This window comes from Marmota flaviventris, chromosome 10 (genome assembly GCF_047511675.1).
Source record: "Marmota flaviventris isolate mMarFla1 chromosome 10, mMarFla1.hap1, whole genome shotgun sequence".
Classification (NCBI taxonomy): domain Eukaryota; kingdom Metazoa; phylum Chordata; class Mammalia; order Rodentia; family Sciuridae; genus Marmota; species Marmota flaviventris.
Genome location: NC_092507.1, coordinates 5,837,469 through 5,972,083, shown reverse-complemented (window position 1 = coordinate 5,972,083; position 134,615 = coordinate 5,837,469). Strand labels below are relative to the sequence as shown.

Here is a 134,615-nt window from a genome sequence, read left to right as displayed (position 1 = left end):
CCCGGGGTTGGCAGGTGTTTCCGCTTGTGTCACAAGGGACACAAGGGACACAAGGGACAGGGACAAGAGTCTTTAACGGCTGTTCTGATTGCTGTGACCACGCGGCCTCTGGCTGGCCTTTAACTTGTAATTCCGCCCCCAACTTCTGGAGATGAGATGCTAACCCCCAGACTTCCTCCCCATCCCCCTGGAAAAATCTAAGACTTCCCAGACTTCAGCCTGGGTCCTCGGACCCAGGACAGGCTCGGGAAAGAAAGTCACTGCCAGGGGCCGCTGTGGCCGGACGCCTTTCCCCACCCTTAGGTCCCTGGGTGGGAATGGCTTCCAGGCTGTGGAATTCAGAGCCTGGGGGAGGCTGCCTGCTCTCTGGCTTCCACACTAGGGAGAGACATCCCGTTCCTCCCCGAGATGGCGATACCCAGGAGACTCTGGCCCCTTGCTCTAAAACACATTCTTTCCTTAACCCCAAATCTGCTGAACGGAGTTTCTTCTTCAAAGTAGACGTTGAGCTAAGGGATGCCCCCCATCCCCGGACGCCCACCTTTGCCGGTGAGCCAGGTCCTCCACACCTGCTGGAGTCAGGATTGGCCAGTGCCTGAGTCCTGGGTCTCCCGCTGACATGGAGCCTGCGTCCCACTTCAGTGTCCCGTTACGTGCACTTCTACCACCCAAAGATGGAACGCAAAGTCAGCATTTTTCTTTCTCTTTTGTGTTTTCAGAGTTGGGGACGGGGGCGGAGCTCAGTGGCAGAGCACATACCCCACATGCATGAAGGCCTGGGCTCAATCCCCAGAATCAGCACCACCATCCCCCCAAAAATGCAAATCTAGAAGGTGAAAAATTGTCAGCAGAATTTAAGGGACCCAGGTGAGGCACAGAGCAACTTCAGGAGACCCAGGAAACTGCTTAAGAATGCAAGTCGGTTAAAGTTCCAGTTAGTCAAGGTCTTCACAGGGCACCTCGCGAGGCTTCTCCGCTGGGTGAGTTTTGTCAGCGATGCTGATGACCTCACAGGTGTCCTCCCCCTGTAGGTACCACAGCACGGGTGCCATCTCTCACCTGATTAGGAAGGGCTGGGCGCCTCCTCTGGTCCTCTGGGCGCACACCCGCGAACCCAGCCCTGAAAGGCCCCCTCACCTGTCCTTGGTCTCCCAGTCCCCAGCACAGCGCCTGGCGCGTGCTAGAGCTAGACAAAGCCTGCTCCCAATTACCCCCCAGGGAGGGAGGGGGAGAGCCGGACGCCAGGAACTTATTCTTCGAGGAGTTTATGCTTCTCCTTAAAGAAAATCTTTTAATTGGATTTTAGATATAAAAAATTCCATCTGCTGCTTTATTTTATCACTTTCTGTTGCATGAGATGCTGCCCTTGGTGGCTGAGAAACACAGTGAGCGATGGCAATAAAGTGACACAGCAGGCACATTAAATCTGCTGTAGTTTAAAAAGTGGACCCTGACATGCCCCACTAGAAGGGCCAGGTTTCATCATCGGCGAGGTAAGAGCTCCGCCTTCCACCGAGGCAACTTGCCTGTCCAACGTCCACTGTCCCCGAGTAACAGGCTGCATGTGGTTGGCAGTGGGGTGACACAACGTTTCCAGACTTCTCTTTCAGTTGCCACACGGATAAGTTCTAGCCAATGAGACGTAAGCAAAAGTTATCAGGTAGAACATATAAAAACAGAGACAGGTGGCGAGCGTGTGCGTGTGTGTGTGTGTGTGTGTGTGTGTTTTCATATTCTTCTTCCCCTTATCTCTTGTTAATGAAACAACTGGAGCTCCGGCAACTCTTTTGGCTTAATGAGGTGACTGTGAGAATGAAGTCACAGGCTAAGGATGACAGAAAAGGAAGGTAGGAGGAGCCAGGGTCCCTCCTGACAACACCGAGTAGCTGCCAGAGACTTCTTTTTTGGTACCAGGGATTGAACTCAGAGGCACTCGACCACTGGGCCACATCCCCAGCCTTGTTTTGTATTTTATTTAGAGACAGGGTCTCACTGTAAGTTGCTTAGTGCCTTGCCATGGCTGAGGTTGGCTTTGAACTTGCGATCCTCCTGCCTCAGCCCCCTGAGCTGCTAGGGTTACAGGTGTGCACCACTGTGCCTGGCTTGGAGTATTTTTAAGTGGTGGGGAAACAGGTTGTATTTTGTTTAAGATGTTATTCCCTGCTCTGTCCCCAATACAGTTCTCACGGATCCCGTTAGAACGGATTACATGGGGACCAATCATTTTATTTTCCCCACTTGGGAAGGAAGTGTCTGTAGCCTGCATTGCGCATCTTGTCTTCTCAAACGAAGCATATAGTGAACATATGGTTCTGGGTAAAATACCAGATGCCCAATTCGATCTGAATTTCAGATAAACAACAAATAATTCTTTAGGAAAAGCATATCCTAAGTTTTGCACGGGACACACTAATACTAAAAGATAACTCACAGCTTTCCTGAAGTTTGGATGTAACGAGGAGTCCTGTGATTCAGTCGGCTAACTCTGCCAGCCCTCACCAAGCAGAGGACTTCTCTCTGTCCCCTCTGGTGCAGGGCGTGGTGAGGATGGAGAGCCCACCAGGGTCTGTGTGGCTCTCGCCCCTGTGACATGGGCCAGCCGGCCGTGTTCTGCACCCTCCCTCCGGAGACTGTCCTGTCTCTTCCTGGGGCACAGCTCGCCCGTAGACTGCTCTCGGCAGTCTGTCTGTCTGTCTGCCACGGCCTCTTCCCTATTTATTCATTGATTTTTATTCTTACCTTGGTCCTGGGGATCAACCCAGCGCCTCGCATGGCTGGCCAGCCCTCCACCCCGAGTTCCACTCCAGCCCCTGGCCATTTATGACGCCCCCCAGTAACCTGGTGACCACGTTCAGAGCTAGTGCCCTGAGCAGCTCCAAGTGCCCCTACTTTTTGCTCCGGGTCGCTGACCCTGTCTGAGTTTGGATTCCGTCCTGTAGAGTTAGGGGAGTGGGAGCAGCAGCCCTGTCCCCTGCTAGGCACTCAGTGGAGGGACTGATCACTGTGGGGTGAGCCCAGCGACTGGAAAACCAAGGCGGTGAACAGGCTCTGAGCAGAGGGCGGTCCTGCGGCCTCTGGAGCCGTGGACCGGGGTGGGCGGGGCGGGGGACGGAGAGGCCCTGAACTTGAAGGAGAGCTGAGGGGCAGGTGGGGCCCACCACAGCTGGGGTGGAGGACGGGGTGTGTCTGGAACAGGCTGAGTCCTGCCCCCCTAAATCCACGTACTGAAGCCCTGATTCCCAGGACCTTAGAATGCGATTCTACTTGGGGACGGGCTCTTTCCAGAGGTCATTTTAAGGACCCCAAAGGAAGCTGGTGCTACGGAGTGAGCAAGAGATGAGGGTACCCAGGGGAGGCTGAGGCCAGAGTCCAGACCTCGCAGCCTCGTGGCTTGGTGAGGCCGGTGGGTTTTGTGCTGAGGCGAGGGGCAGCTCTGGAGGGGCTGTGCATCAGGGAGGGGCAGGGTGACTTCCCCAGGCCATAACTGAGAGTGTGCTGTGGGCTCCTGGCAGCCAGCTGTCAATCACGGGGGCAAAACAGAAGTCTCCAGGAGACCGAGGTCAAGGTCATAGACTCGCCTGGAATTTCCCGTCCCTCCAGGAACCATCAGAGGAGGCAGGGAGTGTTCCTCCCATCCCCCATTCATTTACACCTATTTATGGAGCCCTACTGTGTGCCCGGCAGGACTGGGACAGGTGAGGACTGCAGCAGCCAGCCTCTCTGATGCCAGGCAATAGCATTCCCGTGCAGGGGGCCAATAACAACCACGTACATGTGTAAGGTCAGTGCCGAGGGATGGGTCGGGGCAGGGGACTCGGTGACGCGGCGGTGCTGAGGGGCCATTTTGAAGAAAACTGGCCCAGGGAGAACTCTTTGGTCAGGGATGTTTAGGGACAGACCAAGTGGTGTGGGCTCCGTGACAGAGAGAAAAGTACTCATGGGAACCGCAGTGACAATGTCAAGGACCCCAGAGGGCCTCCCTGCAATGAAGGTAGCTTCCATTTGGTTGCAAGGGCTTAAGAGGTACCCATTGTTCCTTCACCATTAGGGCACCTCCACCTTCCATTAAACACAGACAACCTTGGAAAGAATGTCCCGGGAGCCGTTAACCCCAGCACCTTCAGCATCTTAGCAAAGTACATGAGCAAATGGACACCGGGCTGACCTTGAGTTTGGTTCAAGGACAAAGAAAAGGCAGAACAGATTCTGTCCAGCGTGGATGGAACTGTCATCTCTCCTTGGCTCTGCGCATACCACGCGCTCAATAAACATGATAAAATGGACAGGTAAGAAAAGCCCACGGAGTGCAGACGAAGCCTGGCCCCAGGTCCTTGGAGACATAGTTCTGCTTAAACACACCAAGAGCCACCGCAGAGCTGAGGAAGAAGCAGGAAACATCTGGCCTGTTTGGTTTGGCAAGGTTCTCACTGGTCATGAAAGGGTTTGGCTTTGTCAGCCCGGTGCCCTCCAGGGTAGCACTTCCACACATAGCCATGGTCATGGTGAACTAGGGGAGGATTCGGGGTAGGCAAGCCTTTCTCTTCTACTGACAGTGAACGCCACCATCTCCTTCCCCGGCCCCGGGGGGGGGCTGTGGTTTTGTGTTGGTGGAGAAAAGGCCGCGTGCATCAAAGAAAGCTTTACTCATCCGGAAGGAAAAGCCACTGTGACGCATTCCCATCCAGTCCCGATCCAGATGCTTTGCCATCTAAAGGCCAAGGGGCTTTTTGTGATTTAAGACGTAGGGAATCTTCCAGTGCAAGGGCAGTGCTGACTTAGCGAGCCCAGCCGGGCTCCAGGGAGGCCGCTCCGGGCTACTCGAGGGCTCCACCTCATCCTGAGACAGGAAAGACCCTGACACTGGCTCTAGAGCTTCTATTTTAGAGCATCTTCCAGGCAGATGATCACTTTCTCTAGTTTAACCTAGTTTTCTCCTGCTGTTACTGAAAATAAAAGAGACAGTGGGATTACTGCATGTCAACCTCGCATGACACAGGCAGTGAGGAGACCTTGGCTGGGTCTGCCTTTGGTAGACTGTTCGTTGACACTCAAACAGGAGCTAGACTGCACCCACATTTTTTTTTTTAAATCGAGGTCTAAGTTGACAGGGTCATTTACATGCTAGAGCTTGGTATTGACGAAAGGGAAGGGCCACCAGGTTTGTCAAAATGTGGCATGGAAAAATGTCAGTCTAACACAAGGACCTGAGAGAAGTAGTTTCTGCTTTCTTTTTTGATGTAAAAAATGAAGGCCCCGGCCAGGTGTGGTGGCACACACACCTGTAATCCCGGCTGCTCGGGAGGCTGAGGCAGGAGGATAGTGAGTTCGAGGCCACTCAGCAACTTTGCAATCCTAAGCAATTCAGTGAGACCCTGTCTCTAAATAAAGAAAGGGCTGGGGATGTGGCTCAGGGGTTAAGCTCCTCTGGGTTCATCCCCAGGTACCAAAAAAAAAAAAAAGATTCTTCTTCATTACTGACCTGACAGGTATTTTGTTAATCACTACTGACCAAAAGGGATAGGTGTGCAGGGACATCTCACCTCCATTCTCAAGCTTAGGACAACCTGGGGTGCGGATCTGCACAGTGAACTTCTTTCCTATGTAGCCAAAGGCAGCAGAGGCCATTTCTGTTGAGGATGGCAAAGGAGGATGCCCAAAGTGTATATCCCCAAATGCCCAGTGAATACCAGGAAAAGACACAAAGCAGAGATGGTGGTTAGCTAAAAAAATCAATGGCATAAAATTGAGACGGAGAAAAATCAGCAGACCCAGCATGATTAAGCAGAAGTATAGTTAAGAGCACAGATTTTGGAGCCAGATGGCCAAAATCCCGCCACCTATCAGCCGTGACACCCAGACCTCCTTGGGCCTCGATTTCCTCAGCTAACCTGCCTCAGAGGGTGTTGTAAGAATTAAACACGTCAATACAGAAAGCACTAGAAAGAGGCCGAGCATTCTGTGGACGCTTGTTAGCTATCCATTTCTCAAATGGAAGGGGTCTAAAGGTCGAGATAAGATTGGAGCCCTCCATGCCATTTTGCTCCCATGAAAAATTTCACTGGAAGAGGGAGTGGACTGAATTATGGCCCCCAAAAGAGATGTCCAGTTGGAACACATGAACATGACTTTATTTGGACAAAAAAGGCCCTAAATCCAATGTGTCTCTTTAAGAGACCGGACACAGTGAGAAAGGAGGAAGGCACACAGAGGGACATGCCAGGTGAAGGCAGAGACAGGTGGGAGGGACGTGTCTCCCTCCGAGGACCACAGAGGACCACCGCGCCCACAGGGAGCGGGGGAGAGGCCTGCAGCAGATTCTCCTCAGGGCCTCCAGAAGGGGCCAGCCCTGTCCAGACTTTGGCCTCCAGAAACGGGAGAGAGTGGGTTTCTGTTGTGTGAAGTCACCGTGTCTGGGGCACTTGATTAGGGCAGCCGGAGGAAACAAATGAGGGCCCCATTCTGGGTTTCAACACTGGTGGGGACAGACGAACTGCTTCCTCTGGCTGCAAGACAACTCCTTGGTGTTTTCCCCACTTTGAGTTGAAGTCCCTTGGCTTAAGTCTGTCACTTCCTCAACCGGGGAAACTGAGCGGCAGCGCAGAGGTGACTTTCAAGGTCACTAGAGAAAGCGGCAGAGGCAATCCCTCACCCAAGAGGGTCTGATACACCGTACGAAGACGCCACACGACCAAGACTCTGAAGACCCAGATTCTAACCCAAGTTCTGCCTCTTACTCTCCATGTGCCCGTGAGCCAGGTCCTGTGGCAATACTTGGCTTTGAGCTCTCTGGGGTCCCTTCCACCCTGATATCCCAGGAGACTGCAGCACCCCTCTCCCCAATCACAACCAGGTAGAGGCGCAAGAAGGACGAGTGACAGCCCGGTGGTGGCTGGTGCTGCTCTGTCCACCAGCACAGCGCACGCCGCACAGCCTCACCTGCCTGCCAAGGCCCCTGAGCCAGGAGGGTGGGTGAGGGCAACGGTGCAGGGCTGTACCCGTCTTGGCCACAGCGCACTGCAGCATCTCCCAGGCAGGATGCGGGCAGCAGAGCCTCCCCTCCTAGTCTGTACCGAAGAGAGTCACATGCTCCTGGTCTTAATTCAGTAACAAAATGTACAAGGAATTGATGCAATTGGTCCTTTTGGACAATTTATTAAGAAGGAGGGTTTTAGCACTCCCCCAACACACACGTGCGCACACACACACATTCTCCTTTACCACCCTTTCTTAGACTCTGAGTGTGTAATAAATTCGAAACCTGGGAACACCTACTTCCCCTCTCTCCCTCTTCCAGCTCTCCCCGTATCTATTCTGCATAATCCCTTGTGGATTATATTAGAATGTGCTATTTTAACCGTATCTACATTTAAAGTGCTTCTCTCTGCTGGAACTTTCCCGGTTAAATTCCCGTCTCTCTTTTAGATATTGACTTGCACAGAGGCAGGAGCAGAAACTTTAAAGAATCACAGATGTGTTGGGGCAAAATTGACACTGGGTGGCCTTCTTGAACCTTTCACGCTTAAGCATGTTTTTAAATGGGATTTTCTTGGAGGAAAACAAAAACACAGGTTTCCCAAACTGCTGAGAATTTACCAGTGGGTAGAGAGGAATTTTCCTCTTCTTCTCCCTGGTCTGCCTCTGCCCTGGAGCAAAGTAACGGTCTGAAGCCAAGCAGACTGCCCGTTCCTGGGCAGCAACTCCCATCCTATAACTTCTGAACAAGTCCCACCTTCTCCAAAATCAAGGCTGACTGGCAGATTCTGCAGAGTCTTCTTTTTTGCAAGAAAAGCATCTTCAGGTGAACAAATCTAGGAGGTGGAGCAATGCCGTGGACCTAGTTGTGAGGACTCACGGGGAGGGAGGAGGCTCTTTGGAGATGCGTCTACAGGAGTGGACATCCTGCAGTGTCAGGGGTTTAAATTAAACTGGGAGGAGGGGAGAGACCAGCCCCGCCGCCCGCCCGCAGTGCTGGTTCCTGGCATCATTTAGGTGCAGGGACCCAGATGACACTTCTGATTTTGGGTCCTGCCTTTCCAGCAGCAGTCTGCAACTTGCCGGTTTCCGGGCAGGACGACAGCCGTTGAGCAGAAGGCAGAGGTAACTTTCAGGGAGGGGTGTGTTGATTTTGGGGTACAGAACAGCTCGTTCAAATGCTCCTTAGGTGGCTGGCAGAAAGATCCCCTCTCCTTTGGGCTTTTTCTGAGGCTTTCTCCTCTAAGAAGCCGGAATCCTCTCCCTACACCATGCAGAAACTCTGGCCTCAATGAACTCCGTTCCTGGTTCTTCCCCGCATGGCTTTCCGGCAGAGCAGTGTAGAGAAAGCTGAGTCAGTTGCTCCTGGGAGTCAATTTTAAAATGATTTTTATAAAGCCGTTTCAACTCTTTTTTTTTTGGGGGGGGGGAAAGGAAGGGGGGTTCTTTCTCAGGTTGATCTCATGTTTGCACCTTGTGTTTTAATTAAGCTACAATGAATATTAGTTGGTGGAGGAAATCGTGGTGATGGTTTTATGATTTAAAAAAAAAATCCTACTCCATTGCAGTTGCGCTGCAGTCCCAGCAACCTGGTTTAGCTGCAGAGGCTCTCGCCGCGCCGTCCTCTCTACCCTTGCCGGAGTCTGAGTGTCTGATCCTCACCCGAGGACTGCTCCAAGCACCCCTCCACGCACGGAGCCCCATCTCCTTGCCCACCTACCCTCCGCAAAGGACCCCGGTAAGCGAGCTGATGTCGGGGACACTTGGGGTTTGGAGGAGAATTTGGACACTGCAGCTTTAAGAATGCCGTACTGCGAAATCTTTCTCCTTCAAGTGACTGCAGAACCGCAGCAGCAGCGGCGGCGGCGGCGGCGGCAGTGGCTTGGGGAGGAGGAGGAGGGGGAGGAGGAGGAGGAGGGCTCGGGGGAGACGGAGGAAGGGGATGCCCACTCCCTCCTGGTCAGCTTGCTGGACACCTCGGACCGGGGAGCTCTGAGCCCCAGGCAAACCCAAAGCGCAGCCAGGACGTCCCCTTTGGTTAGTTTCCGTCTCCCCCACGCCGGGGGCGGGGACCCCGCAGACTTACTAAGGAGTTGACGCTCAGTCCCCGGCGGGTGCGTGGCGTCCGCCGCGCGCGTCCGTCTGGCTCTTTAAGCGGCGTGGGATGGGGCCGGGGAGGCGGGTCCGATCTCGGTGGCGATCCTTCTCCCGCCTGGCTGAGCCCTGGGGACGCCGCGGCAGCCTTCGCCCAGGGCGGACGTTTCCTTTTTTTTTTTTTTCTTTTTTGGATGTTACTGAGATGAGCTTTGGAGGGAAACTCGAAAGAGGATGATTTGTGACCGTAGGGGCGGAGACTGCAGCGTTTAAGAGCGGTGAACCCCCTTCCTGGGTCGCAGGTGTTGAGAGTGGCTGCCTGGGGTGCAGGCGTGGGGGAGGGGCTCCACAGGGGCGCGTCTAGACGGACCGCGCTGAGAGCAGCAGCGTATCCTGGGAAGAGGCACAAGCCACCTGAGTTGTGCGTCTCTGGGACCCAGACTCCTGTGGGCCCGGCCAAAAATCCTCCCCAAAGCTGACTGTTGCCTCTGTGGGTGGGCCAGCACTGCCGGGTGGCTTTCCCAGACTCCATGGTGCGTGAGTCCAAGTCTGCATGGGAGGTGAGGTCCTGCAGTGCCAAGGGTGGCACCTGCCCATGCGGTCCCAGATATCGAAAGATTCTTCCCAAAGAAATGTATCTTTTGACAAAAAATTCTATGGTACAACAGCTCAAAAGATGAGCAGCAGACCTCTTGGATATAAAAGATCCAGGTGAGCCCAGGAAACAGCAAGTGGGTGGTAACAGCCGAGGATGGCAGAGGGACATGACCTCCGTGGTATCTGCATTGTTCTGGTTCTCCCCATAGAGAGGAGCCAGGTGATAAGTCACATCCTTAGAAAACCTGTCTGCGCTCTGCAGGGAATGGCAGGCACTGAGACTTCTTGGGGCATGAGAGGTACCCGTACCAAATGCTCCAGGCATTTGGAGAAATGTGATCCCATAGACTAAGATTATATGGGGCCTTGGACTGCATAATCACCTAGTCTGGAAAACCACTCTGTGGGCCCAAAGCAACTCCCTCCCCCCAAGTTCGGAGTATCTTCCTACTGGCTGGCCTCACACTGCTCATTCTCTCCTGATAGCCCATCTTCTCGCTTCATTTTTAAGTACATTCCCTGTGTATTTAAAACCATCTTTGTCTTCTACCCATTCATCTGCAGCAATTTTAATTTTCCAGACTAATATCCTTGGGTGCAACAGATTTTGAGCACAGAGCACCCAAATGAGTCCCACAATAGCAGGGTCTTTTGGATTTACCATTGTGTGAGGCTAAAGATGGACCCTCCCTTGTGCACCATTAGGATCAACCCTAGCCCACCCTGGCCCCTCTCTTCAACCCCAGGAGCTCTTAGGATGGGCCATCTGTCCCTGGACTTGTAGTTTCTCCTCCTCAAGGGATGGAGGTTTTCAGTGACCCTGGACAGCAAGAGAATGAAGCTGACAGGCCCAGACACCTCTCTATTCCGTGCCTCCCTGCACAGCCTGGATGACAGATGAGCATCTTTTCTATCTGGAATTAGCCAAAGGAAAGGCCTGCTGGCACCAGCTGCAAGGCAAATGCTACTGTGGTCCCCAGCATGCAGTCTGTGTCTTCTAACCTCTGGCCGCCTATGAGGAGGTCAGATGAGACAGGAACTTCACAAATGTGCTCTGAACGGGAGCAGGTGACCCCTGAGCCCAGTCCTGACATTGCTGAGGCTTGTGAAATGAACTGCTCACACTGTGAAGTGAACAAGCAACTGCCTGGCTGCAAGAGGCCTCCTTCCTTTGGCAGGCACCGTCAGGGCCTAGAGTGACCAAATTGAGATGACTGGGAAAGGAGGTGCAGCAGCCAAGGTGACACAAACCCCTTAGGGATGGGCAGGGTGGGGGGAGCTTGGCCTCTGCAGCCCTGGACACCTTCAGTTCTCAGGCAACAGAACAGGGAGGCCGCAGCAGAGAGCTAGGCAGGCAGGAGATGAACCAGGACAGGAGGGCACAGCGTTTTCCAGGTTTTCTGAGGCAGGAAGTCCAAGTGGTGACAGCCACTACTCACCCACATTACCTGCACGTGGGGCTGCCCTTGTTCCTGCCCACGAGTCAGATCTCATGACCTTGCACTGGGCATCACTGTCATTATCTGGGGGCTTATGTGGGCCTGAGGTGGGCTTGAAAAAGAATTCTGTCTTTCCATCCGCCGGAGTTCTCAGAGCTGGACGCGTTATGGTGCAGGAATGTAGAGGCTGGTTCCCCAGTTATCAGGGGCATGAATGCCAGGGGCTGCCGAAGGTGCATGTTTGGGTTCGAGATTGCCATCCATCCCGCGCACAGACTCCCTGGAACACCTCCCAATGCGCCAGCGCTGACTCAGGGCCCTCTCGCCAGCTCTCTCCTTCCACCCGCGTCAACTGCCCCAGCATTGGCCAGCCAAGCCCTTGCCGCTGGGTTCTCCCGGGCTCCTTGCGCAGGGGCAGTTGGAACCCAGGCTGCAGCAGGCCCTCCCCCGCCCTCCCCGCCCGGGCCAAGTCAGCAGTGCTGACGGCTGCGGGGCTGCGCGCGGCGGCGATGCGGAGACCCTGCACCACTGCTGGGGCGGGCGCCCGCGTCCCGACGGCCACCTCCTGGCGGCTGCGCGCAGCCCGCGCCGCCGAGACCCGACCTGACGGCGGCGCTGATTGGTGCAGTGAGTGAGTTCCCTGCTTTATTTAGACCACCTTTTCTCAGGACAGTACTTCACTGGAGTTGAGGGCTGGGGCAGGAGACAGGCTTCCCGGGCGAGAAGGATGATAAATGGGGAGTTCTGCTCCTGGGTGCCGGTACCCACTGGCTTGCGCATCTTGAACCCACCAAGTCCACAGCGCTTGGGACTGAGCACCCATCAAGTGCCGAGCTGCTTTGGGAAACTCCAGCCACCAGCCATCAACAAGCCGGACCCTCGGAAGGGTTAGGAAGGCTTTGCGAGGAGCCAAAGGAAGCTGTGCCCCCTGCCCTGGCTTTGGAGCTCCTACTCTGAACCCTGGACTCCAATTTGGAAGACAAGGATGCCCTTCTGGTTGGGGGGTAAGGAAGAGATTCCCAACTCAGGCATCTTTTGGGTGAGGGCAAAGGGACCTTCTGGGACCCGGTTCTTGAGTGCACCCACTCGGCATTTCTGGGACAGCCTATGGAGACAGAGGCTCCAACGTGTTGGGGTAAAGGCTTTTCCCCCCTTATGTCATGTAGTTAGTCATAGAAGGTTGAACTTGGATGTAGTGGAAGTCCAGCTTCCCCTGCAGAGGGAAACAGAGCCAGCAAATGTGGGTGGGGTCCAGTAGCTTCTGACCCTTAGGGTCATGTGATGCGCTTAATGTGGCAGGAGTTAGGGGCCTGGGGACAGAGAGGGCAGCCCCAGGGCGTCTAGACAGCACCTTCTGCCCAGCATGGCAGCCTCTGGTCCATTTTTATTTATGCCAGTGGCATGAAAATGCTTCCCAACTAATCCCCAGGGCCCCTTCTTGGCAAAAGCCCTGTCTCCCGGCAAGATGGGAAGTGATGTCAGCTGCGCACACCGGCGGGCTCTTCTGGGGTTGCTCACAGTTGTGAGACAATTTGGGGACTGAGGCCTCTGGATGTCCAGACCCTGAACTTCTGCTGGAAGAACTTCCACCCGGGTGGCTGCTTTTCCCTGTGCCCCTGCTTTAGGTTGAGTGTCTCCACCGTGGTGGCTGCCCTTGGAACCTGCATTGCGCCAGGAGGAGGGAGGTTGACGAGGAGGAGGAGTTGGAGGTGGAAGGGTGGTGGGGCCTGCAGAACCTGCTCTGCACTGATGACATCAGTTTGGGGGCTCACTGGGGCCCGTGGCTGCCTGGGAACTGACACCAGAAGCCCTCCCATTCAGCCTGGGACATCATAGCACTGCGGCTGCTGTCTCCCTGCCAAGGACATGGGGAAAGGCAGCTCTCCAGGAGATGGACTGCACCGTCCAGGCAGAGCCAGCTACCAGCCAAGTCCCTGTCACTCCTCCCAGGACCGGATCCCCTCCAGGGATAAGAGAAAGGTGGGGACCACCAGAGCAAACAGCAATGGGATATTGGTATTGCTCACCTGACAAGGTGACAGTACCCAGCCTCTGGGAAGAAAGGGCGCCAGGGAGGCAGGCAGGGGCCAGGCGACAACCCCCAAGTGCTTGTGGGATCTGAGGGCCCCAGTGCCCAGCTGGCATCTCCCCACTGGGCACTTTAGCTTTTCTCCAAGGCCGAGTGAGCAGTGTGTCTGCTGTCCCCATTCTCTACAAATTTGACTAAGGATCAAGTCCCATCTCTCCTTTTATGCATTCAAACTTGAACCCCAGATGTCCACAGCAAAGTAGCTTCACAGACACTCTAGTCAAAGCCAGAAAAATACTTAGAAATGACCTGCTCCAAGCCCCTGGGCTGGGCTCAGAGATGAAGACAGGCAGGCCCAGAGAACTGACTTTCTCAAGGACACAGGGAGCTCAGGGCGACCTGGGATTCCCTGGGACACGTTCCAACCTGGCATATGGGATAAGGATGAGATCATCAGCGCTGGATCCGTCAGGTGTCCTGACTCAGGTGAACTAGGACAAGGTAAGAAAACGGAGGCTCTGGAGGGGACACAGTTGGGCAAAACTGACCACGTCAGGCAGTGCTGCTCTGGGAACCAAACGCTGCTTTTGAGCTCCTTTGTAGGACCTCTGGTTTACAACTCTCGCTGGGCCAAGTGCCAGGGGGAGAACCCGTCGGGCTTCTCTCATTTTCTCCTCTTTGCCATCCTGGAAAATAGGGGCTACTTGAGCCTGCGGATTGTATGAGTGCTGTCATTCAGACTTCCTCCAGCAGAGGGCGCGGGAGGACACAGAGAGGAAACCCAGCGGCTCACTCCTCAGCCAGGCGGTTTGTGGAATGGAGTTTTATTTAGTCCCATGGGTCAAAGGCACAAGGTTTTCAAGATTCCGTTTCAACTAATAAGAACAGGAAGTTTACTTAGAGATTTCCCTGCCATTCAGTATCTATCATCTCCTGCTCCTCCCCCATGCCTTTTTCGCAATACAGAGGTGTGTGCTGCGGCTTCAGGGTTTGGTCTTAGAGTCACTTGTGCCTCTGTTATCTGAGGAGATTTAGCAATACTCCCAGGGAGGGCTGACCATCCTTGAGGAGGGCGGCCACAGACAGGGTCTAACTCCGCCTTCTGGTGTCCACACAAGACCCGTGGGTCGTCCATTTCACGTCCAGTGCTGTGTCCCCACCTAGCTTGGAGAATGTGCCTGGATGACAGTGGCAAACCCAGGAATCAGCCTCTGGCTTTGGTGTCAATCTTATCCCGCCAGCCTCTCCCTTGCTGACCCATCTTTCTGTCCTCATATGGGGTTTCTGTTGGAGTCCCCCAAACACTTTTAGGCCAAGTGAGCTCCCTCTTTCCTCTCAAACGGTTTTACTTGTTAATGTGCCCTAAGGACCACGCTCAGCTACTGGGATTCTCCAGAGGACTGCCCGTTTTCTTGGATCAGATCACCTGACTTCTGCAGGGTAAAACATGCTTTAGAGACAGTGAGGTGTCCTACGCTGGTGGCCATGTCTTGGTTCTCCAGTTTAGGGCACATGGGAGACGGAGCTCAGCACACCCTTGTCAAGCACATGCTGCAGCAGAAAAGCTGTCAGCCAAGATAGTTCTGGTGAATGTGACAGACGAGCAGAAAGTCAGCCAAGATAGTCGGCAGGGGCCATCTCAAATGGGACCAATGGGAAAAACATAGTTTCTGTTTCTATAATAATGTCAAATATTTGATCTGTCAAATAATTCTTGATTTTACAGATAGATGGATAGTACTAGGGATTGAACCCAGGGACACTTACCCACTGAGCCACCTCTCTAGCCTTTTTATGATTTTATTTTGAGACAGGGTCTTGCTAAGTTGGTCAGGGCCTCACTAAGTTGCTAAGGCTGGCTTTGAACTTTCAATCCTCCTGCCTCAGCCTCCCAAGCTGTTGGGATTACAGGTGTGCACCACCGCACCCAGCTAATAGTACTTTCTTGATGATCAGTTCAACAAGAATTTATTGGGGGCTGGAGGTATAGCCAAGTGGCAGAGCACTTGCCTAGCATGCTCAAATGGGAACAATTTCCAGCACCAAAAAAAAAAAAAAACCCAAAAAACTCGGGGTGGGGCATTCATTGACATGAGAATCATGGCGAGGTGTACAAAAAGTACAAGGTCTGCACGCTTTAAGAATCAGCAGCATCTCACCGTCTGCCTGTGGGTGGTCACAGTATAAGGACTGCCTTTTCCTCTTTCCTTTTTGATCCAAGGCCTGATTCAAAGGTGGGAACTTGGGCATCTTCCCCGTGTGCTAGACCACTTGAGTCTAGAAGGGTTGTAGTTGACCTGTCCAATCCCGGGCTCTGCCCCTGAGCTATACCTCTTATTGCAGTGTCAGTGCCAAACCTGTCAGTTTGTCACTTGCTTTCTTGGGTGGCTGACTGTTGGAGGTAGGTGTTGACTTGGGCTTTGTGTGCTTTTATATCCTTACTAGTAAATAGCACAACCGTATTGTGTTTGGGTCATGTGTGAGAAAAGCATCCTGTTTTAAAAATTTAAATATTTAAAGCATGTCTTTTATTAGCACCATTTTGCCATTTCTTCCTTTGGTAAAATTTCAGGTCCCTTAAGACAAGGCAGTGGCTTGAGGGTCCATGTATTCTGAAAGACCCTGCCTTACCATATGCAGGGTATCACCCCTTTGTGGTCTTAAGTGTCACCTGGTTCTGCAGCCCAAGTGTAAATACCGTTCAAAGTCTCAGAATTATCAGGTGTCCTTCTGTGCAATAAGTTTTGCTTATTTCACAACAAAGTGATTTTTTTAAAGTACAAATTAGGCTTTTCTTCAAAACAGGAGGGATCAGACAGGGCTGGCTCGTGAACATTGTGAAATGGGCCGAGCTTGTCCTCCGTGTGCCCCTGCTGCCTCCCAGGCTGCCGTGGGTTCAGGGGGCCCAGGTTGCTAAGGGGGCTTGCTTAGCGCCATGTTTGTGTTCTGTCTGACCCTCTCTCTCTCTCTTCTTCCTTAAAATTTGCTGTCTGCTGGGGACACCGACACACCTCTGCTAAGACACAAGATCCCTGAGGCATGTCCTGGGACTGCAGGGCCTTAACCCGATGCAGGCGATCCTGCTGGGGAGGGGTGAGGGCGCTTTGTCTCAACAGTCCTGCAAACCTCGTGAGGCTCTTGGAGGCCCAGAGTGACTGCTCCCCGCAGGCCGTCCTTCAGGGAGAGACCCTGCGCCAGCCGGGAAGCCCCGGGGGTGCCCCTCAGTCTGGATGCTTTGCACATGCAGTTTCCTGAGGGCCATGCTGAGCATTCCTCCTATTTATAGAAAGCCCGGGTGAGGCTCAGCCAGCTGGAGGAAGGGCCCTGACACGGCCGCAGAACTCTGGATGCGGGAGGCCAGAGACCAGCAGGGTGTGGCCGGCTGCAGGACAGCGGCCATCCGCGGGAGTCCTGGGAGCGTTTAGATATTCTGGGATCTGGGTGTCATTCTTCCTGGCTCTTTCTCTTGGCCTCTGCTGGCCTTTAGGGCAGTTTACCTTGGGTGGGTAATGTGATTCTCTAACATTGGCTCTGTTCGGTGAGGCCCCTGCCTGTCCTCAGCATTTCTTCTCCACCCCAGGACCTCAAAGCTGGGGTGTGGGATTCCAGTCAACCCTCCTGCAGTGGGTGACCCTCTCTTCTACAGGACAGTTCAAATTTCCTCCTAGCAGGGGGGCTCTTTTTCCATTTTTTTTTTCCTGATAAATCATTAGAATTATCTGGTCACCTGCACAAGGAATAAGGTGTCCGTCTGGTTTTAATTAGGAAAGGATTATTTCCCTTGCACGGCCCTATGGCCATAAGAAATGGGCACTGTAACCTCGGAACCAAGCACCTCCTACCTCGGGCTCCCTCTGAGGTTTCCCGGTGGCCCAGGATTGAAACTCACTCAACTGTCACAGCTTCTGGTTCTCACTTCCTGTTGCTGCCGCTGAGGGTGGTGACTGAGGGTGGCCGTGGATGTGGCCCCAGTGCCCTGGTCTGTCTGGTTCCTTGGCCTCAGCCCCAGCTGCCCAGGATGGCGAGGCCAAGGTGGTGGCCCAGGAGGGAGGAGAGCCCGGCCTTCAGCAGGAGTCTTCTCTGAGTGCTCCTGGTTGCTCGGCCACTGGGGCCCGGCCTCCCTTGCTGTTCTTCCTGGTCCACTTTCCTCCTCCGTCCCCAGCCTCCCTAGATGGCGCAGCTCTGCCCGGAGACACTGAGCGTCCAGCTTTGGTGGATCTTGTCCGGCCCAACTCAGACCCGCTGTGGCCGTGTCCCGCCCTCTGCCTCACGGCCCATCAATGCTGCCGTCTCTTAGGGTTTCTCTGGTCAAATTGGCAGAGCTCCTTTTGTGTGGGCCCCACCACAGATTCCCGGCAAACGCATGGACAGGCCGCTAATGGACGGGCGGGAGTACCTCCAGACAGCCGCTGGCCTTGACCTTACGGGATGAGACGGAGGCAGGGCTGGGGCTCAGGGTAGGGTGCTGCCACCCCAGAACCCAGGTAGGTGGACATGTAGGGGCCCCTTTCAAGAGGAAGAGCACTTTCCTTGGAAGTGACTGTGGGCTTGGCAGGCATCGAGGACGAAGCCTAGGTCCACACTGTCCTTCTGACCGGGAGGGAAGGTTTGCCGGCCGCTGACTCGAGCAGAGGAGAAGGCACGGGGCGGGGGGGGGGCGGTGTAAATGAGCAAAGGCATGAGACTGGGCAGCCAGTGCCGGCTGGTCCCTTTCAACAAATGTTTCCACAGCACATACTGGACAACGGACTGTTCTAGATGCTGAGAACAGCAGCCTGCAGAACTGTCATTCCCATGGGAGCTCACCTTCTAGTTGCAGGTTGGGAGAGACAGACAATAAACATAGGTTGTTAGAATGTCGGATGGCAGACACATGGGCAATAGAGCAAGGAGAGAGGACTGAGTGAGGTAGGAAGTCCTTGTCCTTCAGGTGGCATTCAATCAGAGACCAGGAGGAAGGGGGTCGAAGGCATGTGAGTGTCTTGAAGAAAGCCCGCCCAGGCAGGGAGGACAGCAAGTGCAAAGGCCCTGAGGCCAGATCACGCCTGGTATAAACTAAGATCAGCCAGGAGGCTGGAACAGAGTGTAGTTAAGACATAAAGGACTTGACTTTGAGTCTGAGATGAGGAGCCACTGGAAGGTTCTGAGCAGAGAAGTGATGTGATCTGATTTCCTTCTGCAAACATAACTCCTAGATGCTGTGTCGAGCGCAGTCTTTGGGGACCAAGAGCCAAGTGAAACCAGTTGGGAAGCACCACAGTGGCTTGGACAAGTGCAGAAAAGTGAACAGGATAGAATAGGCAGCGGTGTTTGGATTCTGGGTGTGTTTGGAGGTGGAACAGCAGGTGTTGCTGATCGACATGATGTCAGGTAGGAGAGAGTCCAGCGTGGCCTCTAGGTGATTGGCCAGAGGGTTAGAAGGAGGGAGCTGCCAGCTTTGGAGATGGGGAAAGCTTCAGAGGAGCACTCTGAGTAGGCAGGGTGCAACTGGGCCTTTAGCTTAGGACTTGGGTGTTTGAGATTCCTTTTACACATCCCTGCGACTTTGAACTGGTCACTGACTATTAGAGTGAGAGGTCAAGGGAGAGGTGAATGCAGATATTAATGTGGTCATCAGTTCAGGAGTTACTGAAAGCCAAGGAGGGGATGTAGGGACAACAAGGGTCCATGGTCAAGCCCTGGGGTCCTCCAGCACAAAGAGGAAGGAGACCAGGGTTGGAACCAGCAGAGGAGGCTGGAGTGACCAGGTAAGAACCCAGGGAGAGTGGAATCCAGGGGCCAAAGGAAAGGGGCATTAAGAGTCCCAGAGACCAGGAAGGAGCCCTCTGGGTCAAGTCCACATTTGGATGTAACAATATGAGGTCACTTATGACCTTGATAGGTCGTAAGTAAAACAGAAGCAAGCATTGCTGCAGGCCGGGGCCTGTCTTGTCTCCAGTGATTGCAGACTCAGCCTCCAGGCCCTGGGCTTATGGCGGAAGCCAGATCTAGTGCTGGTCCTACTGTGAAGGGCCAGGCCTTCAGCACCAGGCTCTCTGGCACCAATAACCCATCAGACTTCCAAACCCCAGTCTCGGGTTCTGATTGGGACTGCTGCAGTATAATCAAAACATATTGGCTGGCTGAACTAAAACTAGGTCCAAGGATAATTTGGTAACCCAAGAAAAGCCTTCATAGGTTGCATTTGTCTGGGGATCAGACCCCAAAAGTGGATCATCTGGGAGACCCCTATCAATGCCTCCTCTACTTCACGAAGTAAGAAGTGTGAGCAAACATGGCAGGTGAGGAGAGGTATCCCGGGACTTCCATGAGGCCCTTCAACAACCAGAGGCAGCAAGTCTGCACGTAACGCAGCCCAGTGGGCCACTTCCTGGGGCTACAGCTTCAGGAAAGACTTTGGAGCTGTGTTGTCCAATATGGCAGTCACTAGCCACATGGCTAATGGGAGGAGCGGAATTCCGGGTCTTAATTAATCATAGTCACACGTGGCTAGTGGCTCCCCTCTGGAACAGTGATTGGCAGACGTGGGGTTAGCTGGGGCTCCTGGAGCTTTTTGTAGGATGAGATCCTTGGAAAGGGAAAATGCCCTTCCCACAATCCTTAGGGCTGGAGCTTGGATTCCCTGATAGTGTGACTGTTAAAAGGAAGCTGGCCTCATGTTCACTTTAAGCTGGAGAAATGGAATGTTCCGGTTCTATGTACTTCTCGAAGCATGGAAGCAATAAGCAGACCCTGGCGTTTCTCACTTCTCTGGAGTTGAGGTCTGGGAGTTTTTGTGCATTTCGATAGAAGTGGAGGAGTTTCCCCCGTGCCTGCCACCTTCGTCAAATGGCACATGAGCTAGGGCAGAGGGGAGTAGTGGACTTTCCTGCCCTTTGGGACCAGCAGGGATCCAGGTGCCGTGTCTTCTGCTTTCAAACCTGTATGCTTTAGACGAGAAGGTGGGACTGAGGCTCTTCTGAAGCTCAGCTTATCTTCTGCCAAGGGGGCATATACCAGAGCTTCTTGCTGCAGACTTATCAAATGCAGTGAAGTCGTAAAGCACTTGGCAGTGCGGGCCATGCAGAAGGACTTGACAGTGGTAGTTAATGATATGTATGTACAGAGACTAATTACTCAGCTCCATCGACAGACAGCCCCTTAGTTGACCCTCCATCCTTAATTAGGACAAAGGTTGATTTGACGCATGAGCCAAAGATTACAACTCGGGAACTAGAAAATTAGCAGAACCTTAAAAGGGCCACGTGGAGCTAAAATGCCCACCAGTGGCTAAACAAAAGGAACACTTCCCTTTGTCCGGGATTTTGACTTCTTACATTGATTTGCTGTTTTTAATCCAGTGGGGATTTCTTCACCAACCCAAGTCCAGTTGGGCTTCCTTCTTCAAAGATGGGGCTTTGCTCATGGCTGGAGCCTTGGAAGCACTAGATAGGTTCTCTGGGGCCTCCTGTAGCCGCCCCCACCGCCGCCCCATGCACATGCGCTGACTTGACCATCACTCAATCATGAAATTCTCTGATGTCAGGGCCACAGTGAAGAAAGCCCCTCCCCAAGACACCTTTCTTCTGCAGGGTCCGGTTCAGGCCCCTGTGACCCTGTAGACGTGTCTGAGAGGAATGTAAGAGTCAGGCTGCCTGGGCCTCAGCACTGCCACCACCGGCCCCCGCAGGGATCAGCTTCCTGTCTTACCCACACCAAGGTGAGAACTGCTAAGTTAGGGGAGTTAGAGGGTTTCCCCCCGTGACCAGCTGATCGTGCCAAGTATTTCCAGCCAATAAGGGAGAATGGGGTCGGCGGCTTCCTTATCTCCTCTTTTTACTGTGATCAGCTTGCTCTTAACCTCAGCTTTTGAAGTGTACACTTCAGCAGGCTGCAGGCGATTCACAAAGTTGTGCAACCACCACTGTCATCTCATTCTGGAGCATTGCCATCCTCACTCTTGGACAAGATCCCTGCACAGGCCCACTGGGGGTCACTTCTCCTTGGGCTCCTCGCTGGGTTTTCCTATTGACTTGAAACTGAAAGTTTCCCCCGCACTTCATCAGTTTGTCTTTCTCATTTGAGATGAAGAGATGATCTCAGGGAGGGAGGACAACCAGGCAGCCACCAGCGACTTGGAGCCTCGGTGGTTAAGCTGGAGACCCCACGGTTATCTGGGGGAGAGTGCTGCATTGGTATCTGGGGACATGGGCAGCTGCTCCCAAGGGGCTAGCTGACACTGGTTGGTGCCTCCTCTGCAGTTCCCTTTCTCCAGAGCCCTCCCGTGCCACAGCCTGTGAGCAGAGCCCTGAGCTACAGGTGCATGGGTCTAGGTGGGTCTAGAGGAAATTGCGGATGGGCTGGGCGCTCATGCACAGTGGTCCAGGGACAGCATTTTGGCAGAAAGAGGCCTTGTTTATACAACAATGCAAAAAGGAGGAAAAAAAAAGATCTACTGATGTGAACTGTTGGTGTGGAAAAATGAACAAGAGTGGGATTATTTCCATTCTCTGGTTGACAGAGTCTATATTTATAAATAAACAGTCTGGTGTGTCCAAAGTATATTTATTCAACTGTTAACTGCCCAGGTTAAGGCATTTTTGGGACTCTCAAAGGAAAGCAAGAAAAAAAGCCATTGAGAGCAGAGGTGCGGAGCCAGCAGTGTTCCCAAGTGTCTGTCCACATGGAGCTGGGAACTAAGGCTCCCCAAGGCCTGGGATGCAGTTTTGCTCCCAGAGGAGCATTAGATGAGCAGCTGAAGGCATGAGGGTGCCTGCTGTGTACTGGCAGTGTCTAGTGTGGTCTTTACAACCATGGGGGGTGCTAGTCACTCATTCTACAGTATTTATTGTGAGCCTAATGCTGTCTGTCTACATGAGGACACAAGCTCTGAGTGGCTGAGCCATCTGCTAGGTTGGGGTGCTTACGGAGGAGGGCTGGGGGTCTGATAAGCATGCTTGATCAGCATGCTTTTGGATCCTGGTTCTACGGCACTCTCCTCCTTGTGATGGTGGCCAAGTTTCAATCCTCTGGGCCTCGATTCCCTCACCTGTGCGTGGGGCGTAATTAGTACATAGCTCAGAGGGCTCTCTGGAAGATTTGATGCAATTGCTCAGGGGCGGGCTAGGCGGACACCTGGCCCTCCATGAGCACTTCACTCTCCCTGGCTGTTAGATTATTCCTGCCCAAGGTCGCGCAGTGACTCAGGATCAGAACCTACTTTTGGCTGACCATAAAAGCAGGCCTTTCCCTTGCTGAGTGAGTGCTGCCTCCAGGGCCTGTTGGCCTCATTTTATCCTCCTGAGTCTTTGAGGACCTTCATAAGCCAGGCAACCCTGAGGTTTGGGTGGGTGTGTGGAACTGCACCCTCCACCTTTCTCTGCAGGTGTGGGAAAGGTAGGCCTGGCCTGCAGCCATCCACCTGCTGTGGGCTCCCTGCTCTAGGAGTGTTCTGGCATCCCTGGAGCACTCTGGGCAACAGGGACCCCAAGCAGGCTCAGCATCCTGTCTGAGGGATGGGGCGCCCACACCTGGCCTTCACTGGCTACTCCAGGAGGCCCAAATGTGATTGCACACCCAGGCAGCTGCTCCCCTGTTGTCTCCACAGTGAGCCATTTTGTCCAGTGCAGAAGTGAGCCTCTTCCTCTCAGTTCAGGGAGCTTTTGCCTCATGAGGCCAAGGACCCTGCAGTTGTGTTCTGATGGAGGCATCTTGGGCAGGTTGCAGAGTCCTGCTGTAGCTGTGTATCTGATGGGGGGGGGGGGGGGCGCTGGGAGGGAGTGTGTGTGACTGAACCTGGAAGGAGGAGGGTTTGCTTCTCGTGAAGGGACTTCTGTAAAACCTCCAGGGCGACTCTGTCCCGCGTAGTGCCTGGGTGCAGTGGGTCTGAGAGCAGCTTGACCCAGCATGGTGCTGGGGTCTGGATAGGGACTGACTGGGCGAGATCCACAACGGTTGGGAGCAAGACTGCGGTGGGGTGCCCCTTGCCCCCAGCGGAGGTAGGTCCTCAGGGCTGTTCCCCCATGAGCTCGCCTGCCAACCACGAGGGCGACCGGCCAGACACACAGGACAGCGTGGGAACAGCTAGAAATAAGAGGCACGAGCCTTGCTGGCTGCTCCAACTCCGGCAGCTCGGGACCCGCGTCTAGTTAGTGTCTCCGGGAACTTTCAAGGCCAGTACGGAAGCCTATGCCCCTTACTCGTGCTGAGCAGAGCCCTGCCCCATGCACTGTCCCCTGCCCCTGCCGCACCCTGCTCCCGAGCGCCACGCGCCGGCCGAGTTGCCCGCCCACCTCCCTGGGCTGGCGCCCAGGGCACAGACCCGCGCCCCAAGACGCGCAGACCGGGATCTCCCGTTTGGCTGGCAGCGCCGGGACTTGGGGGCGAGGTGAGCCGGAGCGCGGTTCAGGCATGGCGGGCGGTGGCCGCGGCGGGGTGCCGGTTCTTGGCACTAGAAGTCCTTTCCCTTTTCTTGAGTTCGGGCTGCGTGGGACCTCCGAGCTTTCCGGGTTGGCAATGTCGCAGAAACGATAGGTCCAGACTCCGGACACTCCCCGCACGAGCGCCCGGTTTCTTCTTCTTCCCTCTCCCCAGGAGAGGCCCGCGGGCAGGGCGTCGCGGCCAGCGACCCTGGTTTCCGTTTGCTTTTTTACAGGTCCCCTCGGCCCAGCCCCGTTTCGGTTCCATCGCGGAGAGGCGAAGAGTCCCCGGAAGGGCAGCGATGGCCGGGGAGCCTGGGACAGCGGCTCTGGGAGACGCGCCCTGGGACCCGGCTGCAAGCGGAGGCCAGGGCACTGCGCCCTCTGCGCCCTCTGCTTGGGAAGCTCCAACCCCTGCGGGTGGCGGTGACGGAGGAGATCTGGGCCCCCGACCCTGTGCCCGCCCGGCTGGATGGAACCCAGTGCCGGCCGCGTGCAGTCTTCCTGCTGTGCGGCCGGCCTCGGCGCGGGTGGCCTTGGCCAGCTCGCAGCCGCAGCCGCTGCGCTCCACCAACGGAGCCCGGGCTCAGGCAGCGCCAGGGCGAGGATCCTGCGCACGCAGGCGCCGCCCTCACTCGCCTCGCCTTTCGCCCACCTGGTCCCTTTTTCTTTTCAGGTGAAGGAGCTGCTGCCGCGCGCGCTCGCTCGCGCGCCGTCGGTTTGAAACAAGCCCAGCTCTCCACGTCCCGGGTTGGAGAGACACTTCTCCTGTCCCGGAGCCCGACCGTGTGAGCAGGAGGGAGGATGGAGCAGAGGCCCTGCCTGGGCTTGCCTGGGCTTGTTCAGAGTTGGGCTGCTTTGCCTGGCGACCTCGCAGATCTGGGGCATTTGGAGATGTTTCGGGAGCTTGCAGCCAAGAACCAGGGCAGGAGGGACCTGGAAGCCTGGGCCACCTGCTCCCAGCGCCAAGGGGGAGCACAGGTAAATAAATGCATTTGTCCCTCTGTGTTCATTTGTAAAGAATGGGGCAGGAGCTAGACGGACTGCTTTAGTAATAATGATGAAAACCCTCTTCGGTTGTGTAGTCACTGGGTCATGAGGGGAAGAATCTCCAAGAAGCAGAATGCTCTTTGGTTTAATAATCTGGAAAGAAAGGACTGCTGTTGGGGCGGTGCAGGGCTGGTTCTTTCTTCCTCACTCTTGTGGGTGTGAGGCAGGCTGCCTGGACTTGGAGTGAAAACTGAGGGCTCTCCTTTCCTGTGCTGCTCACCAGCCTGAGTTTGGAGCAAAAACCTCTTTCTCCCCAGGTTTCCTTCCTCACCTTGACAGTGAGGCAGTGATCCTGGCCACCAAGGTTGTGGTGACAATCTCAGGAGGTAGGAGAAGCACTTGGGTCACTGAAGTAGTGTTATACAAAGGGTCAAGTTTTTAGTGCACTTAATTCTAAAGACCCATCAGTAGTTTCAGTCGGCTTGTTCCCCAGTTGAAGAGGCTGCCCCCTGCTGGTGCCGTCCCACCTGAGATCTGCCAGTCGCAAAGGAGACTGCCAGAGAGGAAGGTGGGCCTTGGAGCCCCCTGCTCCTCCAGGGAGCCACAGGGGCAATGCCCTGGAGGCCCCCTCCCCCAGGTTAGTGGCCCTAGACAGCAGCATCCATAGGACACATGGTGCTGTGCCTCCCCCATTTCTGTGTCAGGTGGGCCCCAGGAGCAGGGTTCTGTAGAAAGACCCAGGACCTGTGGCCTAGAATACATCCACGTTGGTTCCTGGAATCTAGGAGTGGTCAGGCTTCCTGCATAAAATGTCACATCAGAGTGGCCCATTGTAAGTTATGTGAGGCCAGTTCTACTTCTGCTTCCAGTTCTGGGAGAACTGTGGGACAAATGGCCACTCCCCTGAGCTTCTGTGTCTTTCTGCTCGAGCCACAGTGCTGGGCAGTGATGTCCATTAAGGCCATTAAGGCTGTGCTGAGGACTAAAGCAGTTGTCCTTGCCCACATGGGCCATGAAGATCTGTCCAGGATCAGGGAGCTGCTAGGACCAGGTGCAGCTGGGACACTGGGACCCATTGGCATCTGCTGCCATGCCAGTTAGTGGCCGGGTCCCTGAGGACTGGCCAGCACTGCCCTGATCTGCCCTGTCTATCTAGCTTTCTCTCAGGCCTCTAGGGTAGGACCTTGGGCCCCACTGTGGTGTTCAGCCCTTGGCCAGCATGCAGACCTGGCTCCTCTGACAGGACCCCAGTGTCCCCAGAGCACGATCCTCCCTTTTGGGTCAAGTGAGGGTGGTGCCTGACTTGGCTTGGTGGTCACAAGGGTTAGGGTTTTTTCTTGGCGCCCCAAGCTTTTGGTACACAGGCAAATCAATAATGCTAAGCCTAGACGGGCCCTGGATCCTCCATCATAGAATCCAGACAGCACTTTCTGACCATGATGTCCTTAGTTGCTGTCTCAGCCCTGTACTGCCCTTATTCCTGGCCCCAGGGCTAGGAGGAAGCAAGGGTGAGCGAGATACTGCCTCTCGTTAGGGACATACAGCCTCTAGAGGAGATCCAACTAATATATAAGACATTAACCAGACAGGACTCTTTCACTCATTCAACACATTTTTTTCTGAGTCCTTCCTACGTACAGTGAGTCATTAAAGAGAAACCTGAATAAAGAGGAGGACTGTGTCAGTACATGCAAAGGCCCTGCGCTTGGTACATTTGAGAAATCATAAGGAAAAGGCAGGAGGCAAACTAATGCGACACTCAGCCATGAATATCAGATGGAAGCAAGAGAGAAGTTAGACCTTAGCCCACGGTGTCTTGGTTAGCAGACTCCCTCTTCCCAGAGAGCACGATCAGTCCGGCAGCCATAACTGAGCTTTGGACACCTTCACAAGAACTGTTTAGTACAGCTTTGAGGGACAAAACATGCAGGTAATTGGTGCACCTGGTACAGCTCAGTTTTCTCCATCCCCAAGACGCCTCAGGACCCTCCTGGGCCCCACATTACAGTCAGGACATAGCTATAGGGTTGAAGGCCTGCCCTGTTCCCCATCTCCATCACCCCCGTGTGAATTTGGAAATAGGACTTCACCTTGACTTTGGCTCTTCACCTATAAATGTGGGCTTCTGTTGGGATCTGCTTTGTAAAGTCGAGGTACAGATGATCAGCTGGTGAGCAGGAGGCCGTCACAGGTGCTAGGTGACTTCAGAGAGAGAGCACTTTGCTCTCATGGATATCTAATACTTTGCTACAGCCGAAGACTCTATTCTCAGTGATAGAATCCAGTGAGGTCTGGGGAGTTTTTTTTCGTTTGACGTTTGCATTGCAAATATTCCCTTTTTTCCCTTCCTAAAAAAATGGTGCTTTCATTTTTTTTTTTTTAAATAACCAGTACTGCAAATATTTAAATGGAGTCAAATGCCATGGGTTGATGTGAAAAAAGAAGTTTCTGTAAAGGGATTTTTTTTTTTTTTTGAGTGCTGGGGAATCACACCAGGGCCTGGGACGTCCACAGTGGTACAGCATGCACTCTGAAGTTTCAGTGCCTGCTCAATGGCAGGGGAAAGGGAGAATCCAGCAGAGGAGAAGGAGCTGGGCTGACTGTGGGGGGTGTTCGTATCAGAGGCTGGTGTCAGTTGATTCCTATGGAACCAAATTGACTCCTAATCCTGGCTTTGAATACCCTGAAGCTGTCACCTCATCTCACACACACACACACATATATATATTAATTAAAATGCACTTGAAATGACAGTGAGTATGACTCCTGTCACTGTTACCCCCATTATTTTGAAATCCCCCGTTAGTGAGGAGTGAAGTAAATTTAAAATCCTGGACCACGTGACCCCACCACTGATGGATACATCCCTCCTTCAGTATCACCACAGGGAGGGGTGAAGAATCTACTCCAACCCCAAAACAAATATCAATCTCTCACCCCCAACCCAAGAGACAGAGGAAGGGCTCTTGAGACTTGCTGAGAGACAGCCGCTTGCAGCTGTGTGGACTCCCGTGCATTCCGGGACTACCCAGTGGTCTCCCTGCCCTGGACACCCACCTCCCCCTGCTGGGCAGAGCTTCATGCAACATAGAGGGGGCCCTGCTAGGTCAGAGGGCCGCTGTGGTGGCCTTTAAGGAGAGGTGGGACAGGCCTGAATTGGTATTCTGGCAGGTAACATCTGGCCCTTCCCTTTGGGGCTGGGTGTAGACCACTTGCCCACCCCACAGCTCCGGGGTGCACTGAGGGGCTGGCGGCTGTCTAGAAGCCCCCTCTTTGGCACCTACCAGGGATTTCCTGTGCCTTCAAAAGCCATTGAACCTACAGATACTTCAACATTTCCATTCCCTTGGAGTCACCCATAAGCTACACCATTCCACAGAGTTAACAAAGAAAAACAAAAAATAGCGCTGCCCTACCTCTTCCGAGGCAGCTCTGCTCCTTCCAGCGCTTCCAGAGAGGCCAGCTCTGAGGTGCGCACCGCGCTGATTACCTTCGTTTACGTGGATTGTTTCCGTTTAAGCCTGATTACTGTACTGGAGGCCAACGCTTACCCTTCTCCTTAAAATGTGCCAAATTAACTTTGTTAGAAGTTGTTGTTAAGGCAGGAGAAAAAAATGTCAAGAACATTGTCTGGGGGTGGGATGGTCCTCGTTGCACCCCTCATTTCCTGGGTGGTACAGGGCCAGAATCGGACATCACATGACCGTTTTCTTCTTGCAGTAAGTCATTCCCAGCCTGCCTCCCTCTCGGGGTTGCCAGGAGGACCACCTGAGATGGGTCGTCTGTTCCCAGAGACTCCTTGATCTACCGTGTTCAAGGCTCTGTGCTCCAAGTGCAAAGCAAGAAGGCGCCCGGTGTCCTCGGAGGCTTTCCTGACGGTCAGGACCACAGGAGGTAGATAAGGAATGCATGAGCAAAGAGCGTTTATTGAACTCTTACAGTATGCCAGGCACTGTGCTAAGCACCTTACAAATACGACCTTATTTGATCCCTGTAACGATGCTCCAAGGTCACTATCATGGTCCCTGTTTTTACCTATGAGGAAATTGAGGCTTAGGCATGTTTGTCTCTGGTGCCATCAGGCTGGGGGTGGCAGCATAGGGGAACTGAAGGTCTGTGAGGAGCTCTGAGAACCACCGTGTGATTGGTGGGGACCACTGGCATCACCGGGCCATCCCCAGGGGTGTTGTCATTGAGGTCGTTTTCTATTGCCACAAGCTCAGTGACTTAGAGAACACACCGCTGTCGTCTCATGGGGTCTGTGGGTCAGGAGTCCAGCCACAGCTTGGCTGGAGGACTCCTGCTCAATGCCATCAAGGCCTTGGCCAGACTTAGGTCTCATCTAGCCACTGGACCAGGGAAGGACCCTCACCCAAGCCCACCCAGGGGGTCGGCGGCGTTCATCTCTGCCCTAGCTCCTTGCTGGCTGTAGCCGGGCTGCGGTCTTCTCCATGCAGCCCTCCCGAGGCTGCCTCACGGCACGGTGGCTCCCTCCTTCAAGGCCAGCCAGGAGGGAGTCTCTAGCCTTGATCTGCAGGCAACAGAGGGCGTCCGATGTGCTTCTGGGGGAGGCGGTGAGGTCCTGCCACCTGTGCCGTATTCTGGGGGTTAGAAGTAAATCACAGGCCCCACTCGTGCTCAAGGGGCAGGGGTCCCCACAAAGCCATGCACACTGTGGTGGCCATCATGGGGTCTGCCCACCACGTTCTCTGACTCCATTTGTGGCTCTTTTTGTCCTTGCGACTTATTTTCATGCCGAGGACTTTCAACCTGCAGAGAAGGTCAGGATGGTGGCAGGTTTCTGACACCTCCCTTGCTCCCCCGGGACTGTGATGACCTGCCATCCAGGCTTAGCACAGTCATGGTGTGTCTGTGGTCACTTGTGGCTGACACACTGTGATGTGCTCCTTTTGTGTGGTGGCGGTGCTGCGCTGGGCACTGACAGTCATGACCCGTGTCCCCACTGCGTCCAGGGCAGGTCAACAGAGAGGAGAGGGACGTCCCTGATGTCATGGGTGGCTTTACTCCCTGTAGCTGTGGGGACCACTCTGGAGCAAGGACAGGCAGGCAGAGGGACAGCATGTGAGGGTGAAGGCATGGGGGGCCACCCGAGGGCACAGGAATGCTGGGGAGTAGGGGGGGACGAAACATCAACCAGTGGACCCACCTGGCCAGGAAGATGGCAGGGAGCAGGCTGTGGCCTCCCACAGGTGGCTGTGTTTGGGCCCCAGGCTGCCTGAGGGTGGCAGCCAGGTGGACAGACGAAACCCTGAGTCTTTAGACAGCTGCCGAACTTGTCATTGTGTCGCTTGGACTTGGGAATCTTTCTAGAATATATTAGGTGCTTCCCTTGCTTCTTAGAACAGACTAAATAGTCAGGGGCTGTGACTGTGCCTGTCATCCAGCCACTCAGGTGGCATCACAGAGGATCACAAGTTCAAGGCTAACCTGTCTCAAAGTAAAAAATAAAAAGGGCCAGGTGTGGTGGTGCATGCTTGTAATCCCAGTGGCTCAGAAGGCTGAGGCAGGAGGATCACAAGTTTGAGGCCAGCCTCAGCAACTTAGTGAGACCCTGTCTTAAAATAAAAAATAAAAAGGGCTGGGATGTGGCTCAGCGGCTAAGGGCCTCTGGATTCAATCCCTAGTACTGCAAAAAAATAAAAAATAAAACTAAACCCAAGTTCACCTGTTAGTGCTGTTCATTGGAACAGGCGCCTCTGTGCCGTGTGACACCAGCAAAGGCCCCAGCCTCAGACACAGGGTGAGGGACCACGTCCTCTGCTGTCGACCTCTCATTTGTCTCACTTGACCTTGTCAGTGAATCTGATTTCCGCAAATCTCTTCTTCCTTCTGATTTGTGCTTCTGAATTACGTAGGGTCCGAAGCCCCCACCCCCAGTTAGGTTGGCGTCGTGTTGAGGTGCCAGCCGTTTCCATGGACCTCAGAGGCTGGCTTGCCCCTGCCCGGGTTCCAGAGTAAGAGATGGGTCATTGGGAGACAAAGCACTGCTTTGATGCCTTGCTTTTGTTTAATGTTAGGTGTGGTGTTTCCTTGATGTTGAATTTCAGCTGACTGAGGTTGGGAGCAGGCAGTGCGTTTATCCAAGGAGAGGATCTTTTAAAAGAATGGGAAGATGCTGACAGACCCCAGTGTGGGGGTAACAGCCCATTCTGAGGAAGGGCGGGAACAGGGATCGGGCAGCCAGGAGGCCTCTTTCTCACCCGCCCGGGCCTGCTCTGGTTACAGTATCTAATGACTTTGCTCATGACTCGGGGAATGTGTTCATTTCCTGTGGCCACTGTAACAGATGACCACAAAGTAGGTATCTTAAAGCAACAGACATCTATTCTCTCACAGTTCTGGAGACCAGAAGTCCAAAATCCAGCAGGGCTCTGCTTCCTCTGGAGGCTGCTCCGAGGCAGGGAGTCAGGCCCTGGGGACACCCAGGAGCGGGAGGGTCGAAATCCGAGGGAGCAGCGAGCCCAGGCCTGTGGCCTCTTCCACTGCCCAACCCCAGCCAGTCTCCTCTAATGAGCTGGTTTGTGGCTGAGATTAAAAAATCAGAGCTTCATTCTTGCCGTTTAAACAGAAAATATATTCTGGCCAGACGTGGTGGCCCAACTTGGGAGACTGAGGCAGGAGGATGGCAAGTTTGCCGTCAGCCTGGGCAAGTTAGTGAGACCCTGTCTCAAAAGGAAAAATCAAAAGGGCTGGGGGCGTGGCTCAGTGGAAGAGTGTGCTGGACTCAACCCCCAGTCTGTATTCTACACCCAAATGCCAAATCCCCCAAGAGGGCAAGAATCCTGCTCCCCCACGGGACCTGGAGGCAGGGTTTGCTGCGTGAACCTGGGGGCCTGCAAAGGTGGAGGACGCCGAATACTTGGAGGTGGAGGTGGAGTCAGCTTGTGGGGACAGGAACAGGGGGACAGTGCTTGGTGGTTGACCGTGTCTCCCCTTCATGAGTTCCCTGGGGCCATTCCCATTTGGACATGGGGTCCTGACACCCCCCCATAACATCGGCAGCTGGAGCCCGTCTGTTTGGATGTAGGAGGTGGTTTCTTCCTTAGCTGCGACCCTGCGTGGTGGATTCTCATCTGCGTGGCTCCTGTGTCTTCCACTCTCCCACTTCCTGGGTCACCGGTTAACCCCAGAGCTGGCAGCCCTCACCGAACTCCAAGGCCCAGCCTGGGCTACGGGATCTCCTCTTCCCCTGGTGACCCTCCTGTGGTGTGGCACCTGCCGGGTGACAGAGCCCTCCCCATCCAGCCCCTGGGGGAAGGTTGCTTTCCTTTGCCTTTGTTCCTGGATCTCCTTTATATTTTGGTGCTGGGGATGGACCCCAGAACCTCCCACACTCTAGCACCTCTCTCCACCCCGCCTGCTCCTGTGTGTTCTTCAGATTTAGTCTCAGCACCATCTCATCAGCCTTCCTCTACGTCATATAGACAATGTGTGCTTTGTCGTCACGGTGATGTTGTGTGCCCAGAGGTTGCATTTCATATCCTTCTGTTGATGTTGGCAGGGCAGTAGACGCCCTGAAGAACAGCCAGAGTGTGTGCTGTTGCACAGATCAGCCCCTGTCCACCTGGCGCTGGCCCTGTCTCTGGGACTGGGGAGCCTGGGAAAGAGGACGGTGGTGGGGACATCTGAGTGGGTTGTCCACGCTGGCTGCAGATAAAAGAGCCTGGGGAGAGAGGCCAGAACCCCCTGGTGCAGAGAGGCGAGAGGGTGGGGCAGCAGAATCGATGCCAACAGGATGAATGGAAAAGTGGACGGTGGGTCCTGCCGTCACCGCGGGTGTGGTGCAGGTCAGCCCAGGCGGCTCAGGGAGGCTGTCCCGGAGCAGAGTGAGTGCAGGCCGGGTGGCAGGCGCTTTGTGGAGGTGGCTCTCCTTCCCATCCCCTGCCGCAGAGTCGAGCAGTGGTCCAGATGGATCAGTCTTGATCTGAACAGGCGTGTGCGTGCCAGCGCCGAGGCTTCCAAGCCCCTGGGGAGCAGGTTCTGTTTCCATCCTGCAGCACCGGCTCTGCCCGTGGTCCTCAGCCCCCCCATTGTCCCCACTCCAAAAGGCGGCATTGGGCTGCTCTCCTGAGGCTTGGTGGAGAGCTGGAGCACCCCCTACACACCCCAACACACACACACCCCGACACATACACCCCGACACACACACCTCAACACACACACTCCCCAACACACACACCCCAACACACACACCTCAACACACACATCCCAACACACACACCCCAACACACACACCCCCAACACACACACCCCAACACACACACTCCCCACACATACACACACCCCAACACACACACTGCAACACACATACACACACCCCAACACACACTCCCCAACACACACACCCCAACACACACTCCCCAACACACACTCCCCAACACACACACCCCAAAACACACTCCCCAACACACACACTCCCCACACATACACACTCCCCACACATACACACTCCCCAACACACACACCCCAACACACACACACCCCGACACACACACCCTGACACACACACCCCAAAACACACTCCCCAACACACACTCCCCAACACACACACCCCAACACACACACACACCAACACATACACTCCCCAACACACACACCCCAACACACACACTCCCCACACATACACACACCGCAACACACACACTCCCCACACATACACACTCCCCAACACACACACTCCCCAACACACACACTCCCCACACACACACACACCCCAACACACACACTCCCCACACATACACACACCGCAACACACACACTCCCCACACATACACACACCCCAACACATACACTCCCCAACACACACACACACCCCAACACACACACCCCCAACACACACACCCCAACACATACACTCCCCAACACACACACTCCCCAACACACACCCCAACACACGCACTCCCCACACATACACACACCCCAACACACACACTCCCCAACACACACACACACCCCAACACACACACACCCAACACACACACCCCAACACAAACACTCCCCAACACACACACACCAACACACACACACCAACACACACACTCCCCACCCCAACACATACACTCCCCAACACACACACACACCCCAACACACACACACCCCCAACACACCCCAACACAAACACTCCCCAACACACACACCCCAACACACGCACTCCCCACACATACACACACCCCAACACACACACTCCCCAACACACACACTCCCCAACACACACACTCCCCAACACACACACTCCCCCCACACACACACTCCCCAACACACATACTCCCCGGAAGGCCTTGGCCTGAGGGTGCTGCGGTGACAACAGATGAGGCCTATTTCCCAGGACGTGGGGTGGGTGTACAATATGCTCCCCTCGTTTCTATTTTTTTTTCTGATGTCCTTTTAGAATGGTAAAATAAGTAATAGGCGGGTGAAAACAGTCCACAGACAGATGAAGTTGATGGGCTGGGCCCACTTCTGTCTCCCATCCCCAGTCTCGGCCACTGTCACCTCCAATCCTCCCACCACCTCGTGGGGGTAGTTTTCTGTTGACTATTTGCTGAGCTCTGTGGCAGCCCTGGGTATGGGTGTGACGTGGTCCTTACATTTGTGGAGCCTGGGTCTCGGCAGCACTTGAGTACCCAGGTCGGGATCCAGGTTCCTTGTGTCAGGGGCCTGCTGTCCCCCAGACAGGCTGCAGCATCTCTGCCCAGATCTGTGCTCAGGGGGCTTACGAGGCTGCGGTGACTCTGAGAATCCTGCGCCTCACTGTCCCCCTGCCCCTGTGGCTTGCCCCTGTGGTCCTGGGAGGAGTCCAAGTTCAGGCCTCAGCCTTTCCTCAGGGCCGTGCCTGTGTCGGACGTGAAGGTGGACACAGCTCCACACCCATGACAGCGTGTCCCTCTGGTCTGGCAGGGCAGGAGGCAGGAAGATTGCTGTAGTGGGTGAGGCTTGGACTTAATCAGGCGAGCAAAGAATGTGAAAGTCCCATGTCACCTGTAAAGCACCTGCCAGGGGTGAGGTCGCAAACTGTCCTCTCTTGTCATCTCTCTTTTTCTGAGGCCTCACTGTGGGACCTTGAGGGCTACAGTGGCAGGGGGGAGGTTGTGAGGCTCTGGAACCCTGCGCAGGGCTGAGCCGGTCGGGATCAGCCTGGCTGGACACCTACTCCAGGCTGGGGCCATTCCCAGAGGCCCCTCCAGAAATGCTGACCCCCTGAAGCCTGGCCTTATCATAGGCAGGGGACGTCACTACCAGAGGCCCTCTTGGCTGAGGGTCATATCGGTGACTACAGGTGCCCATCTGCCTAGGACCACCAAAGAGGAGAGAAGGGTTTTCAGACACTGGAGCTGCCTCTCAACGGCAGAGCTGCTGACCCTGGGCCGCGGGCAGGACCTGTGCACTGCAGGATGCGAGCAGCACCCCTGGCCTCCATCCAGCAGGTGCAGTGGTGCCCGACCCAGGTGACAACCAGACACATCTCCAGGTGCTGCCAAAGGCCCCTGGAGGCCAAAATCATCCTCATGGAGTAGCGGGTCGGAGGCTCCAGCAGCGGCCTTCTGTGGCCCGGCTCCAGCATCCTGAGCAGGCGCTCAGAGCAGTTTCCTTTGTTCCTTTCTCAAAAGGCTGACCTCACTGGGCTTGGTCCTGGGTTTTGCTGACTCACCAGCGCTAACCACAAGCAGCCTTGCGATGTTGGGGGATCCCAGATGACTTACCATGGGACTTGGTATGCAAATCCAGAAGATTCTTTTTTATTTTAACTAAATTGGAGACAGAAATCCTCTACTTCCTTTTTAGCTAAGGGCACGCCGCGCCTGCTCATAGGAACACCTTTGCGGTGCCGTCTTCTGACATCACCAGACGTTTCTCTCTTGCGACTTTGGGCCTTTGCTCCGTGACCAGTGGCTGATCTGAGAGCCGGGGCAGGCTGAGGTTGGCTAGTGGTTGAGGGATTTTCTTAAGGCCTCTGACCCGGAACTAGCAGAGGAAAGCAAAGTTCTGACTATTGATGGCAAGGAGGAGTCTGGTCCCAGCCGCTGCCCAGGGTCCCAGCCCACTGCTGAGCACTGGGTCCCTAGGGCAAGGGCTTGTGTGTTCGCCCATCCTCTTGGGACAACAGCCCAAGTTCTGGCTTTGAGCTGGGGCTTTGCAAAACCCAGCGTTGCTCTGAAGGTGGACACACCCTGAGGTTCAGTTGAAGACCTGCCTGGTCACAGCCGGCAGCAAGCAGCTTCCTGTCCCCAGGGAGGAAGGAGGTCAGCTCATCTGAATTCCATGGCGGCTCCTCTCTCAGGCCTCTTTCTCTGCCTCCTTAGGAAAATAGGTTTCCTCGTTGGGCTTTGAGCTGAGCTCCCACCCTGCACTGGAAAATCCTAATTATTGAGAGACGTCAGGGTGCCCACAGTTCTCTTCATGGGCCCTCACTGTCTCTATTCTGCTGTGGCACCCAGAGGAGTGGCTTCTTGGCTCGGAAGCACGCGATTGGACTTGAGCAGCCATTGGGCCTGGAAGTCAGATGCCAGGCTGGCCCCACCTCAGGCACGGTGTCTGTGACCTTCCTCCCAGTCAGGGCTGTGTGTTCAGATGCTCCCATCAACTTGGGCCAGAGGGTGAAGGGGAAGAGAAGTAAAATCTGCCCATCAGGGATGGCAGGACGGTACTGGTGGCGTTGCTTGGCCCTGTGCCCCTGGCCCCTGGTTAATGCGCCAGGCCGGGTCCTCCTTTTACAAGCCAGAGCTTGGGGGGTGCCAGGCTCAGCTGGAACTTGGTCTTTGCTCTCCAGGGCTGCTCTTCCTGCCTTTACCTGCCCATGGCCTTGGAGAGCTCAGAGTCTGCCAGATTCCTCTGTCGGGTAGCCAGTCTGTTGCCTGCCAGAGTGAAGATGCTTTCCCAAAATAGTCACCCGGAGGGAAAGAGCAGCCCTGGCCCTGACAGTCACTGCCCAGCTAGCTCAGTGGCTCCTGGCCCCACCGGGGCTCACCTCCACCGGCAGCCCCAAGGCACTGCCCTCAGGCATGGGGCTGGAGTTTTCCTCTCTCCCCTCCCCTCTCCCTCTACCTTTGTTCTTTCTCTCTGTGAGCTTTGGGTTTAAACCCAGATGACTCAGAAGAGAGATGTTCCAGAGCCTGCTTCGCTGAGGGGCAGGTCACAGGGTGGGAGCAGGAGGAGGGGACAGGTGCTGGCAGCCAGCCCAGCCCCCTGCAGCTGTGCCAGGCTGTGAGGAGGCAGCCAACCGAGCAGGTCAGACAGGTGGAGCCAGCCTGCCCGGCTGCCCGTCCCCAGCCCCTGTCCCCAGCCTCCGTGGGCCCTCCTTCACCCACAAAGCAAGTGACCTGCCCTTTTCTTTTTTCTGCTGCTTTCGTTCACTGGCACCTTTGGGGGACACTCCCAGCGTGAGAAAAACGCCTTTGGAACGGGGCGTTCACGAATTTGCTTGGAGAGGAATGTGTCGTGTTCGTGTATAGAAATGTGGCCTTGGTGTTCCTTGGTGTCCCGGGAGCATTTCTGATTTTCAGGTCCTTGGTTCTGAAAGGCAGATTTCTTATGCTTAAGGGCACATTGAGGTCCAGAAACCAGGAGGGGTTTTGTGAGTGCGGCTGAGAGCCCGGGAGGACTTCATTGCTGTGATGTGGGCTTCTCCTTCCAGAGAGGGATTGGGGTGAGCGAGCCTCGGCTCAGCCTCCCCAAGTGGCTTTCCTGGGGTGCTTCTCTCAGTTTCTACTCAGGGAAACACGGGAGTGCTGGGCTTCCTCTGAGACTCGCTGGGTCTGCTCTCCACTTTAAAGTTTTGCCATCTCTCCCGTGGAGGCTGGACTGAGAGCCCAGGGTCCGGCATTCTCGCCCCACCATGTCTGTTCCCCTAGACAGTCTTCGGGGGTTTTCTGGTCTGTTCCAGTGGAGCATAAGCTCGGGGTGTCCCACCCAAGATGAGGACTCTTTTCCTACATGGTGTCATTGGAAGCGTGTTCACCATCTTGCACTGAACCGGCTGTGCCCTCTCCTTTCTGCCACTGTCATGGAACATCACCCAATCTTGTTGAGCCCAGAGGCTCAGGCCCCCAAGACCCACAGTGCTCAGAGGCTTTCCTGAAACGCCCCTGGCGTGGTGTACGCTGCAGGGAGAGGACAGGGAAGCTGCGTTGGCTGCTAAGTGAACCCTCTGTGACGAGACGCTATTGGTTAAGAGATTTGCCTTTGTATTTTTTAATTCCAAGGCAATTTATGAGGCTCAAACGGCTTAGATTATGGGATAGACCAATAAAGTTTCCTTCAGGCACAAGTAAAAGAAAATCTCACTCAAAATGACTGAATTCATCAGAACGTTCTTTTTTCAGTGCTGGGGATGGAACTCTGGTCCTTGCAAATGTAGGCATGCATTTCACCACCGAGCGACGTCCCCAGCCCCTGAACATTAATTTTATAAAACAAGAAGTCCGGAAGTGGGTAGCTTCATAATGGGTTACATCCCGAGGCCCAGGAACATCAGGATTGGGGCTCTCTGCTTCTGTTCTGCCAGGCTCAGCCTGCTGGCTTCACCTCCTGCCAGCTCCCTCCCCTCGGGCTCCTCCTGGGGTCTCTTGTTAGGAGTGGGGGAACAACTTTCCCCACAGGCCAAAGGCTTTCCCGCATACCTCATTGGCCAGCATCAGGTCTCCTGCCCAGCTCCAGACCAACGAGTGGCAGGGGAATGGGTTAGCGATGGGTTAGCGACGGCCTCTGGAGGCACAGGGGAGAAAGACGAGATCCTGGAGCAAATCCATCTATGAGCAGGGAGAAGACAGGGCGTGGGTCAGGGGCCAGCACCCAGAGCATCTCTACTTGGGAAAATTAGATTTATTTAAAGTTCTAACTGTGGGCAATATGGTAACTCTCCCTCCCCAGAAACACACACACACACACACACACACACACCACCCTCCTTTTTATGAAATATTAATGCAAAGTTTTAGACTTTTGCTTCCCAGGAAGATCCTTCTTCCCAGGAGGCATCTGGGCTGCTGATTTTCAAGTAGTTGAGCTTTCTTTTTTGGGGGGTCTTTTCTCTTTTATTTCTTTTTCTTTCTTTCTTTCTTTTTTTTTTCCTGAACCTCAATAGAGTCCTAAATACTTAAGAGGTGTTAGAGTGAGTCTCCTAGCTCTGCAGAAGCAGAAGCCACGGGCTTCTGGCCAGCAGCCCCAAAGCACCAGCAAGCCTGTCGGCCGCTCACCCAAGGATGCTGTGGGGATCGGTCATGGCCCACGTCACCTGCCCCCTGCAGCGCGCTCTTCTCCTGGGCAGCCCAGCTGGCTCCTGAAACTCAGGGGTGAGGGGTAATACGGGTGGCGGCCCCCACTGGGAAAGCCGGTGCTAGGAGACCCAGGCCCAGTGGGCACTTCAGAGGCTCAGAACTTTCAAGTCAAGGCTGGGCACAGTGGCCAGTGACTGTAATCCCAGCAGCTCAGGAGGCTGGGGCAAGAGGACCGCAAGTTCAAGGCCAGCGTGGGCAACTTAATAGGTCAGTTTCTCAAAATAAAAAATCGAAAGAGCTTGGGATGTAGTTCCCTGGGAGAATACCCCTGGGTTCAATCCCTAGTACCGTAAAATAAAAATAAAAAACGACCCCCACAGGCTGGGGACATAGCTCAGTTGGTGGAGTGCTTGCCTTGCATGCACAAGGCTCTGGGTTCAAACCCCAGCACAAAAAAAACCCCCAAAACCCAAGGAGGTGCCACACTCAAGGAGGCAGGCTTCCTGACCTGGACAGAAGTCAGCGAGGCTGTGACAGTGTCTCAGAGGCTCCCTGTAGCCGCAGTCACCTTCCTGCCCGGGGACAGGTTTTCCAGATGAGCTCTATGAAGGGGCCACAGAATTCCTTCGAATGTCCCTGTGAAGCACAAGAAGATCTCAGCCGAGCTGAGCCTCCCAGGCCCCTCTCAGAGCCTGCTGGGAGCTTGGGGTCAAAGCCAGGGCCATCCTCAGCACGTCCTTTCTCCAGACCTGACTTGGCTTGACCAGCTGGTTCCCAGGGTGACCTGCCCCGCAGAGTGTGGGAGGGCTTTGCTATTGGAGGTGCTTTTAAGGAGAGGTCCCAGCCGTGCCTTGCCAGGTGTCTTCCACAATGTGGCCTTTCCTCCAGAGCCACCTGCTGTGGCCTTTGGCTGTGCCGTGCTGCCCTTGAACCTCTCCTTAGCGGGCACTGCAGCCATCTCTGTGCTCACATGGGCCCCTGTGCTGGGATCAGAGGGACACCTGAGTTTGGTTTTCTCATGCAGATTGTGCCACTGGGCTGTGCCTTTGGGCCTGGGTGACCTCCATGGGAGGCCACTCAACACAGGAGCTTCTGGGGACATAATCGCGTGTTCGCCATCTGTTCTGCGTCCTTGTTGCATTAGGTGCTGCTGGAAGACATGCGAGTAGAGGGTGAGGAGGTGACCCCACGTGCTCCCAATCTGATGCCCACGGTTTGAGCAGAAGCGAGGGTTGCGGCACGGGGGACAGTTGGGGACAGCTCAAGGAGTGCGTGAGCAGGGTGCAGCTCCCAGGTGTCTCAGTGCCCCGTGCGACAGCTGGTGGGACTCAGAGGACAGCTCTGGCAGATCCGTCCACCCCCCAGGGCTCCCTCGCTCCCGAAATAGAGCAGTTCCTCCTGGGGCCACAGGCCCTCCCTCCAGCCTCACTCTGTCCCCTCCTCCTTGGTCGCTTTGCCACCACGGTGTCAGCAGGTTGAGCCCCTCACGCTGTCAGCCCCAGTCCCTCTGCCAGCCCCACTTTCCCCCGAGGCGTGTGACCTGCCATCACCCTGGGGACCCCTCCCCGCTGCAGGCCTTCTCACGGCCGCTTTCTCGTCCCCTGCCTGTGGACAGCTGGCTCCCCGAGGCCCAGGCCGTCGGCTGTCTTCCCGTTGAACCTGAGTGTCCGAGAGCCGGGGGCAGAGCAGGGACTCCTTTGTTCTCGGGAACCCCAGCGTCCAAGAGCACCGCGACCGCAGTCAACTTTTCTGTAACGTGCAGGAGAGGACACTGCCCTGGTGACGGTGGCGGCCCTGTTAGGAGGAGGAGGAGGAGGAGAAGACAACCCGGGGCTCCCGGCTGAGCTCCAGGCCTTTCCAGTGTCCATGTCGAGGCGCGGAAGCCGCCTGGTGGCCAGGCCGGAGCGCTCCGGGGGAAGAAGCCTGTGATTTCATCTGAGTGCGTTCACTCGGACCCTGGCTGTGGATTCCAGAAAGTTCCACTGGGTCAAAGACGTTGGCTGACGTGGCCTTTCAGACTTGAGGGGACACACTCGGACTGACGTCCTGACCAAGACCCACCTTTGCCTTGATTCCTGGCCTCCTCTCTCTGACTCGGAACGGTCCTCTGCATCGCAGGGTCCTGGACTCAGGGGCAGGAGGAAGGAGCGCCCTCCTGACGCCCTGGTGCCTGGGGCAGCAGACACGGTGGTCAGACACCTTCCCGGGTCAGCGCCTTGAGGCAGAAGCGGGTTCTGTTTGGGAACCGGGTGGGGGCCCTGCTGAGCCTGGGATCTGGGGCTTCCCAGAGGTGCCTTTGGCCTTTCTGGACCAGGCTTTCCCTTGGGACTGATTCTGAGCTGAGGGTGGGTGGAGGACTTGGCCTTGCCCTTGGTCTTGGTGTCTGCTTGAGACCTTGCTGGGGGTTAGGAGGCACCTATCCCTGAGACACATGGACCCTGCCACCATCCCCACCGCCCCGGCTCCCCCTGCAGGGCTGGGCCTGGTGTGGTGACAGGCCGGAGCCCACACTGCCACCTCTCCACCTCCAGCTCTGGGTGGGCCAGCGTCCTGCGTCCACAGGTCCCCCTGGTCACCAGTCCACGGCTTCCATGTGGCCTCTGTCTTCAGCATTCAGGGTCCTGCACCTGGGAGTCCAGAGAGGGAGAACTTTGACTGGGTTCCCGCTTGTCCATGTTTACTGGGGGCAAGTGACTGGGGAATGGGCCGAATCAGACCCTCTGGGTGTGGGGCTAGGGCTGCGTTTCCGAGGCTTCTTTCTGGGCAGTGACGCTGACAGCTCCGCTCCAAGCGAGAAACACGCTCTGTGGGAATTTGCCTCTGGGATAGAATTTGACCTACTGGGGCGTTTCCACCCATGCTGAGGTCATGATTAGGTCCAGCCTGGCCGGCTTTTCAACCCGAATCTTCTGGCTTCACCCGTTTGGGGAGGAAGATGAAAGGAAGAGCCAACTCCCACACGACCCTTATGTCCTGGGTCCTTCTGAACGCGTGCAGGAGTCTCCAAGGGGCTTTCTTGAGCCTGCTTTTAGCTGCACCACCGGGTGGAAATTCAGGGTGCGATGTCCCACGCTGACAGGGGTCACCTTGGACTTGCTAAGAACACCCCACCACGCCCACGTCACGCAGAGAGCAACCATCCCATCAGTGGTCTGCAGCCAAGGCAATTAGTCAGATGACTTTTTTCTTGCAGCACTGGCTATGGAACCCAGGGCCTTATATGCCAGGCAAGTGTTCAACCACTGAGCTACACTCAGCTCAGCCACGGTTCTTAAAACAGTCCATGTGTAATGGTCCATTTTCTGTGCCAACTTGGCCAGGCTGTAATACCTTGTGATTCAGCCAAACTCCAACCGAGCTGCAGCTGCAGAGGTATTTTGAGGATGCAGTGACTTCTACAATCACTGTCTAGGAGCAAAGGAGGGTTGTCCTCTACCATGTTGGTGGGCCTCCTCCAATCAGTTGAAAGGCGTTTCGAGCACCACTAATATTTCCCAAGGAAGAAAAAAAATGCCACCTGTGAACTGTGGCAGCGATGGCCAGTCTCTAGCCCCAGCCTGCCCTGTGCACTTCAGACTTGCCTGACTTCCCCCAGTCATCTGGGCCAGTTCCTTGCAATGTATCTCTTCATCTGCCACTTCTGCGTCAGGCTCTGTAGCAGAACTCCAGGGCTCTCCCTTCACAGTGCTAACTTTTCTATTTCTATTTTTATTTTTTGGCACTGGGGATTGAACCCAGGGGTGTTTAACCACTGAGCACCATCCCCAGCCCTTTTTACTTTATGAGACAGGGTCTTACTAAGTTGCTGAGGCTGGCCTTGAACTTGTGATCCTCCTGCCTCCGCCTCCTGAGTTGCTGGATTACAGGCGTGCTGCGTCACCACCCCCAGCCATACGAACTGTAAAATGAGTTTTTCCTCCCGACTTTTTCTCTTCCAGGGACATTCTGTCTTTTCCCCTCCTGGTCAGCTTGTGGTGGGCCAGCCCTTGGGGTCTGTGGCCCTCAGCTTTCTCCTGCAGCCTCCCTCTGCTCCCCCGCTTTCCTTCCTCTCCACAGGTCCTGGGGGGCAGCCCAGGCCTGCCCCCAGCCACGCGGGACGCCCGGACAGGCCAGCTGTGAGTGTTTCTTTGGCAGTGTCTTAGCTGGTTGTTGTGAGTAATAGTGAAGGAAGCAATCAGCAAGTATACTGCCCTAGAAGTGCTGCACGTTGTTGGGCCAGAGGGAAGAAAAGCCGGAGACGCCTGGACACGGGTCGCCAGGACCCTGAGCTCTGCTCGGTCACGCCGCGGGGGGAGGGCTGCTGGGGACAGGGGGCCCTAGGGCCCCTGGAGAGGCCTGGTTAGGGCTGTTGAGGGCAGCAGGAGGGGGCTGGGGCGTGGGCCACTGCTGGCTGGGAGGAGTCTGCACCCAGGGACGCCGCACTCCTCTGCGTCGAGTTAGGTCGTGAGCAGGAGAGGTGTTATCCACCTTCAGAGGAGGAAGCGGAAGCCCCAGGAGGAGGGGTGGCTGAGGGTGCCGGTGACGGGAGGGGCGCGGGGCTTAGCCCCCAGACCTCCGGCTGGGGAATTCCTTCCTGACCTCTGGCCAGCGTCCTCAGGGATGGCCCGCCCGCAGGCTGCTCTGCTGAGAGTGGACACACACTCCCCCAGGATTGGGCTCCCTTGGCAACCCCAGGGCGCACCGCTTGGGGCTTTGGGAGATGTGACTGCTCGGAGAATTTTCCTTTTCAGCTAATTCCAGGCCGAGGCTGTTGGCAGCAGTGACACTGGTGGCTAATGATAAAGGCTCCCCAAGGAACCCCAGCTGACAACCCACTGGCTCCTCCCACAGACGCCGACTTGGGGCCACTGTACTGTGGCCACCTGTTTGCCATGGCATCAGGAGCCGGACCCAGCCTGCAGAGGACCCAGAGGGAAGACACCGGGTGGCTTCTCAGGTCTCAGACATGGCAAGGTCGTGGCCTCCCGAAGTTGTGATGACCCCCGAGTGGGTCCCGTGCCTTTGTCTCTTGGCTCTGACACTGAACCCAGAGTGCTCCGCTTCTCTGTCCCATCGTTCTCAAGTCTGTGCTTACAGAAACCCATCTGAGTGAGCCGGGCTCGGTGGCACACGCCTGTAATCCAGCGGCTCCGGAGGCTGAGGCAGGAGGATCACGAGTTCAAAGGCAGCCTCAGCAATTTAGTGAGGCCCTAAGTAACTCAGTGAGACCCCCATCTCTAAATAAAATACAAAAAAGCCTGGGATATGGCTCAGTGGTTATGCGCTCGGGGTTCAATCCCCCATACCAGAAAAAAAGAAATTCACCCAAGCCCAAGAGGTGAAGCCAAAGTCAGCAGCTTACTCCTTGGACCCCAGTGATCAAGACAATCCTCCAAGGTCCATGTGGCACCAAAGGTGAGCAGCCTCCCAGACCACTGATGCAGGCCAGGGACAGCACCTGTGTGACCCCAGCCTCAGTATGTCCCTGCCCTGGTCCCCTTCCAATCTCTGCCCGGGGCTCCTCCGTCGGGGGCACCTGTGGGACCCCATCTCTGCTCTCTTCCTGTAACCCTGCTTCCTCGTGCTGGCCAGGAGAGGAGCCTGTTTCCATCCTGACCACTGGGCGAGACTCAGAGGCCAGTCAGGGAGGTTCCAGGGTCACACCTCCTCCCTTTCTCTCGGTGCTGGAGGGGAAGTTTCTGGCCCCACTCCTCAGCAACCCAGCCCCTGAGGCATCCGCTCTCTTTTTCCTTAAATAGACTGGAGCACAGAGGGTCCCTTTGTAATAGCACATCAGATTGCCCTGTGCCCACTCGGCCACAAACTCCCTTGGGCCCCAGCCCTGGGGGGGGGGGGGCGGGCGTGGGCTGCAGTGGGGCTGATGAAGTCCTGGAATGCTGGCCACTGGGACAGACCACACTCAGATTCCTCCCGGGAGTTTTGACCGAGGCAGCACAGAGAACTGCTTCAAGCCAAAGTCTTTACATTTTTCCCAGTTTTCGGCAGAAGTGAAGAATGTGGGCCTTCCCCGACCCGAGGCTGACGCAGGGCCCTGCATCTTTAAATTGAAGGGACCACACTCTTGATGCGTGACCTCACTAGCCGATTAATTTGAGTTCGAGTGAACTCATTTGCAGGAGACCTCTTTCCTATGTAGCTGGGCTTTCACTTTTGCCAGTATAAAACCAAGAAAAACTGTCCTCGGAGAATTCAGCTTAGCAGTGCCTGAGAGTAAGTAAGGAATCGGGAAGACAGTCTCTGCTTCAAACAGAACTTGTCTGTAGGGTGATTCAGAGCAGTCAGGAGAGGTTTGTACTGACAGCTGCAGAAGAGATGTACTTGGGTATAGATTTAGCTCTTTATCTTTCTAAAAGATTCTAGAAGATAGAAGGCGAATGGATTGGGACAGAGGGCTGTTTCTCCCCCCCCCCCCTCTCTCTCACACACACACACACACACACACACACACACACACACTCTTCCTTTGGGGAATGTATGAGGAGATTCTTGAAAGTCGGTCATTGGAAAGTTGGAAAGGGATCAAGAATTTTATGGTTGTGGGTTGGGTGGGTAAAGGGGAGTTTAGCCTACACTAAGCCTTAGGTTTGATCCCCCACCACCACCAAAAAAAGAATTTCATGGTTGAACTTAAGGATGGAGGCTGTAGAGTTCAGATGCAAATCTTAGGTTTGGGGTGGGGGTGGGGGTTTGATCTTGGCTTCAAGGCAGAGTGAGGTTTAAAAGAATATTTGGTTTAAACTCTCTGGGTGCAGTAATATGCGCCTGTAACCCAAGCTACTCAGGAGGCTGAGATTGGAGGATCACAAGTTTGAGGCCAGCCTGGGTAACTTAGCAACACTCTGGGTCTCAAAATTTTAAAAAATTAAAAGTGCTGGGAATGTAGCTCAATGGTAGAGTGTCCCACACCCTGCCAAGTTCAATCTGCAATACCACAACAAAACAAAACAAAGAAATATACATGCACACATATATATTTAAGTATTTATATGCATATGTACTTAATGTACTCTGTGGTTTATACCAATATCAACTTCACAGTTTTATTATCTTATGCACAGGATGTTACCGTTGGAGGAAACTGGGTGAAGGGTACACAGGATCTCTACATTTTTAATTTGCAATTGCTTATCAATCTATGAGTCTTTTTGAAATAACGTGTTAAAGATGGGGATATAGCTCAGTGGTAGAGTGTATGCTTCACGCACAAAGTCCTGAGTTCAATCCCCAAACTGCCCCCCTCCAAAAAAATTAAGTTAAAACATACATATTTAAGAGGTGGGCTCGATGGTACATGCCTGTAATACCAGCTACTCTGGAGGCTGAGGCAGGGGGATTGCAAGTTCAAGGCCAGCCTGGGAAACTTAGTGAGATCCTGTCTCAAAAACAAGAAACAAAACATATTGACTTTTGACTAAATGTGCTGTTATCCTGGATCAGATTCTGGAGCAAAAAAAAAAAAAAAAGAGAGAGAGAGATGAGTAGAAAAACTAGTGAAATCCAGAAAAGTCTTCAGTTGAAAGTGCGGCACTGACGTCGGTTTCCTTCTCTTCCTTGTGGTGCTGGGGCAGGAGCCCAGGGCCTGGCTTGCTCCCAGTGCTCACCCCACCACTGAGCTACACGCCCAGCCCCTCACTGTCCATTTCAGAGTTTTGACAAAGGTGCAGTGGTGATGTAAGACGCCAGCATCAGAGGGAACAGGGTAAAGGGTACGAGGAAACTCTGCTATCCTTTGCGGGTTTTCTGTAAATCTAGAATTATTCCAGAATAAATGCTAATTAAAAACAGAGTGTATCCATGTGTGCACATGCACATTTACACTGGAACACAGCCAGGCACGGGAGCTTTGAAGACACACTTCCTCTAGGTGAGCACCCACAGTGCTCTGGATGGGGCCCTTGACAAGTGAGCTGCAGGGTGCTGTTGCCCCCTGATCTGGCGGATGGTCAGAGGGAACCCCGCAGTGTTCTTAAAACCCAGTGGGAGCATTGAGCTCTCCCCCATCCAGGTCATAATAATGCAGTGTCAAAATACAGTCCCGTTTCCCAGAGCAGAAACCGAGGCACAGACGACCCTGAAGTAAGCAGATTGTGATTTTCCAGAATATTTAAAACCAGATCATCTTTTGTTTTCCAAGCATATGTTTGCAAATTTGCAGAGTAATCTAGAAACCGTGGCTGTTGCAACATAAAAAGAAATGAACTTTGCCACCGTTTTCTGGGCTGTCTTCAGGATCAGGGGCCAAAACTGGTGTGTGGGGTGGGGGATTCTGTCAAAATGGAAGTACTGATTTTGCACCTCTCCTCCCTGGTGCTTGGCCAGGCATGTCCAGGGGCCCCAGAGCACCTGGTGGCTTGCTGCCCAGTGTCTGCTCCTCTCCACGCAGCACTGCCTGGTGTTTGTGGGGAAGCAGATGCAGGCCCAGGGCTCCCACTAAGATGCCCCTGGTCCTCCAGCCCCGCCCCCTGGTCCTCCAGCCCCGGCCCCTGGACTGGCCTTGGTCTCCCTCTGTTCTCAAGCTGCCTTTTCTTTCCAGTTGGAACCCAACCTTTTTGCTTGGGTTCCCCAGAGTCCCCTGACCCACCTGCTATGGAAAGAGGAGGGGGAGAAATGGACTCTCATCCTTCATCCCCGGAGACCTTGCTGTGTCCATCGTCCCCCAAGGCCAGGTCACCTAGAGTCACTTTAGACAAGCCCCTTCCTCCTCCTAGGCCAGAACCAGAAAGCTCAAAATAAATTGGTGAATACGAGGATCCTGGTAGCCTTCAGCCAAGAGGCTTTTTGTGCACCCCAAGCTTTCCCATAGCGGCTCTTCACGCTGCAGGGGGGACTCTCCCGGTTCCTGATGCTCTCACAGCCACACAAGCATCCTGCCATGAGGCATTTCCATACCAAAGTAGAAGTCTCAGGTGATCCCGTCTGCCTCTCAGTAAGTAACTTTAGGCTGTGGGGTGGGGGGATTGAACCCCGGGCCTCCCTCCTGCTGGGCCCTTGCAGGGGGCCTCCTCAGCCACGCCTTGCCTGTCTGAAACCACTTAACCCCTGCACCTGGGATCCAGTGAGAAGAGCAGAGATAAGGAGATGGTAGCGTAGGAGCCCCACACAGCCTCCCCCCCCCCCCCCGTGGCCGGGAAGCTTCGGCTCGGCTCAGATCAGCGGGGCCGGCTGGTTGTTAGAAACTGCTGGGGTTCCAAGTGTCCCCCACAAAGCCTGGGTGGGAAACTTAATCCCCAAGGCAACAGTGTGGGGAGCTGGGGCCTGAGGATTCGGCCGTGAAGGGGGGTGAACACAGGGACGTGGTCACCATGGAAGCCGGGAGCTGAGCTGTGTCCGTCTCTCCTTCCTCACCGGATCTTCCCCCCAACTCCTGCCACCTGGCCTTCTGCTGTGGGGTGACACAGCAGGAGGCCCCTCGCCAGACACCCTGGCCTCTTGATCTCGCCTTCTCAACTTCTAGAACTGTAAGAAATAAATTTGTCTTTATAAACTAGCCAGTGTGTGGTGTCTTGTCAGAGGGGCACAAAGGGGACCAAGAGGGCACGTGGTGACGCGGTGGCTCCTGGTGGCATCACTGTGTCCTGTTCCTCTTTGCTATCTGCTAACAGCAGAGCTGGCTTTTGGTGCGTGGCCTGTACCGCCTCCCCGGGCCCCGTGGCTGGGTGACGGTGCTGGGCCACAGGCTTCCCTAGGGCGCCAGGCCACAAGAACTCTGCTGCCCACACCAGAACTCGCACCCCGGGCGGGAGCAGGACTTGGTGCCCACTTCCCAATGGGGTCACAGCCAGTGGGGCTGCGTGGGGTGGGAAGTCTCCGTCCCACCAAGGCCAGGGCTGCCAGCAGACAGGAACTAGAGTACCCCTCTTCTAGGCACGGGGCTGCCTCTGGCACCAGTCGGAACTGCACGGATGGTTCATCGGAATTTGGAAAGGATTTTCTTGGTTCCGGGAGTCGTAGCCATCTGGGAAGTGGACGATTTTCTGGGGGCTGCCATAACAGAGCCCCACAGACTGGGCAGTTTAAACTACAGAAATCCATTCTCTACGGTTCTGGAGGCTGGAAATCTGAGACGAGTTGTGTCTGGTGGGCTCCTTCCAAGGTGTCTCTGCTTGGCTTACAGGTGACTTCTCCCTCTGTCCTCCTACACTCCTCTCCATGTGTCCCTACCCAAGTGGCCTCTTGTTGTAAGGACACTTGGACTAGGGCCATATTGGACAAGGGTCATCCGAATGACCAATTTTAACCTAATCACCTCTTGGAAGACCCTGCCTCTAAACACAGTCGCATTCTGAGGTCCTGGGGGTTGGGACCCCAACATATAAATGGGGGGTCACAGCAGGGATCTTCCTGGACACTCCACAATCACGCCTGAACGGTTCAACGGTGCCCTCTGAGCTGAGCTGCCAGCCCCAGGGAAGAGCCCACACACTGGGACTCGCTGCCCGCAGGATGGCCCTGGAGGTCACCCAAGGGCGTGAGGCTGACGGCAGTTACTTCGCTGGCTTTCAGATACCACCGGAAGAGCCTGGGCAGAGCGCGAGTCAGCTGTTCCCAGTTCCTGGGGGCAGAGCCGGAGGAGATGAGTGTGAGCAGGAGGACTGGGGTCAGACACCGGAGCAGGAGGGGCAGGAGCCAGGCCTAGGACACAGGCTGCCATCGGCCTGACAGCCTGGTGAAGGCTGACTCCGAGTCCCTGTCCTGGGTGCCTGGACCCTCAGGGGGCTCCCCCGGCAGGCGTAGAAGAAAAAGTGAGGGTGGTGGTGAGGCCATTGCTGTTGAAGCCGGCTCGTGGCTCCCTGGAGACTCATAGACTTTTGTACATGTTTGAAATTTTCCATAACAGAAAGGCAGGAGAAGGAGAAGGAAAGGGAGGGAGAAGAGAAGCAAGAAAGAAGAAATGCTCTTAAGAGATTCTGATGCCTATCTGGGTCCTCAAACCTGTCTTGGCTAGGGGGAGGAGGTGTAGCTGGAGGGGGAGGAGGTGTAGCTGGAGGGGGAGGAGGTGTAGCTGGAGGGGGAGTCTTACATGGTGTGTGCAGCGCCTCCTTGTGGTGATCAGGTGGCACTACGGACACAAAGGTGACGGGCTATCTGGGTGTGAATCACCCTGTCCCAGGCCTGACCTTGGAGGGGCAGGGAGGCCAGCCCTCCCAGCAGACTCTTAACCTTGGTATACCCCAGACTCCCTGCCAGTCCACCAAAGCCTGTGGTCCCTTGGGATAAAGACATAAAGTAGAGTGGGATTACAAAGCTAATCAATTACAGCCAAATACAATTCCTGAACTACAAAATGAAACCAAAATTGGTATAGAGCCTCGCAGGTGCCTCTTCTAGCTGGTCTAATAACAACTGTGATTTAAAAATAGTGCTGAGAACTAATGGTATTTGAGAGTCTGCAACAACTGCAATATGATATGAAAACATCTATGATGTTTCTTTCTTTCTTTCATATTTATTAATTTATTTACTTATTTAATTTTTGAAGCGAGGGCTCACTGTTGCCCAGGCTGAACCTAAACTCCTGGGCTCAAGCGATCCTCTTGCCTCAGCCTCCCAAGTAGCTGGAACCGCAGTCACCACCACGCCTAATGTCTATTGTGAATCCCAGGGACTGCTAAAACAAGAAACAAAACTCTCCTGAGAGGTGTCGCCTACATTCATAAATAAGGAAATGGTCGAATCCTGGGAGAAGCCAGTGAGAACAAGAATGTGCTGGGTCACCCTCCAGGGTAGCTGACCTGCCTATCTTCATAAGCTGGCTGCCCCATAGTCCCATCATTCATTCCACAAATACTGATGGAGGTCCTACCATATGTGCGGCAGACACTGCACAATGTAAACTGGCGAGTCCCTGCCCTTATCAAGCATACATTCTGCAGGGACAGATAGTAAGCAGCAGCACACAAAAGACAGTCTGCCAACTCAACACTTAGGTAAGCATTTCCCATCGAGATAGCACATATAGTGTGTTGTATGCATGAGTGACATACAATTCTATTTATTGAAAGTTTTCTTTTAATCCCATTTGCCTTAAAGCCAGGATTTTCTGCCTAGTTTGACCCACATTTGATCCGCTTTTATAATTCAAAAGATCTTTTACATTGTCTGGAAGGTTCTGAAAGGCTTCACGGGAAGAGGGGTGCTCCCAGCTCTTACCTCCTTTCCCAGCCCATGCTAAGAGTCACAGCTTATCTGAGTGTGGTGACGCATGCATGTAATCCCAGTTACTCAGGAGACTGAGTCAGGAGGATCACAAGTTCAAGACTGGCCCAGGCAAGTTAGCAAGACCCTGTCTCAAAGTAAAATAAAAATTAAAGAGGGTGTGTAGCTCAGTGTAGAGCACCTGCTTGGCTTGTTGGAAGCCCTGGGTTGGTTCCCAGAAAGAAAATAAAAGAGTCAGTTTAGTCATAGCAACATTGTTTACCATCATGAAGAGGTGGAAACAAACTGGGTGTCATCGACACATGATAAACAAAACGTGATGTAGCTGATACTGTGCCACTTGGGAGGCTGAGCCCAGGAGTTCTAGGTCAACCTGGATGGCACAGTAAAACCCCATCTCAAAATAATAACAATGACGACAATGAAATCTAGTCCTCTGATGGAATGTTAATTTGGCCATAAAAAGACACACGCAAAAAAAAAAAAAAAAGACTCATGCAATAGAAGAGACAGTTTGTGTGTGGGAGGGGGTACTGGGGATTGAACCCAGGGTTGCTCAAACACTGATCCACATCCCTTTTTAAAAATATTTTTTAAAAAATATATAATAAGTCCTTTTAAAAACTATTTTATTGGGAGAGGGTCTCTCTGAGTTGCTTTGGGCCTCACTAAGTTGCTGAGGCTGACTTTGAACTCACGACCCTCCTGCGTCAGCCTCCCGAGCTGCTGGGATTACAGATGTCCACTACTGTGCCTGGCAGCAGGGACAAATCCTGAAGACATCATGCAAGGTTAGATAAAGGACAAATATTGTTGATTCCACTGACATGAAATGTCCAGGATCAGCAAATTCAGAGAGACCGACAGCAGATCGGAGCCAGGGGAGGGGGCCATCGAGGTTATTGCTTAAGGGGTGCAGAGTTTCTGTTGGGAGTGATGAAAAGGTTTTGGAAACAGACAGTGGTGACGGTTGCTCAACAGTGTGAATTCTGTTAACACTACTGAATTGTGTACCTAAGACCGAAGTGGCTGGCAGGGTAGCTCAGAGACAGAGCGTGCTAGCATATGCAAGGCCTGGGATCCATCTCAAGCACAAACACAAAAAAAAAAGGGAAAGAAAGAGGTTGAAATGATAATGTCAACGTTACATAGGTTTTATGATAATTACAGTAATAATAAAAGTCATGTTTGAAGGTTTCTTTCTGGCACACTGATGTCCCTCCTGGTCACTGGGGTGCCTGAGCCTCTCCCCATCCACACAGTCGCTAGGACCTCTCTTCATTCTCCTGCCTTCTTCAACACCATCTTTCCTTTTGTGGTAATGGGGATGGAACCCAGGGCCGCATGCACACTAGGCATGAGCTAGATCCCCAGCCCTCTTTCTTTTCCTTTTCTTTTCTTGAGACAGGGTCCAGCTAAGTTTCCCAGAGTGGCCTTAAACTTGCCATCCTCGTGCTTCAGCCTCAGGAGTCCTGGGATTCCAGGCATGGTCACCGTGCCCGGCTCTTAAACACCATCTTGATGCTGACCATGGCCTCCTTCCTCTCTCAGCGGACACCGCCCCAGCTCCAGGACCCCCCAGGGTCGGTGTAATGGCTGGCTGGTGCCCATGGCCTCCCCTAAACTTGCTCCCTACAGTGAAAAGCAAGTCTGGCCTTTAGCCCCGAAGCCCAGAATCTTCCTTGACCCCTCCTCTCACAGCCCATCCCTATGTAAATTCTCAGCTCTGCAGGTACCTCCTCCGCCTGTTGTCCCCCCCATCAGATGACACCGCAGCCTCTCTGCTGGGCTGTATTCCTTGCCCCCTCTTTTAAATCAGCTCTCTCCAGGCCTCAGTTCAGCCCTCTAGTGGCTCCCAGGCCACCTGCATGTCAAAACTAGGGTCCTCTCACTGACTGTAGGCCCCAGGTGATCTCCCCTGTCACCACCTCTTGCCCCCTTCATACAGAGCCCCCTCCCTCAACTCAACAAATCTCACGGAGTCCCCCCCTCTGCTTCCAGCCAGAGAAAACTCTATAAAGGGTTCCCGTGTTCAGGCCAGGCCACCTGGGGGATTACCCAGGGACTTGAGTTAGCTCTTGAGTTATCTCTTCAAAATCCCCTCACATTAGGACCCAGTTCAGCATATGATTGAAAATCAGGGAACAGGAATCTTGGCTTGGCAGGGGTGGGGGCATATCTAGAGTCCTGCCCGTCAAACATGACCAGGACAGAGGTGCAGAGTCAGGCTTCAACTTTTTCATTACACCATAAATCTCTCCTCTGGACTAGCCAGTCCTACCTGCAGAACTAGGCCCAGGTGGACGCAGAGAGGAAAACAGACCCTCCCTCCAGTGGCTTATCCACCAGCCCTACAAACCCAGGCAGCAAGGAACTGTGGGCAGTGGCCGCCCTAGCAGCTAGCAATGGACAGGGCTGCCAGGACCAGGGTCTTCAGGTGTGCTCGGGCAGGCAGGCCAGGTGCTCAGAAAGCTGGGAGCAACCGCCTTGAGTTTGAGGTGGGAAGAGGGGAGGCGTCAGGGATGGGGAGAGTTTAAACACACCCCATCAAGTCCTGGGGCTTCTGTAGGAAGACAGAGTCACCAGACGGTACACCTTGAAGTCCAGGGCTCCTGACTTCAGAAATGTGGTTGGCCAGGCTCACCCTGCTTGTTCGTCTGTGTGGGCCAACAGGTTGTGCAATCTCCTCTGGGGACGCTGGAGGTGGGAGAAGGGGGAAGGGGCCCTCATGGGCTGGATGCTCTCTGTGGTCAAAGTACCTGGGGAGGGAGAGGAAAGGCAGCAATTAGGGCAGCGACTGGGTGCAGCTTACATCCCACTCACCTTCAAACAGGGAAGTGAGAAAGGTGGCCCACGTTTCTCCCCAAAAAGGAAAGTCCCTCTTCTGTTCTAGTTTTAAAACACACATTCATGGCCTGTGATTTACGTCAGAGTTGACCTCAGAAAATTATTTAGGGGTCCTCCATTTTAGAGACCCCCAAGTCTTCACCCCTTCACAGTTGTCAAAGGAGGAGACTCTTGAGCCCTCTCTTGGGGTGAGAGGAAGGAGAGAACCTTCTCTTGGAACTGCTTGCTACAATTATGGGGCTTTTCTGGGTCTGGGCCTCCAGTTCTCAGACAGTTGGGGTGCAAGGGAGATTGTCGCCATGTGGCAGGACACTGGACGTGGGCCCTCTGGATGCTGGACATGGAGCAACAGACAACTGCCAGGTGGCTTGGCACAGCCACCAGAGAAACAACTCAGGGTCACAAGAGGACCAGCAGCCCCTGGGGTGGGAGAAGTGGAGCCCCAGCATCTCTGCTGAGACTCCCAGAGTTGAGGATGCCTGGCTCCCCTTGGTGGAGGCCCCTCAGGAGGCTCAAGATCACTCAGCAACATGGGAAGGGAGACCCTCACCTCCTGACTGGGATATCAGTGAGCTCAGACGGTGGGAAACTTGCTTCAATCCCAACAGTCAGAGGCTGTATTGTGGCATCTCTCCCATTCTTTCCCCTAGTAATGAGAAGTGTGAAAGTTCTTGGCATGCTGTTTTCCAGCATAAAGAAAACAAGCAAACTCCCGATCCAAACTGCCTGTAAGGTAGCCAACAGCTCACCCAGGGAGGCGGGCAGAGAGCTGCGGCTTCAGAACAGCAGGAACTGGGTAGTCAAGCTCCATCTGCACACAAGCAGGCTGCCCGAAGACCTCTCCTGTCCCTTTGCTGTCCTCCCCTCCCCTCCCCCAAATACCCGAAGGATTAAATGACCACGGTCTGTGCAGGAAGTCCTTTCCAGGCCCTTGCCGGGCCACATGCTGAAGCCCAGAGTTGGTTGCAAAATCCAAGTTCAAAACTATTCACACCAGTGAAAATCTGAGAGGCTTCAACGACAGAACTCTCAGCCAGGTTCTATCTGTGGGCCAGGGTCTCCTCAGAAGGCGGCCAGGGACTTCCAAACAATCAGAAGTGACTTGGACAGAAAACAGCTGCTCTTGCCTGTCTGCAGAGCAAATTCCATAAATATGTTTGCTGAGAACTGCTTTTAGTAACTTTTTTTAATGATTAAAAAAAAAGAGTACATGCTCATAAGCATTGCTTATAATAGCCAAAACCTGAAAACAGCCCAAATATCCAAAAACAACAGAACGGATAAGTATATTATGTATACAATGCAATACTACACAGCAATGAAAACAAATGAACTACAGCTAAGAGTAAAAACATGCGGGGGCTGGGGCTGGGGCTGGGTTCAGTGGTAGAGTGTTCACCTAGCACATGCCGGGCGCTGGGCTGCCTCCTCAGCACCACATAAAAATAAAATAAAGGTATTGTGTCCAACTACAACTAAAACAAAATATTTTTTTAAAAAAAAAGCATGAGTGACTCTCAGAATAATAACGTGGAACACAAAAAGAGAAAACATGGCTAGGGTATGACTCAGGGGTAGAGCACTTGCCTAGCATGCATGAGGCCCTGGGTTCTATCCCCAGCAGCACGTTTGCACCCCCCCACCACACACACACACACACTCAAAAGACACAAAAGTATAGAGTATGATCCACTTGAATAAAGCTCAATGACAGGCAAACTGCATACGTGGGTGGGTAACAAAAAAGGCAAGGAAATGGCTAAGGTGGAAGCAAGGGACTTGGGGCAAGCTCTGCCGAGCTGGTAATGATGGCTCTTCCTCTGGATGGATATTTGATTATTAAACTGCATATTTATATTTTAGGCACTTTTCAGTATGCATTTCTTCTTTTTTTTGGGGGGGGTGGGGTGGGGGAGGCATGCGAAAAGATGCTCAACTTCATTGTACCAGGGATTGAACTCAGGGGCACTCGACCCCTGAGCCACATCCCCAGCCCTGTTTTGTATTTTACTTAGAGACAGGGTCTCACTGAGTACCTTAATGCCTAGCTTTTGCTGAGGCTGACTTTAAACTCGATACTCTCTCAGCCTCCCAAGCCGCTGGGATTACAGGTGTGCACCACCACACCTGGCTCAGTATGCATATTTCATAGAACAATGACTTTAAAAGTTAGATACACAAAGATAACCTTTGCCGTCTATGACTCAAGTGCAAAATCAAATGTAATATACACCCCAAATTATAAAACATCATTGATAAGAGTTAAAGAAGTCCTAAATGAATGAGATGAAAAGATAGCACAGGCCATGGATAAGCTAGCCTTATACAAATTCAAAGCATCCCCGAATTTCCAGCTCTCCTTTTTCTTCTTTTTTCCCAATACTAGGAACTGAACCCAGGGGTGCTTTACCTCTAAGCTACATCTCCAGCCCTTTTTATTTTATTTTGAAACAGGATCTCTCCAAATTGCTGAGCCTGGCCTTGAACTCACCATCCTCCTGCCTCAGCTTTCTAGACTGCTAGGATTACAAGTGTGCACCACTGTGACCAGCCCAGGCAGGTTTTTTTCTAATAATAATAATAAAAAAAATCTGCAAATAGGTATGGAATTGCACATTACTTCACATAGCCAAAACAATATTGAAAAGGGGGGGGGGGGTTGCTGGGAATCAAAACCAGGACAGCTTGGAGGCTAAGCAAGTTCTCTTTCTCAGACCTTCAACCCTAGTCCTACCTTTGTTCTTTGAGCCACATTATCAAGAAAGTGAAAAAAAAAAAAAAAAGTGCACAGTATGGGAGAAAATATTTGCAATCAAATATCTGACAAGGGTCTAATACCCAGGATATACAAATAACTCTTAAAAACAACAAAAAGGCAAACGAATTTTAAAATAAGCAAGATACCTGAATACCTGAATAGACATTTCTTCAAAGTTGATACACAAATGCCCAGCAAGCATGCAAAAAGATGCTCAACTTCATTGTTCATTAGAGGAATGCAAATCAAATCAAAATCACAATTGAGTTGGGTAAAGTGGTACTCTTCTGTCATCCCAGCAACCTGGTAGGCTGAGGCAAGAGGATCAAAAATTCAAGGCTAGTCTGGGCAACTTAGTGAGACCCCTTTCAAAAATAAAAATATAGGGTTGGGTTGTGGCTCAGCAGTAGTGCGCTTGCCTAGCATGCGTGAGGCACTCACTGGGTTCGATTCTCAGCACCACATACAAATAAGTGAAAAAATAAAAGTCCATCAACAATTAAAATAATAATAATAAAAATAAAAATATAAAAGGACAGGAGTGTAGCTCCGTGGTAGAAGTTCCCTAAGTTAAATCCTTAGCACCTGGAACAAACACACACAATGAGATACCACTTCACACCCATTAGGACAGCCCAAAGCACCAAACAAAAAGTGTTGTAAGAAATTGGAAACCTAAAATATTGCTAGTAGAATGTAAAATGGCACAGACACTTTGGAAAATAATCTGGCAGCTCCTCATAGGTTTAATAGAGAGTTACTTTAAGACCTAGCAACTCCACTTCTGGGTAAGTGCCCAAGAGACTTGAAAACAGAGGTCCAACAAAAATTTGTACCTGGGTTACATTATTCATAATAGCCAAAAAGTGTTAGCAACTCAGATGTTCATAGCTGCTGAGCAGATAAGTAAAATGTGATATATCTGTACCATGGAATATTATCCATCCATAAGAAGAAATGAAATACTGATATATGCTATAACTTGGATGAACCTAAACAACACTAAGAGGGAGAAGCTCGACACTAAAGGCTACATATTATATGATTCCATTTATATGAAATGTTCAAAATAGGCAAATCCATACATTTTGCAAATTAGATCAGAGTGATGGTTGCACACTTGTGAATATACCCCAAACCAATAAAATGTAGTGTTAGAGGGCCAGTTTTACAGTATGTGAATTATATCGCAATTAAAAATATAAAAATTTCGAACAAGGTTTAAAAAAACCTATACATTGGGAATTAACATTTCATTTTTAAACAGCCACACTGAATGACCTATATTGGTTAAAGACACTCGATCCCCAGAGGCCCCACCACCTGTGAGCGCTGGAAAACCACCATGGCTTCAGGAATGTGGCTCACACTCCGGAGCTGTTTTTGTCACCAGTGGAAAGAATGTCTCCATCACCCCCTCCCCACCACACACATTGCTGGCTGAAAGGGAGAAAGTAATATTAGCCCTAAAAATGCCACTCCTCCCCCCAGGGGACGGGACGTTCCAACCATCTGGCAAGAGCAGGGGTAACCCTAGGCGGAGCGGGGCGGCGGGGGTCCGGGGGGTGGGGCCCACGGGGGAGAGGTGTAGGGGTGCAGGGGCGTGGCCTACGATTGGGCAAGGTGAGGAGTGGGCTGTGGGCGTGGCCTGGGGCGGGGCGAGAGGTGTGGGGGGGCGGGGCGCCGGGGCAGGCCGTGGGGCGTGGGCGAGGCGGTGGGCGGGGCATCGGGGCGGGGCAATGCACGGGGCGGGGCCACAGGTGGAGCTGCGGAGGCGCGGGGGCGTGGTCGGGGCGGGACGCGGGACTGCGGACCGATGGGCCGGGCCGGGCGAGGCTGGCGCCCGGACGCGAGCCGCGGGCACTTTGGTGTCTAGACGGCGGCGGCCGCCGCCCGCGCTGCCCAGCCTGGACCTCGCGGCGTCCCTGCTCCCGCGGCCTCCTGGCCGCCTGCCCCGAGCCCTAGCCCGCCATGCCGCTGCCAGCACCGCCCACCGAACTCCTGCCGTCGGAGCGCGCCGTGGTGCTGCTGTCGTGCGCGCTGTCAGCGCTGGGCTCCGGCCTGTTGGTGGCCACGCACGCCCTCTGGCCCGACCTGCGCAGCCGGGCGCGGCGTCTGCTGCTCTTTCTGTCGCTGGCCGACTTGCTCTCGGCCGCCTCCTACTTCTACGGGGTGCTGCAGGACTTCTCGGGCCCCTCGTGGGACTGCGTGCTACAAGGAGCGGTCTCCTCCTTCGCCAACACTAGCTCCTTCTTCTGGACGGTGGCCATCGCCCTCTACCTATACCTCAGCATCGTCCACGCCGCGCGGGGGCCGCGGACCGACCGCCTACTCTGGGCCTTCCACGCTGTCAGGTGCGTGTGGCATTGCTGCTTGGGGGGGGGGGCACTCAGTCCCACCTTCTGCCGGGTCCTGCCTGCTTTCCTTCGCGCCCCCTCCCGCAGGCCGCGTCTTGGTCAGGCGCCCAGTAGGCAGTTGTGCCCCTCAGCATCCCTGGGCCCACAGGAGGGTGCCCAGGTTGCAGGAGCTGTAGATCAAGCCTGTGCATCCCTGCAGAGGGCGTCCCTTGTGCCTGCCCCAGCTGGAGCCTCTTAGCAAGATGGGGAACAGATCTCACCCTCAGGGCCCAGCTCTGAGCACTTAATAGGCACTGGGGCAACACTTTGTGCGCTTTGACTCCTGCTTCACTGTGTTCTGGCCATTCTTGCTGCCCATGGGGAAACGCTCCCCATCCCCAGGATGTGGCTGTGGTGCTGGGAGCCAGGCAACTGCCACCTCCATGCTATAGTGGGTGTGGTGCATTCAGCCTCTCCCAGGCCACAGTGTCCCAGCCGTAAAACTTGCAGAGGGACCTACCATCTTTTCATCTTTTTAGTTTTGTCTTTGGTCATTTCTGAACTTCAGGGCCCAGCCGCCATTCTGGGTGATCTTGACTTTCCAGAATTCAGGAGCTCTAAGACAGGTCAATAACAACCCGTTGAGTGTAAGAAAGCTGACAGCTGACAGCAGTCTCCGAGAACAAGGAAACCCAAGGCCTTGCCCTGTGATGCCCTAGCCTTCAAGCATCTCAGCAAGAAAGCCCTACCCAAATAAGGTCCGTCCTTCCTGGTGTAGTTTCAGGGTTCGAATTTCTCGTGGTGTCCTGTGCTGAAGCAAAGGCAGGAGTCCTAGGGCTGGTTTACTCTTCTCCTTCCCCCAGATCAGAGCACCAAAGACTGTCCTAATTATAGATCCTTTCTATTAAAAACTTGAGTGTTTTCCAAGGACTAAGAGGATAGTCAGCACTTTGGTAGAGACAGGTCACCTGGGTGTCACACGCTGAGGCAGCCAGCTGGGAAGAGTCACTTGACCTCTAGCTCTAGTAGCTGCTGGATGAAGGCCAGTTGGTCCCTGAGAAACTAAGGGTCCTGCTTCTCAGCTGTTCAAATCAAAACCTTCACACTGTGTCACTCAAAAAGTGGCTCAGATGCAGGGACCCAGAGAGGGGGGCAACCATTTCTCCTACCCCTTGCAGTGTGTCACCTGAGGCTGACTGTCAGATACCAGCCATCCTTGGTGGCAGCTTGGATTGAGGTGGGCAGTGTGAACACTGTAGTTCCCAGGTAGTAAAGAAGTATCTAAGACTGGACCTTTCTTTGCAAGAATCTCTTCTCTTCCCAGCTTTTTTTTTTTTTTTTTCAAAATATTTAATACGTTACTTTTTTTAAAGTGATAATCAGGCTAGGTGTGCTGGTGCATGCTTGTAATCTCAGCTGTTCAGAGGATTATAAGTTCAAGGCCAGTCTGGGCAACTTAGCAAGAGCCTGTCTCAACATAAAATAAGAAAGCTCAGGGGCGGGGTGGGGGGGAACTCAATGGTAAGGTGCCCCTGGGTTCAATTCCCAGTTCCAATAAATTAATAAGTAAGGTGATACCCAGAACCTGGTGCAGCTCCTATAGAAGATGGATTTCCTAACAGATCTGAGGTGGGAGTTCTTTCCGTACATTTCTCATCAGGGACCCTATGGCAGGGTTTTTTGTGATGCTAGGGAAGCCTTCCTTCTAGGGAAAGCTGTGTTTGAGGGAATTGTTATAACCTGTCCAACAGGTTATTTATTGACCCAGATCCTCCCAGACTTATTGAGCTTGCTCAGGACTATCCCATATTTTTCTTTGGAGAATTAATTTCTTGTTGCTGAAGGACCTAGTGATGTGATAAAGCTTATCTTTAGGCACAGATTACCTGATCATCCACTTTTGACCATTTCAATATACTAAAAACCAAATGGTTCAGTCTTGGAAACTGTTTTAAAATATGACAATATGGAAGGTGAATATCTAAAGAGTTTTAGATTTTATATATATATATATATATATATATATATATATATTTTTTTTTTTTTTTTTTTTGGTTGTTGTTGTTGTTTTATTTGTGCTAGTGGGGCTTGGATCCAGGGTGCTCTACCACTGAGCTATATCCCCAGCCCTTTTTTATTTTTTATTTTGAGACAGAGTCTCCCTAAGTTGCCCAGGCTGTCCTTGAACTTGCAATCCTCCTGCCTCAGCCTCCCAAGTCACTGGGATTTATAGGTGTATGTCACCATATCCAGCTAAGAATTGATTTTTTTAAAAACCCACCAATGTCCTGAAAAAGGAACAAAGGATACATTCAGGCAAAATAGTAAAAGCATCTGATAAATGTATATGGAAAACAAATTTAATCCCATTAATAGCCAAAACAACAATGAGGTACCATTCATCAATTAAATTAGATGAAAAAATAATAAGGTAGAATGACAAATGACAGTGAAACTGGTATTTTCCTACATTAGTACTGGCATTATAAATTGAAGTAATCCTTGTAGAAAGTATTTGGTTCATACCTCTGATCCAGTAATCCTATTTCCAGGACCTAGTCTGAGAAGACCATCCAAAATACATACTAAGCTGAAGGTTCAAGGGAGCTTGTGAGGTGGTGTTGTCATAGTGAGAATTTAGAAGCAACCTCAGTGCCCAATAATAGGGGAACAATAAGTGATAGACTATCCTCCCCTTTTGAAATGCCATGTCACTGATGAGTACTGGTTGCAAACTCTCCAGGTTGTATTTTTTAAATGGATGATAAAAAGAGAAGTGAAAAAAAAAGCCATCTCTAAAGCTGATTATAGCCGTGGAAACACAGAGGGTCACAGAGAATCCTGCACACTCACAAGCTCCCAGGAAAGCACCTGTGTGGCCCTTGGTGAGCCATAATGACACCTAACATGGTTCCATTTACAGGCTTTTTTTCTCCTCCTTAGAAAAGGAGAATAGCTTAGACTTCATCCTCAGGGAAAGAGTCTTTCATCATGAACTGCATGTGGTTCCTGATGCTTGGTAAAGTGCTGTCCCATTCATTAGCTCATAGAGCACAGGTAACCCAGCCAGATGGACAGGGTGAGCACCCTCCATTCATAGCAGACAAGATGGCCCAAGACCACGCACTTGGGAGGCTTAGGAGTAGAACCTGGTTATGACCCACTCCATGGTCCATGCTCTTGTGATTGTGTCTTGATCTCTAGTTTTTGAAAACTGAAATAGAATTTCAACCATAGGGCTGGGGGTGTAGCCCAGCAGTAGAGCACTTGCTTGCCTAGTATACATGTGGTCCTGGGTTCCATCCCCAGCCCACGCACGCAGGTGTGCACACAAATAATAATTTCAACAATTATTTATTCTTTTTTCCCACATATTAATATTTTATCATGTTAGCTTTTTCCTCTCCAGTTACTTTTTCCAGAACCACTTAAGAGTCACAGACATGATACCCCCTCAACCCAGAATATCTCAGTGTGTACTGCCAGAAGGCAGCAGTCTCTTACAGAAACGTGCACTTACCCAAACCACGAATTTGCCAGGTGCGGTGGCTCACACCTATAATTCCAGCAACCTGGGAGGCTGAGGCAGGGGGATTGCAAGTTCAAAGCCAGCTTCAGCAATTTAGTAAGACCCTGTCTCAAAATAAAAAATATAAAGGCTAGGAATGTGACTCAGTGGTTAAGCATCCCTGGGTTCCATCGCTGATACAAAAAAAAAAAAAAAAAAAAGGCAGGAAATTAGCAGGAGGAACACTGTTACCTGATTGGTGGGCTTTATTGAGATATTTGTCCATTGCCTAACAGCATCCCTCAGAGCAAAAGAAAATCCCTCGGACCTTGACTTTCCATGGCTCTTTACTCCCCTTCAGTTCTTCCATCTGTTATAACACTGACATTTTGAAGAGTGCAGGAAGATACCAGTTTCACCAGCATTTTTCCTAAATGTTCTGCCGAACTTCATAGAATGTTCCTGGGTTTGTCTGAAGCTTCCTCCTGATTGCTTTCAGGTCTGCACTTGGGTCCCAGAAGCCCATCCCCCCACCCCGGGGTGACTCTGGATGTTCCCTTAGTGGTGATGTGGCTCTGATGGCTCGGCCCAGGTGGTATCTGCAGCCTCCCCGGCTGCAGAGTTACTGCTTTCCTTTCGTAATGACGGTTTTGCTTTCGTGAGTGTGTGTCACCTGAGGGAGGGGCTGGGGCTGCAGAGAAGGGAACATTTGCCTTCCTTCTGTAAGACCAGTGAGGTAAACCTTCAACTGTCCCCGCCTGCAGCCCTCTGAAGCTCCTACTTCCCCAAGGTCGAGGCTCCTTTAGTGACGCAAAGTGGGGTCAGGTCAGTGGAGCCAGGTGACAGCCCTCGTCCTGTCTGCTTGGGGGTGGCTGGGTTGGGGGGTTCATCTTGCAGGATCAGGTGCAGTCTGGGCCGGGCCAGGGCATCTCCAGCAGTCTCTGAGTTTCTTCAGGCTCTGCTGAGGTGAGAGGGGCGAGCAGGACCGGCCAGTGCTCCGCACCCACCCTCTGGAGCTTTCTTGGAGTCACTGCAGGAGAAGGAGTCTGGCACCCCAAACCAACCCTAAAAACCCTGCTCTGCAGGGGAGTGGGAAGTCCCAACACGGCAAAAAGGGGAAACAGGGCCCTGAGAGGGAGGCCCTGAGTTCTGTAATTGGAAAGGAACTCGCGGTGCAGCAGAAGTGGCGGCCTTGGGCAGAGCTGAGTCTCAGGTCGTCCCTGCTGTTATCTGCACGGCTGTCCCCTCCACAACTCATGTTGACATTTCATCGCCTCGGTAGCAGAATTAAGAAGGGGACCTTTGAGAGCTGGTGTGCTGGGGCTCAGTGAGTTTGCAGAGTTGTGCTGCTACTGGAAGAGAGGGTAGTTTGGTCCCCACTCTTTCTCTATCTCCAGATGCCCCTCAACCTTCCTCCATGGGGTGACCCTTACCAGATGCTGGCACCCGGCTCTTGCACTCCCCGACATCTAGACCTTGAGCCAAAGAAGCTTCTGTTGTTTGTGACTTGCCCAGCCTGAGGCACTCTGTTACAGCAGCAGAACGTGAACTAAGACACTCCCTCCACAGAGAGCCCTGAGTGAGGGATGCACAAGGTAGCTTCAGGAATGGCACCCCTTGTCACCACTCCCCAAAGGGACAAAAGTTGAACTGGCTTTTGTTTGTTCCCCAAAAAAGGCTTTCTGGATTACCATGAGATGGTGAGGTCACAGCACCAAGTTGGTGTGTGCAACTGAGGACCAGTACCAGGGGCCAGGAGCACAGAGGCTGCCCGCCCCCTGGTCCTTCCCGGGCCTAGTGGCCAGGAACCCAGGGGTTAGGAAGCACCTCTGAGCTGAGGGCTGTGGATGGTGGCACCAAAGCTGCAGTGACCCATGGCGGCCTGGCCCAGTGGCTGACTCACTTAACCTCCCCCACGGCCTAGCGCTCTGCCCCATGAGCTGGACAAGTGTCCATTGTACCCGGCCAGCGGCCTCTCACCAGCCTTACTCCCCGCAGCTGGGCGCCCCCGGCCTTGAGCTCTCGGGAGTTTTCTAAATTGGCACATTGTTGCAGGGTGTGTGGTTTTGTTCCCAAAGCATTTTTTTGAGTTATGCTAGCATTCAAGACTCTCTGTCGCCACATACTCACAACAGGAGCGGCTATTTGGCCCACAGGGGAGAAAGAAGACCCCCTTTGTTTTCTCCAGCAGGTGCCCACCTCCAAAATTTGAAGGGGGAGTGGGGTTTGAGGTGAGGGAGAGGCGCAGTGTCTCCAGCTCTCACAGCTCAGCCCTTTGTGGGACCCGAGGCAGGGGGCAGGGATTGAAGCCATCTTTGGAAAGCACTGGGCAGCTCCGACCTTTACATGAAGTGAGGGGGTGTCCCCCAACCCTGACTGGTGGGAGAGGTCAGGGGCCACATGACGCTCTCACAGGCAGAGCTGGGGTCTGGAGGGACCAGGCTCTGGACGGGAATTGTCGGGAGCCCGGAGCTGGCTCTTCCGGAGGCCACGGGCTACCTGTCCTCAGACAATAAATGCCAGGAAATTCAAGGGTAGGAGGCCATTTGCTCACCTCGAAGCTAATCCTGTGTGGCAAGTCCAGTTCCACTTCCCTGCAGGACACTTATGACAGAAAGGATACTGAGTTCCCAGAAGGTCCCCTCCCCAGGTCACCTGGGTCCCTGACCAGCACCACCAGTTTGGGCATGGTGGGGAGCTTCCCATTCATCCCTTCCCTTGGGTTTGGGGGTCCTGGGGACTAGGAGCCCACAGCTCTGTCCCCCATGGTTTGTTGGAAGCCACTTGTGCTAATCAGCTCAGGCTGCGGTGACTGGGTGGCTCAAGCAGCAACAATTTCCTCTTTCACAGCTCTGGGGGACGAAAGTCCAGGACAAGGTGTGGGCAGGGCTGGCTCCTCCTGAGGCCTCTCTCCTTGGCTTGTGGATGGCATCTTCTCCAAGTGTCCTCACCTAGTTGTCATGTGTACGTGTCTGTCCTGATCTCTTCCTGTGAAGACCCAACCCTATGGGATTAGGACCCACTCTGGTGACCTCATTTTAACTTAATTGACTCTTGAAAAATTTCATCTCCAAACACACAGTCACGTTCCCAGGTCCTGAGGGTTAGGACTTCAACAGATGAATTTCAGGGACACGCAGTTCAACCAGTAACTCTCTGATAGGGGAGGAAGCCGTGCAGTCTGGCTAGGCAAACACGAACCAAGGGCCCCGGTGATCCTGGGAGAAGCCTGGGTTCTCCCTCCGAGCAGGGATCTGCCCAGGGTGTAGCGGTCTAGGCTTCTCCGGCTAGGCAGGCCCAGCCCAGACACCCCCAGCCTTATCAGTCACCTGCTCTAACCCCACTCTTCCCTCCCCGCTCCTAGTTTAGCTTCCCCCTTTGGCCATCTCTGTGCGGGGGCTGAGGATTAGCAGAACTTCCTGGGACTGTGGGGCCACCCCGGGACCACGTGGGTCGTAATCAAGTCAGTCCCTGGTCTCCTCCAGGAGCAGGCATCTCTGAGCTAGTTCTGACTTTAGTTTTTGACTGTCGGCTGCTTTTTCAAAGGGGGAAAACTGTCACGTCAGAATTGTAGTAAACCACTATAGCTCCGTGTGGCCACTCTGCCAGGGCAGCTGAGCTTCTCAGAGGACCCAGGAACACCAACATTCTCCTCACCCTGTGGCTCCTCTTTCTCTCTTCTGCCCAGTGGTATCCTGGAATCAGCTGGGAAGACCCACTTGCAGGGAATTTTGTGAGCTGATTGTTAGATACCACCATTACTAAAAATTAACTTCTATTTTGCGTTAATCCTCATTAATTACATTAATGCTCCACGCTGGGTGCTGGAGGTTGTTCACCTCTATCACATGTACGTCACAGAAATACTGTAGAACCCTGTGCTTGTGCTGCGGCCTCTGTTCCTATCTACCGATGCTGGTGGCCTGACACTGGCCATGGTGGGACTATTACACCACGGACTCAGCAAACAGTACAAACAAAGGCGTGGTCCATTGCTTTGTGGATTCCGTGAAGCTGAGGTTGGCAAACTTTTCCCATGAGGGACTTGAGGGTATTTCCAGGCTTTGCGGCCTCAGTTGAAACTGCCCAATCCTGCTGCAAAACAGTCTTAGGGAATATGTAAATGAATGGGTGTGGCTGTGTTGCAATAAAACTTTATTAAAAAAAAAAAACAGGGGGCTGGGATTGTGGCTCAGAGGTAGAGCGCTCGCCTAGCGTGCGTGAGGCACTGGGTTCGATCCTCAGCACCACATAAATATAAAATAAAGACATTGTGTCCACCTATAATTAAAAAATAACCAGATTTGTCCCGGGTGCTGCAGTTTGCCAGGCCTTGATCTAGACTTTAGCACATTTTGAACCTAAAAGTGTGACCACCGAACTTAAGCAGAGTTGGCCGCCATGTTGGGGCAGGAGGAAGCCAATCTTTTAGGCAGAAGGTGAGGAGAAGAGGTGGTGTCGTGGGACACCAGTAAATGAGGAAACTCTCCTCCAGTGTGGGAGAACTAGTGCCTGGTGAGCAGAGAGGTCGCTCCGTCACTGACCAGTGAAGCAGGGCTTGTTTTCTGCATTTCACGTTCATCTTTTACATGTTCAGGAAAATGAAAGCATAAACCAACTTCATGGGATGGGACTGCTCTCATTTGCTGACCACATCCATAGGTGGGCTGTGGATACCAGGGTTCAGGAAAAAAAAAATCAGCAAAGTCATTCTGTGAGAATCGGTCGTAGGGAATTGACAATAAGGAGTTTTGTGTATTGTGTTTTTATTTTTAGATTATGCGCTTTGCATCTTGATATCAGTGCAACTTAAGATAATTTGTATATGCATGAATACACACACACATACACACACACGTACATCACACATCACACATCTGCATTTTTCTGATGAGCCGGTTGTGAAACATGAAGCGTGCCATGGTCTGATCCATAAGTCTGCGACTCGGGTCCAGCCTGCTCTGCGGGACTATTAGGACATTCCTCCTCCTCTGTCCCCACCAGATTCCTGATACCACCTTTTCCCACCACCCACTTAAGTGCCTCCCTAGCAGCTTCTGGCCCCAACCTGGCTGCCGAGATGTGAGCTCAAGGTCCTTCCACCACTGCCTGTTGCTCAAGCTCCCTTCCTTAGCCCTTTCCCAACCCTCCCCCTTGTGGTCTTCTCTCTAGCTGTTTCATTATCCCTCTTAGCCCAAGCACACCCCAGTAGTACAGAAGAAATATGTCACTTCATACCTTTAGAACTACAGATCTAAACTCCGTGTGCAGGTCTGTCACTGTGTGGTCCCCAGGTTTCCTGTAAGGCCCATCCAGATGCAGAAGGGAAAGGGAATACTCCCCTCCCCACTCCCAGGAGCCTGGACCTGGGAGCCAGCCTCCTTCTCCTGCCCAGCCGATGGGAGGCCGCCCTGCCTGAGACTTGGCTGAAGTCCAGTCTCCTTCAGGGCAACTGTCCCCACATGTGGCACTAGTACTATTCCCATTCCCAGAATTCCTGCAAGGAGTCTTGAAAACCTAATGTGGTGAAAAACACATTCTGGCCTTACGATTGGAGTTTTCACACTTCTTTTTGCTTTTTTTCAATTCTGGGAATTGAATCCAGGATCACTCTATCACTGAGCCTGAACTGGAAGCGATGGCACACACAGTGGCTTGGGAGGCTGAGGCAGGAGGATTGCAAGTTCAAAGCCAGTCTTGGGAACATGGTGAGGCCCTGAGCAACTTAACTAGAACCTGTCTAAAATAAAAAATAAAAAGGGCTGGCGATCTGGCTCAGTGGTTAAGCATCCTTGGGTTCAACCCCCTAATACCAATAAATGAATGAATGAATGAACGAATGAACGAAAAGGCTGGGGCTGGTGCTCAGTGGTCAAGTGTTCCTGCTCCAGTACCACCAAAATAAGATGACAGTCGCTGCTGCCCCCTGCTGAAGGTGACAGTAACTGCCCCTGGCAGCTGTTCCTGGTCTCCCCACAAAGGGCAGCAACAAGGACAGAGTGGATGGTTGTCTGGGTCACCTCTGTTCTGAGTGTCCTGCACCCAGCCAGGCCGAGGGAGTGGACGTCCCCCCTCCAGCCCCCATGCTGCCCCTCTGCTGGCCTGGCAGCGTGTGGAAAGCCTCGCCCAGGCACAGCATCTAGGGGAGTTTGGGCAACAGACTCAGGTGGAACTTAACCTCGTCCTTCGCTGGTCTCCAGCTTCCTGTCAGAAGGGCCCACATTCCTGACACTGAGTTCTCGACACATGGCCAGTTTCTGAACTAACCCTGTTGCTGGCGTCACTGATGGGACTGTTTCCGCAGACTGTTCTGTTCTCTGAGCCACTGGCCCCGCACGTGGGTACTTGTGTCCATTCCTGGGGTCAGAAACCATGTGCAGCACCAGTGTCTACACCACAGGCCGGGTCCTGGAACAACAGTCTTGCAGTAGCAGACACATGCTCATCTGGTTGTTCCCATACGGTCCCCTCTGTCATCGTCCCCACTCTGTGAGGAGAACACTGGCGCGTGGAAGCTAAATAACTTCCGCAGAAGGAGCAGAGTCATGACTTGGACCCATCCCAATGCATCAAAGTCCAAGCTCTTAATGACCCTCTCTGCCATGTCAATGCCACCGGAAGCCACATGCGGCTTTTGGTTGTATCCCTGATCTATTTAAGCTGCTTTGTAAGGAGCTGGGCAGAGAACTTGGGGAAGGGACTTGGGCCTGATCCCAGCTGTGCTGCTATGGGGACGTGCTCCAGAAGGTTGAGCGGGGCATTGACCTTGAGGTTGGGGGCTGTCTGGCTTTATGCTTTAGAGGGGATGTGCTCACATCCCCCTTCTAGACCCTGAAATCAGCCTGCCCAGCACCTCACCACACCCAGGTATGCACCCTCTGTGTACCCAAGGGTATACCAAGGCTGGCTGGGGGCTGCCTGCTGATGGCATGCATGCACAGCCCGGACACACAGGCTGGATTGGCACCATGGTGCCTAGGCCCCTCTGGAAGGAGCCATGCATGTGGGAGCCAGCTCTCGCCCACCATGTCCTAGCATTCATCTCTTAGGAGGCCTGGAATGCTAGGTTGGAGCCAGGCTCCCTGAGCAACACCTGCCCCTTCTTATTTCCCAGGACACTATCTGCTCTAGGCCTGGGGGAGCGCTCTCCTCCCCAAAAGAGCCTCCCCAGGCATCTCTGCCCATGCTGACGTCGCTGGGCGCCTGGCCTGACCTCCGGGCCTCCTCTTCCTTGTTATTCCTCAGCTGGGGTGTCCCGCTGACCATCACAGTGGCAGCTGTCTCCCTAAAGAAGATCGGCTATGATGCCTCCGACGTGTCTGTGGGCTGGTGCTGGATCGACCTGGAGGCCGAGGACCGCCTGCTGTGGATGCTCTTGACGGGGAAGCTGTGGGAGATGCTGGCTTACATCCTGCTGCCCCTGCTGTACCTCCTGGTCAGGAAGCACATCAACAGAGCGGTAGGTGCCCACTGTGACGGCCCTTGGGGGACAGAACTAGTTTGAGGCCAGAGGGACAACATGCTGGCCACGTATCCAGCCCGGGGCCACGCGCTCTGTTACAGGAGGGTAACAGGTGGTGTGTGCGTCTGGGCCCTGTCAGGAGCCTGTCCCATTGTTCCTCCTTCAGTAGGTGAGGAAGCAGAGCTAAGGGGCCTGCCGGAAAGTCTGGGGCTCCCAAGGATTGAGCTGAAATCAGCAGAAGGAGCCTGGAGCCCGTCCTCAGCCACAGCCCTCCACTGCCCCCGTGTGGACAGCCGTCCGAGGTTGCTTGCACTTAGGAATTTAGACACAAGTTGAGGATGTGTCCCAGTGGAACTGCCCGCCCCCCCCGCCCCCCCCAAGGGAGGACGGCAGATTGCGTGATCAGTGATGCAAATAACCCGCCTCACCATCCTCAGCGATCAGGACAGTGTCCTAAGTGGTCGGCTTTGCAGGAATTTATAAATCAGTAGAGAGGACTGGCCAGAAAGGTGGTTTATAATGAGGATGAAAACATGGATCCTGCCTCCCTCCAGAGAGGAAGAAGCTTCAGTAATTAAGGTAAAAGGCAAATATGACGCGTGGCCAGAGCGGCAAGGTAGATTTCAAGAAATCCTCCCAGTTCAGGCCTCCTGCCTGGTGTTGGTGCTGGTGAGAGTCCGCGTCCTTCTGGCCTGGCTGTAGGAGGGAGTGTCCCGACCTTTAAGTCATTCTGGGATTGTTTGTTTGGTTTCTTTTTGTGTAAGTCTGGGTCCTGTATGGAATTGAACCCAGAGCCTCACACTTAGGTCACTGAGCCACACACACCCAGGTCACCCTGTTGACTAAGCAGCCACTTCTGAGTTGGGATGCTTCTTGCAGCTGTCTGTGACCTTGGGCCACCTAATTCTTCCCCTGTAGTCCCCATCTGTCTTCTCAAGACATCTGGTTCTCTTTTGGCTCTTTACACAGAAATGTAGCTGGCCGGCCCAGCTGTGCAGCCCTCTCTGGCTCTGCTGGAGTCCTTGCTGGAGGGGCAAGATCTAGCAGTGGCTCTGAAGTTGCTTTTGTCCTCCCGCACGCCTGTGACTTGGTCCTCTCCATCCCCACCTTCTCTCTCCCACTCTCCTGGGAAGGCCCAGGGCTCCCAGTAGAGGTCCCCAGCCTCTGCCTTCTGGAGAAGCCCTTTTGTGTGTGTGTCCCGCTGACTCTCACCCTTTCTGCAGCAGAGCAGGAAGCCTGGGGACCCTGTGCCTGCCAGGCTGACTCCTGCGTGTGACAATGGGTTCTCTTTTTACAACTTGGCAAGTCTTTTCAAATAAAAAGGAATAAAGTGGGCAAGGAGGTGAGACTGCACACGTTGTTCCCTCCCTGGAGCTAGCAGGACAGCTAAAAATAAGTGAGCAGGGAGCAGCTCTGTTCTGAAGAGGAGCCAACCCACAGCCCGGTCTGGGCCCAGATCTCCAGCCCATGACCCCTCTGTCCTCCCATAGGAAGTTCGCCCAAACCTGCAGCTCCAAAGGGTAGGGCTGGAAGCTCTCTGGGCTGCCCCCAAGGCTGCAAGGGTCGAGGTGCTCTGCCCAGGTGAGCCCAGACGCCTGGGTGCTCAGGGAGGCCCAGGTGTGCATTGCTCCCCGCACCTAGGCCTTTGGGGTCCCAGACAGGCTCGGCTGAGGCTCGGTGCATGTCTTTGGTCTGTGTTGGCTCACCTATTTTTACAAATTGGGTTTTGATCTGGAACAGTGCCTCCTCCCTCTCGTGAAAGACATTCCCAGGAGTCGGGAAGCCAAGGCAGGTTCCAGCTGCCCTTCCTGTGGTGGGTGGGTGGGTAGGGACACGATAGTCCTGTGCTGGGGGGTCTTGTGTTCTAGAAGTGGGGTGCACTAGTGGGAACAAGTTGAAAACAAGGGTGGCTGATGTCAGAGGATGGAGATGACAGGAGCTAGAACAGACAACAGCCAAGGGCCGGATGTAGGGAGGGGGCAGCTGGGAAACAGCTGTGCAGGGTGTCAGCCTCGTCCAGCAGGTGACCTGGGAGCAGAGGCTTGGAGAGGGGGAGGGAGCGACCCAGGAGGCTGAGGCAGGAGGATCACAAGTTCCAGGCAAGACATGTCTCAAAATAAAAAATAAAAAGGGCTGGGTGTGGCTCAGTGGTTGAGCACCCCTGGATCCAATCCCCAGATTAGAAGAAGGAGGGGGAGGAGGAGGAGGCGGCAGCGAGGGAGTGACCACACAAACCAAGAGGGGAAAGCATTCCAGACACAGGCAACCGCCAGCACCGAGCCCGGGCTGGAGGCCTGCTGGGAGAACAGTAGGGGACCCTGTGGCTGGGGTGGCGGGAACTAGGGGACAGGGGTGGGAACGAGCACTCACCCACCCGCCTCGGGCTTTCAGGGAGCCCTCTGCTTCTGTGTTGAGAATGGACCGCAGGTGGGGAGGTGGCCGGGAGGGGGGGGGGGGGCTGGGACACCGTTCCTGGCACCTGGAGAAGTGGCGATGGTGCTGGGGCCGGGGCGTGCGTGGTGGTGGGCAGGAGGGTCTGCAGGACCCACCTGTGAGTTGGACGGAAACTGGGGGAGAGAGAAGAGTGGAGGAAGATGCCCACGTGTCTGGCCCAGGAATCGAGGAAGATGGAGCTTCCCCTGGCAGATGGGCAAGCACACGAGGGCCAAGGCCAGGCGTCCCTCTGAGGCCCGAGGAGTTTCGGCGTCTTTGGGACACCCCCTGTGCAGATGGGGCGTGGGCAGTGATCTGCAAGTCGAGGGTTTGGAAAAGGGTCCAGTTTGGAACAGGTCAGAGGCTCCAGAGCATCAGGCCCAGGAGGCCCCAGAGGCCCCGCTCCTGCCTTCCTGGCTAGTTAGTGTAGGTGCCCAGGAAGACAGGGCAGCTGTGGGCGGAAGTGGCCAGAGAGCCGTTTGGTCAGGTCTGCTCTTGTCCCCTGTGCAGCGGGAAGCGCTCTCGGAGTACCGGCCCATCCTCTGCGACACACACCAGCTGCAGCGCCGCTCCTCCTCTGTGGCTGACAAGAAGCTGGTCCTCATCCCCCTCATCTTCATCTGCCTCCGCGTCTGGAGCACTGTGCGTTTCGTCCTGACCCTCTGTGGCTCCCCGGCCGTGCGGATACCAGTGCTGGTCGTTCTGCATGTAGGTCTGCCCTCTCCACCCTGCTGCCCCTCCGTGGCATGGCCAGATCCCCTGTCCCACAGAAGAGTCCCTGTGTCCCAGTTTTAGGGCTGCAGCCAAGGAGCTCCGTCTCCTTCCCTGCCCCGGGTGGGCAGCGGCCTAGGACAGGGAAGTGGGAGCTGAGCATCCAGGGCAGTCTCCCAGGGCAGGGAGGGCAGGAAAGGTCCTGGGTCCAGGCAGTTCCACGTGGTGGTCCTGCGACTGCCTGCAGACTGTGCTCAGGCCCCTTCTTTCCTCCCAACAGGGAATCGGCAACACCTTCCAGGGGGGAGCCAACTGCATCATGTTCGTGCTCTGCACCCGTGCCGTCCGCACGCGGCTCGTCTCCCTTTGCTGCTGCTGCTGCGGCTCCCAGCCCTCCACCCAGAGCCCAGCCCGCCCTCCGGGGGCTTCTGTGCCCTCCAAGACCAGAGACGCTCAGGAACCCAGACAGACCCCAGAGGAGCCTCCCAGCACCTGAGCGTTAGCTTGTCCTCACACTGTGTCCCTGTCCGGGACAGGCAGCTTTGTGCATCCCACTGCAGGGACAGGGTGCATTTCTGCTGCACCTGAAGCCCCCGTGGGTGAAGCTCTTGACCTGGTGAGCGAGCAGCCACCAGCTCAGCCTTTCTACCTCCTGAGCCTCAGGCAGCACCTTCCCGGGCCTGTGTCCTGGCGCACCTGGGATTCATCTGGGTGAGCCCAGCATGAAACTCAGAGCCAGTGAGGCAGGACCCTGTCAAGTGCCTCGGAGCGGGGGCTCTCAGTGTTCTGAGGCCACATGGCACTGTTTACAGTTTGAGGGACCCAGAGGTGTGTCCCCTGCCCTGACATCATAGGGAGATTCCTGGCTTGTCAGGTGTTGGGATCCCCTGAAGAGCCCAGCTTTCCTTGGATAACACTGCTGGTCAGCAGAGGGGCAGTTCCCTTTAAACAGGTCCCCTGAGGTCACCTGTGACTGCCACAAATGAGCACAGCCTAGCGCAGCCACTCAGGGACAGTCCCCTGGGTGCTTCCTGGATTCTCTCTTGTTTTGCAATACTGGGCTTGAACCCAGGGCCTTGATTGAACATGCTCCATAAGCACTCTACACTGAGCTACCTCCCAGGCCTTTTTATTTTGAGACAGAGACTCCCTAAGTTACCCAGGATGGCTGCAAACTTGTGATCCTCCTGCCTCAGCCTCTGAATAACTGGGAGTACAGGCCAGTGCCACCACATGGGCCCTGGGTTTCCTCTCTGTGGACTGTCCGCCCTTCATGTGGATTGTGTTTTAAGTTTTAGCACAGGCCAGATCCGGAGTCCTCCCCTTGCTGGTCAGTCACATAAACTACATGCCCCCTCCTCCAGTGCCAAGGCAGAGGCGTCCAGGGGAACCCTGAGGACCGCACACTCTTTCCTGGTATTTTCACCTACTGCCCTCGTTCTTAGGGTGGGTAGGGAGAGGGCCTGGTTTGCTCACATCCTAGCCTGCGTTTTTGGAGGAAAGATGCTCAGAGAGTAGATGACCCACATGCTGTTTCCTCCTTGAAGGTGAAGGCTTTCAGATTCAGCCTCAGCTAGGGGCAGAGCTCAGAGGTAGAGTGTGTGCTGGGCATGGACAAGGATGGCCATTTAGTCCCTGGCACCAAAAAAAAAAAAAAAAAAGATTGAGGCTTTTTGGTGGTTGGTTGGGGGAAGTGGCAGCCTGAGGCCTGGGGAATCATTTACATTTAAAAGAAAAAGGATTCTAAGAAGCCTCTATAGCTCTGTAGTCCATAGCTCCTACACCAATACTTCCTCTCATTCCAGAAAGCGATCTCTGCAAGTCACCACAACTGAGAACCTCAGGAAGTAATACATGTGACCTTAGAGGCCGGCAAGGACACCCCCAGCTTTACCCATAAGTGACTTCCCTTGGGTCCTGCCAGAATTCTGCAAAACTGAAATGATTTCCAGACCCAGTAAAATGGCTCTGGATTAAAACCAAAACCATGCTGTGCTATCTGTTTGTTTGACTTTCAAAAGCAAAATCTGTATCAGGAAAGGAGTAGTCATTTTGAGGATTGAGTCTAAAATGTTTTCTTTGAAAACAGTTCTTTATGAAAGTTAGCAAGAGGGGGGAATCCCCTTAGGATTCAACGAAAGCTCTGGGCTACCGTATGGAAGGTTCCCTACCAGTAGGACATCTCCTGACAGAAACAGCCTCCCCTAAAGAGGTCACAGCAAACCTCCGGGCACACAGCTGGTGAAGACCTTTTAGCATCTAGAATGGGACAGAAATTCAGGGATTTGTTTGCTACAAACAAGAAAATGATCCACAGTTGAGTAAGAGTCCTGGCCCCAGAGCAAAGACATTAGGATAAACTGTTCAGCAGGGAGCTCCAGACAGTGCCCAGAGGCGAGGACCTGGGTCTCCCCAGCTTGGCTGTGCTCAGAAAAGGCCTATAGAGGGAGTTGGGGACTCCAAGAACACCTGCTTTAGGTGCTAGGGCTCATTCAAGTTCTCATTCCATTCTTTTTTGGTGCCATTTTGGTGTCTGGATTGTCTGTTTTTGTAAAAAACCTCCAAACATTTACACCTTGTGTTATTTCCAATTCTGCTTTCTCTGCTGCCCACCTTGGTGCTGCAGATGAACGGTTACCAGGAGTGGCAGTGGTCCGGTAGGCAGGGGAGGGGCTTGTCCACACGCCTTAGGTGCCTTAGCCTTGGCCTCTGGCCCTCCCATCTCACAGAATGCCTTGCCTCTTGCTTAGAGCCAGGGACAGTCAGTCCAGCTGGGTGGGCAGAGTTCAGAACCAAAGGGGAACGGGAGGGAGTTTGCACCCCCACAGCAGGAGGGGCCATCGCTTCTGATCAGAGCCTGACTAGGCTGGCTTCACCCCTTTGACACTTTGCTGGACCCCAGTGGGTTCCGTTACGGTCATTAGTGTTTATCTGCCCCAGCTTAAGGTCATTGCGGCCCCTGACTGTATCCCCTGCCCCCCCGCCCCCTGTCCTTTTGCACAGCTGAATCTTGGTCTTGTAATCAGGTTGACCAGCCACTTCCTGCCTCTGTGCTTCTGAGAGTTGGATTTTTTTTTTTTTTAAAGTTGGTTGGTTTGTTCAGTTTTGTTTTTTAATAAAGATTATTCTTTAGCCCAGGCTGAGGGTACGAACAGAACTCTTCACCTGTCTACAATGAGAAAACCTGTTTTTACAGACTTCCTGTTGTGGCATAAGACAGTGTGAGTTTTTGCACATGCAACATTGTACCGTAAACCCCTGACTGTCTGTGAAAGCCAAAGTCTTGCTATTTTAAATTAAATAAATAAATTATTTTTCTTCTGCAGTTGGGTAAAGGGACTGACCACTGATGTGGGAGGGGTGGGCCTGGAGGCTCAGACTGGCCTACTTCGGGCAGCCTTCCTCTCTGCTGAAACCTGGAGAGACATCTCTGCCCTTCTGTGTTGGCAAATGTCCCATAAGGTGCCACCCCATAGGGATAGCCAGTTTCTGAGTTTACTTGGTGAAGATCATGGAGGAAGAAAGTGGGGCGTATTCAAATACAGATTCCTGGGCCCTGTCCACAACGAGGGTCAACAGGTCCAGGTACTTGGCACCCATGACTTGGGCCTAAACTTGCAGGAGGGAGACACTCCAGGGCTGAGCTGCAGGCCCAGTTGCCCATCATGTCTCACTTTTTGATGGTACCTGGTGAATCACTGCATCTGCCTTGCAGGCTTCCTGATAGGGATGTGTGGGACTCTGGGAGCTCTTCTCTGAAAGGCTGTGCTCTGAAGGCATTTCAAAACCAGGGAGAGGAGCCAGCGGCTTTGCTTGCACAACCCAAGTGGCCTGCTTTAGGCTTTTTTTTTTTTTGAGACAGGCTCTTGCTGAGATGCTGAGGCTGGCTTTGAACTTGTGATCCTCCTGCCTCAGCCTCCCAAGCCACCCCTGGCCTAGGCACATATTAATTATTGCATCTTAGAACGTTGCCCTCCTATATCTCTCAAGCTTTGTTTCTTCATTCTTCTTTCTGGATTTTGTGAAGTCAAAACAACATTAGCCTCTGGAAATGATACCTTTTAACACCAATTTTGTTATTTAGGTGCAACGTGCAAATTTAAGGAATACTAAATTGCAGTTTCTTCTTTGGGGTAACCCTTTGCAGTCTTTTAGCGATTCTGTCTGGCTTTTGTATCTCTAAACTCCATGCCATGCGCTTACCTGGGAGAAAAATGGAAGAAGCCACTCCCAGCCTATCTCTAGGGATCCACCTTGGCATGACTACAGGGCATCTTGGTCATAAGTGCCAACTCACCCACCAGGTGACCTTGGCATGCATTCCAAACCCTGTAGGATAAACAAAGTTGTTAAGATAGTCACCGTGCCAGCCATGGATGGCCAGAGTGTTTAGCTGACATGTTTGACAAATTCATGTTTTTTTGAGAAAGCCCAGGTACGTTCTGGCTGGCTGCAGCCCCTGTCCTCTGGCCAGCGTCCTTTGCAGGCTCTCAGAGTGGGATGGGACAAGAATGGAATGTCAATCCTTTTCTCTTTTGGTGCTGGGGATGAAACCAGGGCCCCATGCACTCTAAGCATGAGCCCTACCACTCAGCGGCCTTCCTAGCCCTAGCCATGGTTCTGAATGTCAAGATCGGTGGTTTGGGGGCTGGGGGGTGTATCTCGGTGTAGAGTGGTTGCCTAGGCGTGCTCAAGGCACCCTCAAGAAAAAGGTGGGCCTTGCAGGGTGTGGGATGGGGCAAGGATCATGACAGAACTGTTTCAAATGCTGGGCACAGTCGTCACCCAAGGAGGGTCCGAGGAGGTCCCTGAAAGGGGAACCTCAACTCAGGACCAGTGGGGTTCTTGAAAAATGTCACAGGAGGGAATATTTAAGGATACATCCGAAAGGGGCGGCAAGCAGAGGTTTGCTTAGGAGGGAAGGATTCCGTGTTCAGGGAGGAAGGTGGGCTGTCCCAACAGTGAGAGCAGAAAGGCCTTGGTCCTAATATTTATGGGGCAGCAGCCAGGGGCTAGAGGTGGCGTTAGGGTGGGGTGACACAATTTCACTCCCGTCTTCAGGGCCCAGCCTGCACCCTCATGAGCTGTTTCTTGGGTATTCCAACAAATCATGGGCGCTTCTCTTTTAAGACTTGTGTAACTTTTTTCTCTGAATCTCCAAATTCCTCTCTCTCAGCCCGCTGAGGACTGGAGGGAGAGCCCTGAGAGGGTTTGGGGTGTAAACTGTCTTTGGATGCTTTGAGGCACCTTTCCAGGACATTCCAGAGGGAACCAGAAAGTGACTTGCAGCGTCCCTGTCCCTGGGCAGCTCTCCTGGGAGTGGTGAGGTGAGGGGGCCACAGGCAGCCACATTTAGGTACAAAGCCAAGTGGGTGGTTTCAATTCCCTGAGGAAAAGAGAAGCAGATGAGTCCCCACTACCAGGTCTGTGAGCCACGGGGCTCTGGGAAGGAAGCCTGGGTTCCAACCACAGCTCCGCCACTTATGACTGGATCACTCTGGGCAGATGATGTGGCCCCTCAGCCTGGGTTTCACCTAACCTGGGGGTGACAGGGAGACTGACCTGAGGCCGCTGCTTCACCAATGACTGGGCAAAGAGCTCCGTGACCCAGGATATCACCACCTCGAACTCGCCTGCTTCTGGGCCTCAGCAAGGCCTCAGTGGCCCCCAGTGGCCCCCAGGGGCCTTGGGAGGGGGGACTTAATTGATGGGTGCCTCCGTTTACACAAGGATTTCTGGCAATTCCTCAAAACCAGGGAAGCAGCCCCTCTCTCCCTTGGACCCCTCCCATAGCTCCTCTCCCTGGCAGACGGCCGAGCCCTGGTCTTGCCTGGGCCCGTTGCATGAGGGTGCAGAGGCGAAGGGAAATTCCAGGGTTTGCTGGGGAAAAAAACAGCAAAAAAATTAACTGGAGAATTAACAAGTTATTACACTGAAGAAGGGTGTCATAACTCTAAGCTTATATACCTTTTTTTTTCTATAGGAAAGGGAAGAATTTCTATTTGGAGACAGAAATTATCTTGTAAAAAGATTATTATTATTATTATTATTGGTAGATGGACACAATACCTTTATTTTCTTTTAATTTATTTTTATGTGGTGCCGAGGATCAAACCCAGTGCCTCACAGGTACTAGGCAAGTGCTCTACCACTGAGCCACAAACCCAGTCCCTAAAAAGGTCATCTTTAGGGTACGTCCAGGTGTGGTTACATTCTTTAGTCCCCTTTTGTTAAGTTGTGTTTTTCAGGGCTGGGGATGGAACCCCGGAGCCTCAAACATGCCAGGCAAGCACCCTGCCACTGAGCCGTACCCCTAGGCTTTCAGTCTTTTAAGAGATGGGATCTTGCGACCTTTCCCAGGATGGTCTTAAACTCCTGAGCTGAAGTGACTCTGGCTTCAGCCCTCTGAGCACACGGGAGTCCAGCCACACGCCTCCAGCCATGCGCCAAGCCTCCACGAATAGATCATGAGATCATAGGGTGGGGGTGGAGGGCAGTGTGTTTTCTTACTCGGGTCTGGGTTTAATGCAGATAAAGGTGTATCAGGGAGAGCCATCGCCTGCCCCTTCCCACCCCTCTGTCACCTTATCAGCCACCATCCTAGGAGGGTCAGAGGGTCTGCTCCAAGTGCAGCCTGAAGTTGGCCACCAGAGAGGAGCAGTGCCGGAGACTCCTGGGGGTAAGTCTGCCCTGGCTGGGCACAGACCTGGGAGTCCTCGGAGCAGGTGTCCCGGGAGGGGTCACTGAGGGGCCACATTCAGGGAAGGCAGGGAGCAGTGCTTCTCCGACTTTAGCGTCCACAGGTCTGAGGTGGAGCTGGAGAGTCTGCTGCAGAGCCAGGGATGGAACCCGGGCTGCTGTCAGAACTGGGCATTCCTCCTGGTGAGGTGGTGCTGCCCTGCACAGACCAGCGAGGGGCCTCAGGATGTGGGCGGATGCTCATGTGGTTCAACTGCGGGAGGGTGGGGATGGGGGCTGCCGGCTTCCACAACAAGATCCCAGGTGGGAAATGGAGAAATAAGGATAGGTAGGAGGAGGCGACAGGGAGGGAAAGACGACTGGAACTTTACATCTAAAACCCCACCAAACGCCCTCCTCACCTTCACTCCTGGCCTGAATTCTTAAAGGGTCCAATAAATTTGAGAGGACCGTAAATCCAGTTAATTAGTACCTGTGGGCTTTGCGAGTTTACAGGACGCGTTTTTTTAGACTGATGTGAAGAAACCCAGAGAGAGAGCTTGTGAGACACCCTGACATGGTCCAAGCTCTTCACATTATCAACCAGGTAACACCAACCTGATGATTCTGGAAAAGAAACAGACCACCATGACCTCCTCTGGCTCCACGATCAAAGATCCTCAGGCTGATGCCACTCCTTATGCTTCTCACAGACTCCATTTACAAGGTTTCCTCGAAAAGAAACCCTGGAGACCAACGGTTCCCCACCCTCCAGCCTGCCCTCCCTCTCCCCTCAAGGGCATCCATGTGGCTTACCAAACCCATCTGCCTTCCTAAATAAGTCTCCGCTTGAGCCTCTTTTGATGCACCCTGAGATTCCTTTCTGTGGTGTAAGAACCAGCCAGGACCAGGCATGGTAGCACATGCCCAGAATCCCAGTGTCTTAGAGGCTGAAATAAGAGGATCACCAAGTTTGCAGCCAGCCTCAGCAACTTAGTGAAGCCCTGAGCAGTCTAGTAAGACCCTGTATCAAAATAAAAAATAAAAAAAGGGCTAGGGATGTGGCTCAGAGTAAAGTGCCCAGGTTGAATCCCCAGTACCAAAAAAAAAAAAAAAAACAAACAAAAAAACCTGCCAGGGCTGCATTTAGGTGCCCTTCTCCCTTCTGGGGACTCCTCATCCAGTGACAGCCCCAGCTCCTGAAGTGTGCTGGGGCCCAGGGGCTGGGGAGCTGACTTGTTGGGTTTGCCCATGTGTGGGGTGCTCCCACCATGGCCCGTTTCAGGATTTCAAGCTGCTATAGAGGAAATGTGTGCCCAGAGGAGCAGAGTGTCCTGGAGGGTCCTGCTCTGCTTCTCGGGCTCCGCCCCACACTGCCTTCCAGCCTTCATCCCGAGCATCGTAGGTGAGAATGTCCTTGTGAAATCATTCTTTCTAGTTTTATTTTTTCCATTACGGAGGATTGAGTCCAGGTGCTCGGCCACTGCTACATCACCGTCCTTCTCAGTTTTATTTTGAGATAGGGTCTTGCTAAGTTGCCCAGCCTGGCCTTGAACTTGCTGTTCTCCTGCCTCATCCTCCAAGTCACTGAGATGACAAGCATAGGCCACCAGGCCCGGCATTGCGAAATGATTCTTATCCGTAGACACGCAGGTTTCGTCCGCGGATTTTCCCTGGAGTCCCCTCCAGAAGGCAGCATGTGACTTTGCAAATGCAGTTCAGTGTTCCTGATGGATGATCAACGTGCCTCAGCTCCACTTTCTCTTTTGAATCAGTTACACCGTCTGCCGGATCTCTCATAAATAATGAGTTCTGTAAAACCTTTAGCACATGTTTATTTTCAATCCCTACAAGAGTCCTGGGGTTTTGTTGTTGCTCTGTTTTGTTTTGACCAGGATTGAACCTAGGGGGGGCTTCCTCCCTCCCTCCCTCCCTTCCTCCCTTCCTTCCATCCTCCCCTTTCTCCCCTCCCTCCTTTTCCTTCTTTCTCCCCTTCCTTTCTTCCCCTCACCCCTCCCTCCCTCCCTTCTTCCTTTCCTTCCTTCCTTCCTTTTTGTAGAGGGAACTGAATCCAGGGGCACTTAACCACTGAGCCACATCCAGTCTTTTATTTTGATACAGGGTCTCACTGAATTGCTTAGGGCCTCTATAAGTTGCTGAGGCTGGCCTTGAACTTGTGATCCTCTGGGGCTGGGGATGTGGCTCAAGCGGTAGCGCACTCGCCTGGCATGCCTGGGGTGCTGGATTCCATCCTCAGCACCACCTAAAAATAAAGATGTTGTCGCCACAAACTAGCAAATAAATATTTCTTAAAAATTCTTTCTCTCTCTCTTAAAAAAAAAAAATTGTGATCCTCTGCCTCAGCCTCCTGATTTCCTGGGGTTACAAGCCTGCACCGCACCCGGCAAACCCAGGGGCTTTTGAGTGCTACACGTGTGCGCCATCACTGAGCCACCTTACTCTCCGCCCACCCCCAAGGCTCATGGTTTTTATCTTTTGGGGAAAATTATCCTTTAACATTAAGGTGAGGTCACTAAAGCATGGAGATAGAGTTGTACAGTTAGCACCTGTTATAGAATATTGCCACATATTTTTATTCAGATGAAATCCACATAACACAATTAAACAGTTTTAAATGAACGGTTTAAGAGCATTTAATATATTCCTGATGTTTTGCAATTGCCAACTATATCTAGTTCATTGTCCCAAAGGAAAACCTGTGTCCCTCCACAGTCACTGTTCATTCCCCTGCAACCACCAATCTGCATTCTGTCTGTAAGGAGTGATCTATTCTGGAATTTCATTTAAATGGAATTGCACAATCTGTGACTTTTTTCTGTCTGGCTTTGTTCACCTAACATTTATTGTTGTTGTTGTTGCTTTTTGCAGCGCAGGGGATCAAATCCAGGGCCACATGCATGCTAAGAAAGTGCTATACCACTGAGCTACACCCCCAGCCCTGAGCAGACTCTTTAATTTGGCTAAGACGATGTAAGCCTTATGGTATGTGGTTTTTAACCACAATATAAAAGTAGTGAAGTTTGAACACAAAGAAGCGTCCACCCTGGGTGACACGTGGTCAACAGGAGCTGCCTGGTCTCCGCAAAGCCTGGTGACACCCAGGCTGCCATGCTTTCTGTCCGTGATTCCCAGGTACACACACACCCTCCTTGTACACTTGTGTTCTCTGATAGGCAAGGTCAAACTCTGTTCTTGGTAGGAAAAAATATAACAACCTGGTCATATTGAGGTGTGTCAGAACACAATCAGCCACTCCCCTGCCCAGGGGGCATTTGTCAGAAGCTTGGTCCCGAACTTAACTGATGACGGAGTAGTCCCGGCTCCTGGAGCAAGAGCATTGACTTGGAAGGGCGTCTCCCCCTCCTCTCCACCCACCCTGCAGAGTTGGGTTCTGATGACCAGATGGCACGCGCTGGTGGGGTGCGGATGGTCACAGGACACAGGGGGAGGGAGACACCTGGGTGGGCATTGGGCTTCTGAGGTTTTGTGTCGACACAAGGAGCTGCTGGGGCACTGCAGGGGTACGGTGGCTGGCTGGGTCTGCCTGGACCCTGGTAACACTCCTTCCTTATCTCACCTGGAATGGAAATGGCTGAGAGCGGTTTCTCCCTTCCTGCCCCTCCCTGCAATCAAGCCTGCCGCAGGTTGCCCTGCCTTGGTAACAAGTTCACTGTGTGCCTCAGAGACACACGCTGGGCATCTCTACTGTGATGCGATGAATGTGTTCCTCAAGAACCTGACACCTGCTTGTGGCACACAGAAACAACGGCTTAGGGGAAAATCGCCCGTCAGACCGCTGGGGTCTTGTGCAGCTTTTTAATCTGAACACAGACAAAAGAGTTGCAGTTTGGATGAAGACCGCAGCCCAGCTAAACCTCCGCTGGCATCCGCTCCAGCAGCATGGGGTCGGTCTTTTAAGATGAAGGTCCTCAGAACATTCTCTTCCAGCAGAGAGCTGTTTCGTCAGATTTCAAACCTGAAGGTGCGAGCTGGGTGCAGAGCTCAACGGGAGGGCGCTTGCCTGGCCTGCACAGGCCCTGGGTTCCATCCTAGCACTGCAGAAGGAAGGGGTGCTGCAGACACGGCTCAGTGATGGAATACGCACGAGGCCCTGGGCTCAATCCCCAGCTTCCCCGACTCCCAGCCATGTGTGTCAAAACAGCCATGTGTGTGAAGAGGCCTTCAGCTCTCTTCCTGTCTCCGTCGGTTAATTTAATGTCGTGGAAAGCACTTCCTACAATGTCTGAACAGCCCCGGGGCCTCCCCAATTTTCAGCGCTCCTCCTACATCTCCTACTGCCACCAAGGGTTGCTCTTTCACTGAGAGGATGGCTGTCGCTGGCCACCTTGGCTCAGCTAGGGGCGGCCACTGGCAGGCACACAGACCACACACCCTCTCCACGGGCGGACGGCAGCCTGTTGACCAACTGCACAGTGTGCACCAAGCACAGCAGGCAGCACCATTGGCACAACCAGGACTTTGGTATCAAATCTTGTGTTTTCAATTCCAGGAGACCTTCAGGCAGGAGCTAATGAGGGTTGTTATCAGTGAACATCAGGCTCAGCTTCACGGGACAGACAGCTAAGTGAAAGAGGATCTTTCTTTACTACTTACTAAGTCTAGGCAGGCCGCCTGGTGTTGGCATGGGCTTCCTCGCGGTAAGGGATCCCAGCTCCTCCTTTTTTTTTTGAGACAGGCCTCACTAAGTTGCAGAGGACCTTGCTAAATGGCTGAGGCAGTCCTCAAATTTTCGATCCTCCTGCCTCAGCCTCTACTGTTCACTGGGATTACAGGTATGGGCCACGGTGCCCAGCTCTCCGGTCTTGTTGTTTGTCCTGTGTGGCCTCAATCTTTTGGCCCACACTGGTGGTGTCCACGCTCTAGGCAGTGGGATGGAGAAAGAGACGAAGAAGAAGGTCAGGTTATCGGAAGTGTCATCTTTGCATATGTTGCGATCTTAGACCTATACCAAACGCAAAGGCACTGGGAGAAGATGACTGTATTGGGGGCAGCCACAGGTCGGTGATGGAATACTCACAAGGGAACTCTGGAAGAAGAACCAATCAAATGGATTTGGGGGTGGGGAAGAGAGCCATTAGCAGTCTGCGCAATCGAAGCCCAGGCAAAACTTTAAAATTCCAGAACATTCCTAGAGAGGTGAGCCCAGCAGGACCTGAAGTCCTGATATCGTTGTCCAGCTTTGGAGCAGCCCAGGGACTGGCCAGTCTACCCTGTGCTGCTAATCTGACACTTTACATCCTGGTTGGATTTTTCTTATGAATAAGATGATATTCTTTTTGTTTTCTTATTACAGTAGTAATAGAGAAATGTTATTCCCCCTCCCCACCCTGCCATCGCCACATTTTGTCAATTCTATGTGATAAATATCTCTCCAGTGGATCTGCGTCTCTTCTCTTATTCACTGCCCCCTCTCCCCATCCCCAACCCAATGGTTTTGTCCCTAAAATATTCTCCTCTGGCAGCCAGAGTGATCTGTAAAGTCACCTGGGTGCCAAGTTCAGTAGTACACACCTGTAATGCTAGCTACTTAGGAGGCTGAGGCCAGAGAATCATAAGTTGGAGGCTAACCTCAGCAACTTACAAGATCCTGTCTCAAAATAAAAAGGGCTGGGGAAGTAGCTCAGTAGATAAGCTCCTCTGGGTTCAATACCAGGTACCAAAAAACAAAAAACAAACAAAAATTCCTGTGTGTGTGTGTGTGTGTGTGTGTGTGTGTGAGAGAGAGAGAGAGAGAGAGATTCAGGATTGAACTAGGGGGACTTTACCACTGAGCTATGTCCCTAGCCCTTTTTACTTTTAATGGTGAGGTATTAAGTTGCTTAGGGCCTCACTGAATTGCAATCCTCCTGCCTCAGTCTCCAAGTCACTGGGATTACAGGTGTGTGCCACTCGCCCAGCTTGGTTTTTTTCTTTTTCTTTCTTTCTTTCTTTTTTTTTTTTTTTTTTTGGTGGGGGGCGGAACAGGAGTTACTAGGGATTGAACTCAGGGGCACTCAACCACTGAACCACATCCCCAGCTCTCTTTGTATTTTGAGACAGGGTCTGAGTTGCTTAGCGCCTCACCATTGCTGAGGCTGGCTTTGAACTCTCAGCCTCCAGAGCCACTGGGATCACAGGCATGTGCTACTGCACTTGGCAGCTTGTTTCTAATTTTAAAGATTTGGTGATCAAATTGAGGGCTTCATACATGTTACCTACCTCTTCCACTGAGCTATACCCCCCATCCTCTCCCAAACTTTTATTTGAAAAGTATGAAATATTGGGAATTAAACCCAGGAGCACTCTACCACTGAGCTATATCCCCAGCCCTTTATTTATTTATTTACTTATTTAGAGATAGGATCTTGTTGGGTTGCTGAGGTTGTCCTCTAATTTGCAATCTTCCTGCATCAGCCTCCCCAGTTGCTGAGATTCCAGGCCTGTGGCCACCACATCTCGCTTCTCCCAAATTTTGAATGCCTTCCCTCAGCTCCTAGGACCAAAAGCAAGCTCCTTAACAAGGCTGTAAGTGCTAATGATAGTCTGACCTACCCCCTCTTCCACCACTTCCCAGCCCCCTCTCCACCACTCTTCTGCCCTGCATTGTGTCTTTGGCTGCCCTGACCTTGTGATTCCTTTTTCGCTTTTTTTTTTTTTTTAATTTTGGTTCCAGGCATTGAACCCAGGGGTGCTTAACCACTGAGCCATATCCCCATCCCCCCCCCTTTTTTTTTTTTTTTTTGGATTTTGAGACAGGGTCTCTCTAGGTTGCTTAGGGATTAACTAAGTTGTTGAGGCTGGCTTTGTACTTGCAATCCTCCTGCCTCGGCCTCCCATGCCATGGCTCCCAGCATGACCTTGTGATTTCTTGGTGGCACTGATCTCTGTCCTACAGGGCCTTGGTACGTGCTGTTCCCTGCCTGCAAGGCTTTCTCTGTAAGCTCTTCCATCCCAGCTCCAGCCCACAGGTCAAGAAAGGCTCCCAGCCCAGCTGCACACACACACACACACCCTAGGGGCGGTTCCTAGCTATAAGCTGATCTATGTGCTTATTTGAGCCATTTCCCCCACTGTGATCTGAGCCCCAACAGACCGAGGCTATTTTGCACCCTATTACTTTTCTCCTCTAGTACAGCAATAGGCTTAGAAAATAAAAACATAAATATACGCTAAGACGAAATCTCCAAAATCTTACATTCCATAATAATCAGTTTTCAGGTGCTGAATTTCCTAGAAGGGTGTAGAAACATCAGTGTTCACATTTTGTGTTTGTAAGAATGATTTCTGAAATGAGATTTACCAGGACTCTTGGTAAACACTGTCCCCGTTCAAAAGACCCCAGCACGCCCCAGGCCCGGGTTCCATCCCCAGCACCAAAAAGAAAGAAAATAAAAGAAAAGCAACCTAATGTGAGAAGTCAGAGAGGGCCCAGGCAAGGCTCTGAGCTAGAGAACCGCTGACTCGCTTTGGGTCTTCTTTAACCTCTGTCCTAAGGTTCTCAGGGAGGAGAAAGTCAGAGGTGCCCTCCCGGGGCCCAGCTCCCAGGGACACCTGCAGCTGCTTGACCAGTTCTATCAGAGGAGCCTTCACAACACGAGTCGAGTCGGCTTCTTGGAAATCCTCTGCTCTCTGCAATTGGTCAAGAGGTCCGTGGGTCGGGGGTTTTTTGTTACTGCGTTTCCAACTCCAAAGCGCAGAGAGGCTTCAATGAGTCGTCCCCTTCCCGTCCCGGCCCAGCAGCGACAGGGGCAGGGGTCCGGGCTCTGCACGCGGAAATCCGGGGTTGCCACCTACTCCTGCGGTAACGGAAATTCTGAAAACCCACAAGGTCCACCCGCAGTGGGCGAGCCCAGGCCACACGGAGGCCTTTAGGACCAAAGCACTGTGCCCTCAGGGGGCCACTGCCCGCTTTTGAGCCCATGGAGTCTGAAGGCCTTTTCTGGCCCAACGGCGGCCTGAGAGGAGGAGCCCGGGGTCCGAGGGGCAACGAGGACCCCAGCAGGGCTTACAGAGGACCTGGGCAGGGGCATCCTCTGCCCTCGGGTCCAGTGGCCGTTTGGCCTCCATGAGCACCCTAAGGGCGGCTGGGCAAGCGGCCTGGCAACTGCTCCCCACAAAACTAATCAAGGTTATGGGCCAGAAGGAGGCCTCCGGTCAAGGCCGCGGAGGACCAGGGCCGGGAAGGTGCTGCCGGAGCCGGTGGGCCCCAGTGGGACAGCGCCGCCCACCCGCGCCCAGCCGCGCGCCCCGTCCGGCCGGGCCAGGGCGAGCGTTGGTGACCCCGAGCTGAGCCTGCGGCCCCCCGGAAAGGCAGGAACCAGGTACAGGTTGACTGAGCCCCTCTGGGCCCCCGTGGCTCCCTCCCTGGGCACTGGCCGGAGGACGCCCCGGGAGAAGCGGAATGTGTGGGTCAGGACGCTGGCCCCTCGCCGCCGCCTCCGGGCGTGACCTGGCTGGGGGCTGCTTTCCGTTCCATTGCGCAACCTGGTCCCCTTCCCCTCACTCGCCCGTAGCCGACCCCCCACCCCATTAAAGTGCGTTTCCTTTGGAGAGTTTCTCAAACTTTGAAATAATCTGCCACCTCGGGTCTGGCCGTGCACTAGTGGGAAACCATTGTGTCAGGGCTGGGACCCAAGAAAAATCGTAAGGGGAGTGCCCGGGTCCTGCCCTAGCGGGGTCCAGGGAGTCCTGAAGGGTGAGTGGCAAAAAGATGGGACAGGATCGTTCCGTTGGAGCAATCTCCAGAGAAAGGCTCTAATGCAGCTTTCTCTGGGTCATCTTTTATTGCAATTTTTCTCATCATTAGAAATTCAGAATACATCATTGATTATACAATTTAAAACTTTGCCAAGACATGACATTTCCTTAACCATGATTGGGGGTACAAAAAAATGTAACATTAATTTACATTTTTCCAGGATATGACCTTTAGTTATTTAATTATTAAAAGTACAGAATCATTAATGAAATGCATCACTAATTTACATTTTTCAGATTATTTTCCCAAGATTTATTATTTTCCCCAAGATATGCTATTTTCTTATTAACTAATGCCAAATTACGTAACCAGACTCTAAGTCTTCTAACCTATCATTAACCTTTAAGTTTAAAGTACACCTTTACTTTATTTGTAATCTAAAATTCCCATCTAAAAAAGTCCCCTTAAATCTTATACTTAAAATATCCTAAAGTTTATAAATCATTCTTAAAACATATCAGAAACCCATACAACTAAGAACTTAAGAATTTCTAAACCAAAAATCTAAATAGGATAATATTTCTAACATTAGTCTAAAGATACATCTTATAAAGCTACTTTAATTAATTACTAAATTTATTCCCATAAAACTGGTTGAGCTGCTTTCTCAAAGAGTTTCTTTGTTTCTCAGTCAAGGTGCACTAGTTCTCATATCTTTATAATCTTTATCAATAGAAAGTAAGTTCTAAACATCAGTCCACTTTCCGCCAATATTAACTATGCTCATCATAAATTCCTATGTAAAGTAAAAAGGGTTTATAAAAAGAGAAGAATATATCTTTATATGTTTTAACTTTCCTAAATGTATAATATAACTTTCCTCAATCAAAAATGAAACTACATATGGTGGGCTTTGTAAAATAAGCATAATAATTAGGTTTTCTAAGAGGCCAGAAATATGAGCTTGGGTTCTAGTTGATATAATCAATGTGGTGCCTAAAATTCTCATGACCTTTCAGAGGATGATTGTTGTCCATTATCAGATTTGTCCTCAGTGTACTGAGATAGAAGAACAGCCTTCTACTTTGTCCTTGATGTGCTGAGGGGTAGTAGAACAGCGTTCAAGGCATGAACTACCTGTTATGTTCTAGCCATCTGAAATTTAATTTGTTTGGCATTTAACGTGCTCATGCCTCCTGTCAGGAACATAAGCATGAAAATGAAAAGTCCCAGTTACATAAAAAAGGGTCTCATGGTTTCGGTTTCCCACCAACCAGCGCAGCTTTGCCAGCATTCATCCTCACTGTGACCCTGTCAAGACAGTGAGTGGGGGATCGCCTTCACCAGGGAAGTGCTTTTCCTGTGAACAGGGACATAGGGACACCCCCAACACACACATAGGACATCCTCCTCAGTCTCCACACTGAGCAACCCTGGTCACAACCGCAGAGATTGCAGCAGGTGCCAAGGTCAGGTGGCCAACTCGCAGTGGTCTCCAGTCACTAGTTGAAAGGTGAAGGAGGAGAATGACCAGATTAATTGGATTTGTGCCACAGCAAATAAAACCAAGAGCGAGTCCTGAACAGAAGAAAACCCGCGGGCTTGGTGGGGACTTTGCTCTGGATTTTGGCCACTGGGTCTAGCATGCCCCTTGGCAGCTGAACACGTGCTAAGCACAGGGGCCAGCAGTGGCCTGGCTGTGAGTGGACAGCAAATGGACCCAGCCCAGCAGTGTGACTTACTTTCCCAGACCAGAGGCCAGGATAAAGGTGCAGTTCTTTAGTGCCTTCCCAACCCTGATGAATGCACAGAAAAGAACATCTCTAGGCCACTCATAGGGTCTTACAAAGGAGAATAAGGAACTGTCCCCCAAAAGAGTAACATGACGCTGGGGGTGTGGCTGCGTGGTAGAGCACAGGCTTAGCAAGCATGAAGCCCCAGCTTCCATCTCAGCATTAAAAAAAAAAAAAAAAGTTGTATGATTATTTGAGCAAAAACCGGCTACTGACTAGTAGGACTTGGTTGCAGACTCCTGGCTGGAACTGCTTCTAGAAGCATCCAGGGACCCCATCTGTGGCTCCCCTATGTGTTGCCTGGTGTGGTATAAGTGTGACAATGTTGCTTTCCTTATGTTCCTGACAGAAATAACTCTTCCAATCACTCACCTCAAGTCTGACTGGTGGAGACTTCCGCTGTGGGGAAGCGCCACAGACTGTCCCCATCAGGACAACACTGAGCCTGCAACCCCAGGGCACCCACTGGCTCAGCCAAATACCCCAGACATGTAACTGAAAAGCGGAAGTGAAAGGCAGGCAGGCCCCTGGGTTCCCGAAAGGGTTATTCTGACTTAGACTAGCTGTAAAAATGCAATTGGCTGGTAGTTGCCACGGCCAAAGTGCATCCGGAGTGTCCTCTCTCTCCATCCAGTGTGTTTGTCACTTGGAGGAGGCAAGCAGCACGTTGTCCCTGCAGCGCAGAGATGGAGAGTTCCAATGAAGAGAGGAAGGAAGGGGTAAGTGTGTTGGAGGGGGCCGGAGCCAGGGCCTGCTGCAGGGCCTGCCCAGCAGCCCTGGGCAGTCATGGGGGTCCCTAGTATCCTGGAGCCAACTCTGAGACCCTGTGGGGGTACTTGCCCCTCCGCCCACCCAGCTGCTGGACTTTTACAGGGAGTAGAGGTGAGGTTTACAAAGACCCTTTCTGCTGAGCATTCCACTGGAACAGCTGTTTAAAAAGTATCCAGACTACATTCCAAACTGAAGAGTCTGAAAGGGTTCATTTGCCCATTTCTTCTTCATGGTAAGAATGTGAGATGAAGAGACTTCACAATCAAATGTGTCGGTTACAAAATCCTTAGATGCCGCTGGTGAGCTTTGGTCAAAATTTTGTTTTGAGTTTGGTTTCAGAGAATTTTAGTCTTTTTCAGCAAGTAACATAGCTAACCTGCATGCAAAGAAGATAAACGCCAAAAAGGTATTGCTTGTTTTTTTGTTTGTTTTTAGAGGTGGAGTCTTTGAGTGGCCCTCCACTAAACTCATTACAGCCACTTACTTGCAGATTCCCTTGATTGAGGCAGTGCATAATGAGGGAAAGGTAACATGACTTCAGACACTTTCCCGGAATCTGCGTCTTATTGATCACAATGGCATTTTCTTGTGGTGGAGAGGGGAAGGGTAGTGTGCATTTGTGCAGAACGGCGTTATTCTGGCATGGATGGAGACATGCTCGTCACAGGCCGGTTGGAAACCTGCTCTGTAGCATGTGGAGTAAGAGGGGTTCTGGGAGATGGAAGCACCTGTTACTCTTTCCTGCTCCATCCTGTTACCCCCACAGGACCTGGCAAGTTAGTTAACTCTTCTCTGCCTTAGTTTTCTCATCTATAAAATGGCAATCATAGCCTGGACAAGTGGTGTACACCTGTAACCCCAGCCACTCAGAGCAGGAGGATCTCAAGTGCAAGGCCAGCCTCAGCAACTTGGAGAGACTCTGCCTCAAAAAAAAAAAAAAAAGGACTGGGGATGTGGCTCAGTGGTAAAGCACCCCTGGGTTCCATCCCTAGTGCCTAAATAAATGAACAGGAATAACAAGCACTCCGTGTCATGGGTCCTGGAGTAATTAAATGGAATAATGCACGTCAAGCCCCTGGCACAGTGAATTCTCCTATAAGGTTTTTACTTCCGTGATCCTTTAGAGCGGGTTAATCTCAGCTCTGTTGACATTTGGTACTAGATAATTCTGTGTTGCTGACACAGAATTGCAGGGTGTTTAGAAGCATCCCTCTCCCTGACTCACCAGATGCCGGTAGCACCTTCTCCCAGGTGGGACAAGCAAATGTCCTCTAGAGGCAGAAGCAATCCCTGCCCCCCAGCTGCCGATCACAGCTTTACTGCACGCCCGCATGCCCACTTGCCCGCACGGGGGTTTTCTTGTTTGGATTTCACAGTTAGAAAGTGTTGGGCAAATCGAGTGTCGTGGCCTCTATTGGCTGGAACAGGAACGGAGGTAAAGAGGGCATGGCCAGAGGAGGGCCTGGTTTGCTGTCCGCCAGTCAGAAATGCAAGGGATGGAACCGCACCTCCATGGCGCACCCTGAAAATGAGCAGCACTTTGTCAAAGGAAACGATTCCAATGGCCTCATGCAAAGGGCATGACCAGTCATGGCCTCTCGTCCTCTGAGGGAGAAGACTCCTTCGGGCCAGGCACAGGGTCAAGAGGGGACTTAGGAGCAGTGGGGGAGGCTCTGTGGTCTGAGCAGAAGGTGCCAGGCAGTGCGTCAGGCCCAGCTCTGTGGCCCTCTGTGACTCTCTGTGACTCTCTGTGGCCCTCTGTGGCTCTCTGTGACCCTCTGTGACTCTCTGTGGTCCTCTGTGACTCTCTGTGACCACGTGGCCGTAACCTCACTGGCCTTTGCTTTCCCCATACATAAAGGAAAAAGACCAGTTATCTGTCCAGCGTGCAGGAACTTTCTTCCAGGAAAGGAACAACCTGAAAGAAAATAATGGAATGGTTTAGGAAAAAAGACAGCAAAGCATTTTACAACTAATCAAGAATTGTTGAATGAAATCCCCCCACAAAAGTACTTCAGGACTATGAAAGTGTTTATTTCATGGAGTGTCTGCACCACCAACTAGTGTAGTATCCTGAGCAAGTGACTTCCCCTCTGTATGCTATGGGTTCTCGTTGTTGATTTGCATTGATCCATTAATTAATTAATTAAGTAGCCCACCCACTTAGGCAGACCAGGTGTGGCTGGGAGGCTGTTTGGCCAGGGCACCCTGCCCAGTGTCCTGAGAGTCACACCCTGGCAGAGGTCAGCCCTGAAGCTGGTTGTTTCACTGAAATCTGAAGATGGTCTCCTCATCATGGAAACCAGGGCAAGATTCCTCCCCAAAAGTGTGGCAAGAAGAGCCCCCTTCCTGTGTCTGGAGGGCACCGGGGCCAATGTCATCTCTGACTCTTCATCTTCCTCATGTCCTAATGCAGCTCAGCACCAGATCTCCCCCTGCCCCTGCCCACTCCTGGAAAGAAAGGAAAGAGAGAGAGAGAGAGAGATATCAAGCAAAAGAGTGCTTACGCCCTCTTTTATGTAGTTTTAAAATACACTACCTTCATTGAGACTAACTCACATGCCATATAATTTCAGCCATTTAAAGTGTACATCTTTCACCCTTAAAAAGGGGGAATCCTAGTGGGGCACAGTGGCATGCAGCTGTAATCCCAGCAAAGTCTCAGGCAGGAGGATTGCAAGTTCAAGGCCAGCCTCAGCAACTTATTGAGGCCCTAAGCAACTTAGCAAGACCTTGTCTCAGAAGGACTGAGGGTGTAGCTCAGTGGTAAAAGCTCCTGGGTTCAATCCTCAGTACAAAAAAAAAAAAAAAAAAAGAAAGAAAGAAAGAATCCTGTGTTTTTGCCACCAGCCTGGAGCCAAGGGACACTTTGCTGAGTGAAATAAGCCTGGTGCTGAAAAACACGTCCCCTGTGGTGTCACCCATGTGAAAAAGCCAAACTCACAGAAGCAGAATAGAACGGTGGTTGCCAGGAGCTGGGGAGAGAGTAATGGGTGAAGTTGTCACGGATACAGAGATTGAGTTCTCCAGGGATGTGGTGACGGGGTGGGGGGGGGGGTGGGCTGGAGCTAATAATGCTTCCCTGTAAACTTGAGATTCGGTAAAAGAGTGGACCTTGACGGTCCTCACCATGCACATACCGGAGACGGCCACGTGAGGCCATGTGTGTAGCCTGATTGTGGCGTCCCTCCACGTGCACTGTGTCGGAACGCCACGCAGCGCAGCTTGAAGGAGATGCCACTCGGCCCCGGAGGAGCTCATGTGCTGATAAGTTGAAAATATCCTAAGTTCCTGCTGAACTTCTGTAGCTTTCACGTGAAGCTGACGCTGCAGGTCAAGGACTGTCTGTATATACAACCTTTATTTGTTATTCTTTGCTCAGTAAAGCTGGGAAAGAATTCAATATGAACTCAGAGTATACCCAGAGTTATGCGGCCGTCGCCACAATCGATCTCGGACACTCCCATCACCCCTGAGAGATCCCTGGGGCCCCCCAGCTTGCTGGGCCCCCGGCAGCCACTCTTCTACTTTCTGTCTCTCAGATTTAGAGTCAGAATCAGGTGATGGTTGTGACTGGCTCCTTGTGTCTCCCTTGTAGAGCGTCAGTACTTCCTTTCTGCAGGGCTGAGTCACATCCCGGGGAGTGTGCACACCATGTTGGTCCATCCGTCCGTCACTGGCCCTTGGCTCGTTTCCACTGGGCAGTGGCAGTGCTGCTATGAAGGCTGCGTTGGAATGTTAGTGTGGACCCTGCGGCTTCTCTTGAGTTGCCTCCTAGGAAGGCAATTGCTGGGTCACGTGGTCACTGAATGTGGGAGGACCCGCCCACCTTTGCCTTTTCCTGATGGCATCCCCAGGCTTAGATCTGACTCCCCAAGGCCCTCAGAGCTGCAGCGAGCTGCACGTCTCCAGCCCTCTGTCTGCCTCCCACTTCTGCTCTGCACCAGCTGCTGGAGTGTCCGCTAGAAGTCCGTGTCTTTGTGCCCCTCCTGTGCAGAGCAGTGAAGGCCTAAGCCATGGCCCTGGCCCCCACCCATCCCAGCCCCAGGCTCAAGAGCCCTATTCCAGGTGCAAGGTCCCAGCTCCCCTTTTTTTGTGGTGCTGGGGATTGAACCCAGGGCCCTGTGCGTGCGAGGCAAGCACTCTACCAACTGAGCTGTATCCCCAGCCCCCAAGCTCCCCTTCTCTAGACCCCTCTTTTTAATCACTACTGTGATTTTTCCTCTTGATACTTATTGCATTTATAGTTTAATTATTACACCATGTGGGATTTTTTTTTTTTTTTTTTGATGTCTGTCTTTCCCATTGAACAATTTGGGGGAGGAGGTGGGGCAGTGGTATTGGAGATTGAACCCAGGGTGCTTTAACCACTGAGCCACATCCCTGGCCCTTTTTATTTTTTATTTTGACAGGATCTCTCTAAGTTGCTTAGGGCCTTACTAAGTTGCTGAGGCTGGCCCTGAACTCGAAAATCCTCCTGCCTCAGCCTCCCAGGTCCCTGGGATTACAGGCATGTATCACCAGCCAGGCGTGAACAGTGATCTTGAGGGTAGCTGTTTTGCTCTCCAGGGCAAAGAAAGGTGGTTGGGCCAGCACAGTGAGACCCCCAGAGTGCCTGGCATTCCACAGGGTGAGTCTCCATTCCTGCAGGGTCTGTATAATGTGCCTGTGGCTTGAACTCAAGGAGGAAGCCAAAGACTAAAGGTCGCATCGTGTGCTCTGCGCATAAAGGCTGTAGCCTAAGTTCTCTGGTCTTCTTTGCTGGGATCCCTTCAAAGCAGCCGGGAGCTGGCCATCCATGGCGCCTGGCAGAATCCCCCATTCTGGGGTATGAGCCCCTGGGGACCAGCCAGCTCCCAGCTGAGCTGTGCTTGGTCATCACAGTACCAACCACACTCCCATCCATGACCCAGAAGACTTCAAACCTCAGGCCCTCAGGTGGAGAGTGCCACCTGCCTGCGCGAATGACTCTGGTGCTTTTATAGTTAATCCTCTTACTGGGAAGAGGGAAGAGAACTGTTAAGCCAATGTTTTCTTCCTTTTCTCCCTCATCCCTTTCAAACAAAATAGAAGAGCTGTGGGTAGGAGTTTTTGTTTGCTTTCTTCACCACGGTATCCCAGCACTAGGACATGCCCGGCTCAACATGTTGAGGGAATGAAGAACGAGCGAGCGAGAGTGACTGAGGGCCCAGAAGCAGCCAGCTGGGAGTGAGCCGGTCTGCGAGCCCTGCATGTGTGGACGCCTGGGGATCCCTGAAGCCTGGGCGCTGTCCCCTGCCCTCCACCTCTGGGGGCACTTTGACAGCTGCCTCTTGGGAAGCTCTTATCTTCCTTACCAGAAGCGTCCTGGGGGTTAGCCATTTGCTAATTCATTGATGGGTTAATGAATAGTTAATCAGTCGGCCATGTGTTAATTCACTTGGTGGAAGGAGAAGCGTGTGTCGCCCTCGGCCACCTGGGAAGGGTGAAGTTCACGGCTCTTCTGTTTCTTTAACAGCTCTCTTGAGGTTTCGTTGGCATGGTCAGTGTGTGCGGGGTCAGCTTGATGTTTTGACACACGGGTGCATTCTGTACGGTCACTACCGCCAGCTGATGACCTGTCCGTGGCCTCCACGTAGCTCCCCGTGTGGGCACGGAGTGGTTTTGCTCTTGACCAGGGGCCCTTGCAGGCCAGGTTAACCCCTTCCTCTCTTCTCTCATGTGGGCCTCCCCACTTCCCTCTCCCCTTCAGGTACAGCAGGGGACTGCCCAGCAAAGACCTGGGCTGGCCCCGGGAGAGGGGCGGTCGCAGAGGTCAAGCATGAACACAGTCCCCTGTGACGGGGGACATCTACGGGAGATTCAGACAGACAGCCCGGGCTCACCCAGCCGCAGGTTCCGCTCTTAGCCTTGGCAGAGACACCATGGGGGAGCGTCGTGGTCCTTGCTGCAGAGAGGAGATGGAAGGAGCGTGGGGATTAAGCTGGAAAGCGACCCTGAGAAAATTCAAAATGACTCCTGTAGGTTCCGAGAGCAAAGCTCTTCCCACATCTGTCTGTCTCCCTGTTTCATTCCTCTAGAAATGTGTTCCCAGGCCAGGATGCACCTCAGAGGGCCTGGCATGCGTGAGGCCCAGGGTTCCATGCCCACCCGGCGAGAAAAAAAGTGTCCCCTCTGTCATTCAGGATGGTCTGAAAGGGGCTTTGAGTTTCTTCCTGGGTCGAAGGGGGCTATTTTCCCAGAGCACTGTGTTGAAGAGTCCCCAGAAATGTACAAGCAGCGTCTCACTGTGGCACCCCCTTGTTAAGAGCGGAAGCCCAGGGACTCGGGGGTCAGTGGTACCAGATAAAATGCTCACGTTTATCTCTCTGGTTGGGAGCCTGCGCCTCAGGGCTTGAGCACGTCCACTGTCAGGAGTGTCACAGGAGCAATCCCAGGGGCCGGTGAGTGTTGGTCTGCTTCTCTCTGACCTGGGGGCTCTCAGGGGGCGCTCCCCCAGCCCAGGGGCATGCAGAGAACCTACAGACACCTGGGCCCTCACACCTAGAGTAGGGGTGCGACTGGCACCTGAGGAGCAGAAAACAGGGAGGCTGGAGACGTCCACGGTGCCCAGGACAGTCCCCTGTAACAAAGAGCCATCGGACCCTGCAGGTCCCAACTGTCACCATCGAGAAAGCCAGTCCTCACCCTCGGCCAGCAGCGCAGGCAGCAAGTTTGAGGGTATGGAGTAGCCCAGAGGCCACGCGGCACGTCTCTGGAGGCCGGCGAGGCAGGAGGTCCCGCGGCCCCTGCTGCTCCCTGACCCCCCATCTCTCTTGCAGAGGCTCACGCTCCTGCTTGCCCTGGCCACCCTGATCGCCTCCTTCGGCTCCTCCTTCCAATATGGGTACAACGTGGCCGTGGTCAACTCCCCGTCAGAGGTGAGGTCACAGGGGCGAGGGAGACACACGTCTGAATGAACAGGCAGGGGCTTTGGAAGCTCCTGTGGCCTCCCAGGAACACACAGGGGGGTCCCTGAGGAAGGGAGAGGGGAGGGCCCTTGGGGAGCAGGCTGGCACGGGTCGGGGAGCTGACCGGTGTCCAGACCTCAGCTTGCTATGGGACACGGTGGGCTGGGCCCCGCTGGGCTCTGATCTTGGGTGGCCTGGAGTGAGTGGAGGGGCCTGGCATGGGCAGCAGCTGCCCCCAGGGAAAGCCTGGAGCCGCCCTGGGCAGTTCACGCACTGGAGGCTTTCCCGGGAGGGCCCCAGGGGACCTTGCTGCTCCTGGGGCTTTGTCCCGGCCCCCTGGCCCCACCTGGTGATGCTGCAGTCTGCTGCCGGGGTGTCCCGTCGGGTGGTGTGATGGCCGGGGTTACCACTGCTGTTCTGTGCTCTTGTTTCCAGTTCATGAAGCAGTTTTACAACGACACCTACAGTGACAGAACTGGAGAGCTCATTGACACCTTCGCTTTGACCTTGCTGTGGTCTGTGACAGTGTCCATGTTCCCCTTCGGAGGCTTTATCGGGTCCCTCCTGGTTGGCCCCCTGGTGAATAATTTGGGCAGGTAAGAGAAGGAGGATTTTTAATTCCCCCCAATTCATAGACCCCTCCATTAGGGTTTTGTTGTTGTTTGGTACTGGAAATTGCACCCAGGGGCGCATTACCACAGAGCCACATCCCCAGCCCTTTTTATTTTATTTTGAGACAGGATCTTGCTAAGTTGCTAAGGCTGGCCTCAAACTTGTGATCCTCCTGCCTCAGCCTCCTGCGTCACTGGGATTACAGGCGTGTGCCACCACACCCAGCTACCCATCATCAGTTTTTAAACATGGGCCTAAAAGTAAAATCTTTATCATGAGATGAGGTCATAACCACTATGATAATTTTCATTTTCTATTCTGGTCATAAGGAGGAGACCAGACATTGGCAAAGCGTTTGGGGTCTCGGCAAGGTCACAGTGGCTGGGACTCCCGGGCACATGGAAAGAGCAGCGGGTGCCATCACAGGTCTGGGACTCACACGGCTCTTGCCGCTCTTTTGCCTTGGAGGTATTTTCTCACCAAAAACCAAAACTAATTCTCTCCCTGGCATTTTTGCCAACAGAAGATCCAGACGCTGCAACAGCACGGCCAAGGTGTCGGTCACGGCGAGGTCCTGACCTAGTGTTCTTAAACTCTGGTCATAAACTAACACAAAGGCCTTTCCTGTCTGCTGCTTTTGCCTTGGGACAAGGCAGTGTGCCAAGTCCAGCCCACACTGACTCCCGTGCATCTCTGGCATAGCTCAGATCCATGCCAGGAGCCTCAGTGTGGGACAGCGCAGCCTGAGGTCATCTCTCCCACTGTGACACAGCATTGTGACCACCAGGGTCAGGGTTGATCCTTGGCCCTATTTCCAGAAATATTAAAAAAATTTGTATATTTCATCGTAAAAAAAAAAGTCTTTAGAAACATCCACTCGCTCACCTCAAGTCCATGCATGTTAGGGAGCGACCGGTTTATAAACAGAACTTGAGAGGGAGACGTCTCACCTGCCACATCCCAGATAAGGAGCACAGGGAGGCTGGGGGAGGTCGCAGATCTAGTTAGCTCAAGAGTCAAGACCAGCGCTGGAGGGGCAGCTCAGTGGTGGAGCCCTTGTCTAGCATGCCCGAGGCCCTGGTCTTGATCTTTGGCACCACAAAAGACAAAAAAGGTCAAGACCAGAGCACAGACCAAGGTTCCTTCTTCAGTTTTTAAAAGGGTCTGAGAATAAAAATACACAAGCTCTGTTTTGGGATCTGAGATCCTAAGGTCTTCCTGGAAGAATGGTACTGACCCCAGTTTTCCCTGTGGATCCCCATGGGACACAGCGCCCTCCAGGTCAGAGCCAGGTCTGCAGGACGCTTCTCAAGTGAAGGACTTGCCCTTGGGTGGCCTTGGAAGTTGCTGATAGAGCTGTCTACTTGGGAATGTGACCAAAGCTTCTCAGTTGTTTGAAGTTTTCTTAAGTATTTGCATTTATTATTATCATTTTGGAGTGTATTCTACTTACAGAGAAAAGATGTGCTGTAAAGCTGTGAAACAGCATGGTCTCCTGCCCGAGGCGTGGAGGGACTGACCACACCTACAGGGCTGTGAAGGGTGTGTCACCTGAGGACTGACACACAGCTGTACTGTTAGCTGAGCGGCACGCAGCTGTACTCTTACGCCCCCACTTTGCAGGTGGGAAAAATGAGGCACAGAGAGATGCTGTGACTTACCCACGATGATACAGGGGGCAGGTGCTCAGGATTCCAACCCAGGAAATTCCTCCTATTAATGGGGTTTTCCTTCGTTGAGCTGTTCTTGTTTGGTTTTCGGTGCAGTCAGGCATGCGAGGCCAGCGCTCTGCCGGAGCTCTAAGGGTTCTTCATATATTTTACATAAGGTCCTTTATCAAATAGGTCTTTTGCAAACACTGTCTCCCAGTCTGTGACTTGTCTTTTCATTGTCATGACAGGTCTTTCGCAGAGCAGAAATTTTTTATTTTAACGAATGCCATCTTATCAATTCTTTCAATAAAACTCACTTTTATTATGGTTTATTGTTGTTATAAAATTCTCTGGAGGGGGCTGGGGCTGTGGCTCAGTGGCAGAGCGCTTGCCTCACACATGTGACGCATTGGGCTCGATCCTCAGCACCACATAAAAGTAAACAGGCATACTGTCCATCTACAGCTACCAAAAAACACCCGCTCTGGAGCCTGCGCCCTAACTGTTTGCAAGGCCTGATTCCCTCTTTTTTTTTTTTTTTTTGAGTGTCAGTCTTGCAAGTTGACAAGGCTGACCTCTACCTCCAAGGCTCAAGCAATCTTCTTGCCTCGGCCTCCTATTGCTGGGACTGCAGGTGTGTGCCACCTGCCCGGCCTGTCTCCCTCCTTGATGTGCCACTGGTTCGGGTCTTCAGCATGTTCCCCTTATTCTGAAAGGTTGTATTAAAAACACTGAGTTGGCGTGGTGGCACATGCCTATAATCCCAGTGGCTTGGGAGGCTGAGGCAGGAGGACTCAGAAGCACTCTGTCTCAAAATAAAATACAAAAAAGTGTTGAAAAAACCGTTCAAATTGAACTTGTAGGCTTATCTATTTGTCCTTGAAGTTAGGGTCACTTCAGTTGATGCTGTGTATATATAAATACACAGAGTAGACTATACTAGCCATAAATGTTTATTGTAGCGCTGGGGATAGGACTAGGGGCCTCAGGCATGCTAGGCAGGCACGTGCCACCCAGCTGCAGCCCAGTGCAGGGCCACATGTATTTTGGGGCTGCGTTGAGGGTTCTGTAGACATGCTGGTTCTAGCTTTGCCGTTCTTTCGGTTTTTTGGTTTTGTTTTTGGCACTAACGATTAAACTCAGGGGTGCTTAACCACTGAGACGCATCCCCAGCCCTTTTATTTTTTTATTTTGAGGCAGGGTCTTGCTGCATTGCTGAGGGCCTCACTAAGTTGCTGAGGCTGGCCTCCACTTGGGGTCCTCCTGCCGGGATCACAGCGTGCACCACTGCGCCCAGCTGCCATTCTGTCTTCTACGGCTTTATAAGTCTCCTCTCTGTGCTTTATATTTTTACATCAAATTATATTTTGTCAGCTCTCAGTTTGTCGCCCAACTTCCCTTTTTGTCTCTATTGGTCTTTTGATCACTTTCTTAACCTTACATTTTCAAACTTTTTATTTTTCCATGTTAATTTACCGGTTCTTCCTTTCCCGGGCTGTGCCTTTGGTGTTGCGTCTGAAAGGTCACGGCCAGTGGTCACTTTGCAGCACCTGTGCTAAACAGTCGTTGCCAAACCCAGGGTCATCTAGGCGCCCCCCCCCACACACACACCATCTTCTAGGAACGTTCTGGTTTTGTGTGGAACCCTGAGGTCTAGGGCAGGTCCACAGTCCACTTCAGGTTAATGTCCCTGAAGGGCGTATCCACGTCTAGGCTGACGCTGCCTGTGGAGGTCCAGCTGTTCAGTGGCGTTCTAGAAGTCTCCCTCTACCCCACCAAGACTGAGGTTGGTGAGTGTCCTCCACTGAAGGGCCGGTTTGATTCCTCGTGTTGTGACCCCCGTCACTTAAGGTGGTTTATCCTCCCTGGGAATTCTGTCATCTGAACCTGCACTGTCTGCCACACGCGTCTTTTTTTCTTTTTCTTTTTTTCAATTATCTATTAAGGGCTGGGGATGGGGAAGTGTGTGTGTGAGGGAGGGAGGGAAGGAGGAGGCAGGGACCACCACGCAGCCTCCTGAGGGACAGGTCCCTGTCTCCCGGTGCCATCCTGAGGCCCCTCCACAGGGGCCTTTGCTTCAGTCAGAATCTCAGGGCCCAAGTCCACCTGCGGTTCAGGCTCTTCCTCGCTCACATGGGAATGCTTTCGAGGTTCTATTAAGTGTGATGCTTGTTATGGTTTTTTGTTGACGCCCTTTATCAGCTTAAAGAAGTTTCTCTATAGTTACTTAAGGCTGGATTGGTCTTTGTTTGTTTTGGGTTTTGGTTTTTGGTTGTTGGGCTTTTTTGTTGTTTATTTTTTGTTACTGTTGTTGTTTTGTTTTCTGTTCTTTGTTTTTTCATCATAAAGGGCTATGTGGGGCTCTGTGGGACACAAGAGGGTCACAGGTTCAAGGTCAGACTCAGCAATTTAGGGAAACTTTGCTTCAAAAATTTTAAAAAAGTATTGGGAGTGTAGCTCAGTGGTGGTGTCCTCATGTTCATCCCCAGTACCAAATTTTTTTAAAAAATCATAATGGCATTTCGTTTTATTGATTTCTTTTGACACTTCTAGGAGATAATCCTACATTTTCCCCAGTACCATCTTTAATACAGTGAATATATTGAAGAATTTTATCCATGCCGTTGAACCTGCTAATATTTCATCTAGGATTTTTGCATCTACGTGGACTTCAGTGAAGTTGGCCTATGCTTTTATTTGTTTCTAATGTCCTTACCCAGTTTGGTTTGGGAGGTTACATTAAAACCACAAATTAGCTTATGATTTCAAAAGCCATGTCCTGTATTTTAATGTTGGGGCCCCTTCCCCCCTATTCTCGCTACTGACGCCCTCTGCCCTTTGCTCCCACATCAGGCTGTGCACTTGACCTCTGTCAGTCTCAGGTCCCAGGAGCCTGAGGCCCAGCAGGGAGGCTCATTGCTGCACCTGGCGGAGCCCCCGAGGGCAAACACCAGGAGCTCTTGTGAACAAATTCGAAGCCTGGGCTGCCCTAGCTGCTGTTTTACCTTCTGCAGGAAAGGAACCTTGCTGTTCAACAACATCTTTTCCATTGTGCCCGCCATCTTCATGGGCTGCAGTAGAATCGCCAAGGCCTTTGAGCTTATCATTATTTCCAGATTTTTAGTGGGAATATGTGCAGGTAAGGATGCCACACTGACTGGCCATTCTGTTATTCAGGGTCATCAGTCAGGGATGGGGGCGGCAGGGGGCCTGCAGGGAGGGACCCGTCTCCAGGGACCTGAACAAACCCAGGGTCTCTGGAGCACATAGATTCAAGTGACCCTGCACCTGCGATGTGAAACAGACCTGAGCAGCCTCTGTGCTGCCCTCGGGGCGGACACTGGGCGGACCTCTGCGATGGAAGCCAGTCTCTGGTTTTGTTTGGCCGTGCTGGGGTTTGAACCCAGGGCCTCACACCTGCTAGGCTGGCACTCTCCCACCCAGGAAGCTGTGCTCTGCAAGACTGAAATACAGAATCTCTAGAAGGTCCTTCCAATTGATCCTTTATCTCAGTGTCTCAGCAGGTCAGGGCCAGTTAGCGGGTGGTGACATCTGTTTAGTGGGCAGCCTTGGTTTTGGTGTTGGTTTTCATTTTTTTATCAGATTTTGTCATATGTGGTGAGAATACAATCATCTCTTGAAACGTTTGTTTCTCTTATTTATTTGCATATTTATGGGAGAACGGGTTGCAGGGTACAGTGTATTTCTGGGGGTTTGGTGTGGTTTGGTTCGGCTGTGAGTTACTTTTGAAGCTTGAGAAGCCATCTGATGCCTGAATCCCTCTACCAGAAACACGGTAAGGAGAAGAGCCTTGCAGCTTTCATAGGGCAGTCTGCAGTGGCCAGAGGCCTTTCCTGGGTGCTCTCTCACCTTTTCCCACACGTGCACCCGCTGAGTGACCCGAGGCCTCTCCCCTAACAACTGTGGTGCTGCTTGGCAAAGCCCACCTCCTACCTGTCCACTGAGGCTGCCGCCAAGAGGCCTCCCCAGGTCAGCATTGTCAACAGGCAGCGATTCCCAAGGCCAGACCAGGGGAGGGCCCAGGGCAGAGAGTCCTACAGGTGCAGGATGGGCATCTCCTGAAATCTGTCCCTGGGGCATCTCAGTGCTTCCTTCTGGTCATGGTCCCAGCATGGCCAGTGAACTTGGCTTTTCTTCTTTCACATGTGGAATCAGGGACAGAGTAATGGTTTGGCCGGTTGTCGGATGGAGCCCAGTGACAGAGCAGAGACGTCACGAAGACTGGTGTTGGGGGGAAATGACAGAGAATCACAGGCAGGGGAGAAGGGGACGGGGACAGGTTTCCTGAATGGAGAAGTCCCTGCCTCGCTGGCTCCGCGGTTTTACCTGCCAGGTGCAGCTTTCAAAAAAACAGAGGATCCCTGGGGTTGAGGCTCAGCGGGAGAGCGCTCACCTAGCACGTGTGAGGCCCTGGGTTCGATCCTCAGCACCACATGAAAATAAAATAAAGATATTGTGTCCATCTACAACTAATAAAATAAAATAGAGGATTCCTAAACGTTGTCAGGAGTGAGCAGGTCCAGTTTCTTCCCCTCTAATCACAGACAATTCAGAATTGACTCGGAGAGAAATACACAACAGGCTCCAATAGAAAGTAAATCACAATTAAAACCCCCGACCTTTACTCTTAAGTATTATTTCAGGCCAATGTTTCACAAACTATTGGTCTCAGGATTTTTTTGCATCTTAAAATTATAAAGGACTCCACATTAAACATCACAACCAAACCCACGTGGCGGTGCATGTCTATAACCCTAGCTCCCTGGGAGACCAAGGCGGTTGGATCGCAAATTCAAGGTCAGCCTGGGAGACCCTGTCTTAAAGTAATTTTTTTGTTTTTCAAGAAAAGGGGTTGGGGATGTAGCTCCTTGGTAGAGTGCTTATCTATCATGCCTCAGGTCCCAGGTCCAAACCCCAACACGTCCCCCACCCAGACTGCAACCAAGAAGTGCAATCATTCATTTTTAAACATAATGGGCCCATTACATATTTTAGTTAGAAACAATTTTATGTTTTAATACCAAAAATAAGCAGCCTTGTTGGACATTTTTGTAAATCTCTTAATGTGTGGCTTACTAAGAAGACCCCTGGGTTCTCAAGCCTGCCTGTGTCGAGTTGGTAGCTTCTGGGAAACTCCACACTATGCTCCCAGGGGAATGAGAGTGAAAGGGGAAGCCAGTCTCACAGCCTCCCACGGAGGTCTCAGGAACCCAGACCTCAGTCCAACTTGGAGGACACCAGCAGGTGCAAGAGGCCTTTCACCAGGCTCCTGAAAGTCCGTGAGACGCCTGTCCAGCTGCATGCCACGTCCACACCCCACTGACGTGAAAATGAAGCCACTGAGAGATGAAGTGCCCAGTCCCGTCCAGGGAGGCGCCAAGGCACCAGGATGGGACTGCAGGGGCTCACTGTCCACTCGGTTGCTGCTCGTCCCCATCTTGGCAAGAGAACCCAAGGCTGGCTCCGAGGGGTTTACTCCTTGAAAGCCACAAGGCTTCTGAAAGCCATCAGTGCTGCTGGCGGGGCTAGCCCAGCGCCGTCCCTTCACAGGTCTTCTGGGGTTGGGCTGTCCTTGCTTCCTTCCTTCCTTCCTTCCTTCCTTTCTTTCTTTCTTGTATTGGGGATTGAACCCAGGGCTTCTTTCCCACTAAACCACATCCCCAGCCCACCCACTCCCCCCCCCCTTTATTTAAAAATTTATTTGAGACAGTGTCTCACTGAGTCACTTAGGGCCTCACCAATTTGCTGAGGCTGACCCTGAACTTGCCATCCTCCTGCCTTGGCCTCCCGAATTACTGGGATTACAGGTATGCTCCTGGATTTTTATATCTTAATGAAGCTGAGAAGTGCTTGCCATTAAAAAGCAGCCTCGAGGGCCCACTGGGTGCTAAGTGGCAAGAACCGAGCTGGCATCTGGGGCCTTCCCTTGCAGGCCTGTGTGCACTGAGCCTGGGGGTGCTATCCCCACCCACGGCATGCTGAGGGCTGCTTTAAAGATGCCCCTCTTTGCTCTGATAACAGGAAAGAGTTTTCATGAGCTGTCTCTTTTGAAACATAAAGCAGAGATGTCCTTGGGCAGAATTTCAAAGGAAGACGACTTTGGTACCTTCCTATTCAGTGTTACCAAATAAACTCCTGTCACCAGAAGTTCTCCCCTCCCCTCACCCCAAACTGTTCCCTCAGGGTCTGCCTGTGTGACAGAGTCTCCCTGTAACCCCAGGATGATCCTAAGCCTCAGCTTGGCCCAGAACACCTGGACTTGCAACAGCCCCTCCGGGCTTCCTGAGGCCCCCAGCTCTCGACGTGCTTCTGGGGGATTAAACGAGATGCTGTATGTGGGGTACTTCAGACTCCACAGAATTCAGTCCTACCTGTGGGGTTTTTTTTTGTTTGTTTGTTTGTTTTGGTAGTTGTAGATGGACAGAATGCCTTTATTTTATTTATTTATTTTTTATGTGGTGCTGAGGATCAAACCTACAGCTAGGCAAGCGCTCTGCTGCTGAGCCCCAGCCCCAGCCCCTCGACCTTTCTTAAGGAGGTCACACTCCAGGATGACGGAAGACTCTAGTGGGGATTCGGAAGTAGTCCAGGCCTTACAGAAATCCCAGAAATGCAGAGGTCCCCAAATAGACTGACATTTTTGATGTTTGCTGGTAAATGTGACTGGTGCTCTCCTGTGTTGACCACTGGCTTTTGCTGTGATCTATACTCTCCCCTGAAGGTGAAGCTGGAGAGCAGGGGTCCCTCCAGGACAGGGGTCTACCCAGGGCAGCTGGGAGGGGAGACCCTAGGTCTGGACAACCTGTGCCCCTAGGTGACCCATGTTGAGCGGCAAGTGCTCCTGGGCAGGAGCTTCTCTGGCCTGATTTAGAGTTTAAGAGGCTAAGCATGAAAAGAGGTGTTCGCTTTCTCTGTGGCCATTCTGAGGAAGTTCCGGGCCGAGCATCTGATGGCTGAGTAACAATAGCTCTGCAGACTCCGCCCACCCGGCTGGACAACTGCTCCTGACTGCGTTTTTGCTCCAACCCTCCTCCCAGGTGTGTCTTCCAACGTGGTCCCTATGTACTTAGGGGAGCTGGCCTCTAAAAACCTGCGGGGGGCCCTCGGGGTGGTGCCCCAGCTCTTCATCACTATCGGCATCCTTGTAGCCCAGCTGTTTGGTCTTCGGAATGTCCTCGCCAACGAAGAAGGTGAGCGGGGACCCTGCCCCTCCCCCAACGCCTCCCCTGCCGCGGGTGCCTGCTCAGGCCAGGAAGCGTCTGCAGGCTGGCCTTTTCTCTCTGGACCCTCCGCTACCCTGAGTCCACATTGCTGGTGTGCTGTTTGTCCCTCTGCAGCCCCTGAACAAGTGCTGGTGACAGCTTCCCCTTAGGAGATGGGCAAGGTGGAACAGGAAGGCCAGCTGCTCTTGGCCTGCTCAGAGGCTGTCCATATGGTGGCCAGTGGCCCCACAGTGGCAGCCAGCAGTGTGCCCAGAGCTGGTATTGCTTTCACACCACCCCGCTTTCTTTGTCTTGGGTCTGGAACTTCTGAAAGGAAAATCAGCTTTAATCATCACACCAGTCGAAACAGAGTGCTGGGGGCCAGGAGCCAAGTCTTCCAGAGTACCCCGTACCTTCCTCCAGACAGCCCCGCGCAAGCATGTGCTGTGGTTATACCCATCTTACAGATGTAGAACCCGAGGCTCACAGAGACTGGAAAACTTGCCCAAGGCCTCTGGGGATATAGAGCCAGGAGTCTGTGTTAACCGCCACACCCTCCTGCCTTCCCATCACTCCTACAGTCAGGGCTCCTATGTTGAGGTGCCACACCTTCCTTAGGAACTGAGACCCAACTTGAATGCACTAGGTTCCTGTCCCCAGGAGCTCCCAAACAGCGGGACTTGGAGCAATGTGCAGAGCTCTGTCCTGCGCAGGAAGGAGGGATTGCTTCTGCCCAGGAAGAGGGGCTTCAGAGACAGCCTGGACTAGGGGTCAGTAGGACAGTGTTCCAGACCTGGGCAGAAGAGACAGGAGTACAAAATTCTTGTGTCTTTGGTGAACTGCAAATACTGAGGGGCACGTTGTGCTTCCAGTTCTTACTTTGACTTTCCTGCAGCCTGGGTGTACAGAGGGCAGTGCTTGGCCTTGCCCATCTTAGAATTTCCAGCATGGTTCCTGGCACATAACAGGTACTCAAAAAACAGGGAAGGCCAGGAGACAACAGAGTCTGAGAAGACGCTAGAAGATGCACAGGAAGAGGGCAGGCCCAGTGTCCAAGGCTGCGAAGAAGTCAAGGGAGGGCAAGATAGACAAACAGAATCTGAATCTGTACTTGGGGGAGCTTCAGCAACTTAGGAGTTTGTGGGGCCCGGGGATGGGCTCAGAGGCCAGGTAGCAGTGGCCTGCCTGGGAGGTAAGAAGTCAGCCTTTGCCACAAACCTGACAGCGGGGGATGGTCAAAGCATCCAGGACTAGCCAGGCCCCTGGATTCTGGATGATGGTCCAGCCTGGAGCGAGGTGGTCAGGGCAGAACTTGAACTACATTTTATGGCACTTGTTTTCTGGACAAAGTAGGAGGTCAGGTTGCTGGCCAGGAACCATGGGGTTATAGGCTAAAGAGAAGGTTCTGAGGTTGAAATGTGACTTGAGAAAGGTCATGTCTCAGTGTGGGAGTTGCTAGACTCTACTGTAAGAGACCAGTATTAAACCATTGATTGTCAGCTGGTTATAGCCTTAAATTGAATGAAAAATCTGTCAGCCATGTGGTTAAGATCAACCTGCTTCAACTTAACTCCCAAATAACCGTGTGACCTGGGCGAGGGGCCCACACTCTGCAGGCCCCAGTGTTGCCATGGGTACAGCGGGGCTGGTCCTGGAACCTCCCCGGTAAGGACACTGAGAGAAGCAGTGAGTTAACCCGGGACAGGAAGTTAGGCCAGTACCTGACACATAAATGCCCATATGGTCACCTGTTGGAGCCCAGGGGAAAAGCAGGGCATACCCCACTTGGAGAAAGACCTCGAGCTGCTCAGTTCCTTATGTGAATATTTTTATTGTGCAACAGCATGAACAATAAGGAGGAAAAACAAAAATCAAGGAGAAATGAATGAAAATAGAAATCAAATCAAATATCAAACGGAAACCAAGCCCCTGCATGAGAAGGGCAGGAGCCCCCCCAGGCCTGCTGTGCCCCTCACTCATGTCTCCCCACCCCGTAGTCATATCCTGGCCCTCGCCTCCTGTTTCCCCTCCTTTGCTAACGATGGGGTTAACCTTACCTGATTCCGAACTTGACGTCAGGACATTACCTTGGCGGAGATGTCGCTCGGCCTGGTGTCCGTTCACGTTGTGGCTGGCTTTGTTCTGTCGGGGTATCAAATTCCCACCACGGCTCCCGCATCCACTCTGCATGGACTGTTACAGATCTTGCAGGGTTTCCTGGTTTTGTTTCCATAACCAGTGCTGCTCTGACCATTCCAGCGGTCAGTCCCTGTGATCTGGGCACAAGCTTCTCCATGCACATGCCTGGGTTGGGCTGGCGAGGGCTGGCGAGGTCAGTCGAGTGTGCCCGGCTTCCCGGGCTCCTGACAAGTGTCTTCTGAAGGACGCCATGTGGGCACGGTGACACAGAACACCCATTCGCCTGTGTTCTGCCGGGCACTTGGTACGGTCAGGCCTTTCCCTTTAGCCCACCTGGTAGGTGTGCCGCGGCCACCGTCACTTGGCCATTCTGTAAGTATTCCCTGAGCGTCTGCTGAGAGTCTGCCTTGGGAAGGCCTGTGTCCCCCGCAAGGGTGCCTGGCAGGGGCAGTGCAGGCCTCTGACAAGCCGCTCGCCCCTAGGCTGGCCCATCCTCCTGGCGCTGACCGCGGTCCCCGCCGTGCTGCAGGTCCTGCTGCTCCCCTTCTTCCCCGAGAGCCCCCGGTACCTGCTGATTCAGAAGAAAAACGAAGAAGCTGCCAGAAACGGTAAGGCGCGCTGGCTGGCGGTGGAGGTGGCCGCCCCGCGCCCGCTGCCCCGGGTGGCCCGACGCCTCTGCTGTCCCTCCCGCAGCCCTGCGGCGGGTGCGCGGCTGGGACGACGTGGACGAGGAGGTGGAGGAGATCCGGCGGGAGGACGAGGCGGAGCGGGCGGCGGGCTTCATCTCGGTGTGGAAGCTGTTCCGCCTCAAGTCCCTGCGCTGGCAGCTCATCTCCATCATCACCCTCATGGCCGGCCAGCAGCTGTCCGGCGTGAACGCGGTGGGTGCCACCGGGCCGGCGCGGGCGGGGGGCCGGGCACAAGCCACCTGCCCGCAGGTCCCTGAGGCCCGCCCGCCGTCCCCTTCCAGATCTACTACTACGCGGACCAGATCTACCTGAGCGCCGGCGTGGAGGCCAACGACGTCCAGTACGTGACGGCCGGCACCGGGGCCGTCAACGTGTTCATGACCTTATGCACTGTGAGTGTCCCCGGGAGCTGAGGCCCCATTGGCCCCCAAGGACGCAGGGACATCTGGAGAGCACCCCTTCCAACGGAGGAGGGAGCCGGGACCTGAGGGGCCATCATGCCCCTTGGGTCCTTGCGCCCAGCCTCTGATGTCTTCAGCTCCAGTGGAGACCCCCAAAGATGGAGGCCCAAACCCCACCACTCCAGAAGCTCCCAGTGTGTCGGGTGGCTCCGCTCCAACTCTTACAGTGGGGACCCAGAGCTGTACCGGGCCACAACATGGCAAGAACAGAGAGAGCCCCTGACTGGGCATCATGGTGGCCCTGCAAAAGTCCATGGCTCACGGCTCTCCACCGTCTCTGGATGGGCGCCAGGCCTCTGTGCAGCCAGAATCTCTTGATTGCATCGAGGTCCCCGGCACCCAGTGGTTGGGGGGGTGTCCTAAGGCCTAGGGCTGCAGGGTTAAGAGGCCCTTGAAGTAATGTCTCCTTAGAGGACGGACAGCCAGGGCCCAGTGACACAGGCAGACCTCCCGCTGGGCACACAAGGGCACGTGATTATCAAGTGTGCACATGGGTGGGCACCCATCCCTCCCAGCCTCTCGGAAGAGGGTATGCGGGATGGCAAGGCTTTCCCACAGTGGCAGCTCCAAGCAGGGGTGCGGCCAGGCCAGGAAAGCACCTGGTGGCAGCTCCAGAGCCCACTTCCTCCCTCCTCCAAACCCCCCTCCAGGTGTTCGTGGTGGAGCTCTGGGGCAGGAGGCGTCTGCTGCTCCTGGGCTTCTTCACCTGCTTCATGGCCTGTGCTGTGCTGACCGTGGCTCTGGCACTGCAGGTAAGGAAGGGGACTGAGCTGTGCTGGCCCTGATTCGTATTGAGAGGACATGTTGTAAGGACAAGGCACAAGAGTGAATTTGTTGGCCCATCAGACATCTGGGGACCTCATGTCCCCCACCAGCGACCGACAGCCCCCTCTATGCTCACTCTTCAAAGCTCATTGAAGTGGCATTGTGGAACAAGTGCCATCCCTGCACCTGGGCAGAGTGGCTAAAGTCCCCCAGGTCCCTGTCCCAACTGGTCTTTGCTTTGCCAGGTGCTAACCAGCTCTGTTTTGTCCCCACAGGACACCGTCTCCTGGATGCCCTATATCAGCATTGCCTGCATCATCATCTATGTCATAGGACATGCCGTTGGGCCCAGTATGTGCCCCAGAGATGACCTCATGGTTTCAGTGCCCTGTCCCCGCCTGCCGACTTGAGCTTCTGGCTTGAGCTTCCCCTGGAGGCCCAGGGAGAGCTCCTGTCCTTTTCCTCTTGAGCAGGGCTTGGGTGGGGCATAACTTGAGTAAAAACATCAAAGCTGTGATACAGGTGGCCAACCTGTGATCCTGACATGGGCCACTGGCTGGCTGCTCTCGCAGGATGTCACCCGTTGTGCCAGACATCCTTGTGAACTCCCATTTGCCTCCTCACACTGCCACTTCAGAAGCCCCCATATCCTGGAGATATCCCATTGTCCCTAGAGCCAGGTGCCCAGGTCACCAGCACATCCAAGGACTCAAGGGCCCTTTGTGGCTGCTCTGCCTTCAGGGGAGACAACTCCCCTTGCTTCCCCCCCCCCACCAGGTCCCATCCCTGCGCTGATCATCACTGAGATCTTCCTGCAGTCCTCCAGGCCAGCTGCCTTCATGATCGGGGGCAGTGTCCACTGGCTGTCCAACTTCACTGTGGGCTTGGTCTTCCCCTTCATTCAAGTGAGTGGGACCCAGGGCCCCAGCACCCCCGCACCCCGACAGTGGAGCGAGGACTCGGTACAGCCTCATCTGCCTCTCCCCACAGGTGGGCCTTGGTGCTTACAGCTTCATCATCTTTGCCATAATATGTCTCCTCACCACCATCTACACCTTCCTGATCATCCCCGAGACCAAGTCCAAGACCTTCATCGAGATCAATCAGATCTTCACCAATTTGAACAAGGTGTCGGGAATCTACCCGGAGAAGGAGGAGCTGAAAACCTTTCCATCAGACACTTCAAAGCAGCAGTGAAGAGGAGCCCGTGGAGCAGGTCTGCGTGGAGCCTCCTCCCAGGACTTTCCTCTGACTTCTGTTTGCCAGTGACATCCAGAAATGGAACGAGCCTGGTGTGGAACGCAGGTCTCAGGCTGACCTCCCCGCCCAGCAGGACAGTCCAGGGGCCTCCATGCTGTTCTCCCCCCGGGTCACCTCTGCCCAGCCCTGTGTCAGCACACCTGCTGGGTCAGCTGCTGTGGGGCTCTTGGTGATACAGCTTTTCTAACAAAAATAGGTACTACAGGGACAGATGGGAGGAATCCAATTTTGTCAGTGAAACTCTCTTCTGTGGCCCCACGGACCTCCTGGGGCCACCAGCACTGTGGAAAGCCGAATTCATCCTCTGATCCCACCCTTCTCCTGACTTGCAAAGAGTGGTATCAAGAATAATGACTTAGAGAAAGCTGGAGAAGGGTCCCTGGGGATATATTACCTGAGTTCAAATTGATGATCCTAAATTATATTGCTAGGGGAAATGGAATTGCTTCTGTTTAGTTAATAAAACCGATCTGATAACTTTTCACCAAGAATGCACCCAATTCTCCATGAGCAGGTCAGAGCAGGAGGGCTGCTCCCTGCTCCCTGGGCTGTGCTGGATGTCAGCCCTCGAGGGGGGGGTGTCTGGAGTGGACAAGGCATGCAAACCTCTTCTGCTGAAAGAACAGCAAAATGAGATGCTAAATTTAAGGTTGGGAAAGGCACCTGATCCCCAGGTTGATGGTGAATACCAAGGGGCCTAAAGGCGGGACTGCAGGAGTGGGGAACCAGGAAGAAGCAGGTGCCCCCACACCAACATGGCAGCACTGGAGACTTTTCTTAAGAGACGTGAATAATCAAGAGGCGTGTGCGAGTGTGTGTGTTGGTCTGTGCATGTGTGTAAGGAGGGTAGGTACAAAATACAGAGGGAAACTCTCCATGTGGGAAGGAAGGCATGGATGGCCTAGGGCACGATGTGACATCTCCTGGAATAAGGGTGGCAGAGGCCAGGGCTGCAGGGGACAACAGTGGGAGCCAAGAGAAACTTTTGTGGGTGTGGAATGGGGATTGCACCAGCAATGAGTCCAACAGGGAAGCACAGCGAGGCATAGGGGAAGTACAAGGCACAGGGTCGTGGTTGAACCATCCTTGGCCTTCCACAGCAGAGCACAGAACCAGCAAAGATGGAGGCCCTGCACACAGGGAGTGGTGGGGCCCAAGCCAGGGCTCGAGGGACTGTGGCACTGTTGTGAACTCACCCTCGAGCAGCCCAGGAGGTTCCTGATCCCACACACCTACTCCCCAGGCCCAGACCTTGGCTCTGCCCCTTACTAATTGTGCAACGCAGGCCAGTCACTTAGCTATTCTGTACTCAGCTGAAAATTGAACTGATAATAAATGTCTCTCATTATGATGGCAAAACCAGACCTGGTTGTAAAATGAAATCACTAAAGCATTATGGTGAAAACCAATGCCTGGGGTGGAGCCAGTTGCCTTCCCCTCTGTCAGCCTTTCTTCGGGAGCCCTAATTAACCACGGGCCCTTACCTTTCAGACTGTAAACCACTGGCCTTGGAGTCTGACCCTCTTGAAGGGTAAACACCCCTGTGCCAGGCTTCCAAGGCTAGAGACTTAACAGATGCCTGTGAAAAGAGGCATCTCATCTACTTCTGTAAGCATGCTTTCTGTTGGAGACCCTGCACAAGGCCTTCAGCCACTAGGTTAGGATTTTTTAAAATGTTTTTTTTTAGTTGTTGATGGACCTTTATTTTATTCACTTATTTATAGGTGGTGCTGAGAATCAAACCCAGTGCCTCACACCCACGAGGCAAGCACTCTATCACTGAGTCACAACCTCAGCCCAGGATTTTTTTTTTTAAAAGAAGAAAAAAGCCCCAAAGATAGGATGGGTCTAAGATGATGCCAAATAACCTATAAATGTTGTGAGAAACTGTGGATCAGGCTCAGAATTTGGAGTTTGTTCTCCTCTGGGCCCACCAGCGTAAATAAAGTGGAGACTTCCCCGAGTGCTGCTTCTCGACTGGTCTGTTTCCCTCAACAACGTGGCTGTCGTGAGAATTAAATGACTCCACGTGTTCACAGTGTTCAGACCTACGGCATGTATCACTCTTAGGTATTTTTAAGTACCTAAATGGGAATGAGCATTATTATATTTTTTTAATATATTAGGGATTGAACTCAGGCCCTATAGCATGCTAGACAAGTGCTCTACCACTGGGCACCCCAGTCCTTCACAGTTTTTGAAACAGGACCTCACTAAGTTGCTCAGGCTGGCCTCAAACATGTGATCCTCCTGTCTAAGCCTCCTGAGTGGCTGGGATTATAAACACACACACTACTGCACCCAGCAGGATGAATCTTAGGACAAATAGCCCATCAGTAAAATACCATGAGAGACCACCATCCACCCCTACTTCAGTGGAACAGCTTCGTGGTAGGCGGCAGGTACTGGAAGCCGTCTCACCATTGGAGGGGGCGAGGGCAGAAAAGAATGCAAGGGAGTCTGGAACAATCCCCGCGGCAACAGGTCAGACTTGGGGGCTTTGGTGTGAGCTCGTGTGCAGCTTAACGTAGACAAGGAAGCTACACGTGGAAATATCTAGAGATCTGAGTATCTGCAGGGGTGAGTGAATTACGCGCCAGGAGAGAGATCTGGGAGCAGAGAAGGGAGATGGGGAATCAGAAAGGACACACAGGATGTCACCAGTGGGGGAAGCGGATGACGGGGTGTTCCAGTGGAGGGGAGCTGAGCCTGGAAGCCGAGTCACGAGACCCGGGGCCACTCTGGCTCTGGGCTTAATCACAAGATTATCCCAGTGTGCCTGGCAGGGAAGAGGTGGGGTCCAGCAAAGCCAGCCGTGGTCAGGCTGAAGGAAGGGGCACTTGAGGGCCAGCCAGTGAGATTTGGGAACCACTTGGCCATCAGAAGCAAGGAATCTGGTGTCCCCACAGGTCTATAATGGGGTCAATGGGGAATGGTTTGGGGTCTTGGAGGCAGGTTTTGGGAGAAGACGATACAATTTTTGGACATGCTGAGAAGAAACAGCTCATAGCATGTGTCTAAAGGGAAGCTGGCCATGCGGCCTGGAGCGCGAGAGTAGATTCTGGGGGCACCCCAGCCGTTTGCCAGCACCTACTGTGTGCCAGGCACTGTGCCGGGTTGCAGGTGCAGTAGGGCATGCCTGTAACCCCAGGGACTCCAGAGGTTGAGGCAGGAAGATGGCCAGTTGGAGGCCAGAGGGACTCTGTCTTAAAAAATAAAAAGAAGGGCTGGGGATGTGGCTCAAGCGGTAGCGCACTCGCCTGGCATGCGTGCGGCCCGGGTTCGATCCTCAGCACCACATACAAACAAGGATGTTGTGTCCGCCGAAAACCAAATACATAAATAAATAAATATTTTAAAAATAATAATAAAAAAATAAAAATAAAAATAAAAAGAACTGGGCATACATCTCAAGGGTAGTGCACCCCTGGGTTTAATTCCCAGTACCACTAAAAAGAGAAAAGATTGAAGGCTCCTCTACAATCAAAATGAGAAAAGGACACTTTAAAAGAAAGGGATCTTGCTACCTAGGAAGGATGTAGTCACAGGTTAAATGCCAGCCCTTTACGTTGGACGGATTTTCCTTTGTGCAGCCTGAGGACACTGTGCTGCTTCCAGGGGGAGGGGACATCAGGAGCAGTGGGCAGTGACTATTTCCGTTCTGGAAGGGCCTGTGGGATGCGGCGTTAGTGAGACAGTGGAGCCGTCTCCACATCTCTGCTGCGCTGTCATCTGCTCCAAGGTCTGTCCCTCGGTGCAGTGAGTGAGGATTGAGGCGGCGGAGCGCACGTCCCGCTCCCTCCTGCGCACAGGCCAGGCGGTGGTTTCTCTCCTCCACACACAGCTCCTCTTCTCCCGCTGCCATCGGCTGAGACTGCGCCTGTCCTCCCACATTCTGCTCGGCCCTGGGACACCAAGGGATGCCCACTGTCACTGACAGCGTGACCAGCAAGATAAACACAGCCGGCCTCCCGAAGCTCAACCAGACCGTCCAGGGAAACCCAGCCAGGCGTCCTGCTCTTGCAGGGTCAGCTGAGACCCCCGCGGTCTGGCCAGAAATGCGGCCTCACTATGCGAAGGCCGTGCATCGGCCAGTGAAGGCCGGCAGTGCTTCAAGGTGTGCTGAGTGGGCTCTTGAACAGGAAGCCCGGACACCTGCCTGACGGCACTGTTCTTTGCACATAAGAGGTTTTGGGTGGCTGGGGGCACAAAGGGATGGTGGGTCCCAGGTATCTTACATTTCTTTTCTTTTTTGGGGGGGGGGTGTGCTGGGGATTAAACTCAGGGGCACTGAGCCACATCCCCAGCCCTATTTTGTATTTTATTCAGAGACAAGGTCTTACTGAGTTGCTTAGCACCTTGCTTTTGCTGAGGCTGGATTTGAACCCACAGTCCTCCTGCCTCAGCCTCCCAAGCTGCTGGGATTTTAGGCATGTGCCACCACACTGGAAAGGTACCTTACTTTTCTTAAGTTTCCTGGATAAGATGAATGGGCTTCCTCTACCATGTGATCCCACCGTGATGTGCTGCCTCGACACAGGCTCAAAAGCAACAGGGTCAACCACCATGGACTGAAATCTCCAAAGCTCTGAATCAAAATAAACCTTTCCTCTTTTTAAGATGATTATTTCAAGTATTTTGTTGCAGTAATGGAAAACTAACACAAGTATTAGATAAGTCAAATATAATGTGTGTGTGTGTGTATGTGTGTGTGTGTGGCTCTAGGGCTTGAACTTGGTGCTTTCTACCACTGAGTTACATCCCTTGTACTCCCCACCTTTTTTTGGTACTAGGGATGGAACCCCGGGGCACTCTATCACTAAGCTACACTCCCAGCCCTCCACCAACTTTCTTTTATTTTTTGAGACAGTGTCTTACTAAATTGCTGAGATTAGCCTTAAATTTGCAATTCTGCTCAGCTTCTCTAGGAGGTGGAATTGTAGGCCTGCTGGGTTTTTTTGGAGACAAGGCCTTGCTAAGTTGCCCAAACTGGCCTTGAACTTGGAATCCTCCTCCATGCTCAAAACTCCTCGGTTTTGTCTTACCCACAAAACGCAGAATTCGCCCCAATGCATCGGAAGAAGCCTCTGTAGAGAAGCCACACAGGAGGAGCCCGAGGTGCAGCCATGGCCTGACTTGGTTTCTGAAACTCCTCATTTCTAGAGATAACATTGTCCTCCTTTGGGCCACTTGGGAGCTTCTGGTTGGGGCTCAGCGGATGCAAAGACTGAATTCCCGCTGCTGCGTGTCACTGGCTACATCAACACATATTTTATCAACCCTCCAAGGAGAAAAGACTCCTGGGGAAAGTCATCAGGGTTCAGAGGACAAAAGTCATAAAGCCAGGCCGACCCAGAGGACAGGTGACACAGCAGGCTTGTCAGGCTCCAGTGGAGAGCAGGGCTCGGGTGTCACCTGGGAGGCAGCACATCTGTCCTCCAACCTAAACAAGCATGGAGAGCACGGGGTCAGGGACGAGGACCCCTCCGCCCACCCCACCCAGGGAGGGGGTAAGTGTCCAAGCACTGTCCTTGTCCCTTTCCCAAAAAGGGTGGGGATCTTGGAGGGAGGTGAAGACCCTGGAAATACTTCTAGCAGGGAGGGTCAGGGGTTGCCTGCCCAAAGAGACAGTGCAGGGAGGCAGCCACCCCGAGGCCCCCTGTTCAGCCACAAGCACAGTGGGACGAGTCCAGCTCCCGAGGTTCAGGAAGACTGGACGGTGCTGGACATGCCCCCTCCTCACACGCAAGTCCTGCTCCCCACCCTCAGGGAGGTGGCCTCTGAAGAATGCCCGGCCCCTCTCCTTCTGCCTGGTACTGGACTCAGGGCTGTGGGCAGCTGGTGGCACTCGAGCGGGGAGGTGCACACACCGTGGAGTGGACAGTTGGTCCAGGACCCTGGTTTCTTGGAGCTCTGAGAGACAGTCACAGACATGGCCTCAGATCCCCTGCCCACTCCTTGGACTTTGACCCTCAGGCCATGCGCCCGCCCACACCCCCAGCTACTCTGGAGGTGACAGCCGCCCTGGAAACTGTGCCACAGGCTCCGGAGATGCCTCGATGTCCTGAGGGCCTGTTCTGGAGCCAAAACCGAGCAGGTGGCCCCAGGGCCCGCCTAGGCTCCCTCTGTCTGGAAGGCTAGTCCTGTTGCTGACCCCCGGGATCAACCCAGCTCTCTGCTCAGCAGGCACCTCTCAAAGAGGCCGTCCCTGTCCACCTGCTGAACAGGGCCCCAGCCCATGACTCTACCCCATCCCCTGCTCTGTAATCCTCACAGCCTGTCACTGTTGGGAATTCACGCATGGTCACCTTCTCTTTTCTGTCCTTCTTTCCTCACCTCCTTAGAAAGGGAGCTTCCCCGGAGCAGGGCCTCCCTGCAGCACCCGGCTCCATACGTCATCCCCTGGGCTGGCCCAGGGCGAGCCAGGAGGTGCTGAGCTATGTCTTCAGCGGGGAGACGAATGCCTGCTGGGGGAGCAAGGGACGAGGCCTCAGATCTCTGAGGAGCCCCAGCTGGGACCCCCTCCCCCACCAGCCACCTCTTCCCACTTCCTAGGCATGGCCCGCATCCCCTAACCCCACCTCTGGTCCGAGGTGGAGGGAAGTAGAAGCCACACCTTTCTCATGCCCACCCCACAGAGGCCTGGTGGTCCCCAGGAACAACCCACAGTCCCTGACCTTGGGCCTCGTCCCCCACAGCGGCTGCAGCCCACGCTGGTGCTGGCCACGCTGAGTGCAGCCTTCGGCTCCGCCTTCCAGTACGGCTACAACATCGCCGTGGTCAACACGCCCCACCAGGTGGGTACCAGGTGGGCACCAGGTGGGCACCGGGCGGGAGGGGGGTGGCGGGGTGAGCAGGCCCGTGGGCGGGAGATGGGAGACAGCAGCCATCTGTGACTGTGTGACAGTTCCTCCCAGGACTGTCATCCTTCTAGGCACACTAGGATCCGGGGGACCTGGATTATCCCCCTAGTCTCCTTGGGTCTCAGCTCCACTGCCCTCACCCCGGAAGGCCACCGGTAGATGGCAAAGGTAACGGGTCAAGAACTGAACTCCGGCATTCAGAGACTGAGATTGGAGCCAGGAGAAGCACAAGAAAAGGAGAGAGGGTCCTCGTCCTGGGGACGAGAACCTGAGGGCAGGGTGTCCCTACAGCTGGGCAAGGCAGAGGACGAGAACCGGCCCTGGACTTTGACCTTGTGGAGGGCACGGGCCTGGCACAAAAACCTGGGTGGTGTGGGCTCAGGAGGCAACAGTGGGGTGAGGCGCAGGCGGTGAGAACAGCACTTGGGAAGGGGTTTTGCTGGGCGGGAGGGAGAGGCAGAGAGGAAGCTGGGTGGCGGGTGACGGCGGGGTTTCTGCAGGGCAGGAGTCACATTTGTATACTGATGGGGCATATTGTGGAGAGGGGAGACCAGGCCTGCACAGATGGGGACTGTTGCAGAAAAGACACCCCCGAAGGAGTAGAGGGGACAGGGTCCAGCACCTCAGGAGGGAGAGCAGGTAGACTTACTGTTCGGCCAGTACGTGAGTTCTGCAGGGTTTGGGTTTTTTTTTGTTTTTGTTTTTGTTTTTGATCGATGTCATTAAAAGCCTGATACAGCAGCGTGTACTGGTAGTCTTAGCTCCTAGGGAGTCTGAGGTAGGAGAATCACAAGTTTGAGGCCACCTGAGGACCTTAGCAAGACCCTGTCTCAAAGTAACATAGAAGTGACTGGGGGGTGGGCGGTGGCCAAGGTAGAGCCCTGGGTTCAATCCCCTGGACCAACAAGAAAAAAAAAAAAATCAGACTGGGGGTGGGGCTCAGTGTAGAGAGCTTACCCAGCACGTGGGAGGCCCTGGGTTCCATTCCCAGCATGAATTTTGAAAAATCAAGATCATAAATGTAGCTGCTGCTCTGTAGGTGGTTCTGCGGTACCTATATGTGTGTGTGTGTAGGAATTACTTACATGTAGATATTACATATATATATAGAGAGAGATTGGTTTATTTATGGATATTACCATTGATGGAACATTTTTTCTTTCTTTTTCTGTTCTGCAGCCCTGGGGATTGAACCCAGGGCCTTTCACGTGCTAAGCGAGTACTGCACCCCTAGCGCTGGGTCACCTTTTCTGAGTCACTTTATTGCAATTAATGCTCACAAATTCTTCCTGTCACTGAAGAGATGAGGGCTTAAGCTGGTTATCCCACTTGCCCAAAGCCACATAATTAGTTGGCATATTTTCTATGTTGTCTCTGGCAGAGTAAGGCTCTGAAAAATGGGTTGTTTATAGTGAATTTTAACAATATTGCATGCGATCTGGTTTCTCATCTCACTCCATCGCACAGAAGATCATTTTCTTCTCACCAGCAGAGAATCACTGAGTGTCCTGCAGACTTGGCAGACACATCCCTCTTTGCGATGACAAGGGGCAGCTGAGAATGCTCAGGGCGTTCTTCCTCTTGAGTTGCATATTGGGCTGTGGGCGGGTCGTGTTTTTCAGGTCTTCAAGTCGTTTTATAATGAAACCTACTTTGAGCGACATGGAACATTCATGGATGAGAAGGCCCTGCTGCTCCTGTGGTCCTGCACTGTGTCCATGTTTCCTCTGGGCGGCTTGTTGGGGTCTTTGGTGGTTGGCCTGCTGGTTGACAGGTGTGGCAGGTAAATAGAGGGTATGCTGTCCTACATGAAATCCGGGTCAGCAGACCCCACTGTCTCCTGGTGATTGTGCACCTGGGAGGGACACCATATGACCCTGAAGATCCAGAGGTCAGAAACCACGTCTCCCCTTTGCCATGGACGTCGGACTCACAGCCAGTGCCTGGACTTCTCTGGAATCTCTTCCCCAGGCCCTGGCGGGGGCACAGCCTCCCCTGTCACTCGCCCCAGAGGCGCTGCCGCCTTTGAGAGCAAAGTTCCCCTTGGTACTCAGCTTGGGCCTCGTCAGCACTTCCAGCAGGAGTTGGATAAGTGCTACTTGGCTGGGTCTCACCCCGCACTCGGGTGACTGTGGCCCCAGGTCTAACAGGCGCAACTCTCTCTGCATGGCCTGGCCATGTGCTGTCCTGACACCTGGCCTCAGGCTGTGTCATTCCACGTGCCAGGGTCTCACTCTTTTACTGGGAAATGGAGACTCAGTCTTTGCCCTTTGCTCAGACTCACTCCCCTGCCTGCCCAAGCCCAGGTGCTGCACAGACCCCGCTGCACAGATAAGGGGACACACAGGTCAAGGTCCCCGGGAAGGAGGAGCAGGAGCCGGGTCATGGGTCGGGGTGAGGGATGGAGGCACTGCATGTGCTCAGGCCTGCTCCTTGGAACTCACAGCTGCACTTGGACTTGATGTGCCAAGTAGGCGGTGTGGGGGAGGGAGAGGAACACCCTACAATGAAAACTAACACACACAAACAAAAAACAGAAAGAAGAGAAAACGGCGGTGCTGTTTCAGGCATAAAAGAAAATATTGTTGGTTGGCAATTATCTGTCTCTGAAGGCAGGACCCAGGGGCCTCCCCTGCAAATAGTCAATGAACAATTACTCGCCCTTCCTGTGCCCTTCAGTGAAGAGCGCACTCAGTGAATTCCAGGTGTGTCATAGTCCAGGAGGCCTTGCAACTCAGACTGGGCTGTTCTCAGCCACCCCAAGAGCGGCTGGACTGTTTTGGAAGCCCAGGCTTGCCCTCCACTTCCTTGTCTGGACCCCCAAGCCAAGGCACCTGGGTGGTGGAGGAGACTTGGAGAGGACCTCACCTCTGCAGAGGAGATTTTGCAGATGAGGAGCCCGAGCCTGGAGGTGGGGTGGAGCTGGCCTTGTGAGTGGGGTCCTGACCCCCAGAGTCCCCAGAGGCCAGCAGGCTCCTGGTGGCCAGGAAGGGAGGGAGTAGAAGGAAGGTGGGGCCAGGGTAGACTATTTGTTCTCCTTGAGCTTCTGGGAGCTCTAGGGGGTGCTCTCTTGGTGCTGGGACAGTCCCAGGGAGTGAAAAGTGGCTAAGGAATTCAGCCTGCACACTGCAGATCCCCAAGAGTCCTCAGCATTGACTGTTGCAGGGACCTCATCAGCCCTGCTCCCAGGGCAGAGCCACGGCCCCTTGGCTGCTTCACTCAGGGGCCTGTATAGATCAGGGCCCTGAAAGGCAGCAGCAGAGTGTGGGAAATGACAAAGGCTAGGCAGAGTCCCTCCAGTCCTGAAGAGGAGAGGGGAGGAAGCCGCTAACACCTCTGGAGGCAGACAGAGAAGGAAACAGAAGACAGCCCCCAGTGCCAGGCCAGCCGGCCAGCACCCAGCCAGGGAGCATGTGTCCTTCCCTCTGGTCACTGCCTTGCACTGGCAAAACTGGAACCCCAGGCAAGGGACAGAGGACCCGGACCCTTGGTGCAAGTCTGAGACATGGAGCAGAGTCAAGAAGATGGGATGGGTGGCAGGGGCCTGCAGGGTACATCCCGCTGAGCACTCATTTTCAGATGCTGTCTCCCTCCATGTCACAGGCTGGTGGCTTTCAGCCTTAGAAGGGCTTTAGAGATCATCCAGTCCTACTCTGCACCCCACCTGCTGTGGGAATCTCCCATCCAACACTCCTGTCAATCATCGCTTCTGGTCTAGGAACCACCAGCAACAACTTGAATTCCACCAGAGACAGGAAGCTCCCCTCTCCTGGGGCAGCTTATTCCTTCCCAGGAGCTATGATGGTCAGAGCGCGCCCCACCCCCACTGACCCCACATCCTCTTTCCTGGGAGTTTGGCCCAGGTGTCCTTGCCTCACCTTCCTTCCCCTCTGACTTAGTCAGTACAAGCGGTTGTGACAAATCACACAGGGAAACTGAAACAACAGACATTGATTTCCCAAGGTCTAAAAGCTGCAAGTCCAAGCTCAAGGTGCCAGCCGAGAACCTGCTTCCTGGATGGCACAAGTCTGCGTTCCTTCTGTGTCCTCACAGAAGGCGGGGGAGAGAGAGAATGGAATGAGCGAGCCTGCCTGTCTCTTGCCCCCTCCCCCACCCCCACAGATGGAACCCAGGCCCCTAGACCCCAGATACACTAGGCAAGCCCCTGAGCTACGCTCTCCCAGCCCTGATGGCCTAATCCCATTGCCAGAGCTCCCCTCATGACTTAATCACCCCCACTTTGGGAGTGAAAGGCTGCAACACGAATTTGGAGAACCCTTGAGTCCACTGTCCCACCCATCAGCCTGTTCTCAGGTGCATTCCCTGCCTCTGTAGTGATGGCCCGCAACGCAGAAGCTGGTGTCCAGAGCTCCTGGCGTGACCATCCCTGCCCTCTGGGCACTGCTGTCTTGCAGAAAGGGAACGCTGCTGATCAACAACATCTTCGCCATCCTCCCCGCCATCCTGATGGGAGTCAGCAAAGTGGCCCAGGCCTTTGAGCTGATCATCTTCTCTCGAGTGCTGGTGGGAGTCTGTGCAGGTACCTGGGATGGTGGCCTCAGCCCCAAGTGGGATTCAGTGCACCTGTCAGGGGAAGGGCTCTGAGACAACACCATGGGCCAAGGCTGAGTGCAGCGGGTCTGGGTCTCACTGGCTCTATCTGCCTCTTTCCCCTTTTGGGGCAAACGTCAGGCTTTCTAGGTCCTTTCATTTATTTAACAAAATCTTCTCTAGGGGAGGATCGTTAGAAACACCATTTACTATGAGATACAAATGAGGGTTTATAAGGCATCTCCCAAGGAAGATGTACAGTTTAAACCAAAGACAGGGATTTCAAGCAAAATAAATGCAAAATGTGGAGTCTCAGTCACCAGTTGACAAGGTTTCTTAACTATAGTAATGCTGTTACAAGTGTGTGTGTGTGTGTGTGTGATTTAGAAATATCAGAAAATAAATAAAAGCAAAAGTTATATCTCAATTCCACATGAAGATAAATCCTAGGTAAAGGTAAGAGTTACCTATTAACCCTGGGAACACACAGAGGCCTAGACTTCTCCCCTCTAACAGGAGGCCCAGCTGGGCAGCTATACCGCTATATCCTAGCAATGTCCCCAGAGGGGGTGAAGAATTCTGGGGGGATTTTGATATGTCTAAACCAAATAGTCAAGGTTGGCTTATTTGCTGGGCACAGTGGTGCGTGCCTATAATCCCAGCTAGAGAGAAAAAAAGAGAGGGAGGGAGAGAGGGAGGGAGGGAAGGAAGGGGGTGGGGAGAGAGAGAGAAACACCAAAACTGGCCTATTTCCAGCTCAGTCACAGAGGCGCTGCCACCTGTCCAGGGCTCCCGCATCTCTGGAGGGTGGGCACTGGTCTTGGCCTGCCTTGATTTTCACTTTGCCTGAACCAGGCATCTCCTACAGTGCTCTTCCCATGTACCTGGGAGAACTGGCTCCCAAGAATCTGAGAGGCACCCTGGGAACGATGACGGAGGTGTTCGTCATCACTGGAATCTTCCTGGCGCAGGTCTTCAGCCTGCAGGCCGTCCTGGGCAACCCCACAGGTAACTCGCAGCAAAAGTCAGAGCCAGGGCCTCAAGTGTGCGGAGCCCAACTCACGGAGCAAGTCAGGGGAGGCCTGGAAGGTGACCTTTGGGTCGGTCAATTACAGCCAGTGGACCCAGATGACCACCTGGGCAGTGTCCGTGGGCAATGGAGACAGGCTGTGCTTGGGAATGAGAGGAGAGACACAGAGACCAGTCAGAGTCTTGCTATTAAAGGAAGGAGAAAACCTGAGAGGCAACTGGGAGGGGAAGCTTGGTGGAGAGAAGAGATTTGTTTTCAAGCTGGGAAAAATATCAGCATATTTGGCTGCTACTGGAATAATGCAGCAGGGAGGGACATGGGTGCAGGGTGCTCAGTGTGCAGCCCCCATTACCGTGACATGCATGAAGGTGGCACCTCTAGATATTTTCTTCTGGTGGCTTCTATTTTCTCAACAAGGTCATTACCTGAGTGTGACCATGGGGGAACATGGCTAAAGTCAGAGAAGGAAAAAAGTATGAAACAGTCATGGGGAGGGTAGACCAGAGAACAGACCAATAAACTTGGCTAGAAGTGTTAGACTTGGCAAGACAGTGTTAGCAGCCCCCAGAACACAGTGGAGTCTCTTTAAAAGCTTTTTGAATGACCCAGATCAAACAAGAGCCACACTTTTTCTTTTTCCCCCCAGTACTGGGGATTGAACTCAGGGCCTCACACATGCTAAGCAAGTGCTCTACCACTGAGCTACACCCTCAGTCCATGAATCTATGCTTTGTATTTTCCATGATATCTTGAAGGTATTCTACTAAGAAGTCAGTGGGGGGACCCATACAGGATCATTAGCAGTGATTCCCAAACCACCGCCCCACAGCTGAAAATTAAACATTAATTAGAGTGGTGGCGCAGGCCTGCAATCCCAGCAGCTCTGGAGGCTGAGGCAGGAAGATCACAAGTTCAAGGCAGCCTGGGCAACTTAGCAATTTTTTTTTCTTAATGTTAAAAAGAGCTAGAGATTTAGCTCCAGTGGTGAAGTGCCCCTTGGGTTCAATCCCCAATACTGCAGGGAAAAATATCAATTAAGCCTCATCCCCAGATTTAAATGGACACCATGCTGGCTACTTGTCCTGGCCCTGGAGTGCTCTTTCGCCCCCTCACCACTCCTGACTTTATCAGTAGTGTTATCACTATCTTTATCTTACTGTTAAGAAAACAAAACTCACACACATCAGAGGCAGCCCCCCAGGAGGCATCAAGGACCCTACCCACATCTTAGACCTCAGTACCCCTGCCTGGACCCAAACCCTGGGCAAGGGGCAGGCACAGCGCTGAGTCTGTCCACTCCCCAGCCCCAGCCTCCAGGGACCTAGAGATCATGCAGCTTCCAGCCTAAAGTTAGGGGAAATGATGCAGATCCATTTCTCTAGGGCTCACATTTTCAGATCATATTCTAGAAATAAGATGATTTCTAGGATGGTTGGAATGAATAAAACTCATGTTTTTTTTCAATTGCGATCGTTTTCTCCATTCTTAATATGGAACCCCTTTGTGGGTGAGCCCGTGGCAGCCACCTCTTGGCAAGGACTTGCCCACGGTCCTTGCTTCTCAGTGGGCAGAGGCCACTCAGAGTCCAGATGTGGCCTGAGGCCGGCTGGGGCTGCTGGAGGCTCTGTGGCCCCCGGGGTGGCCTGGTCGAGCGTCACTTCCTTTCAGGCTGGCCTGTGCTCTTGGCTCTCACGGGGGTCCCCGCGCTGATCCAGCTCCTCTCCCTGCCCTTCTTCCCCGAGAGCCCCCGCTACACCCTGATTCAGAGAGGAGACGAGGAGACCGCGCGGCAAGGTACAGAGGCGAGAGGCTGCTCCCCGAGCCCTCGCGCCCCTTTCCCTTCCTGCCCCACGCCCCCCAAAATGCCCTCCCCGTCAGCTCAAAGCGCTCAGCTGGGAACACCGTCAGGGTCACAGTCAGGGTCACAGATCCCGAGCCCCGTGCAGGGTGGCTACTGGGGCGCGGCCACCATGCTGGGCACCTGATTGGGTGCCAAGCGGCGAGCCCAGAGTGGGCCGCGTGGGGACGTCCCGCGCTCCCGAAGCCTGGCGCGCCGCGCACGTGGTGGGGCCGCTCTGCTCCGCAGCTCTGGGGAGGCTGAGAGGTCGCGCCGCCGACGTGGAGGCCGAGATGGAGGACATGCGAGCGGAGGAGCGCGAGGAGCGCGCGGCGGGCCGCCTGTCTGTGCTCAACCTCTTCACCTTCCGGGCCCTGCGCTGGCAGCTCATCACCATCCTCGTGCTCATGGCCGGCCAGCAGCTGTCCGGGATCAACGCGGTGCGCGGGCACGTGGAAAGCGGGGCGGTCCGGCGGGGAGGGGTCTGCAGCCTGCTCCAGGGGCTTCCGGCCCTTGAAAGCCATTTGAGTCACGGAACAAGCACGAGTGGCTTTGTTATTGCCACGTGCAAAGCTCAGCTCTGCCTCCCAGATGGATGGACGGAGGACTTAACGAGCAAAACCCGGGCAGACACGTCCAGCTCTGGGAGGGACAGCCGCACTCGGTCACCAGGGCTTGTTTCTTTTGCAAGTAACAAGACCCCCTTGGAAAGAGATAAAGCAAAATCAGACTTCATTTACAGCAGGTGGCGCCACTAAAGAAGGCCAGCCAGGCCTCAGGGCCCCAGGAGCAGCCCTGGAGCGAGAACAGCAGCCATCTTTTAATTTCCCCTCTCCCCATGGGCTGCTGCTTTATTTTTCTCTTTTCTATAGAACATTTTTCTTTGCTTCTCAGTCCCTAAGAGAAAATTCTCCTACCAGTAATTCTTTCCCTTCCTTTTTAAAAAATATTTTTTATACTTTTATTTACTTTTATGTGGTGCTGGGGACGGAACCCAAAGCCTCAAGTGTGCTAGGCAAGCGCTCTACCACTGAGCCACAACCCCAGCCCAGTTCTTTCCTTCTGTGGAAGAGATCAGCCAGACAGAGCCAGAGCCCTGCCCCCACTCTCAGCATCCAGCCTAGGGTAGGTGGTGGATCCAGGCTGGCTCAGAGCAGCCTGGAAGCCACTCAGCTCTAACCATGTGGCATCATGGGGACATGCTTCTTTTGCTGTAGGTGTATTTATTGATGATGCGGAGGGAAGGGCAGAGATCTGAAGAAGGTCACTTCTAGAACCACCATCAAGGTTGAGTGGGACACCCAGTTGATATTCAAAGGAAGTGTCATTGATCTTTTGGGATTCAAGGTGTTCAGCAAGTGATCTTGGGAGTAGACAGCACAAACGGAAGCCACCAAGTGGGGACCAACATGAGTGTCTTTGGAAATTTCCTTTGTGCCAACAACCTGGGGGCTTTATGGACATGTGTCTCCCACTCAGCCACAGACAAGCTGAACTTACAGTTGGCTTGGCCCCAAATAAGAGATGAATCACTGTTTGTGGTCTGAGCTTATAGACTAGCAAAGGAACGTGGGGAGAAGTGCTTAGAGGTCCTTGTGGTCCACTCCCATTTTATAGTTGCAGAATCTGGGCTCAGAGAAGGGTTCGGCCAGCCTCCATTCCAGGAGTCCTATCTCCACCCCCACGGGCTGTCTCCTTCCTGTCCCCAACCCAGGCTTTCAGGACTGTTTATTGTTTGAGGCCAGAAGGTGAAGCCCGGGGCCTGGGTCCCAGGCCTCTCCCCTCAACCCTGAGTTTGTGTTTTAGATCAACTACTACGCAGACACCATCTATATATCTGCTGGCGTGGAGCCTGCTCACTCCCAGTACATAACCGTGGGCGCCGGCATTGTCAATATGGTGATGACCATCATCTCGGTGAGTGACAGGGAGTGACCTCCCCACTGCAGGGTGTCCAAGCAGTGCCCCCCAGCAGACAGGCGCCCCACCAGGGCCAGAAAAGTTCTGGTGACCCACGTCACATATTAACTACCTGTGTGACCTTGACCAGGCAACCCAAACCTGCTATTCTCATGTGGTGTTTGTTGGCAATATTGTCATTTCAGAGAGTAATTGAAAACCGGAATCCCTCCTGCCTGATAAGCTGCATTTACAAAAGTGCTCTTTGGTAGTGAGCTTGCATACAGACACAGGATCTAGGTTGGATCTCCAGCCCCAAAACAAACAACAAAAAGGGAAAGGACCAAAGTGCCCTCACTCAAATAGAGGATGGTGACGGTCCTTAACCTAGACCAATCCCTGATGGGTTTATTCCTATTTCTTCAGTTGTTTTTAGAAAGTTATTTATTACGTAGCTGTATTTCAGCTCAGGTAGTTTAAGTCCCAGTCAATCTCAGGGGATGTAGACTGGCAGGAGGGAGAAGTTCAGGAGCACAGGAAGAGAGGCTGGCAGGAGGACGAGTCCCCAAATCCCCTGCCCTGGTTCAGCTCCAGGCCCTGCATGGTCAGCAGAGGGGCCACCACTGCCAATCAGGGAGGCCAGACAGGAGCACAGTGGCTGGGGAGTGTAACTCAGTCACCCCTAAGGTTGGCCTCCCACAGGGGGTTGGGGTCAGCTCCAAGGGACTCTGGGCGTCCCTCACTGCGCTTCCCTTGCAGGCCGTCACCGTGGAGCGGCTGGGGAGGCGGCCCCTCCTGCTGGCCGGCTACGGCATCTGCGGCTCCGCCTGCCTGGTGCTGACCCTGGCGCTCCTCTTCCAGGTTTGGCCCCTTCCGTGTCCGGCGGGTGGGGGACCAGGGCGCGGGTGGGAGGTCGGGCAGCTCGGCCCCTCCCACCGCTCGGCGCGCTCAGGGACAAGGACTGTGTACAGCCCCCTCCTGAGATGAAGTTCAGGACGATCGCTCCTGGCATCCGACCCCAAAACTAGCAACTCCACAGGTGTCCTCACTCAGGAGGACAATTTACAGTCCAGCGTGTGTTTCTGTTCGTAAGGGCCCCCGCAGGGCCCGGGAAACACCCGCCAACCAGGACGCAATCGAAGAAGCCATCCCGTCCACGGGCATGGCCCGGGCAGCGCCGGGTCGGGATGAGCCCGCTGGGCTCCACGTGGACACCGGGCAGGAGAGAAAAGAAGCCCCACCAGAGCAGGGACAGCACCCAGGACAAACCAGAGGCCCAGCGGGAGGGAACGCGGAAGTAGGACCAGTCCCAGGCTCACTGCGCTGAAGGCTGCCCGGGGCACCCAGGGCAGAGCGCCCATCCCGGAGTCCTGCCAGCGCGGGGAGCTATGTCCTCTCTGGAGCTCAGAGTAGCCTGGGGACCAGATTCGCTGAACCTTGAGAGGACACAGTCACAGGGAGGGCTCTAAAATACTCCGGGATGACTCCACAGCAAGAGTAAAACACAGCCCTGGTTTGGGAACACATCCTTCAGTTTGTGATTCTCTCGAGAATACATTTTTTATCTGTTTTCTATAGAACTTATAGAAAACAGTTATAGCGGTATGATAGCTCACGCTGCAACCCCAGCAATTTACGAGGCTGAGGCAGGAGGATTGCAATTGGAGGTTAGCCTCAGTGAGGCCCTAAGCAACTTAGCAAGATCCTGTCTCAACATAAAAAAATAAAAAGGGCTGGGGATGTAACTCCGTGGTTAAGCACCCCTGGGTTCAATTCACAGTACCCCCCCCAAAAAAAAATAGCATGACCACAATACAAAATGATTTAAAAACCATCAGATGGTCACTCTCACTGGCCTCTTGGCCACTGTTGTTTCTGCAGTAACCTTGCCACTGCACTAACCCTTTTCAAATTAAAATACAGAGTTGGAACTCTTGTCCTCTGTGACCAGGAGAAGGTATGGAATAAGGAGATTATTCCGTAATTCAGAGGCAAAGTTTTTGTTCTTTTCCTCCTTTTCCACATCATCCTCTCTGTAATAATTTCCTCACTCAGAGGAGTGTTAATGTTTGTGACGTGGGCTGGGGAGGGGCTCATGGTGCAGCGCTTACCTAGCACGCGTGAGGTTCTGGGTTGGATCCTCAGCACCACATAAAAAATAAACAAATAAAGTTATTATGTCCATCTATTTTTAAAAATTTTTTAGTTGTCAATGGACCTTCATTTTATTTATTTATATGCAGTGCTGAGAATCGAACCCAGGGCCTCACACACGCCAGGCAAGCCCCTGCCACTGAGCCCGACCCCAGCCCTCCTTCTAGGGTTTTATTTGTAAAGTGCCAAGAGTGGTGCTCGGCACGAAAGCTCATCAAAGGCAGGTTGTGCCTCCAGTGCCATCACTCAGGAGAGGTTTGGGCAGCTTCTGGAGCCAGAATGTCCCACACCTGTCCTTGTTCTTGCCTCAGAACCCTTGAGGGCTCTGTGGGGCCCAGGGTTCCAGGCGTGATGACTCCCTGTGGCAGGAGGGTGGGAACGCAGGTGCCCATTTGCAGCAAGGGTTCTTGGCCCGGCGCCCAGATGGCCCGCCTTTCCCCACAGAGCACAGTCCCTGAGCTGTCCTACCTGGGTGTCATCTGCATCCTCACCTACATCGCGGGACATTCCATCGGGCCCAGTGAGTACCTGCAGCTCCTCCGCCCCCGCCCCCTCTGGCTATGGAGCAGGTGCTCACTAATTACTTGCTGAATGAGGAGCGTCCTCGGTTCACAATATTTGTGCTGTTCCCTCCACCACGCCCCTCCGTTCCTGTCTAGTCCACCCATTCTAAAAGGCCCCCATTCCAGTTCAAGTTTATTCATTCAGCAAACATTTTCCAGTGTCAACAGTATCACACTCAGACCAGTGCCTCATTAGTGTGCGGCTCCCAGAGGTACCCAGACCCAGGTCCAGACCCAACAAGGAGAGGAGCCCGTGCAGAGGGGACTCATACCAGCCAGATCCCAGGGCACCCTGACTTGTCCAAACCCTCCATATGCCATTGGCCTCCGAGCCCACCCACAGTCACCTCTCTTTGCTCCCTGCTGACCTCCAGCTGCTGAGCTGCTGTAACCCCACATCTGCGGGACAAGAGCTTCAGGCCTCCATATGGTAGCCATGGAGCCTCCAAGCTCCGTCCCTGTGTGCCCTCCTGAGAATCAAGCCTGAGGAAATTTGCCTCCTAAGACCCTAGTGACGTGCCCCATGGGGTCTTCATTTGGGAAGAACCATCCATAAACCAAAATGCAGACGCTGTGTGTTCAGGGATCACCTGGACACACACATCCAGGGAGGCCCCACCTAGGCTGTCCGAGCCTCGCCCTGGAGATGCAGACAGCAGCGGGGCCCACACGGGGGTGTGTCAGTGAGCCGTTTGACAGGAACCCCCCCACACCCCACCCCACCTCGGTGCACCTCAAAGGTAGAGACGGCGCCTAGTGGGGGAGGTGCTGGTGTGTGTAGCCCACCTTGGCTCCAGGTCCTTCTGCCCCTCCCTGCCTGATGTGGCCCAGGGTAGCCATAGGTGCCAGCCATGGGAGACCAGCTTAGGGCTGCCTGGCATTTGAGCAGGGTCCTGACAGATAACACCCTCACCTGCACCCACAGTGGGCAGCAGAGCCCCAAGGAAGGGCCCCTGGCAGGAGTTCTGTACCTAAGTCCCAAGAGCAGCTTTGTTCTGGGGCTTTGAATTCTCTCCTGGTCTGTCCCCTGAGACTGCATCTTCAGCGGGACCATTCCTTCTCCCGGCTCCCCCAACGGGGACACTAGTTGGAAGAGGACAGAGTCCTACGCCTTGTGTGTGCAGAGCCGCAGGTTTCCATACAGCACATGAACAGATAGGCAGTAGGTCTGTGGTACCAAATTTTCATGGACTTGGTGATTAGGAGAAAATACGGGACAAAGCTCTGTAGGGGAGTAATGATGAACAGGACTGAGAAAAAGACTTGGACAAGGAAAAGGGTGGCCAGCAGATGCGGCCATTCCCATACGCGCCACAGGAGGGCAGCACTAGGGAGCCCAGGCGCTCCGGAGCGCACCTGCTCCTCCTCCGGGCCAGGGACGTCCAGAGGAGCCCGATGCAGAGCAAGGGCTTTGAGAGAACGGGGCACCTGGGAGGGGAAGGCACGGACTCACGAGTCTCTGCTCCCAAGAAGCCTTCTGTCCACTGCACTGTTGCCAGCCTTGGCTGGGCACCGTTGGCTTCTGTGCTCTCCTCTTTGGGCAAAGGTGGGGTCCTTTCTGCTCCCCAACCCAGCAGGGGCTGCCCACACAGGGGCCTGAGGTCGAGGCGAGGCCAGGCTGTGTCCCGCAGGCCCTCGGGGCCCTCTGAGCCCTTCTCCCCTGCGCCCACCCGCCCCTCCAGGCCCCGTCCCCTCGGTGGTGAGGATGGAGATCTTCCTGCAGTCCTCCCGGCCGGCTGCCCTCACGGTGGACGGGGCTGTGCACTGGCTCACCAACTTCATCGTGGGCTTGGTATTCCCGTCGGTCCAGGTGAGCGGCCCCTCCTCCCCATGTCCAAGCCACCCTGTCCCCCCCAGGGGTCAGCAGGGGCACCAGTGAGTAGGCAGAGGTTCCTCTTCTACCAAGAACACCTGCCCATTCCACAAGGCGGAGGCAGCTCTCAGAGCCTCACGGGAGACACCCATGTGGGCCGGCTCTAAACATGCCCATGTCCCCAAGCCAGGATTTCAGAGGGGACGCCCATACACAGCTTGGGAAGGGTCCATTGCTTAGGGTCCCTGGTGGGTGAAGTCCAGAGGCAATGGACAGGGGGCTCCTTCCTCTGCTTCCCAAGATGTGCACCAGCTCTACATCCCAGCACAGGAGGGGCCCAGAGACCATGAAGTCACTGTTGCCCACAGGCTAAGGGCTCCTCTCATGTTGGGAGGGACCCTGCTTTCTAGCTCTTTCACTCCTCTAAGAGCAAACAAAATGGCCCTGAGGAAACTGCCTTTTTACTCAGAGGGCCTGAGCAGGCCTGCCCCCCTCCCGCTCCACCCCCTCCATCTTCTTGGTCTCTTGGTCCAGGAGGCCATCGGTGCCTACAGCTTCCTGGTCTTTGCTGGCCTCTGCCTCCTCACTGCGGTTTACACCTATGTGGTCATTCCTGAGACCAAGGGGAGAACATTTGTGGAGATAAACCATATCTTTGCCAAGAGGAATGGAGTGGAGATTCCAGAGATCAAAGAAGAAGTAACTGGGGTTGGCCCTCACATACCCTCTGTGCCTGCCAAGGAGACTGCCCTTTAGTGGCTCTGCATGTCGCCTGTATTCTAGGCTTCCTTCTCTGAGAAAGGGGTCTCCCTGCCCCAGGCCCCTGGAGAGGCTGAGTGGCTCTTTGTGCTCCCAGTGCAACTGGATGACTTTGGAAAGCACGGTCCTCATTTAGTTAAGAAGTGGTTAGCTTCCAAAGCTAATGCTGGGAGCAGGGACGTATGGCGATGGGCGGGAATGTGAAGACTGGTAAGATTCAATTCTCTGGGTCTACATTGGTGCGCAAATGTAAATGATATACGAATGGATTTTTTTAAGTAAAGCTTTGCAAGTTCAATGTAGTAGTCAGCTTCACACTACTGTAACAGAATGCCCAAGGCAATTAGCTTGTAAAGAGAATAGGTTGGGGCTGGGGTGTAGCTCCATGGTGGAGCGATTTCCGAGCATGCGGGAGACCCTGGGTTCAATTGCTAGTCCTGCAAAAAGAAAGGGAGGAGCTTTATTTTGGCATACAACTCTGGAGGTTCCAGT

General features: G+C 53.4%; 2 protein-coding genes and 1 long non-coding RNA gene across 7 annotated transcripts; all 3 read left to right on the top strand.

Moving 5' to 3' along the window:
* Window positions 1–8,056: 8,056 nt before the first annotated feature.
* Window positions 8,057–47,859, top strand: LOC114102298 (uncharacterized). Of its 3 annotated transcripts, none has more exons than XR_003584483.2 (6): window positions 8,057–8,097; window positions 8,541–8,710; window positions 23,765–24,509; window positions 28,239–28,412; window positions 43,483–44,146; window positions 47,461–47,859. It is a non-coding gene; the product is annotated as an uncharacterized lncRNA (long non-coding RNA). The 3 variants fall into 3 exon arrangements; XR_011708739.1 differs by lacking the exons at window positions 8,057–8,097; window positions 8,541–8,710 and adding exons at window positions 23,351–23,497; window positions 44,728–44,962; XR_003584482.3 differs by lacking the exons at window positions 8,057–8,097; window positions 8,541–8,710 and adding an exon at window positions 23,353–23,497.
* A 10,565-nt stretch (window positions 47,860–58,424) lies between these two features.
* Window positions 58,425–113,118, top strand: LOC114102314 (G-protein coupled receptor 157-like). Of its 3 annotated transcripts, XM_027947731.2 has the most exons (13): window positions 58,608–58,867; window positions 69,603–69,816; window positions 97,725–97,823; window positions 98,289–98,449; window positions 103,132–103,256; window positions 107,176–107,328; window positions 109,962–110,087; window positions 110,173–110,360; window positions 110,450–110,560; window positions 111,280–111,381; window positions 111,670–111,745; window positions 112,172–112,299; window positions 112,385–113,118. In XM_027947731.2, the coding sequence occupies exons 2-13, from the start codon at window positions 69,727–69,729 to the stop codon at window positions 112,589–112,591; spliced, it is 1,566 nt and encodes a 521-aa protein (XP_027803532.2). In that variant the 5' UTR covers window positions 58,608–58,867; window positions 69,603–69,726; the 3' UTR covers window positions 112,592–113,118. The 3 variants fall into 3 exon arrangements, with proteins under 3 accessions (XP_027803534.2, XP_027803532.2, XP_071473419.1); XM_071617318.1 differs by lacking the exons at window positions 58,608–58,867; window positions 69,603–69,816 and adding an exon at window positions 90,751–90,872; XM_027947733.2 differs by lacking the exons at window positions 97,725–97,823; window positions 98,289–98,449; window positions 103,132–103,256; ... (6 more) ...; window positions 112,172–112,299; window positions 112,385–113,118 and adding exons at window positions 72,763–72,960; window positions 73,244–76,288 and having other exon boundaries at window positions 58,425–58,867.
* A 4,989-nt stretch (window positions 113,119–118,107) lies between these two features.
* On the top strand, window positions 118,108–134,141 carry Slc2a7 (solute carrier family 2 member 7). Its single transcript, XM_071618680.1, has 12 exons — window positions 118,108–118,164; window positions 119,353–119,451; window positions 121,140–121,300; window positions 123,933–124,057; window positions 124,924–125,076; window positions 126,767–126,892; window positions 127,185–127,375; window positions 128,742–128,852; window positions 129,594–129,695; window positions 131,433–131,508; window positions 133,234–133,361; window positions 133,899–134,141. Exons 1-12 carry the CDS (start codon window positions 118,108–118,110, stop codon window positions 134,118–134,120), a joined length of 1,551 nt encoding a protein of 516 aa, XP_071474781.1. The 3' UTR covers window positions 134,121–134,141.
* Window positions 134,142–134,615: the final 474 nt, after the last annotated feature.

Bases quoted from the DNA above. Each gene is read 5' to 3' on its own strand.
- Slc2a7 (XM_071618680.1), top strand. From the start codon at position 118,108: ATGGAGAGCACGGGGTCAGGGACGAGGACCCCTCCGCCCACCCCACCC. The intron at 121,301-123,932 runs GTAAATAGAGGG...GCTGTCTTGCAG, and splicing joins CTGGTTGACAGGTGTGGCAG to AAAGGGAACGCTGCTGATCA. The intron at 126,893-127,184 runs GTACAGAGGCGA...TCTGCTCCGCAG, and splicing joins CGAGGAGACCGCGCGGCAAG to CTCTGGGGAGGCTGAGAGGT.
- LOC114102314 (XM_027947731.2), top strand. From the start codon at position 69,727: ATGCTCTTGACGGGGAAGCTGTGGGAGATGCTGGCTTACATCCTGCTG. The intron at 110,361-110,449 runs GTGGGTGCCACC...GTCCCCTTCCAG, and splicing joins AGCTGTCCGGCGTGAACGCG to ATCTACTACTACGCGGACCA. The intron at 112,300-112,384 runs GTGAGTGGGACC...CTCTCCCCACAG, and splicing joins TGGTCTTCCCCTTCATTCAA to GTGGGCCTTGGTGCTTACAG.